The sequence below is a fragment of the Gymnoscopelus microlampas genome (assembly GCF_963454915.1).
Source record: "Gymnoscopelus microlampas genome assembly, chromosome: 19".
Lineage (NCBI taxonomy): Eukaryota > Metazoa > Chordata > Actinopteri > Myctophiformes > Myctophidae > Gymnoscopelus > Gymnoscopelus microlampas.
This window is the reverse complement of record NC_139956.1, coordinates 11,973,076-12,117,254: the sequence shown is the minus strand read 5'-3', so window position 1 is coordinate 12,117,254 and position 144,179 is coordinate 11,973,076. Positions and strand designations below refer to the sequence as shown.

At 42.7% G+C, this 144,179-nt stretch overlaps 1 protein-coding gene across 3 annotated transcripts; it reads right to left on the bottom strand.

Annotated features, from left to right (window-relative positions):
- Positions 1 to 25,947: 25,947 nt before the first annotated feature.
- On the bottom strand, positions 25,948 to 129,880 carry mpdz (multiple PDZ domain crumbs cell polarity complex component). Of its 3 annotated transcripts, XM_084042677.1 has the most exons (49): positions 129,785 to 129,880; positions 125,943 to 126,025; positions 123,536 to 123,702; positions 111,821 to 111,982; positions 111,148 to 111,287; positions 108,875 to 109,088; positions 105,374 to 105,496; positions 104,479 to 104,679; positions 102,113 to 102,218; positions 101,628 to 101,716; positions 100,465 to 100,693; positions 97,754 to 97,831; positions 96,655 to 96,734; positions 95,857 to 96,003; positions 94,655 to 94,825; positions 92,600 to 92,794; positions 91,230 to 91,439; positions 89,360 to 89,515; positions 87,896 to 88,066; positions 83,262 to 83,505; positions 82,734 to 82,837; positions 82,245 to 82,356; positions 81,300 to 81,498; positions 80,521 to 80,562; positions 76,760 to 76,855; positions 76,318 to 76,398; positions 74,981 to 75,158; positions 74,518 to 74,628; positions 68,603 to 68,665; positions 67,033 to 67,104; positions 65,346 to 65,550; positions 56,274 to 56,470; positions 56,029 to 56,120; positions 54,826 to 54,907; positions 51,340 to 51,420; positions 50,170 to 50,265; positions 49,771 to 49,845; positions 49,262 to 49,439; positions 48,398 to 48,543; positions 46,644 to 46,727; positions 42,156 to 42,349; positions 38,374 to 38,521; positions 37,912 to 37,998; positions 37,374 to 37,473; positions 36,786 to 36,949; positions 34,192 to 34,296; positions 31,265 to 31,359; positions 30,856 to 30,979; positions 25,948 to 29,286 (listed from the first exon to the last, which is right to left on the bottom strand). In XM_084042677.1, exons 2-49 carry the CDS (start codon positions 125,956 to 125,958, stop codon positions 29,140 to 29,142), a joined length of 6,357 nt encoding a protein of 2,118 aa, XP_083898803.1. In that variant the 5' UTR covers positions 125,959 to 126,025; positions 129,785 to 129,880; the 3' UTR covers positions 25,948 to 29,139. The 3 variants fall into 3 exon arrangements, with proteins under 3 accessions (XP_083898803.1, XP_083898804.1, XP_083898805.1); XM_084042678.1 differs by lacking the exon at positions 67,033 to 67,104; XM_084042679.1 differs by lacking the exon at positions 89,360 to 89,515.
- Positions 129,881 to 144,179: the final 14,299 nt, after the last annotated feature.

Sequence of the window (144,179 nt, the reverse complement as noted above, 5' to 3'; positions counted from 1 at the left end):
CCCTTTTGACCGTTCAGCTATAACAGGTGGAACCAGTATACAGTAAGAGTTACTGTATGACCAGTTGTAATGTCAACATTTCTCAGCCGCAGCAGTGTATTTTCATAGACACACTCTCTATATTTCCTGCAACAAGGGATTGCCCATGCTTGGTCCATTTTTGTCACACACTACAGACGTTTTACAATACTGGTTCTCAACGTCGCTTGTTCAGGGGACCACCGGGGGTCCAAATGGACCCTTAGGGTCTTTAACACTTTGGACCCTGATCTATACTGTAAAAAAAAGTGTTTACTTAACTCTGAGAGGGTACAAATAGAACCAAATGGAGCATTTGTACCCTCTCGGCGTTACAGACCCACCAGGGTCCATTTGGACCCCTAGTGGTCCCCAGACCGCATGTTGAAAACCAGTGCACTAGACCACAGTAGCTGGTTGCAGTGGTTATAGTGAATCATGTTTGCATTCTCCAGACTCCAGGGTATGTCAGGGGTACACAATAAAAAGTATCAAATGACCCCAATAGAAGGATTTATGGGTTTCAGTTACAAATGCAGGCTTTAGTGTGCACAGTCTGTCTCTCTGCATGATAACATATTGGGGGAGAGGGAAAGATTTTGGTCTAATCTGTAGATTCTGACATACCCATCTCTTTTTATAACCCACCTTATCACTCTCACTTTATTTGCAGCTCCTTCCAAATACTTCTCACACCCCTCTACAGAGGTGGAAAAAGTACTAAAATGTTTTACTTAAGTAAAAGAAAAACATTTTATAATAAATGAATCTAAATTTACTTGAGTAAAAGTACAAAAGTGTTGGTATCAAAATGTACTTAAAGTACCAAAAGTAGAAGTACCCATTATGCAGAATGTCCGATTTCACAAGTTTTCAAATGTATAAAAACGTGTTGAAAATAGCAGATCTACAACCTCACTAAAGTTTTCAAATAATTGTAGCGGAGTAAAAGTATACAATATTTGCCTCCGAGATGTAGTGGAGTAGAAGTAAAAGTATTGGAAATAATCAAGTAAAGTACAAATACAAGTACGGTACTTGAGTAACTGTACTTAGTTACTTTCCACCACTGCAGCCACCTTATCACTCTCACTTTATTCGCAGCTCCTTCCAAGCACTTCTCGCACCCCTCTATCATCTTTCTATCATCCAACCCCCTTCCCTGCCTTCACCTTGATGTCAGTTAGGTCTTCAGGGGTTGACGTGTGCCTGGGAGAGCCTCCCCCCACAAAAGCTCTCTACCATCAACCGATATCCACACAGAGCCGGTGGAGATTAAACAGCAGGCTACATTGGCCAGGAAGCTTCATCCGTCAAAGAGGAGAGAGAGAGTGAAAACAAACCTCCATCCCATTTGATCCCCCCCCAACCCCCGGTCTTTCTATCGAGGCCCGGAAGCCATACCGTGGCTATATTAGGAATCAAAGCAGCTTCCACAGAAGGCTCTGCCCCCATCCAGAGTTCAGAGCTTTTGCTTCGCTCTTTGACAACAACTTTGAGTCATATGAGAGAGAGAGAGAGAGAGAGAGAGAGAGAGAGAGAGAAAGAGAGAGGGGGGGGGGGGGTGGTATCTGAGTTGCTTTGAAGTGGGTTGAAATTGCATGTGATTTCCTCCAATTATTCCACCCATGTCTTGTGAATGTATCTTTGGTGTCATCGTGTCACTGTGCTTGTTAGACTGTGGTGTCATGTTCGCTCAGCTCTTTCTGATCAAAAGTAGACACAAACTGTCTTCGAAGTCTCGTCATGCCCAATTTATATTTCAGCTTGTGACTGCGTCACTCGCCATGAATGACACGTTTTCAAGAAATAAAAAGTAGGCTTTAGAATGGAGATTCTGTGGTTTTTGGACTGTTTAGACAGGCTACACTCCCCGTGATGACAGCGAAGTTATCCACAGCACCTATTCCAGCATTCTGAGTATTTTATAGTAACAGGATGCTTCTACTGTATTTTATTTCATCAGCATTGCAGTGTACAGTTAACTACTGTTATCTGGTGTATTACTTTATTATGAGTAAATAATCATCTGAAATGAGGGTAGTTCAGTGTCAGGAAAGAACAACAGGTTGATTTGGACAGGTCCAAACATCTGCAAACTCCATTGAGTCGTAGAGCAATGCAATAGCATGGACAAGGCAATAGTGTTTGAGATTTGTGCTGAGTTCATGTTTACTGTCTTTTGGGCTATACCATAAGAGTATATTTCATTTAGGGCATGCAAGCCTATGAAAATAAGTTTGGTGAAGAAATGTTGTTCAGTGCTCCATCTTTATCACGTGAAGGCATTCTAAGTACATACATCTACACATCAATATCATACAGACAAACAATACTGACACAAATTGTGAGTGATTTTCAAAGGGTCAAATTCTTCAACTTCTCTTCAGGCATTTTCCAAATTTCGAACAGGAATGGAATACTTAAGAGTCACTTAAGTCACTGTTGCCTCGAGCAGTACAATCCCAGCATGCTACTGTGGGACTTAAAATCTTTGTTTTGCATATAGTGTCAGTTCTTGACCTTTGTGAGGCTCATTGCCTGACATGACATGACATGCATTAATTTGGTCCCAGAGGCTGACACAGTCTTCTTGCTGCAAAGGGAACCCATCTTCCCACAACAGCCCTGTCTGCACTGCCTCATGAAAAAAGTGTCATCCTTCCGGGGGAACGCTCTGACAGCGCCTGGCGGAGATGTGATCCTCTTGGGAAAGAGAGCAAATACTGCACTCCCTTCCAGTGTGTGTCTTTCCCAGACCCTCCTTTGATCCCCTCACTGTGTTGGTGGCTGGGAATATGTTGTTGTTGTTTTTAGCCCTGCTGCTACTGGCAGGGCTGTCATGTCGCGTCTCTCTTAGGTCAACATTGCCACGTGCATGCTGTGGCAAGTATAGTGTATCCCAGAATCTATCCTCTAGAACTGGTTGTCCTCTACAACTACTGTTTCCCGAACAGTAGGTCGGGATCCATTTTTGGAGTATACCTCCCTTTATTTTTTGTTTCCGACATGTTGTTTGTTTTTAATTCTAGATTTTTTGTTTTGTTTTTTCAAAAGAATTTCATGAATAATATTAAATAAAAAACGCTTAAGAAGTAGTGAAAATAGCAGATCTACAAGCTCACGGCACGTTGTGAGCTTGTAGATCAGCTATTTTCACTATTTTGGGTCCCGAAAAGGTTTGGTAAAACCCCTGCTTCTACAATGTACCCACCCCCCAACTCCACCCCATTCTGCCTCCAATGATAATTTAACATTTTATGCCCCACTTGTGAGGATGGGGGGAGTTAGTTAAGGATGGCCAGTTGTTAGTCGGTTAATACCACTTCAATTTGAGGCTGGGTGTTATTCATTGCATCCTGAGACAGAGCTTAAGGCTGAGCTTGAATTGTTATTCTTGCTGCGTTCCTGATTATATCACATAAGCTCAATCATTCGTGTTATATTTGTCATAAAATGCATAATCACGCAAGGGATTTGTTTACAATCCTACGAAGGCTTATAAAGAGCCTGGTTTAGCTGTCATCCAGTTTCCTTTATATGACAGGTTAATCCCCCCCTGGATCAGTGTATTCTCCCTTTCTCCGCAGCCTTCTAGATGTTTCCGTCTGATCAGGCCGAGATGTGCATTTCAGCAGCCCCGGCGTGATGATCTGACTCTTCCAAGGGAGACAAAGCTGTTCTTGTCCATCCCTTTGGCCCCGACATGGCAGAATGTGCCAGAAATAAGGATTCACTCATCAATTCTAATATGGGACTGCAATGAAATCCCCTTGTTCTGCCAGGTAGCACAAACGGACCTGGAGAGAAAGGTAAAAAAAGCTTTCAAGCGCACAACTCAGAATTGCCACTAAAACCTCTCTGTATCTCAAAAAACTGTGTAACGGAATCGTGAGGATCTTCCCTCAAGTGCCGTGGTTCAAGGGGTAAAGGACCTCTAATATCCGGCAGGGATTAGGATACAAAACTGGTAAGGTATCCCTTGGCAACCACTTAAAAGCCTCTTCATTCAAATCCAGAGCTTCGATGAAAACACAAGATCATTTCTACTCGGATGGGATTTGGATGACGTCCACTCCTGCAGTGTAATTTTGAAGGGCTTGAATTACCATCAGGCCACCTATACCTGAGGGTTCTCATACCTAGAAGAGACCAAATAGATTTAGAGCCAATAGAGTCGTAAAGGAGGGCAGTGAGCTAGAGATACAGTATATTCTAATCATTTTAACACACCACATTGCACAACATCTATTATAACTGATGGTAACAACCTAAATATCTTCCTGACCAGCTGTCATTTGCCAATCCCTTGCCAAATGTACAAGACCTGTTCTCAGTAAAGACTTCCTGAATGACGAGGGCCTTTGCCACACGACACAATTGAATTAATTTCATCCGAATGATCTGGACACTATAGCTGGGACTATAATTCTTATGTTTTGTGTCGCTCCTCGCGTGCAGTACTGTACGTACACTCATTTAGCCCAACTGTTGGAGCGGTTGGAAACCCACACCGGGCAAACAACACCATGCTTTTGTCCCGGGCTTGGCTCTGATTACCGTAGCAGTCGACCTCCCCGCCCCCACATACATTCCCTGTGGGGATAGCCACCTGTCTGGGCTGACTCCTGGGATGCCCTCCTGGCTAACAGACAGCGCTTTGTGCTGGGGGCAGGGGGGGCAGGGGGGGGTGGTAAAGCCTCTTAGCAGCCTGTTACTGATAGGTCTCTGGGGGTCTTTACTGTCAAGGAGGACTTACAGCACATGTATGCTTGCTATGCGGTCTGCTTACTGTCTTTCCATGCTTGTGCAGTGGCGGACAAAGTAAATACTCAAGAATTAAAAAATGTAAAACATTTCCAATTATTATTTTTCAAATATAGTGAAAATAGGCAATCTACAGGAGTCCCTTCCTAGAAATGTGGTGTAGTCAAAAGTACAATATTTATATTTGACATGTGCTTGCAAAGAAAACAAATACTTCAAAATTGTACTTAAGTTCAGTACTCAAGTAAATATACTTAGTTGTCCACCACTGCATGTACCGTATGTTTGCTATGCGGTCTGCTTATTGTCTTTCCTTCCAAATAAGTTGCTCTGCCTAAGAGATGAGGTGGTCTAGGGAGATTTAGGTTTTTGTACATTTGAAATTCTGCAGACAAAAGCTCTGCTTACTGTGATCAAATACAGGCTAACTTTAAAAGGAAACTACATTTACTGTATATGCATTCTTCAGTGATTACTGTTTACCCATCGTAATGTATCACTCTAGTCTACAAAACTACATCAAGTGTTAAAGAGCTGGGCAATGCCACTCTTTTATTCTGTAAAACATTCATCCCACGAATAATCGATGATGTCCAATATAATAGTCCATCCCTTCTGAATGACCTCAGCTTGCAAGCATCCCACATAAGAATCTCGATTAACCAAAGCTTGACCCGTCTGCTTTGCAGTAACCCACAGTTGAGGTAATTGCAGCCAGACCACCGGCGGTTTTGGTTAATGATTACGTCTGCATAGGATCATCATTTGCATCACTGGTGTGCTGCTCACCGACAGCTTGTCTGCTTTATGTAGATATACTGTATGTCCAGCTTTTTGCCTCCATCCTCATTTACTTTTGCGGCTACATGGTGAACGGTATTGCACATTTGCACAGACTAATTAAGACAAATGACCACATGAATGCTGGTAGGGTGTAAATGCAAGGGCAAGGTGTTTATCTGACCCTAAAAACTACGGCCCCTAGATGGTTATAAATCATGCAGCGCTTGTTATTTCTGATAATTAATGGTCTAGTTGCATATATAATAAAGAAACATGCCTGACCCTTGACAATAACTTTGCAAAGGTGTGCTGCGAAATGTGTGGTGCTAAGATCAACGATACTTCAGCACTCAAAACAATTCATGGTCAAGTATGAGGTTCATATACCGAACAACAACAATTATTTGGCATTATGGCAACTCAAGATTAACAGCACTTGACACTGCTGTCAAGAACCAAGACTTTCATTAGTGCAACAGACACTAACTAGTCTTTGGTTTTTATTCCACAAAGGGGGATAAAAGGCCTTTTTACATCATATCAAAGACAATTTAGCTTTTCCTTCTGGCATGGACATATTTTCAAAGCAGTACATCGTAGAAGCTGTAAATGTTAAATGTTGAGCGCTGAATAAATTAGATATTGAAAAGAAAAGACATACGCACATATTCACTCGAACAAAACCGTTTCATGCAAGCGAAATAAATGTGCTAATAAATTATAGCTGCTAGCTCTGGTTATGTTATGACGTAGAATGTGAAATGCATGGGAATCTTGGCAAGCAGTGTTCCATTGCAGGAATTCCACCACAGCCCACTTATGAAAACAGTAGAATGGCCACATGGCTGCCTTTCCAAGGGCAGCGTTTATCAAGCCATTGCTCGGGACCTAAAAGTGTGCCGGGGTGTTTTTGACAGTGTTGTAGACAGTGGTGCGCAAGCCTTTTATTTTCAACAAGGACCCCCAGTTTAGTATGCATTAGGCCACGGACCCCAATTTTCAATCCCTGGGAGGCTGGGACCGCAATCTTATCTACAATTTAAGTCCCAACTCCACCAAATGGGCTCATAGGTCCATTTGGTACAATTTTTGGTACAAAAAGAGTTACAGACCTAACTCCTCACATAGAGTTACGACAAACCCCACATTGAGAACCACTGTTGTGGACAAAGCAGCATTTTGGCCTATTGTGGCCAATTATGTTATTGAATATATTGGTTCTTAATGTAACATCCAGGGCCGAAACGGGGGTTACTAAATACAAACACTCAACAATGCCAGTTGGACTTACACCACCAATTAAAGGCCAGACCACACCATACAACTAGTCGCAACTCCTTGTAACAAAACAGTTTTAAGGCCAGTCCACACCAATGCAACTCCAACTGCCGATGGGGATAATGGTTGCAAGTAGTTGCATGTTGAAAAGAGTTGCAAGGAGTTGCTTTGGTGCGGTCTGGCCTGGCTTTAATTTTAGACTGTTGAAATGGCACTTCCTGCTTTTAAAAGGAGTACTGTATCATGATTGGCTGCCCCAGAATTGGCTCACCAATACTGAGGCTTCACATACACCTGCACTCAATGACACAATCACACCCACTGACCCACACCACAGGGGGAATCCACGGGTTACATTGATATCATGGGTCCCAGTGTTCCTGGGCAGTGGGGCCCTTGGGCAGGGTTCCAGGGGACCTCCAGACAAATTAATAATTATTCAACTTGTGTGAAATTAATACAAAAAATATGAGTATAAATATGAGAAAACCATCCATATGTTTCAATATCCCCACTATGAATCTATTTCTCATGTACAATTGCAACATTTGTATTAACGTGCATTATGTCTGTGAAAACACAATAAAAGTTAGAAAGGTTAGTTCTTACAGAGCACACCATAGGCTTCCATAATTTTGGAAAATAGACATGTTTACATTGAGCGAACAATTGAAACTGATGCATTGCAGTTACTTTGATTGTCTGTTTATCTGTTGAAAGCCTTCACAGTTAACCTCTGGGCATTCTGCTGAAAGGCTTGAAAGGAGGTGATTGAGCTGGGGTTTTCTTTACTCAAAGGGCTATTTGGCCTAAATGGGATTCAAATGACAGTGGAATGAGGTATATTGAAAGATAATTACATGTCATCCCGCAGCCTGATGGCATTTACATGAGAAAGCAAAATAGCTTTATGAGCTCTGCTCTCCGAAAGGGAGACAAAAAGCCACAATGAAGACCAGACATTGCGTCAATCATTCCATCACAAGTCATTACTCACAATGGCGATCATCCTCCACCACGTTTAGAACAGATTTGATTACAATCCAGGAGTGGTTCTTTGCAGCTCACTGACTGCAGTGTAATATTTTTTTAATGGTGTATTGAAACTGATTTCTATATCTAATCTGATGTCCTGATTGCTGGTGCCATGATCGAGTCCTGAGTAAGCTATTATCTGACACTTTTTGATTTTGGGCAGAAACATAGAGGGACCAATACAGACATAACCAACACAATACAGATTAATTAGGTCAGATTCTGAGACAGAACAACCACGTTGAACAAGATGTGTTTGGAGACCAAAAATGGACTTGAGGACTATTGCTGTACATGAATGATCACCTCGCTGTGGCAAAGTGGAGCCAAGCTTATGTGAGAGCTTCTCAATGCCATGTGTTAATATAACACAACCGTGCCCCTTGGCAATCCACTCTACTGCGTGCCAGTGAACAAACACAAATGGATAGAGTAACAAAATACCCATGGTAATCCTTACGACTGATTTATACTTGGTTGCGCGTTTGTGTTGCTCACCGAAAATACCAGATCTTCAAGCCTTGGGCGACACCGGCGATTATGTCTACTGCAGTATAAATCAGGCTTTATACGAGACCCTGTTGAGGCCAATCCTCCAAACAGAGACAGTCATAAAAAGTTGGTTATAAAGTAGCTTAGATTCATTTCAATGTATTATTATAAAAGGTGATAAACGGCCTATTCAGTGTAAGGATAAGGATAATTCCTTTTAACAGGTCGTTCATGAAAGTCCTTGCGGTCTTGTTTCCAATGAGAACCTGTGAGCAATTAGGGGTTAAGAGTCTTGCTCAGGGACAAATTTCATTTCATCGACACATATGCTGGCCTGGTCTGGAATCGAACCTGGGGCAACCAGGGCCTCTGGCTCTCTAGGCGGGCTCACTAACCACTCAGCTATGGCCGCTAGGACCACAATGGCTTTTTCCCCATGACTTTTTCTGTGTAATCCTTTTAGCTCTAATGTCTGACTACCTTGTGCGTGTACGTCCACATTTAAAAGGGACATTTCTCACATAATCAACATGTACATATGAACTCATTATGCCTCAGGAGCCTCAGCAGCATTCAGGCTATCAATTATCACATGAAGACATGCACCATTAAACTAATTTCATTGCATTTCTTTCCTCATTACAAACGTGACAGGCTGAGTCATCTCAGAATGTAATCTATGGAATCCAGTCTGAGTCTCGTACCCATAGGTGCATATTTGGGTTTGCCTCCTATTTTCAAATGCCTTATTTGAATTGTCAACAGGATGAAAGAAAGCACACGTTGTGGATAGCCTAAATCCGTTTTTCTACTGAAGTCAGATCAGTGAAAAAGGAACTTGAGAAAGCCTGTGGATGTTTTAATTCTTCACTCTCTGTCATGTGATTCAAAGGTGACAGAGAGCTCCTCCTCTGGAGTTAACACGCGAGTTGTACATGACTTAGTTTTTGGTAAAACATAGAGCACATATGGTTTCCATGATCTCGAGGAGAAGGAAGTGAAAAAAAAAAAAAGTGCAGTGATAGCAAAGTTTTTAACGGTAACATTTCTAAAAGGTTGAATGAACCTGCGGGACACATTCCGCTGGCTCCAGACATGTAAACCTGTTCTAAAGCAGCATGAGTCCTTACCACCTGCAACCCCAGGGCATCCCAATAAATCACGCCGAGGAACTTGATTTAAAGGGCCAGCTCTCCTTTTGAATGCCAGACACCTGTAGGACATGTTTTATAGAGAACAACATTGTAGCTTGGGCTGCATTCCCGAAGCAATAATGATCTTGTGATTTGTTATGGTTTCGCACAAAACTCGCAGACTTTCTGTCAGCAAATTTATTTTAAAATAACGAAGGACGTGATTAATTAGATGAAGCAGCATCACATGCTTTGGTTATAATGAATAGTTGGGAGCTGTTCAAATGATGGTATGCTTAGTATTTGCAAAGAAAGTCAAGGCGCTCTTCCGTGAAAAATAAAAAAAAAGGTGTTTTGGTTAGGGGAAGCCCTTCCCCTCCCTGAAACTCTCATGAAAGCTGCTCTATAGCGTGCCAGAAGTTTGAACTGCCCTGCATGGATATGCCAACATAATGAAGGGTTTATATTTTTCATGGAACAGTGCCTTGTCTTTCTTTGGAAATACCTTGATGGAACCCAGGCAAAGACGACCTGCAAGATAACCTTCACTACTGACATCCTTCTTCTCTCTGCTATTCCTAAATGGTATACACATATTACTTAACAGTTATGGGGCTTCAAATGGCTAGTGTTTGTGTTTGTTCCAGATCCGCTTTTCTTTTCTGAGTCTTGTCTGAGCACCTAATGTTCCAAGTATGTCCAGGAATCCCGATGTTACACCTCCACCAAATGTTCTCCATCACTGGCAGTGGTGGAAAGTAACTAGGTACATTTACTCAAGTACTGTATTTAAGTAAAATGTTTAGGTATTTTTTACTTTACTGGAGTACTTCCAATTTTCAATCATTTTACTTCTACTACTTTACAAAGCATACTTTAACCACTTCAGCGCTAGCCGAAGCGATGCATTGTGAGCTTGTAGATCTGCTATTTTCAAAGGAGTTTTATACATTTCATACATTTGAAAATGTGTGAAATGGGACCTTCTGCATAATGATGAGTACTTTTACGTTGGGTACTTTAAGTATATTTGGATGCCAATACTTTTGTACTTTTACTCAAGTCAATTTTGATTATCAGACTTTTACTTTGCAGTATTGATACTTTTGCACAAGTAAGTAAAATAAATTAGTACTTTTCCCACCACTGAACACTGGAAACCATCAGTGGAGGATTATTATAGAGCAGTGTGCGAATGCTGTAAAAATGCACGGTGATGAGGGCTTTTAAACAGCCCAACGTTAGGCTGAGTAACGTTACGGAAGGAGGAATGTATGACTGTCGATCAAGTCTTTGCGTGCTGCCAGTTAGAGGTCACGGCGTTCATATGGATGTAATTTGCGCGTGATACATGTAATGACACGCAGCTAGGATTTGATCACGTGCCGGATCAAACGCTCAGTGGAATCTCAGTCGGCAACAATCTCACCATATATAAGTGTTTTCTTTCAAGTGAAGCTTGTGGGCTCCAGATGACTTACAGGCCCCTCGCTCCGTCTCAGTTCCTGTGATGACACTTTTTGAAAATGAGCCACAGCTTTTAATCCTAGACAGGTGCTTAAGTGGGGGTCACCCCAAAGTGTGAGTTGCAACCATAACAACAGATTAACAACAAATACATTTTTTTAAAATGGTGACTAAAAGTAGCAGCATGAGCTCAGTCAGTGTGGAGAGTACCAAAAGATTTGACATTCAAATTAATGCCAGGCATTCAAATCCAGAGTATTAACTCTGAAAGTGTACAAATGGATCCCTATGGGCCAATGTGTACACTTTTGGAGTCCTAACTGTTAAATTAACGCCTGGGATTCGAACCCGGGTCTCCCGCGTGGAAAGCCAACATCTTAACCGCTAAGCCAAAGGGCTATCCCTATTGCTTGGGGGAGATATTAGAGTTTCACGCCATCAGGCTGAGGTAGTGAATCACTCTGTTACACTCACCCCCCTTTTGACCTGCTCCCACGGGGAAACCCGATCCGGGTCACGGCACCATTGTAACAGTTGATCAGCGTTGTGTTGTGGATTAATGAAGTTCCAGACCCCTCTCTTTGTTGACAGTTTATTCTGGTAAGAATAGACACAAGTCTCTGGTCAGACACTTCTTTTGGTGTAACACACCCAAGCCTCAGCACGTCTTGGGCAAATCTAATTTAGACTGGCCTATTCTAATAATCAATAAACATACAATATAACACAATACAATACAATTAAATAAAACAAAACAATATGTACCTGGTAAGAATAGACACAAGTCTCTGGTCAGACACTTCTTTTGGTGTAACACACCCAAGCCTCAGCACGTCTACAACAGAATTAGCAGCAGTTTGTTGTAAACAATATACTGTTTGGTATGTCAAAATGACTAACTGATAACATGTACAAAGCATCACTACTTCATGTAGGTACATTTAGAATGACCATGTTTAGAATGACCTCATCACGGTATCACAGTAAACTCTTACTGAAAATATAGTGTGCTGAGGAACACATCTTACCTTGGGCAAATCTAATTAAGACTGGCACCACTCTAACATGGACACCTGTGTTACTCAATGAGGTGCCGCCCACTAACCAATAAGAAATGCCCTTACTTAAGGAGCAAGTGGAACCAACTAATCTCTGTTACGTGTGTGTGTGTGTGTGTGTGTGTGTGTGTGTGTGTGTGTGTGTGTGTGTGTGTGTGTGTGTGTGTGTGTGTGTGTGTGTGTGCGTGTGTGCGCGCGCACGCGCGCGTGTGCGTGCTGCGTGTTGAACTTTGTGTTGAACTGGTGCAGTGTGGCGGTTGAATGAAAGGAGATGAACAGCTAGCATCCACACTGGAGTCAGAAGCATAAAAAGGCCCTTTGCAACACACATTGGTTTTTCCATCCCTCATGTCATAAAATCTATAGGACGCCTCCGCTTTTAAATCCCAAACGCAGAGAGATGTCAGTCAATAATGTTAACCACCAACAGTGGGAAGTGAACTTGTTATGGTTTCTAATAATAGAGCCAGGCCCTTGTTACACAGTCAAATCCAGTGTTCATTTAACTACATGAAACCTGGATTCCCTGGGGTCGAACATTTGGCGAAAATAGACGTATAGCTGAATAGCGCCGCATTGCAATGTGTTATAACGTGTTGTGAGCTTGTGGATTGGCTATTTTCGGTAGTGTAGAGGGAAAAAAGGAGGTATAGCTTAGCATAGACCCTCTATAGCTTTTAAGTGGTTAAAGCTGAAATTTAAGTTTATGATTCTACCCGGGACTCCTGCATGGGCGACTGGTTAAAATATAGTTTTAATAAGAAACAAGCTCCGAGTTGCAGCTTTAGCTCTGATAGAAGATAAATGTAACCAAATGGATCCCGTAAATGAACACATGATTTTACGGTCTACTCAACATGAAAGTTGCCATTGTTTATGTCTCAGGCATTCTAGATCCGCCTCATTTAATCAGAATCCGTGCAGAATTCCTGCAATGTAAAATCAACCCATTTCATTAGTAGGCCTACAAGGAGCTGTTTATTGTCCAGGCCTTAAATTTAATGCTGGCTCAGACAACCTTGCCACCATGTCCTTCAACAGGTCTGTGCAGTGTGCACGTGGCCCCTGCCATGACTAAACACCCGGGCGTTTTTTTTCTACCTTCGGCAAACATTTCATCACCCACAAACGTTTCCCAGTGGCCGTGTCATTGCGTCATTTTACACACAGGGGGTCATTAAAGCCTTGACTAAATGTTCCCTTATCAGCCCTCAGCTGCGGGTGATGTAATGAGTTGGAAGACAAACACAGCGGGAGGAACACACCACGAGTGTTTTAAGACCGTTGGCTGGCTTTACAGTAGTGAAGTAAGCTACCTATAACTGCAGTGGTGGAATAAGTACTCCCATAAGTAGCACAATGTAGGCCTGTATTTAAAATGTCACTTGAGTAAAAGTAGAAAGGTATGGGCATCAAAATGTATTCGTGTAAGTAGCAAAAGCGAAAGAGCTTATTATGCAGAATGTCACCCCAAAGTTATCAAAAGTTGTCATAACTCTTTCAAAGATCTACAGGTCACACAACACTTTCCATCACAATGTGTTGTTATCTTGTAGACTGGCTATTTTTGAATAGGCAAAGTATAATCTATATTCTACTATACTATAATCTTATATTCTACAAAGTAACTTGTAACTACAGATTTCAAATGATCGTATCTCCCTCTGAGATGTAATGGAGTAACAAGTAAAAGTACCTAAGAATTGTACATAAGTACAGCTCTTGAGTAAATGTACTTCATTACTTTACCCCACTTCTTTACAGTGAGGTAGCTACCTGTCTGTTATCGAGCGGATGGTCAGAGGTTTATGGGAAGAGGGAGGCTGACTTTTATGAGAAGGGCACTTTACCACTGTCTGCTTCCCTGAGTCTCAAAGGGCCAGAGCTATATAGATTGTTTTTGTTTCTTTGGGAGTTTTGTTTCTTTTTTCATTGTCTAGACAGGTTGTCTGTTTTTCTCATTGGCTCTGCACAGTGCAGGTTTATGTACAGTATGTGTCTCACCAACTCTGTAAGTCATCTCAACAGATCATTATCTTTAGCTACCACTTTGTTTACGTTTCATTTCCACAATGTTTTGCAGCCTAACTGTATTGTGTTTACTCTCACACTCTGCAATTATTGCAACGGTTCTCAAAGTGGGGTCCGGGGACCCGCGGGGGTCCTTGAGAGGGTTCCAGGGGGTCCCCAGCAAAATGTGTTGATGTTGCATCAAAATCAGTTTAACCACTTTAACTTTAGAATAGCCGATCTACAAGCTCACAACGTGTTGCGATGCAATGCTTTGTGAGGTTCAGATATACTGTTTATAAAAAATCTTGAAAATATTTTAACACAAATCTTGCATGGGCGGTCGTCCCTGCATGGTCCTCGTCCCTGGCACAATACATTTTCTGATTGGGGTACGCGGCCAAATAGCTACATATAATGCGGGGGTCCTTGGCTTGACATGAAAACATTTGAGAACCAATAGGCTATTGGAAATAGCCCATTGGCTATTTGATGCTAAGTCCATGATGACATGGGTCCGGTGTCCTCTCACGTGGGCTTTGTTGTCATTCTAAACACTGTCCTGCATCTCCACTTTGTCCAGCAAACATACCAAAGGCTAGATGACTGTGAAATGTGATCTGGGTTGATGTCACCGCAGCTTTGGTCACCTCCCATCTTCAGTCTGACAGTTAAGGAAGGAACACAAGACACACTGTAGTGTGCTTATATCTCAGCGTCCCCCAGAGGAAGGAAGAGAAAAAAAACAACAACCTCACTGTAAATCATGATGACCACATTCTAAGCTTCCCTCCTTCTTGTCAAGTTTGGCTCTTGACGTTTAATTTGGGGTTCTGGCTTGAAAGAAAAGTATTGTTTGTCACCAATTGTTTACTCAGAAGAAAAATGTGTTTATGAGCTAAATAACGTAGGATGTTTGTGTGTGTGATATGTGTGTACTGTATATCGTTGCTGTCGGGCAGAAACCTTGTATCTCCATATTTCAACCTTTCATGTATTTTCCTTTTGGTAAATTGATGCCCGGCTACATCATACAAGAGTGTCGCACAAAAGTAGTGGAAATATCAGATCTGCAAGCTTGCAATGCAACACATGCGATGCAAGCTTGTAGACCGGGCTATTTTCACTATTTAATTAAAAAATAATAATAATAATAACAAAAAAGGTACGGTTTTGGACATACAAGGTTTCCACAACTATATACTCTGCAGCAGGGGTCTTCAATGTTTTCAGGCCAAGGACCCCCTAGCTGAGAGAGAGATGAAGCAGGGACCCCCTCTATGTATAAAATTGTGTTGTACATTAAACTCTTTTTTTTTTAACTTGGTCTGCTCTTTTTCCCCTCTACGCCAAACCTCTTTGCCACTACAAGCTCAGCGTTGTGAGCGTATAGAGCTGCTATCTTTGGCTAAAGTTCTCCTTAGAAAAGGGATGCTAGGGTTCAAGTGGTTAAGGTAAAAAATATCATATAACACAAATATTGGGGGCCCCCCCTGTAGTAACTCTGAGGACCCCCTAGGGGTCCCGGATCCCCTGTTGAAGACCTCTGCTCTACAGTAAATTAACTGTAACAAGACACCATGGAAGAGCAACCGGGGACGTGTTGGTACTGAATCTAGCTAAAGATTTGTCATGCAAATGCTATTTTCTGCCCGCAGCAACTACTGTTCATTCAAGGTGTGCAACAGCACACTCAGCCTACGATTCATGGGAATTCTTCCCTCTGGGTGTGTGTGTGTGTGTGTGTGTGTGGACAGATAGATCTTGGATGGTCTCCCATTGTCTGAGTTTATTATTAATCACAACATTAATTAACATAGTTCGAGCAACACTCTTGTCAAAACACGGCACACCGCCATAATAAACAGCGGTAGACAAACATCATTCCAAACAGTTCCCAGCTGTATTGGGGATTTGTGTCCGTTGCTTTGCTGTTCACCATAAATAATGGAGACTGTGATAATTGCTCATTCGCGCCTGACATGTTTGTCTCACACACCCACACGTGCACGTGCACACACGTGTACACAGGCCCGCACGCACGCGCACACACACACACACACACACACACACACACACACACACACACACACACACACACACACACACACACACACACACACACACACACACACACACACACACACACACACACACACACACACACACACACACACACACAAACACACACACACAGGATGGCAAGGTGCTTTCATCACCACCCAATTTGTCTTACAGCAGTGGTGGAAGAAGTACTCAAACCTTTTACTTGAGTGAAAGTAGTATCAATACCACAATGTAGAAATACTCTGAAAAGTAAAAGTACAAAAGTATTGGTGTCAAAATGTACTTAGAATACCAAATGTAAAAAGTACTCATTATGCAGAATGTCCCATTTCACAAGTTTTCAAATGTTTGAAAATAGCAGATCTACAAGCTCACGCATTGTGAGCTTGTAGATCGGCTATTTTCAAATGAAGTGGGTAATGTATGTTTTGTAATAATAACCAAAATCTACAAAGTAACTACTAAAGTTTTCAAATAATTGTAGGCTAGTGGAGTAAAAGTATAATGTTTGCCTCTGAGATGTAGTGGAGTTGGAAATCACCTCAGAATTGTACTCAGGTACTGTACTTGAGTAAATGTACTTACTTTACACAACTGGTCTACAGTAACATCATTGTGTTGTGACTAAACCCCTTCTTGAATCTTGATTGTGGAGTAGGGGTAGGACTTCTGGAGAAACTGCATCTAATGTATGGCGACTTCAACAATGCTAACGATTCGCTTTGCGTCATCGTTTTGACAGCTCTTACAGTACAGACTGAAGGGATCAGTAGGGCAAAGCATTCACACTGTGCAAGAAGGTGAAATGATTTCTTCAGAAGCCAATAGCTTTAGGAATGGGTTGTTGTGTAACCGAAAATATATCGAAACCGAAATGTAGAGCCTCTAGCCGACAATCTTGCTCATGTAGGTTCATCGATTAATCGAAAAGCAGTTTTTTTTTGTGGGATTTCTTTTCTTCTTACATATAAACGAATTGACACGGAAAAATAAATACATCGATTAGTTTGATTAACCACTTAAGCCCTGAATCATACTGTACTTTGTTGCGTAATGGTGGTGTGATTTTTTTCCTCCAAAATAGCTGATCTACATGTACATGCTCCCAATGCGTTGCGATGCGACGCATTGTGAGCTTGTAGATCTGCCATTTACACTATTTAATATCATTCATTAATAGTAATCGAGGCAAAAGTTTGAAATAATCGTGAATATTGATTTGAAGTCATATGGCCCAGCCTCACTGGTCACTCTTGACAAGAGGGAAGTTTCTCTTGTCAAAGACATTCTGTCGCCTTCAATAACAGAGTGTTGTTAGTACTGGGAATGTACTGCATGGCTCGCCTGAGGAAATTGAATTATGTTTGCTGGTTGTTGTGTGTGCAAGCATGGAAACAGGCTTGGATAGAGGCTGACCTGTGCCCTTTTTCCTCTCCAGACAAAGAGGGTGAAACGTGATCAACCGGTCTCCCTATTTGTCACATAATAGATGATTTCCTGTGAGGTACATAGGTCTGAATTATTGAAAAGATAGCAGACCACAACACATTGACAGTGGTGTGTTGAGTAATAGTACACGTGTTTTCAAAAATAGCCAATCTACAAGCTCACAACGCATCGTGACACGTTGTGAACTTCGGCTATGTTCGAACAGATCAGGTATAAAATAGGGCTTAAGTGGTTTACTTACATTTTGTAAACATGCAAAGTAATTAGTAACTAAAGTTTTTGCCTGAGTACAATTGAGAAATGGAAACTAAATGGAAGTAAAAGCAACCCCAAAATTACACTTAAGTACAGTACTTGAGTAAATGTACTTTGCTAATTTCCACCCATGGAAATTGCTGATTTGTTTAAAATTCCTCAGCGATGATCGGGTGCTGCAGGAGTATGACCCTGGAAAGGCTTGTTCAACTATCCATGCCTGCGGTTCGCTCCATCTGTGCAAACACATTCTTTTTGACGGCTTGACGTGTCAGAGCAAGTCGGAGATGAAGCAGAAGGTCTTTTTTGACACTAGGTTGGAAATCGTTGCTGTCGGGCAGAAAGCTCTTATCCCCACATTTCAACCTTTTATGTTGTGTTATGTTTTAATTAAAGGCATTGTAGGGAGTTCAGACATAATCAAAGAAAAAAACTGTTGTCAAACACTGCCCCTCCAGCAGTTCTTTTCCCCGACCACCAGGGGGTGACGCAGGGGGGACTTTTTAAATGAGTCATGCCCAAAATAGGTTGCCTTATGCGGATACAATTCGCGGAAATGCCCGACCCTACGGTTCTCTGAATTTATATTTTTAAATAGGCTCTTTCATGATAAATTGACCACATATATGAAGCTAAACAACTAAATTCTATCCAAACGATTTTTTAAAAGTAAATTATGTGCCTCAAAAAAGAAGTTTGAGAGCGTTTTAAAACCGAAAGTAAAAAGTTGATACGGGCACGGACGCGCACGGACACGCACATGCGTGCGTTAATTTACGGGAGGCATGCGTTAATCCGACAGACCTTTTCTCCGACTATGTGGCATCCGCGTGCGGTTAGGGTTAGGGTGCGGGTTTGGTTCGGGTTTACTGTTTAATGTTGGAGCACTGCGCTGTCGGAGGAATGCGCTGTCGGACTAACGTATTGCACCCTTAATTTACGACCCGGACATAAACAACATGAACATAAACAGAAGGGAAAATACGGATTTCAGACAGAGGACTGTGTTTCAATGAAGGAAAACACCCCAGCATCATTATATAGTGGCTGATAGAGGGGAGAAAATGCAAAAAATATATATATACATATTTTTTAAATTTAGGCTTAATGTTCCCTACAATGCCTTTAACGCCCTACTTTGTCATACCCAGCGGTGTAAAGTAACTAAGTACATTTACTCAAGTATTGTATTTTTTACTTTACTGGAGTATTTCCAATTTCCAGTACTTTTACTTCTCCTATACATATCAGAGGCAAATAGTGTACTGTTACTCAACTCCAATTATTAGAAAACTTTAGTTACTAGTTACTTTGTAGATTTTGATTATTATTACAAAACATACATTACCCATATACATTTCGACCATTTGAAAATACATCTGCTATTTTCAAAAGATTTTTATACATTTAGAAAACTTGTGAAATGGGACATAATGAGTACTTTCTACTTTTGGTACTATAAGCACAAAAGTAGTCACAAAAGCTGATCTACAAGCTCACAATGCGTCGCATCGTGGCGCTCTGTGAGCTTGTAGATCGGTTATTTTCACCATCTTTAAATGTGTTTTTAACGATAATCTTAAAAAAAAGGAACTGTTTTGGGACATACAAGGTTTCCACACAAGAGCGACGAAGTGCACTCTAAACTAAACTGTCTAGTGTTGCCACAGACACTGGCTGTGTCGCAGCCCCTGTGGCATCAGCCTCAAGTGAAGACATGCCTTTGTCAAGCTGTTCTATTGTGAGCCAAGCAGCTCACAAAAATTAACAGCTTTATTATTATCAATCATTTAGGTGGAAGGTGAAAACCTCATACCATGAACCCTATAGGGCATAGCAGTGGTGGCCATTTTCTGGTTCCATCGTTCCAGACCCCATTAATTCTTCCCATAGAGATTTCCAAAAATATTTATTTAAATTATTTTAAGCCTAGAATCAAGCCGTCCAGGATCCTGGTGAATCATGATCATAAAACATTTTATTTTGTAAAAAAAAATATTTTAATATTTAATAATATGATATACTATATCTAATAAATACCATTTGTTTAGTGGTTTAAAAAATCAATAAATCACAGAATCAACCGTTTTATGGTCATGAATCACCAGGATCCTGGATGGCAGAAATAGATGATCTACTACTTACAAGCTTTTGAGCTTGAGGATCTGCTGTTTCTGGCAAAGAGATTTTGTGTAGGGAGAAAAGGGTGCCAAGTAGATACCCTGGTGGACCTCCGTCAATGAAGGATAATATAAGGTTTAAATGGTTATCAAACTTTTATGGCTTCTCCCAAACCTGTTGGTTAGTCTTGATCTCATGTTTTGGAATCACTAAATTGTTTTGATTTAACTGAGCAGAATAAACCATGATTTGACATTTCATGGCTCGGCACCTGCAGCTGTCAGATTGCAAATCCTGAATCAGTACCCCATGAAAAAACATTCAATCAAAAACAATCTAGTCACTCGGCACTCATGTTCACCAGTGATGTGATTGATCATTTCAAAACAGCCTTGTGCTCCATTATGGCCAACTGTAGTCAGGTTCTCTCTGTTTAGCATTCAGCTCCTTCTCTGCCTACTCAGTGCCTGCCTGCCCTTTGGTGTTCAACCAATGCAATGAAACCTCCATCAACGTCGGTGGACTCCCCTAGCAACTCATGGTGACATGACGTATCCCATCAGGCATGTTCGCTGAGTCATCATGGCCCCCCTCGCCGGCTGCTAGTTTCTGTTTGTTTAACCTCTTGAAAGCCAGCGTGTGTAGTTAGTTAAGACTGAGTCATGGGTGATCCCGGCCCCCGGAAACCTTTGAACAAATGTCCGCTGTTTGTTTCTCAGGCCGCGGACATTCGAAAGTCGCGGGGTCAAACGCATTAGCTGTGGGATAGACATTTGTGTAAAGCTAGAGGATATAGAAGTGAGCACCATTGTAAGGGTCCATGTTCACTAGGCCAGGGAGAGCTCTTGTTCATAGAAAATTTGGAAAATGTTCGCCTATATACGCCTATTCCTTCAAAATGTTGTACGCTATAGGGTTCATGGTAAATGGTGCATTTATATAGCTCCTTTATCAAAAGCACTTTACAATTTGCATTACATTCACCCACCCACCCCCCCCCCCCCCCCCCCCCCCCCCCCCCCCCCCACACACACACACACACACACACACACACACACACACACACACACACACACACACACACACACACACACTCTGAGTCTGACGGCAGAGGAAACCATGCAAGGCGCCGCACCAGCCTGCTCATCGGGAGCAGTTAGTGGTTAAGTGTCTTGCTCAAGGACACTTCGACACTAACCCAGAGGGGAGCTGGGGATTGAACCAGGAAACTCTCCCAAGCGCTCGCTGAGCCACTAGCCGCCTCATGTGGTTAAATCAGCTCACCACCATTGTCAGCGAAAATGTCACAGGATCAGCCCACGCTTAGTCGAGCATGACTCGGCCGCAACATCTGATCTCCCATCTAAAGGACGTGCCCAGACAAGCCTAATGTAAACCAGACGCATACTCAACGTGGTCATTCTCAACCAGGAGAGAGAGAGAGAGAGAGAGAGAGAGGGAGAGGGAGAGAGGGAGAGAGAGGGACTGTTGTGTGTAACCCGCTACCCCACACAGCCTAATTAAAACAGCAGGTGCTCAGAAGGCCTCAGCTGTGTGAGTTAGGTATGTGCCATGTGGCGTCCCTTTTGGAACAGGTGTAGGTGAACAGTAGAGTCACTGACAAGGGCAAAACCACGAGGCCAAGTGTTCCCAAAGGAATGACATGTTGTAAATTTACAATTTAAAGCTGTTGCCACTGTTACGGCCACTGTTGCGGGTCTCCCGCTCAAGCTCAGAAATGTGTACTGCATGGGCCGAGTCATGTGTATGGCCATGCCGCGTGCTCGATTGAACAGTTGTAGTGCTGCATGTTCAGCTGGATCTTGGTGGTACCAAAATGTTTTATTAGCAATGAAGTAAGGACCAATCTCTCTCTATACATTAAACAACTTCCTTGATACTTTCAGAAAGTCTTCTCTCCAATGTTTGAACCCACCTGCTCTAACATACTCCACTGAATCTGTCCATACACCCGGTCACATTACACAAAGGATTTGCCCTTTCTGAACACTGGCTTGACTTGTGGTGCTACTAGGTAGCAGTTGCTGTAAAGTCATTTAATCACTTTTAATTTACTGTGAAAACGAAATATGTCGATTCATTGCCTCATTACAATCGTGCTCAGTGTGCATGACGCAAACAGCAGTTTAAATTAACGTGAATTAATTGCACAAAATAAATGCTCCCGGTGTGTACGGACCATAAGCTTGTAGCTTGTGAGGTTGCAGATCGGCTATTTTCACCAAAGAGATTTGGTGTAGAGGGGGAAAAGGAGAGGACCAAGTCTAGACCGCTTTGAGGGACTCCAGTCAACACAGTATAATATAGGTTATAGGGTTTGTCTAAGTGGTTATGGAGCAGACTGAATGCGTGGGACTTTACACGGACCATGTGATGGACTGTGAAACAGCTGTACTTGTCAGCACATACTACTACAGACAGATGGGCAGTCATATCTTAACAAAGCCTTCACTCACTGTCGCTGCCTTTGCTTTATAAAGTCTCAACAGAGGGACCATTCAGGCAAGAGCAAACGTGCTGTTCCGCATGCTTTTACTGTGCCAGATATCTTCCTGGTGATATACTTCAGTTTGGCCTGCAAATATTTTAGATCAAGAGCCATTTCCAACAGGTTTTACTGCCTGCTTTGCACCCGTTGCCTTTCATCTGTAAATGTGACCTCTGGAGACAGTCAATGTGATTCATTGGAGGGTTTATCTCCGTTCATAAATCATGCATCCAGATGAGATAGCTGACCATGTACGCGATTCTGCACTGTGCCCCAAGCAGGCCTTTCAATAGGCCCTTTTCCACTGCGCCATAAAACGGTCATGAGAACGGCTAAAAAACTATTTCAGTGGCATTTCCATCCTCTATCCGGTTGTAGTAAGTATTCAATGATTGGTTTTAGGCCCCGCGGCAGGGAAGCAGTCTGAGAACCAACAATATTTACTACTGCCAGACAGTTGAGGATAGACAACAATACATTTCCAAATCCACTACTATTCATAGAAGACTACAGTCATTGTCACCTATAGACACTAAATTGCATGTTATCATAATGGTTGATTACAGGCTATTTGGTAAAAGCATCAGGTTCTCACCAGACTAACGGTTTTGAGTCAAATACAGACATGACCTCAGCAAAGCACCTCCGCTACAATGCAAAGCTAGGGATCTGGTCAAGGCATGTTTTAATTTTGATCAGTAATTGCTATAGCAAAGCTTGATCAGTTTGTATACATTTGTATATTTTACCCCATTGTGTTCCATCTGTCATACACAGCCATTTATCCACAACTTGTGACAAGTTAAGAAGTATTTACTGATTAGCAGCGGATACAATGTTGACCTGGACCTCATTCTCCTATCTTTTGTGTAAACTCTTATCAGATGTTGTAGTTTAGAGTGCCGACAAAGCTTTCACCAAAACTAATTTAACACAGTGGTGTCCTGTCCTGAAATCGCAGACATGTCAAGGTTTTTGCCGACACCTTGGAATGAGAATAATCTCTCTTTTCTCTTTCATTCCATTTTTATAGATATATTGTGACACACTGTGACACACACACACACCCACACCCAGCTATCTCCTGTTGAACTCGTTAGGCCAGGCTTCCCAAGAACCAGGCACAGCTACCCACAGACAGTTGGTGTGTGGCAACCGGAGAGATAAGAGCTGTCTGGGAGACAGACAGCACACCAGCTCAGCACAGGAGTACAGAGACTGCGGGTACACTTTGTAAACAGTGTTTTTGTTCTGACCAGTAAACCGGATAGCGGCCTGGCCTAGTTAGGGACTGGCCTTTCAGTTTGTCAGCCAGTAGCTCCAGTTGGCGGCAGAATTATTTAGTATCGGCACGTTTTCTATTTGTTTGTTTTCAGGCCAGGGACTGAATAAAAGTCCCTGGCCATTGTCCAGTGGGGGACTGCAGTTCTCGCCCGTCTGGGTCTGATCTTTGTGCCGCCTTCCTCCAACAGCTTCCTGTTGGTTTTTGTTACTAAATACACACAGGTCTCTTTCCTGGGCTACTTTTCTCATTCCAAAAACCCAGGTTACGGGGGGGTGGGGATGGGGTGGTGGTCAAAGACGTTGGCATGGTCCTTTCAGATATAGCTGTGTGAATATACTGTATAAACTGCTGCAGTTTTTCAAAGGGATGTCCTATTCGTGCATCCAGGTCCAATGCTAGTGGTGTCAGGACTCAAGGAACGTCAGACCCAAATGCAAGAAACTCAAAACACACCAAACAGCACGCAGGAGACGTGGATCACATAAACGAGGACTCTACTCAGGCAACGAATAACGTACAGTACAACAATAAAGCTTACACAACCACACAAAGAACACACTCACACAATATCAAACACACAACATTAAACTAACTCAACAAACTACAATCACTACAAACTCAAACATCACAGAGGAGAACCTGACAAGACAAACGTATGATAAGAAAATAATAGCTGTGCAGCATACACGGCCGGCGTTTCGGGGTCAAGCCTTTATCTTTTTTTTGTTTCTACTGAGACAAATATGTAACCTGGCTCCGCCAAATGGAAGAAGCTTGCGACACACATTTTGTTTCACAGCCTACTTACATCTGGGACTCCGGTAGCAGAATCGATGCAAGACGACGTTCCATTTTTTCAAGCTACTTGGCAGGTGATTGGATGATCCCGCCCCTAGCAGCCGCTGATTGGTTCGTACACGCAGGGGTGCGGGTAGCTCTACTGTCTGAGCGATCCCAGATGCAGGGTGGATTGTGAAACTCAATACTGCCCTCATCTGGCGAAGTCATGTTAACAAATAATGACCCGGCACGCACGCACGCACGCACGCACGCACGCACGCACGCACGCACGCACGCACGCACGCACACACACACACACACACACACACACACACACACACACACACACACACACACACACACACACACACACACACACACACACACACACACACACACACACACACACACACACACACACACACACACACACACACACACACACACGCTCGTCACACCAACCTGCCTCAGCTGGTCCACACAGGTGATGGCATTCTGGGCAAAGAGTCTCATCAAGACTTCAAGGAGGGAGGAGAGGAGATTAGCAGAGGGAAATCAGGAGCAGGGCATGGGAGGGGCATAGGCATACTCAGTGGCAAACTAACCTTGTGGCACCAGGCTTTCCACCGTGGAGGAAAGCCTGGTATTATCCTGGTGTTATCCGGTTTAGAAAAAATCTGGTTGGCGTCACATTGTTTTTGTAATGCAAATCAATTAGATTAGTCTTGCTAGTCGTGCCACGAGTTAGAATAAAAGATGGACATAGGCTACCAAATTATTATTATACCTTTAAAGTTTAGAGGTGCACGGCGCTGGAGGTTCCGGTCATGGGTTCCAGCCACCTGATGAAGTAAAGTTATTTCCGACCAACTCAGAAACCCGAAAATGGTATTGATCCCAGGCTAGTGGCAAACAGTCACATCAGGGACAAAACAGGGCATAACTGACAGGGCAGGGGGACAGACGGCCGGGACAGAGGCCATGACCGTGACACGCAAATGATAACCGTTAACAGGAGTACGGCTCAGGACAGAGTCGTGCGAGCAGCGCAGTGCTGACTCATTTGCCCTCAGAACCGGAAAGGAGGCTAAAAGCTGTGTTTCGTTATCCAGCAGACACACGAGGGAAGCATGTTGATGCATAACAGAGAGACCATACAATATGAAATCTTAAGTTATGATAAAGTGAATTAAATTGATTGTAATATGTCATGAGATAGTCATCAGATGTTCTTACTGTATGTGGATGCTGTATTTAGATCCATGCAATGAATTGACCTATGTACTGAGCTACTGTATATGTTCCAGATGTTGTACGCACGTAACATGTTTGAGATAAGAAGTGTTGTGTGGAGTCAATTACAGATAAAGCGCATTTAACGACACATTTTAAAAGAACAAGAGTGGAACTCAGCAACTAATCAAGTTTGAAGGTCACTTTTATTAAATTCAGTGGGTGAACAAATACTGTCAGTTGAACAGTACTAGAACCGCATGTACAGTGATAAGAACGAGGACATAGCCTTTGTTGTTCAAAACTAAACCATCCAGTATCAGGCTATCACCTCAGATAGTGTACACAGAGAGAGGGCTCTATGGACCAGGATGAACTCGGGCCTATAACATCACCCATTTAGCAGTGGTTCTCAAAGTGGGGTCCGGGGACCCGCCAGGGGTCCTTGAGGGGGCTTTCAGGGGGTCCCCAGAAAAATGTGTTGATACAGCATCAAAATCAGTTTAACCACTTTAACCATATGTTAAACATAGGTTATTAAAATAAAAAAAATAAAAACCTTTGAACTGAATTTGAACAATTTGGAATAATTTTAAAACATTTTCACAACACAAATGTTATGGGGGTTCCTGACAAAATATTTTCGGGTGGGGGTCCAAATACATAATAATTTGGGGGTCCTTCACTTGAAAAAGTTTGAAACCACTGCCATATAGGAAAACGTAATATGTAGTGAGTAACAATTTTTCCAATGAGATTTCCCTCTAGCTTTCTGCACAGTTGCATGAAGTGAACACATTAGGTAATACTTAAAAAGGAAAGACAGAAATCAAAATACTGTCACATAATAGCTCATGACATCTGCTTTAGCAGCACTATATTTCAGTAAATATCCTGCACACTCCTCTTACAGCTGAGTGTGTGCTCAAAAACACACCTCTTGGTCTAATAAGGACCAAGTCACATCAACAGTTTCACAAAATTCCCTTCTAAATTAAACACAACTTCCAAATATTATCAGTAGGGAATAGGGATGCACCGATACATCGGCGGTATATCTGTATCGAAATATATTTGCCTGGTTGACTGCCACCGCTTAAGCTTAAGCTTAGCGTACCAAGCTGCAGATTCAGATGACGTCCACTAGGTTATTTTTTGATAATGAAGATTTGTTTCCCTGGCACAAAAGGGGGAACGAATAAAACAAAAACAAACAAACACTGGTATCGGTATCAGCTATCGACCAAATTGTTATTTTAAAAATCAGTATCGGACCTGGATTTCCGTATCTGTGCATCCCTATTCAGCGGTTTAACTTATTCATTGTCTCTTGGCTACCCTTACTAAAAAACAACAGTGCCTTCACTATCAAAGACAATAAACAGCAGTTACAGCAGCATCGGCCTTCTGGGGCAAATCAGAGTGGCACACCATAAAAGATGAATGGCTCTCTTTTCAGCTAATGTAGCCATTAGCTAGATCCTGCCATCTGCTAATTGCCTCAAGAGCATTGCGTTGCGCTCTTGATTTTTATGGAAGCCACCCCAAACATTTATTTTAGACACTCAATTAAAATATTGAAAAAAATAGGCTCATAATATGAAACTGAGATATTATCTGTTATTGTGTACAAGAGCTCTCGATCCTAATAACAATCAAAATAATATAGTCCATGTATATTGGATTCATAGGAACCTGCAGTATAAAATATCTGAGCCACAGTGTCCAGTGAATACTTAGGTCCAGAGCCATGGAATGTAAGGTTCTGTTTTCCTAACTTCTTTTCATAATTATTCACAGTCTATTTGAGACTATATAACAATTTAAACACTACGTCAAGAGCTATATCAAGAATTATTTGATCATATGCATATCGTCTTTGTTGGGTGGGAACCTAGTATCTCCAAAACCGTTTGCAGGAAATGTAATTAAAAAAAAATCCAATGTAGTTATTTAGCCTTATTAATACTTTTCATTGGTTCCATATTTAGAAAACCCACAGGCACACTTAACCACTTTCACTTTCTTATTTTTAATAGTGACAATAGTGACAATATCAACAAGCTCACAACGCATCGCGATGCGATGTGCTATGCTTGTACATTGGGTATTTTCACTACTTTTAATTGTTTATGAAGAAAAATAAAAACATGAAATATGGAGATACAAGGTTTCTGCCGGACAGTGACGATATATCACCATGCTTTGCCATGATATAAGCCCTTTAACTACATGGCTCTACTTCAGTCTACTTTATATAAATCACAGTGTTCAAAGCTATGACAAAATATATATATATATAAATATCAGTGTATGGTTGTTCAGCTTTCAGTGTGCATGTTTCCAGAGATCATACGCAATCTCTGGTGAGGTTAACACCATCAGCCAACAGACTGCATGTGCTAGCACAGCGATTCTCAACCTGTGGGCTGGGGCCAATTGGTGGGTCGTGAGGATATTGCAAGTGGGCCCCCAAATAATTGGCAAAACACTAAAGATTTAAATGATAATATAACATTAATATTAAAAAGGCCTTGGTGTTTTTTTTCTTTAACCCATTCAATCCGGGAACGCGTCTCTGTCATTTTAGAGTTCTTTGGCTATTCAAAAATAGCAGATCTACAAGCTCATAGCGCGGCACCGAGTGCCATGCTATGAGCTTGTAAATGAGCTTGTAGATTTGTAGACATATATTTTAAAACCCTAACCCTAACCCAAACATTTATAAAAGACTTTGTTCCAGGGATCACCAGAAGCAAAGATTTGAGTTAAAAATGTTCGCTTTAAAAATATATATATTCAAAGCTTTACACAAATGTTCATGATTTTCAAAAATAGCAGATCTACAAGCTCATAGCGCGACCTTGCTTAGAGCTTGTATATCTTCCATTTTTGAATAGCCAAAGAAATGAAATGACACAGATGCGTTCCCGGATTGAATGGGTTAAAACCTTGAAAAATGTGTTTTCATTGTGATACCGATAAACAGGAACCTACAGTATACTACATTAGTTCCATCGATCCAAGGCGGAAACAAAATCGATTGATTGATCATTAAAATAAAAATGCTCGGAAAATGCACACCACGCGGCCCACCCACCACCACTACTTAGAGTGTTCAGACGGGTGGGCCGCGAATGCTTTCAAGATGTTCAAGTGGGCCCTGATCCAGAAAAAGGTTGAGAAGCGCTGCTCTAGTGAGTCTAACACCATTAGCCAAGAGTGATTACAGATGCAAGTTGTGATCTTCAGAGTGTTCAAATATGCGTGATGAATGGAGGCAGTAACATGTGATTGTGTGTGTGTGTGTGTGTGTGTGTGTGTGTGTGTGTGTGTGTGTGTGTGTGTGTGTGTGTGTGTGTGTGTGTGTGTGCGTGTGTGTAGTGTACATGGTGTTCTCTAGGACAGCACAGTGAGCGTTACGGTTCCTTTGGTTCTCTTCAGGATGCCCACCGCCTCCTCGTGGGTCACGCCCTCCAGGGTCTGCCCGTTCACCGCCATGATCTGATCCCCCCGCTTCAGGCGGCCGTCCTCTGAAGCCGCGCCCTACACACACACACACACACACACACACACACACACACACACACACACACACACACACACACACACACACACACACACACACACACACACACACACACACACACACACACACACACACACACGTATTACAATTCAATGCCATTTTACCAAGTTTTTGTTGTTGCCATTTTGAACCTTAACCCTAAAGCCGGAAATAGCCGATCTACAAGCTCACCACGTGTTGCAGCGCATGAGCTTGTAGATCGGCTATTTTCCACTGCACAACGCCGGCATGCAAATCAGTATAAATCAGGCATAACTCTGAGCCCAACTCCTAAACCTAACATCTAAATGCATAATCCTAACTGCAACCCCAACCTGAACCTTTTCCTAATCGTAAGCATAACCCTAAAAAGAAAATTGTTAAACCATTAAAACAACCATTTCTCTTGGTCCTTATGATGTCTATTTCTCATAATCTACTACACTTGTGGGGACATTGGCCCTCACAACAACTTGAGTTATACAAGCACACACACACACACACACACACACACACACACACACACACACACACACACACACACACACACACACACACACACACACACACACACACACACACACACACACACACACACACACACACGCTCGTCTCTTGTAAGATGTCGCCTTCATTACAGTAGACAACACCATTTATGAGCCGCTCCTACAAAGTATTTTCCCCCAGATCATAAAGGGATTCTGCTTTCATCGCATTACGGAAGCCTTTCAGCTTCATTCAGATTGATAGAGCGCGCGGGGGCGTAGCCAGGTGAACAGAGGGAGGATACGGTATCACAGGAATGCTGATGGAATGCTTGAATGGAGACAGCGGGGTGAGACGAAGGCTTGTTGTCAGACCTGCTTACACTGAAGGCAGACCGACGGCGCTATTATGCCGCTCCCGGATTCTTAGAGAGCACCGTGGGTTCGCGCGTATTGACCATGGCGAGGAGCTTTAAGATTGTGCTTTTGTCCAGCACATGGCACTTTGTTCCATAGCGAGCTCGCTGTGGCAGCCAGACAAAATACGGAGCCGGCAAAAAGTGGTGCAAAAAAAGTTGAGGAAAGTTCACCTTCTTTTGCCTCCGCTTTTAAAGGTGAGACAAAAGGCAACCAACCAGAACTGTACTGTGGTCTGAACTAAATGTACACACAAAGGTGACGTGGATGTTTCAGATGTTTTGAACACACAACGGGGTGGCAGTGGCTCGGGAGGTAGTCGAAGTGTCCTTGAGCAAGACACTGAACCCCTAACTGCTCCCGATGAGCAGATTGGTGCCTTGCATTGTTTCCTACACTGCTGTCGGTGTGAGAATGTATGGGTATGTATGGGAGAATGTCATGCACATTGTAAAGAGCTTTGGATAAAGGCATAATATAAATGCACCATTTACACCCATTTAGTGGAAACATGCTTGGAGGCAAATCGTTACCACTGTTGGTGTGAATTGCATTATGAGTCAGACAAATCAAAACAACTTTATGTGACCACTTTAGGTTGACAGCTCACAAGGAATTTGACATAAAGTTAAGCCATTCTCTCACCTTTCCGAAAACGGTTTTCACATAGATGGGGAGGTCTCCATGGGGGCTGCCATACCCTCCCACGATACTGAAGCCAAGACCGTCTGGTCCTCTGTCCAGAGTAATGGTCTTGTACTGAGGAGGGCTAGGGGACAGACAGACAGACAGACAGACAGACAGACAGACAGACAGACAGACAGACAGACAGACATTAGAGGTATAATTGTCTTGTACTGAGGAGGGGTGGCGGGAAGACAGACAGACAGACAGACAGACAGACAGACAGACAGACAGACATTAACGTATAATGATCTTATACTGAGTAGGACTGGGGTACAGACAGACAGACAGACAGCCAGGCAGACATTAGAGCGATAACATGTTTTTTACATCATAGACAGATGATGATGAAATAATAAGCCACACATACCCGAGGTCGTCCTGGAAGATGCAGGTTGGAGTGAGGCCTGCACCCAGGTGGTCCTGAGAGGGACCCGTCACTGAGGTGTCACCCCCTGCCACCACCTACATACACACATTATGGTTTAGTTCAGTGGTTCCCAAACATCTTCATGTCAAGGATACTGTATGTCATTTCATGTCATGTCAAGGGTTCGGGACCCAAATGATGTACTATGAGCTTGTAGATCAGATATATCTTCACAAATCTTCACAATATTTATCTGTGTAACCGAGTCAAACTAAATGTATGCCTCAACTACAATTCCAAGTGCTTGTGAGGGGGGGGGGGTCCGGTTCAAATATGATTATTTTGGGGGTCACGGCCAGAAAAGTTTGGGAACCCTTGCATTAGGCCATGGAATACCATTTTCATCTCTGGGACCCCAATCTAGACTGTAAATTCCTCTGTTCATTTAACCCTGAGAGTGTACCCTAAAGGTCCATTCATTTAGTTCCTAATCACCAATAATTTAGCTGGGTCCCTTCTGAGTCTCAAAGACCCCTGGGGGTGTCTGGGGACTCCCCGGACCCCACTCTGAGAACCACTGGGTTTATTGGTGCAATGCAGCTCTGTTACAAACGTTGCAGGCCTTGATTTATTGTTCAGATAAAGCCCATTGCTATACAAAGTGGTTAAGCATTGTGCACTGTGTGCCATGTAGATGATTTACTCCTGTCTTTGTGCTAAAGAGAGCAGATAGACCAGTTTTATGGGGTGTCAGTGTCGAGTGCTGGAAGCCTTCAACTGTTGTCTTTCAGGTGAAAGCCTGAATGCACTGATAAAGTGAAAGATAACCTACTCCTTCACATGATAATGTGTGTCATTGTTCCTCTATGTTTGCGTTACAATGTGTCACTCCCCCTCCTCCCCCCTACCCAACACTGGTGTTGCCTGCGGTAAATAGCATATCTACAAGCTCACAACACGTCACATTTTTGTGATGTGTTGTGAGCTTGTAGATCTGCTCATTACTGAGCATGGCACTCAACTAAGTATAAATAAGGCTTTAGTCATTATGCCGATTCTTAATTTCGCAGTGGTGGAAAGAAGTACTCAAATGTTTTACTTAAGTAAAAGTATCAATACTGCAATGTAGAAATACTCTGTTACAAGTAAAAGTCCGGAATTCAAAATTTACTTGAGTAAGCGCCGCTTAGTGATGCGTTGTGAGCTTGAAATATATATAGAGCTTGAAATTGGAAGTACTCCATCGAAGTAAAAATACCTCAAAATTGTACTTAAGTACAGTACTTAAGTAAATGTACTTAGCTACTTTAAGCTACTGGTAGGCTGATGTCACTGCTAGCCCCTACAGACAGGAGAGATTACAGACAACCGCATGTCTGTTATCTGTAACGTCAAGGTGGCCTCTTTTCACCCGACACCGAGGACTTTCACCAGGATGACGTAATGCAAGCGGAGGAACGCGCTATTCAGATCCCCAGTGAATAGGCACCCTGACCAACTCGTAAGAGCCACTAGTACAGTGGCAGAGATCACCCTGACACCCTCCCTACCCGGCTTGGCGGCTTCACACCCGCAAACCAACCGTGTTCTTTTGAGGCCCACGGCCAAGCCGGATGCACCGCGGAGGATTCCATCCGCCAGACCACAACACCCCCAACCTTTTAGCTCGAGACCCAAAAGAGAAATTTGATGTCTCCCCGGGACCCAAACTAGTTAAAATAGCCGTCGCAATGTGACACGTTGTGAGCTTGTAGATCTGCTAGTTTCACTGCTTCTTAAAAAATGAATTACATTTATTTTTGGAATGTCTTAGATTTGTTTCCATTTATTTATTGATGAAGGTCTTTAGAATATATTTTTTAATAGATGGAAACCTTATTTTTTAAAATATATATATTATTTTATGTAGGAAATGAAGAAAAAAAGGATATTTATTTGTGACCCACAGAAATGGTTCCGCGACCCACACATGGGTCCCGCGGCCCACTGTTTGGCAAACAGTGCCCTCGACTCCTGCGGTGATGGGCAGGAACTGTCCTCCTGCGCTAACCTGCCGTCGGCCATCCTGTTCAGTCACAAAGGTTCACAAGTGTTCCCCTGTGGGGAACATTTGTGAACCGTTGTGAACATTTGTGAACAGGATGGCCAACCACGTGAACAGGATGGCCAACGCCAGGCTAACCCTGTGCCACCTGAGCGCCCAATCTGTGTGCATAGTCACTTGTTCTCCTTGGCTTATAACCCAGCCTCAGAGCTATGTTTCCGAGAGTCAATGTGTCTATAGTGTGTTTTTCACTGTTGTTTATCTCTTTTTACGTTTTATTTATTTCATGTGTTTTATCCTTTTCTCATGGTTTTACCCTTCTGTTTTTAATCTTATTTTAGTATTGTACTGTACACCAGTGGTTCTCAAACTTTTTCATGTCAAGGACCCCCAAATTGACACTTATTAGCCCGCGGACCCCCATTTGAAAAGATAAGCCAGGGACCCCAATAAGAGAATATTTATACGGCTTTCTAGCAGTGATTCTCAACCATTTTAACGTCAAGGACCCCTAGTTTGACATACATTAGGCTACGGACCCCCATTTAATGGCATTTATACCTCTGGGACCCGAATTTATATTATAAAATCAATGTTAATTTAACTCTGAGAGTGTATAAATGGAACCAAATGGACCCGTTAGGGTCCATTTGGTTCCATTTGTACACTCTCAGAGTTACAGAACCATAAGGGTCCATTTGGTTCCTATCCATCATTTAGCTGGGGACCCCCTGGAACCGCCTCAAGTACCCCTGGGGGTCCCCGTACCCCACTTTGAGAACCAATGCTGTACACAGCCCTTTGGTTCAACGCTGTTGTGCTCAATAAAGTGAATTGTATTAGGTGTGAGTGTGAGACGTGAAGGGGTGTTGTTGGGACAGACCTGCAGCTCTATGGTACCGGTAGCGTTCTTCAGCAGGTTGACGGCCTGTGTGTGGCTCATGGCATCGGTTGGAGTCCCACAGATGCTCACAATGCGGTCGCCTATCTGGAGAACACAGGACACAACAACAACAACACGTCAGTGCATGCTTCATAATCATAAACCTGCAGTGGCTCACTAGTGGGATGAACATTCATACTGACAAATGGATCCGCTTCCGTCCCTGTTCACATGAGTAATTATACCATTAAGACCGGGAACGCATCTGTGTCATGTTTAGATTTCTTTGGGCTATTCAAAAATAGCAGATATACAAGCTCATAGCGCGGCACGCTATGAGCTTGTAGATCTGCAATTCTTTTAGAAAAATCATGAAAATATGTGCATATATTGAATATATATTTTTTGAAGCGAACATTTGTAACTCAAATCTTTGCTTCTGAGGATTCTACAAATGTCTTCTAAATGAAAAAACCCATGTTGCTATAATTTCAGTGGTTCTCTAACTTTTTCATGTCAAGGACCCCCAAAATTATATGTATTTGGCCCCGGACTCCCATCTCAAAATATTTTGTTCCAGGGACCCCCAGAAGCAAAGATATGAGTTAAAAGAAGTTCCTTAAAAAAATCTACAAGCTCATAGTGCGGCACTCTGTGCCGTGCTATGAGCTTGTAGATCTGCTATGTTTTAATAGCCAATGAAATCTTAAAATGACACAGATGCTTTTCCCGGTCTTAATGGATTAATAGCCATTAGATGGACAATAACAAAACTGGCTCGAAATGAGTACCCAGCCCCACATGTGAAACTGAAGTACTTCAATTGGGTTTATAGAAATTGTGTAAAAGGATGTAGGTTTTGTCATACTGCTGTCCCCAAAATAAATAATAATAAGCACCTGTAAAGAAATCACACAACTCATTATGGTGCCATTTATTCTTCTAGATTTCAAATGTTTATTTGTTATTTATTTACAAAAAGAAAAGTGATTTTGACTGCCCTGAAGCCTACAGAAAGCCACAGCTTTGCGATATAGACGTCACAATTTTAAAATTAACTGAGCAATAGTGTGTGAGCAACAGGAACCGTTGCTCACACACTATTGCTCAGTTAAAAAGCCACAGCTTTGTGATAGACGTCACAATTTAAAATGAACTGAGCAATAGTGTGTGAGCAACACAGCAATAGTGAGTGAGCAACAGGAACTATGTTGCTCACACACTATTGCTCTTATCTCCAACAGACTCCACGTACGGCAGAAAGAATCCTGCAGCACAACCAGGACGACTACAATGGCCGCCACTATAGCCGCGACGTCATAAAGCCATTGCATTATACAGACACTGGGGCCGTGCCAGCATTCAACTAAGGCTATTTCATTATGTTCTTATGCTCTCGTTTGCTTGTGAAAAGATAAAGCAGCATGAATATACAATCCAACAGTGTTGTGTGTGTTGAGTTCATTTCAGTGAGGGCTTCTATTCTTTTAGGTTTTATGTTGTGGGTGACACAGTGGGAGATTTATTGTTCCAGATGGCTACGGCCATTGTCCTCCTCAGTCTGTCTTTAAACAAGAGCTGCAATTGTCACTTTATCATGTCCATTCACTGCAGGCTAGAGGTCACGGCTAAAAGCTGTGGGCTCTTGACCTATCCGAGGGCTTGTAGATCTCCGAATGAGTAAAGTGAGTGGGAATAGTTGTACATTCTGTCATCAGATTAAATCCCACGATGGCATTATTTGCATATTAGTCTTTTAGTTCTTTATTCTGTTTGTACTGTAAAAGAATAATCTTGAGAGAGGAAATGACGATATGTCTGAAGTCTGAAGTAGAGGTCTTCAAGGGCACAATTTATTACGAGGTCCGATTAGATCTCATATTTTTATGAATGACGCAGTGCATGTCCAAGAGAACTCAGAGATTAGAGACCCAGGATCCAAGACGGGTTGGGTATTAACCACTTAAACTCTGTACTGAACTTGAGCTCTGTACTGAACTTGTAGATCTGCTATTTTGGGCTAATGTTTCCCCCAGAATAGGGTTCTGCGGTTAAAGTGGTGAAATGGGACCCCACAAACCTCACTGAAGAAGGAATCTTTGTGCACCTTTCCTCTGTAACTCAACTCCCCCAACCCCCCCGCCAACCCCACCCCCACCCCCCAACCACTTAACACAGGCCGTGTTAAGTGGTCAGAGAGGTAGTCTGCGTGCATTTTCAGAGCATGTTTATTTTAATGCTCAATCACTCAATTATCACTCAATTATCTAAAAAAATAGCAGATATACTGTACAAGCTCAAAGCGAGTGCTGCGCTACGAGCTTGTAGATGTGCTATTGTTTTTGAAAAATCTTGAAAATGTCGGCAAATCTTTGAATATAAATGTTTTTTAACTGAAATATTTGCTTCTGGGGATTCTACAATGTCTTCTCAAACTTTCTTCATGTCAAGGACCCCCAAAATGATATGTATTTGTCCGCGGACCCCCCATCTCAAAATATTTTGTTTCAAGGACCCCCAGAAGCAAAGATTTGAGTTAAAAATGTAAATATATATTCAAAGATTTACACTTCTGCTCCACTATGAAGCACTACCTTTAGCTGCTGGGTGTGGGCGGCCAGGCCAGTGGGGTTCATCATGGCGATGAAGATGGGCACATCGCCCAGAGGGCTGCCCACTCCGCCCGCTATGCTGATGCCCAGAGAGTCAGTGGGGCCTTTAGTGAACTCTACTGCTCTGACGTCCTGCCGCTCCAGAGCTGTGGTGAAGAAAACACAGGAAAAACATCAGCATGTCTCCTTCCTAGATCGTATCTGGTGGGGATACGATGTGTTAGGACTCTGGTTCTATGATCACATTTCTTATATATCAACAAATCTGCTTTTTTATAATGAAGTAAATCGATTAATCCGATTAACCACTTAACCCTGTATTATACTTTGTTGTACAGAAATAGTGAGAATAGCTGATCTACACGCTTACATCTGAGCTTGTAGATCAGCTATTTTCACTATATATTTTTGTCAATAATCGTAATCGAGGCATTGATTTGAAGTCATATCACCCAGCCCTGGACGGCACCTTTTAATAGGGCTCTATGGGTTCTTTTGGTTAGGATGAATCAAGAAAGACAGCAAAAAATGGTCTGTTCGCTTAGCGCTAGACAAAATAAAAATGCTTACATTCCTGACTTCTGCTTCGCTTGTCAAGGCCTTCACCTTGAAGACCGCCGGATTCAGAGCGTGAATGAGGGCCCACCTTACCGCTGCCCGTCTCACTCATCTGAGGAAAGAAAGTCAGCATTGATATCTATTTTCCTGTCTTTATGTGTAAGACCTGTGACACATGAGCAGGGCCTTGCTGAAAAAGAGCATTCGTGCTCAGCAAACCTACCCTGGGTAAATAAAGGTTAAACAAACAAACAAATAAATAAATACATAAATAAAAACATAATAAGCACACTGTATTTAACCACATAAAGCCTATCATCCCTTTTCTGGGCATGACATAATGGGCGAACATTGTGCGAAAATAGCCTATCTACGAGCTCACAACTCGTCGCAACGCGATGCATTGTGAGCTCATAGATCTGCTATTTTCAGCGACGATATTTGTCGTAGAGCGGATTAAGTATGGGGGCCAAGTATAGAGCCCTGGAGGGCCCCGGTCAACAAACTATAAGGGTTTTAGGAACTGGTTAAATGGAAGACGGGTGGTTACCTGACTGCACTGAGATGTTCTTCTCTCCGAGTGAAAGGGTCCGGCTTTGAACCTGCCCAACTCCATGTGTATAGGCCCCATACAGCACTGTAACAACACACACATTTTTACACACACTGTTTCAGCCACTTTATAGAGACAATAAAAGGTGCAACTAACTTATTGTCGAGCGCAAACATATATTCTGGGCATTACTAAAACGTCTTAAGAGTGTGTGCCTGTTCTGAAACCTAACTTCTTAAAGCAGCATTTCTCCTTGTATTTAACCATCTAAGTGCATAGTACACCGTTTAAAATTAGGGTACATTTGACAACTACACAAGCATATAAATAACAATTTCACCAGTAAGATGTGTGCATATTTTGTCAATTTTGTGTCAAGTGTCTGCGGGCAATTCCAGAGTGCATCAGTGCCCTCCACCATGGCAGCGGTGAAGTGCGCGGTGGGGGGTGGATGTATACCTTGAGAAGCGCGGCCACAGCCTCCTGAGTGGCTGCGCTGACGTCCTCACCGTTGACGGACAGGATCTGGTCTCCCTGCATCAGTCTGCCATCGCTGTCCACCAGGCCCCCCTTCACGATGTCCGACACAAACACTCCTGTGTCATTCCTGACATGGGAATAATATGGGATATGAACATTTCTGTTTCAAATGTTTTTTTATTGTGAAGCACAGGATAGGATTATACATTTCTGTTCATATACATGGATTGCTTCCTTTTCCCCCAAAAAAACAAACAGACATATACACAAAATAAACAGGTCAAATGAAAAGAATACACTCAAACTTAACCCCTCGCCAGAAGTGCTGCCCCAAGTTACGTGCAACACGGGTCATCCACAAGGATTAGCCTAATTCGGATATGAACATTGCATCTCCAGATTATTGTGGCCAAAATAATTGTGATTAACGATATCATCGCAATAGTAAAATATGCTTAAATCTGTGTCCATTGTCCATATATGGACACAGATTCTCCCACCTCCCACGATGGTGCGTCATACATGACTGCCATCGCAGACTGGCCACCAAATACTATGAATGGGTACCGCACTACCGCACTAAGTAGTAGTACTCTGACAATGGGTACCGCACTAGATGTTTGAATTTACGATAAACAGTGATTTCAGTGGTCGGGAAACATTTTGATCCCTTTCGACTTTGCGATACAGAGAGATTAGAGGGAAACTCAGTCTTGCCGCCATAGGAACCCAATGGAGTGGAGGGAGGATGAAATACTTTTAACCCCACTACTTGAGCTCAAGGCTCTGTGTAATTGAAAACACCGACATTTAGACTCTGTCGTCAATGTCAGGACCTGTCATCGGCAAAAACATCTCCGAGGAGCCTGCCCACGCGCTGCGTAATTACACCCATGGAAACATATGAAGGGTACAGTATGACCACAGCAAATTAGAAAGCAGACATTACAAGAACAAATAGTTTAATGGTTTTGTTGGAAAACGCTACGCAGTATGTAATTAAAAACGTTACTTTCGTTTCATTTCAGACTATTCCATCCTCAAATTGTTTTTTTTTCCTTCTATATTTATCTTTACAAAAAGCCACTGGGAACATAATGTTTCTCATACTATCATAGGATCATTTTAGCTCCCCTCTGGTAGCTCAGCTTTGAAAATGGATATCTAACTAGCGGACTATAAAACTATCCATTACTATTATTATTATCTTCCTGCCTTTATTTTTATGCCATTGTTATAAATTGTTTCAATGTTGTTTTTTCTGCTTTGTTGTTGAAATGTGTTGCTTTTTCTGTAAAAAAGCAACCTTTTTGCTTCATTTAACTTTCACCTTGTAAAGCACTTTGAGCTGCATTTATGTCATGAAAGGTGCTATAAAAATAAAGTTTTTATAGCAATTAAAAACGTATCATTATTATCCATTTGAATCTGGGAACCTGTGCTTGCAGTTTAGTTTAGTACAGAAATAAATATAATTTCATATTTCCAAACAAAGGCATGTCAAGTTGGTGAAACCAGCGGCCGCTTAATGGAAACGTATAACTCATGACGACAGGACGACATGAGAAACGGTTAGCCTATGAATTTGTCCAAGTGTACACAACTATTGTGGACTCTGCATTTCTCAGGTGCCAATCTCCACGTAAGCATGAGTCAAAGCTGTGATTAAGCAACCTGATAGCTCGATCCCCCTGGCCAGATGCACTTGGCTGTCACATTCACAAGCTCCTCACCACTAACTGCTAGCTTTCGCGTTCACTTTTAGCCAAGGGTTTTTAGAGTTTTCTCTCTATGCTGTCCTTTTCCACCCCAGAGTGTTAGCAGTTGTTTTTTCCGCTTGTGTAGCAAACCGTTTTGTGATTTACTATGACAGGGACCAGGGTTAAGAGCCAGGTTAGAAGCTAAGCTACCTATTGCTGTCCAAAATGTACCCTTCAATCACCACTGGAAAGACATTCTGTCTGGAGCCCCCGCGGGGCCGGAGCCGCTCGCGGTCCAACGGGCGAGTGAGGAGGGACACACACGAACATCAAGGTCGCTGTCGGGCGGAAACCTTCTATGTTCAAAACTGTTCCTTTTATATATATATATATTCCTTCTTGTTCTTCTTTTGGCTAATTCACATCGAGGTCGCCCCATCATCAGTTTCCATCTGGTTCTGCTATTATTATATATATATTTTTTTTTAAAGTTAAAAGTAGGGAAAGTGATTTACCTTGGTTAAAATAAGTGTTAAATAGCTCTATATTCTGATAGTACTAATTGCTATAGAGTGTTTGTTCAGTAACCTGAAAATGTACTATATTCTGTCTATATTCTGTCCGCTCAGTAGCAATGAATCAGAATATAGTACTTTAACCTTTTTAACAAAAAACAAATATCACTTACCCTACCTTTAATAGTGAAAATAGCCATAGCTCACAGAGTTTGTAGATCTGCTATTTTCACTACTTTTGTGTGACACTGTTGTATGATGAAGTAGGGTATTCATTTACGAAAAAAACATAAAAAGTTGATATATTATGGAGATATGAGGTTTCTACCTGACAGCGATGATTTGTAACAAACAGCATGAAAGCAGACACACAAAATATATTACACACTAGGGTGAAGACAGGAAGACAGATAGACATATAGACACACATGTAAAAACAAAAGATCAGTGGTGTGTGTGTGTGCGCGTGCGTGCGTGTGCGTGCACGCAAGCGCGCACCCTATGGAGGCTCCATAGGCCATTTCTGAGTTTTTCTCTGTGGGTGGCTTGTCCTAGAGGTCACGTCATCATCCACAATGCTCTCACACACACACACACACACACACACACACACACACACACACACACACACACACACACACACACACACACACACACACACACACACACACACACACACACACACACACACACACACACACACACACACACACACACACACACACACACACACACACACACACACACCTGACTGACAGCATTGACTGACAGGCCAAGGACATCCATCTCAAAAGATATAGCGCCAAAGACCCCCGTGCAAGATTTGTGTTCTTAAAATTCTTTGAAAATAGCAGATCTACAAACTCACAACGCACCACAATGTACCACGTTATGAGCTAAATCGGCTATTTTCTAATAGTTTGCTGGGGACCCCCTGGAACCCCCCCCCAAGGACCCCACTGTTAGAACCAATGGTGTATTAGGTAACACCGATATGTCTCAGTATGTGCACTGACTAGAATAGCGTGGGTCTCTAAACCTCTACAGGTTTTGGTTTACCTGTGGTTCCGTGATCTGCATTAAAAGAAAGGCACAGACAAATGTCATGTAGAACGCTAGCTTCTCTAGTCTTCATTGAGCAAGAAAAGAAACTGACAATGTCCAAACAGCCAAACACGGCTGTTTAAAAATCACCCCTGAAAAAACCTTTTTGAAGTAGCATACTCTAGTCTATAGGCTAACAGGTTCAACTTTTACTCATAGACATGTTTTACCTATTAAAAAGCATGCTATTGTGAGTAACAACATAACACATTCAAGCTTGTGGATCTGCCAGTTTTGATGCTTTTGATGGTTTTGTGTGACGCTGTAGTATGATCAAGTAGGGGCATTCATTTACGAAAAAACACAAAAAGTTGAAATATGGAGATGAGAGGTTTCTGCCTCACAGCAACGATAATACTAAGTGTGTTCTGTACTGTATATCTCCAGTGTAATTCTCATTGTGTGGCACAGTGGTGTGGGGAGACATTTTGAAGTTCCTCACCTTCTCCCCACGATGCTGAAGCCCAGGCCTTGTCCGGGCTTCTTGAGCAGCTCCACGTTGAAGGCGTCCCACAGGTCCTCCTCCTTGTACTGGGTCTCGTCTCTGTACACGGTCAGACGCACCTTCTGCGGCGTCTGGCGCAGCACGTTGATGGCCTCGTCGTGCGTGGCCACGCGCAGGTCGATGCTGTTCACCTGTGGAGGCGGAGGAGGAGGGAGAGTGACATGTTGGGGTGCGTATATGCGGGACAGCAGGGTTGAATTGCATGGGGGGGGGGGGGTCCATGCCTCTGCTTTTGATAGCCTACGCATCTGTGTCATTTTAACATTCCTTTGGCTATTCAAAAATAGCAGATCTACAAGCTCATAGCGCGGCGCCGAATTTTTTTTTTTATTGTGGAAGATTTGTGCAAATCTTTGAATGTATACAGTACATATGTTTTAAAGCGTATGTTTTAAAAAAAATTAACTCCAATCTGTGCTTCTGGGGGGTCCCTGGAAGAACATATTTTGAAATGGGGGTGAAAATACATTTTGAAACACATATCATTGTATTTGGCCGCAGTGTCGCGCTATGAGCTTGTATATCTGCTATTTTTGAATAGCCAAGAAATCTAAAATGACACAGCTGCGTTCCCGAATTGAATGGGTTAATTTTGATCACCGGTGCGGATTTGTTTTATCCCTGCTTCTGGTCAGACTGATGGCCCACACATTTTTCTAATGTTCCGCCTAACTGTACTTCTGTACATCAGAAGCACTGGAAACATGAGAAAATAAATCAGCTTGAGAGACTACTAGACTGATTTTAAAACATGCATTCCTTTTGGCAAATGTAGACTGACTGATTTTGATATCAGACTGTTTGATAATATCGCAATTTAACATTTTAATTAAAATTTAAAAAATGAACCCTAGGGACTCAATTTTAGGCTGATTTGTTTTAAAATAAGAAAAGAAAGGATTATTTAAAATAGCAAAAATAGCAGATCTACATGCTCACAGCACATCACGATGTGACACGTTGTGAGCTTGTGAGCCATTTAAAGAGTGTTTGCATATTTTATTCCAAGAAAAAACTGTTTAAGAACCTGTTTATTTATTTATTTTATTCACAGAGGGAGTAGCCCCTCCCACATAATGTGTGAGAACCTCTGGCTGGCCAGTGTTTGGCCTGAGAACATTAAAGGGGGGAAATAACCCATTACATTTAACCGTGGACACAAAGTGTTTCTTTCCCATAGAGGAGAGAATGGCCTGCTAATGACATTGGTTCTGCTGTGCATGCAGAATGGGTGGCCGTTAGTGATTCCCCCCCATCTATACCTCTTTGACCCTATCGCATGAATACTACAGCTTGGCTGTGGGCCACCAGTGAATGGCAGGGGGCACTTTTAAGTCATAAGGGTGTGTGTGTGTGTGTGTGTGTGTGTGTGTGTGTGTGTGTGTGTGTGTGTGTGTGTGTGTGTGTGTGTGTGTGTGTGTGTGTGTGTGTGTGTGTGTGTGTGTGTGTGTGTGTAATCACTATACTTGTGAGGGACAAATGTCTCCACAAGTATAGTAAAATTTGAATATTAGACATTGTGAGGGCAATTTTCCTGCATGGTCTTAACCAAGAGAAATGGTTATTTTATGATTGTTAGATGTAGGGAGTTAGGCTTACAATTAGGAAGAGATTCAGGTGATGGTTAGGGGTTAGGATTATACATTTAGAGGTTATGTTTAAGGGTCAGGGTTGGGGTCATGCCCGATTTATAATAGGGTGTTGCGCACGGCACCGAAAATAGCAGATCTACAAGCTCACACTGTGACGCGTTGTGAGCTTGTAGTTTGACTATATTAGGCTTTAGGGCTAGTCTAGAGTTTCATTCATTCATAAAATCACCTTCCAAAAATGTTGAAGTCCTAACAAGTATAGTAATCAAACCTGTGTGTGCGTGTGTGCGTGCGTGCGTGTATGTGTGTGCGTGTGCGTGCCTGCGTGTGCGTGCCTGCGTGTGTGTGTGAGTGAGAGAGAGAGAGTGTGAACTCGGGTCCATTGATTGAGCGACCATAACTAACACTCTGGCCCCACCCCGCCCCTCCCTCTCTTCAGAAAGCCGGAGGTCAGAAGGAGGGCGATCTCACATTGAGCTCAACTCCTTGGCAGAGTGTCACTCAGAGGCTGATGATTATTTGAGGATCTGAGGATATTTGAAGTACAGTAGTACTCAGATTTTAAGTACAGTACTGGAGCATGATGTACTTAGTTACTTTCCACCACTGGTCCTAGTCCTACGTTATGTCCCTGTCACTGTGCCTCATCCCCAGTGATTCTTCTGTTTTTATATTGTTGCTGTCGGGTGGAAACCTTGTATGTCCATAACCGTTCCTTTTTTTAAGATGATTTTAAAAACATTTTAAAATAGTGAAAATAGCAGATCTAGAAGCTCACAACGCGTCGCCTCTCTTGCCTAATATTTTAACGTCGAACGATGATTCAGCGATGTGGTTGACAAAACCACAAAGAAGACACTTGCTCTTGGGGCTGACAGCTGCAAAGAAGCTGTTGGTCCTAAGATGGAAACCTCCCCGTACACTTGAAGTTTCACAATGGATCCTCGATTCCTCGCACTAATGGACATGATCTCTTTGGAACGCTCTATAGCTCGTACCAATGGGGCAAAAGAAAACATGCTTGACATCTTATCCAAAGCACTGGATAAACTTAAATCATGTTATTAGCATTATATACATTCACTGTTATGATTATTATTATCATTTTATTTCTCTTTTTTTCTCTCTTTATTTTATTTCAATAGGTTTGTACCTTTGTTGTATTTGTATTTATTTTTCCTGTCTATGCTGTTCAACCTGTGGGCCATTTAGGGTGAGGGTAGGGAAGGGGATTTCTTAAAAACTGAAGGGACAAATAAGAACCCCTTGTTGGGCAGTTGAAATGTGTATAGGAATTGTCAAATGGCTGTAGTACTGTGCAGCTGACATGCTTGTCCAAACCTCCAGCTATGTGAAAATAAAATAAAACTAGAAAAAGTGCTCCTCGGAGCACAACTCTCCGCCAGAAGACTTGTGTTGGGAATGTTGGGAATGTTCTATCTGTATAAGTGTCCTATCCGTCCTGTCTGTATAAGTGTCCTATCCCTCCTGTCTGTGTAGCCAATCAGATCACAGTATTTCACAGTATTGTCACGTGTCTCCCACTCGGTCACCGTATGGACTGGATGGGAGTGAGCGAGTGGCCGGATTTTCGGTATTGGAATCTGGCTTATGGAATCTGGCTTATGACTCTTTCAAAGTGACACATGTATTTATAGGCCGCTATCTGTCCTGTCTGTGTAAGTGTCCTATCCGTCCTGTCTGTGTAAGTGTCCTCTTCCGTCCTGTCTGTGTAAGTGTCCTATCCGTCCTGTCTGTGTAAGTGTCCTCTTCCGTCCTGTCTGTGTAAGTGTCCTATCCCTCCTGTCTGTATAAGTGTCCTATCCGTCCTGTCTGTCCTATCTGTCCTATCTGTCCAATTATGTATCCTATATATAATTGTTACAGTATCCACCATTTCTCAGCCATTTCGTGATGGTTCCTGTCTTACTTCATTTTGAAAGTGGCGGAGACACTTTCAAAATGACACCATGTATATATAGACCACTATACGTCACTAGCCAATCAGATCACAGTATTTCACGTGTCACGTGAGGCTTGACCAATCGGCGTGTCATGTTTAGAAAGTGAAAACGCGGTGATAACAATACTCTCCTAGCGGAGAGTAATAAAAACGTGATCACAAAAAAACATGTCGCATCTTGTAGATCTGCTATTTTCATTACTTGTGTGCAACACTCTTCTATGATGAAGTAGGGCATTCATTTATGGAAAGGACATATATGGAGATATTTCGCCCAACAGCGACGATATGCAGTACTGATAAATTATCTACACCAGTGGTTCTCAAAGTGGAGTCCAGGGACCTCCAGGGGTCATTGAAGGGGTTCCAGGAGGCCCCCAGCAAAATGATTTAATATAGCATTTAAACACTAGTTTTACCACTTTAGCTCTATTTTATACTTTGGCCTTATTGTAGATGTGCTATTTTTTGAAAAAGTTGGGGGAAAAAAATACCATTTTGAAAATGTTTAACACCATACATCGTCTCTTATGGGGACATGAAAAGGTTTGAGAACCACTGTTCTACAAGGCCATTCCTAATTAGAGCTTGTGTTTCGGACGTGTCGTAACTCCTCCTTTTACTGCCACATTGTTTTGTGGCGTTGGCCCTTCGACCTCTCAAGTGACACTGAGATGAAAAGTACTTTTGCAAGACAAACAAAAAAAGAGCTAAAGTTTGTGCTCATTGAAGGGCGTTCGAGTGAACTCGACACCAACAAATAGCCACTAAAGTGTCGTCCTCTAAACTAAGGGTGTTCACTGTGACACGTTGTGAGCTTGTTGCGCGTCGGTCAAGTGCGACGTTGACAAGACTCGTGGCATACCATACCTCTAGGATTTGGTCTCCGGCCCACAGTCTGCCATCTTTGGAGGCTGCCCCTTCTTCATAAACTTCATGGATAATGATGGCCCCCTGCGGGCAGAGAGAGAGAGAGAGAGAGAGAGAGAGAGAGAGAGAGAGAAAGTGAGTGAGTGAGTGAGTGAGTGAGTGAGTGAGTGATGATGGGAAGATAACAATGGAGCCGTGCCTGAGAGAGAAAGTGGAGGACAGGCAAAGGAGTGACAGGTTGTGGTGACAGAGGAGGGGAAGAGGCAGAGAACAGAAGATGAAATAATGGCAGCAGTGAAGCAGCCTGACGGGAGAGCGAATGACAACAAGGTGATGCGGGGGCACACGCTGACAGATGACAAAGATGTCACTGAGAGGGAAACGGCATGGTGTGTGTGTGTGTGTGTGTGTGTGTGTGTGTGTGTGTGTGTGTGTGTGTGTGTGTGTCTGTGTGTGTGTGTGTGTGTGTCTGTGTGTGTGTGTATTCGTGCGTGCGCGGCGCTAGATCATGGTTTCTCAAAGTGGTTGCCGCGGCACCCCAGGGTGCCATGAGCCCCATGACGACATTCCAGGGGTGCCGTGGAATAATTTGCGTTCCTGTGAGGCTACACCATTCCTTGTGCACTCTTTGCTTTAGTATGGTGTGTGTGTGTGTGTGTGTGTGTGTGTGTGTGTGTGTGTGTGTGTGTGTGTGTGTGTGTGTGCGTGCGTGCGTGCGTGCGTGCGTGCGTGCGTGCGTGCGTGCGTGCGTGCGTGCGTGCGTGCGTGCGTGCGTGCGTGCGTGCGTGCGTGCGTGCGTGCGTGTGTGTGTGTGAGTGTGTGCGCTCGTGTGTGTGTGTGTAGTGGTCTCTGTGCGTTCCAGCGTGAGTGTCATGTAAGGTTCAGAGGTTACATTCCTGGGTTGGATATTGTCTCTTGTGGCCGAGGCCAGACAAAGGGCTATTTCCCCCAAGCCTGAGCGAGCAGACAGAATGGACACACAGGCACAGGACAGGACAGGAGAGCAGAGGACGAGGAGGAGGAGGAGGAGGAGGAGGAGAGGGGAGGAGCACAGCCACTGTGACAACATCATATTCTACATTCCTGAGCGCTCAAGGCTATTTCAGAGCTGCTCTCTCTGCCAGCAAAACATTCCCAGTGGGTGGCGTTGTTGTGGCTTTGCAAAATGATCACGTCAAGTATCCCTCTATCCACGTATCAACTTTTCAAATAAATGGTGGATCAGATGGGGGGGCATCCTGTAAATACCAATCATTATCCTGCACTTACAAATAGGGGTGCAACAGTTAATCAAACAAACTGATTTAATCAAGTATTTAAAAAAAATACTGCTAATCAATAATTTAATACAATCATCGATTAATAATCTATCCCTGTTTTGGGCAAGTCATTATAGGTGAAAAGTTTCAAAACAGTGCTCGTAGATCGGTTAATTTCACAATTTTTACACAACAGCGTTGTGTGACAAAATTGTATAATATAACGCTTAAGTGGTTAATTGATTTCTTTGGTATCTAATGATAAGCATGTCCTGGTCTTTAAATCCAATATTACTTGTTAGCTGAAAGATAACGTGATGACCTTTGGGCCTTTAATCACTAATTCATTCAATATAAAACCAGGCCATGCTGGATACCCAGCCCATCATTTCTTTTGGTGATGTAAACACTGACAGGGCGCTCAGATCAAAGCAGGCTCTTTGATGCAGTGATACGGCCCCACGTTTAGCAGCTCGTATGCTTTTGTTGGCTCACCAGCAGGGTGTCACAGCCCCCCACGATGCTCAGGCCCAGGCCCGTCCGGCCCTTGGAGATGTCAATGGTGGTCTCACACCCGGGGATGATGGGACAGGTCACGGGGTCGGACACCAGGGTGGCGGGGGTGGACGAGCGGCTCGGAGCTGCAAGGGAGAGACAGGGAAACAAGACACGTCCCGTCAAACCACTGTAAAGACTCTATTCAGTGCCTGCGAGCCAGAGGAAATGAAAGCCGAATGGCTTTTATCAACACGGCTGGCTGTCAGATGCCTGGCTTTATTTTTTCCAGGGCCTCGTCGGTTTATAAATGTAACTTTCCGGAACCATAAGTCAATAACAAGATAACGACGCTGCGGCGCAGATAACTCGGCGTATAACGCTGAAATACATGTGTGCACAAGTGTGATGTTTGATCAGTTTCTTATGCAAACTGTCTCATCAAGAGTGTAACCACAAGCTTGTACAGCTAACCTAGGGTGACCATATTTTCAAAAACCCATATTTTAATCACATAAATCTGATTTCAGAAATTGTGAAAATAGCCGACCTATAAGCTATTGTCACTACTTTTACCAATGTATCTGACATTTATTTTTATTTCAATTTTCACCTGGATGGGGGACAGTTATTTTAGCACTTTAGCACACCAATTGACTGCACCTTTCAACAACATATGATAACCATATGTAAGCAAGTGTTATTATTTTACTTGAGGTGAACACCGGGACAATTTGGTAGTGAATGTTGAACACCGGTACATGTTTTACAGATATTCTTCGGGACACCCAGCTTGAAACCGTGACAAACACGGCCAAAATGGGAGCTAAGCTATTGACACGGCATGATTGTCAGATGGCTCACTCCTGATGGGCTCTGCCTCCAGTTGGCCCGGGGCAGACGTGGTGTTGCTGGGCAGAGGGCTGGCAAGGTCGTCGACGGAGCCTGCCCTCGACAGGCTGGATAACTGGCAAGACAGGGAGGTGTCATCTGTGGAGAAGGTTAGCTTCACTGGACCTTTAGCTCTCAGTAGCGAATTGACCTAAATAAAAGAAGAAAGGACAAAGTATAGTTATAGAGTATAAATACACAATATGATTAAACTTTTTTTTATAGAGAAATGAGCAGATTTACAAGCTCACAATGCATCACAATACGACGCGTTATGAGCTTGTATGAGGCTACTTTCACTATTTTTGCATGCGACCATTGTACAACAAAGTACTGTATAATACAGGCAAAAAAGTGGATCATCAGACTCTTTTTTGTTTTGTTGCACAGCACAAATAGCAACAAAGCAACATAGTCAGCATATGCACTTTGCAGGTAGACCAAAAAGGGAGGTGGTTGTGTCCAGTAACTTGGAGCCCTACCTTCTCCGCAGAGTAGCCCAGCACTGACTCATCATTTACAGCAAGGACTCTATCTCCAGGTCTCATGCAGCCCTCCTGTACACACAGAGACACACACACAGTAGCACTGTTTACAACGGCAGTGTTAGCCAACCTCACCTGAGGTGTGAGAGAACCAGTTTAATAGCCCTCATTTTTAATATACTGTATGTATATCGTCGCTGGCAGGCAGAAACCTTGTATCTCCATATATATTTCAACTTTTTATGGTTCTCTTTCCGTAAAGTAATGCCCTACTTCATCATACCAGAGTGTCGCACAAAAGTAGTGAAAACAGCAGATCTACAAGCTTTTGGACATATGAGGTTTCTACCCAACAGCGATGATGTGTTCTTTGACTTTTCCATGCATTTTGCATACGTGTTCTGTGTGTCCTTTCATTTCAGATATGCTTTGAATCTCAATCCCGTCCCTGGTGTCTCCATCGACGAAGCTGATGCCCAGTCCACCATCGTCCTTTAAGTGGAGAAAGCAAAACAAAACAGTGAAAAACCCCCACACAAAAAAACAACACTCTGGGCTCCATAATAAGAGCAGGTTTCATCTGATCTTGGCATCCATGTACAGTAAAAGCCAGCAGATAGTTCATTGTTACCAGGCCAATTAGCCCCACAAATAGGCCTATGCGGCACACAATGGATTTTTGAAGGATACACGGAAATGATGGACAACCGTGGAAGCTCATTAGCATCAGCTTCACAAGACATCCATTAATAGTTGACATTGTGTGTGTGTGTGTGTGTGTGTGTGTGCGCGTGCGTGCGTGCGTGCGTGCGTGCGTGCGTGTGTGAGCGTAAATATCCTTGGATAGCGCAGATGTTACCTTCACACGATCGTTCCCTGTTCTATTCTAAACCATATGGACAGAACCAGGCTTGGGACTCAACTCCTTTGGTGCCCCCCCCCCCCCCCCCCCCTCCCATCACACACAGTCTTGTTTCACTTGGGAGCTTTCTCCCAGAGGCCCAGTGGAGCTGCTACAGCAGTGATTCCCAACATGTGGGCCGGGGTCCCACTGGTGGGCCATGCATGGGAACATCTGTTCTACAGTACACCGGAACTGAAATCCTGAATATACCAGAGTACTGCAACTCTGTTCTTTAAAAAACATAAACCTCCACCTTCACTGCTGTTCAGATCAGTGCCTCTGTCTCATTCCTAACCATTCCTTTTGTGTACACATGTGTACATGTGTGGATCTCCATTATGGTGTAGTTTACCATAGAGATCAGGCTTCATCGCCATGGTGGATAGCTGTGTGTGCATCAGTGAGTAAGTAGATGAGAAAGGTGTCACAAAGTGACAAAAGGCACAGGAAAAAAAAACAATAAAATCCACACACCAGAATGCTGCTCCCCTCGTGGGTATTTTTATTGGTAACGTTTCCAGCCGGGAGGCTCTTCCTCAGATCTCAAGGTCTGAGGAAGAGCCTACCGTCTCGAGACGTTACCAATAAAAATACCCAGGAGGGGAGCAGCATTCTGGTGTGCGGATTTTATTTGTTGTTTCATGCATCAGTGAGTAACACACCTTAGGTTGTATGATGTGATGCATGTACGTCACTGAGTCTGTGTCAGCCGAAGGTCTCCCATTGGAATGATATGATTCCACCTGGTAGAAAATAGACAATTGGTAAATCAGATTAAATTAAAAACTGTGACGATGTTTCCGTTACTAGTGAATGAACAATAGGTTTATTATAGATCAAATCGTCATGACATCACAACAACCAAAACAGCATAGCATAGAGCAGTATTATTCATTAACCTTGTTTCTAGAAGAACAGGACACTTGTGCTATTGTTATTGACCATTATAAATATATTATTTTGTTCTAAATATTAACAGGTTAGCTAATGTTCTGGAGACTATTTTATATTGTGTGAAATACCGCTCTACACGTTTGTTTACAAACATTCTGATCTGGTCTATAGTGAGTGGGTGAGTGACTGACTGACTGACTGACTGAAGTGACAGTGCTGGCAGATTGAGTGTCACGCAGGCATAAGGAGACAAATAACTCTTCATAGCTTATTGCAAACCACTTGGGAGGCCCCATGCAGGAAAATGAGCCAACTTCCTGCATACATATTTATTTTTGCATGTTTTGAGACAAGATTAAGTTATTTAGTTGGCATCGGAGTTATCAGGAAGATGGGTTTTAAGATCTTACGCCTTCAAAGAGCTAAAAACAGCCAAGATTTTAATTAGAGTCTGACAAAATGACAAACTCACAAAGTATGTTTAGTTGAACTACTGAAATGAGGCTGTGTGTATTTGTGTTGGCCACACATTGAGTCAATCAAACATGCTGGTAACAGTTTCCTTCCTGCTTTATTTGCTTGCATTAGTTTAGGTTTCTTTTTAGCATAACACTCAATAGATCCTACTGTCCACTCATCATGGGAACAGTGCCTGCCTGGGTTAGTTGATTGGCAGGTGTTTGTCTAATTGTTCTCTCTTCTAGTATCTGTACCTGGCTCAGGGCTACTCACGCACACAACACTAGAAAGAATGCCAGCAGAGAGAGAGAGTTGGCTCAACAGTGCAAAGTTATAAATTACTTTATTTTAATTTAAACTCATGCCAAGCAGCAGTCCTAGCAAGGCCGGTGGCCTTTATATATATATAAAAAGGCAACTAAATATCTCTCTCTCTCTCTCTCGCTCTCTCTCTCTCTATATATATATATAGACATGGTGCAACAAAAACATTGTCCAAGCCAGAACACAATCAACATTGATCATTAAAATAATGCTTTATTGACCACACACACATTATGTGTGTGGTCAATGTGCGCAGTCAATAAAACGCATAATGGTCTCATCAATTGTGTCAGCAACAAACCACAGCGGCTTATTTGCATTTGTTCCACGTGCTGTGGGATCCGAGAGCTCTGTTGCAGTATGGAGTCAAGCCTGCACATAGTATGGGTGCATCCCAGTGGTGTAAAGTAACTAAGTACATTTACTCAAGTACTGTACTTAAGTACAATTTTCTGGTACTTTTACTTTACTGGAGTATTTCCAATTGTCTATACTTTTACTTCTACTCCACTACATCTCAGAGGCAAATATTGTACTTTTACTCCACTACAATTATTTGAATACTTCAGTTACTAGTTACTTTGCAGATATAAATTATTACATTATGAAACATACATTAACCACTTTAGTCCTATTTTATACCTAGGCTATTTGAAAATAGCTGATCTACAAGCTCACAACGTGTCGCATCGCGACGCATTGTGAGCTTGTAGATCGGCTACAAAACATTTCAGTACTTTTACTTTTAGTACTTTAAGAACATTTTAATACCATTACTTTTGTACTTTTACTTGAATACATTTTGAAAACACCAGACTTTTACTTGTAACAGAGTACTTCTACATTGCGGTATTGATACTGTACTTTTACTTAAGTAAAACATTTGAGTACTTTTTTCCACCACTGTGGACTAGTAATATAAACAGACAAATAACTGGACACAGATTTTGTTTTTAAATACCATACTGTTCTATGAGCAGTTCTTGACAGGAAGGCTGGCTGAACGGAGTGCACATATTTAGTTAACTTTCATTCGTATTGGTAATTTGCTATACACGTTTAAGCTATTTAATTTAAGCATTGAGCTGATTCGGATCTTCTTTGAGTTGCCAGTTCCTGGGGGTTGCTGTTGGAGGTGTCTGTCTGGCTGACTAACAAAAGAGGGTCCAGCTGCATCACATCTGCATAAATGGTGATGATGGTCAAATTAGACTACTCTACACCATGTTCCTCTTGCATCAGGGGGAGGGGCAAGGGCTTATTGGTTGGTATTGATTTCTGTTATGTCTAATATTGGTTAGTGTTGTATACTGACATGTTTTGTAGTTATTGTAGCTTCTTTAAATGTTAATGTTTACATCGTTTATGTCTAAATCAGCTCGGTCCCTGACAATGTCTGTATCATTTGTGTCATTCTGTCCACAATGACTCAATACATTGTACCATCATCAATCAATACACTACCATCATGAAACAATACACTACAATCATCAATCAATACACTACCATCATGAAACAATACACTACAATCATCAATCAATACACTACCATCATCAATCAATACACTACCATCATCAATCAATACACTACCATCATTACACTACAAACAATACACTACCATCATCGATCAATACACTACCATCATCGATCAATACACTACCATCATTACACTACAATCAATACACTACCATCATCAATCAATACACTACCATCATCGATCAATACACTACCATCATCGATCAATACACTACCATCATCAATCAATACACTACCATCATCGATCAATACACTACCATCATCGATCAATACACTACCATCATTACACTACAATCAATACACTACCATCACAACACAATGCTATTAAACTTCATAGATTAGAATCTCTACACTCAAAATGACACATGGTCCATTTGGGGGGTCAAATGTCAAGGTGTGCATACTAGATGAGCCAGGCAGCTCATCTAGTATGCACACCTCTTGGTTGACCCTTGTTTTCTTTCTGCAAACGCATGCGCTTTAAGACAGCAAAATGACTACAAAACAGAAAATGTGTCTTTTACATAGAGTGGTCTTTGAGTGGTCCTCAAAGTGGGGTCTTTGTGTGGGGCGGTGTTCCAAATGGACCCTTACAGGTCTGTAAATCTGAGAGCGTAGGATGGTTGGTTCCATGTGTACACTCTCAGAGTTATGGGGGTCCTTAAAATTAAAAAAAGAACCACTGAGATAGAGCCATTGTGTATGTTGTGTGAGTCGTGTGTTTATATGTGTTTCTTTCCAGTTGATGCTTTAATGTTTAACATGTGAATGTGTGTGTGTGTGTGTGTGTGTGTGTGTGTGTGTGTGTGTGTGTGTGTGTGTGCGTACGTGTGTGTGTGTGTGTGTGTGTGTGTGTGTGTGTGTGTGTGTGTGTGTGTTTGCGCGCACGAGTGCATGTGTGTGTGTGTGTGCACATGCCAGGGGCACACATGTACCTCAGTATGGGGCTCTGATGCATCCTCCTCCTCAGTCTCTTTCACTGGTCCCACAGCCATCTGGTTCAGGGCTGCTGTGTTCCTGTTCCAGAGAGTCATTACTCAAACACAGCTCAACCCCACCACACACACACACTGTTAGCTCCCACTTCAGCAGTGTTTAAATAGGGTGTATATGACATTATACGTCCCATTTGTATAGGGTGTGTATACGGTGTATACCCTTTGTTCATCATTGATGGTGCTTTTTTTCTGTGCTGTTGTCTTCCTCTGACTGTACATCCCAGTACTTCTCCTACTCTGTATCTGTAACTTCACTGCTGTGCTGCCTCTAGCGCCTCAATTACTCCTGTGGGATCAATAGGTAGATTCTATTCTAGGACTCCTTTGCAAAACGCTTGCCCTTTAGACTGCTAACAGAAAATGTGTCTTGTACACAGAGCAGTGCTTCTCAAAGTGGGATACAGGGACCCTCAGTGTTCCTTTGGAGGGCTTCCAAATGGACCCTTACAGGTCTGTAACTCGGAGAGCGTACACATGGAACCCTTACGGGTCCATGTGTACACACTCAGAGTTACAGACCTGCGAGAGTGCATTTGGAAGCCCCTCAAGGAACCGTTGACAACCACTGGTTTCTAGTGACACTAACTCAGTGTTTCAGTCAAGTGCATAACTATGTATGAGCTCTGTTCTCATCCACACTCAACCCAGCTCCTCCTGGACACCATCTTCACTCTTTCACGTGTGTGAGAGAGAAGGGAGAGAAGCTCATAGGAAACATGTGCTGCTTTGTTGATGTGTACATAAGACTGTACTCAACTTGGAACACTCGTCTTTCTTTTGACGCAATAGCTCCCTCTACTGGACTTAGTGCCACCCTACAATGCACTTGAACATGCCTTCCTTTGGCAGCTTTCATTTCAAACACTCGTAATTTAACCCATTAAGACCTGAGACGAATCCTAACAGTTTTTAGCAGATCTACAAGCTCATAGCGCGGCACTCGGTGCCGCGCTATGAGCTTGTATATCTGCTATTTTTGAATAGCCAAAGAAATCTAAAGTGACACAGATGCGTTCCAGGTCTTAATGGTTTAAGTACGATTTACAACAATTGTATGAAGCTACAGGTCTTTTGAGTTTGCCATGATAATGCTGGCAATAACAATATTTAGTAATATATAGAAGTCGTTTTTTTCTGTACCTGACAAAGATGATCTTTACTTTGGACGGGGAACTCTTGATGATAGAAGATGCGTTCTGGTGACTGTGGCCATAGAGAATTTGTCCATTGATCTGAAATACAAAACAAATAGCAAATTATGCCCCGATGACCATGAACTAATGTTCATTTAGTTATCTGAGCAGGTGTTGTGCCGCCAACCTCTGTTGGGCTACCTACTTAAATACCTAACTTAAATACCGGAACACAGGACAAGCAGTATCTACCTCCAACAGTTCATCCCCGACGACCATCCGTCCGTCCCTGCCGGCCGCGCCGTTGGGGTCAATTCCCACCACGAACACGCTCATGCGCGAGCGATCCCTGTTCCCTGCCAGGCTGAGGCCGAGCCCAGTCTTCCCTTTCTCCAGCTCGATCATGTGGATCACCCCCGGGAGGCAGCCGTAGCGCTGGCTTATGTTCTCTGGAACACAGAGAGAGAGAGAGAGAGAGATATGGTATTTATTTACTGCAGGGGTTCTCAAACATTTTCATGTCGAGGATTCCCAAGTTGATATCGACGCTGTCGGGCAGAAACCTCTTATTATCTCCATATTTTTTACTTTTTGTGTTTTTTCGTAAATGAATGCCCTACTTTATCACACTACCATGTCACACAAAAGCATCAAAAGTAGCAGATCCACAAGCTCGAAACGCGGCGCGTTTCGAGCTTGTGGATCTGCTACTTTTGATGCTTTTTAATATGAATCCTGAAAAGTAATAGTTTTGGACATATGAGGTTTCCACCCGACAGAGACGAAATGCTCCAAGGAAGACTAGCCTAAAAAAAAATCCTTTGTATTTTAGATATATGAAACAAAAAGGAACAAAACAGAACAAAAGCAAAACAAAAAAAACAAAACAAAATGAGAAATACAGTGTTAACAATAATTAAACACGCAACATACAGTACATGAAACATGTACAAATGAAATCGACAGGACAGCAAGAAAAACCAAACTGAGCAAACATTCTGTATATTTCTAGGTAGAGACAGGTGTGTGATGGACAACACAATGACAACAAATAAATAAATATTCAAAGCCGCAAATGAAATATTTAAAGCCGAGAATAATGTGACCTGCACCTCATGCCAGACTTGCAGTCAGAACTGGCACAACGAGGCAGAGAGGCCATGCAGCTCTGAACACAGCTGAGCATCTTGGCTGAGTTTGAGACGTGGTTTTGCTGACTTTAAGATTCAGATTCAACTTTACTATCACATCAATATAGGGTGAAATGATTTATCATACAAGCCGCCAAAATCTGAAGATTCAGGAAAGGGGGAAAGAAAGAAAGAAAAAAAGTCAGATAATACCTGTAATACAAGCAATGCTTTAAGGAGCATGGTTAAAATAGCAATACAATGAGACAGAAATGCTTTGTTTGCAGGCAGAGAAACACCTAAAGCAGATAAAAATGAGAATTGATAAACAGAAAATACTTTTTCAGGTGGGTTGCCAATTTCAACCAATCATTTATCAGCTTCAATTGTATAGTGTCCCAGTTTGTCTGCTCATTTCTTTGTGTCGTCGCTTTTCCAATTTCACTTGTTTAATCTGTATCCTGTGTGAGTTCTCTCTACTGATTGGATAAAATTGGTATCCTGCCCTGAAAATGCATTTTCTGTTTAATAAAGAGCTGGAGAGACAGGGAGACCCCTGTCAAAAAAACACTCTAGAGCAATGAGTACTATCTAAATAAATAGCTATTCAACACTTATTTCTACCAACAAAAAAAAACTGGGACAGAAATGGACAAGCAATGTTTTCAGTTCATATTAGTTACTCATTTTACTTCAAACGATGCAAGACTATCGTAATGATCTGTCTGTCTGTCTGTCTGTCTGTCTGTCTGTCTGTCTGTCTGTCTGTCTGTCTGCCTGCCTGCCTGCCTGCCTGCCTGCCTGCCTGTGATTTGCTGTACTTAATGCTCTTTGGGCGAGGACGGGCATAAATAGGCGGTGACGTGTTCACCTCTGGCGCACATTGCCATAGCGATTCTCAAAGGACAACAGTATATTTCTTATTTAAGTAAGTCAGTGAATAGAGAAGCTGCAGCTTTTGGGGAATACAGCCCACCATGGGGGATTTGACTCCAGGCCAGGGTGCGTACAGGACAGTACATGGGGCTCCACCAGACACAAGCACAACCACTTTCTCTGTCTGGGCACCTGTGTTTCACATCGGGATCCTAATTCACCTCATGTTTCTCCATCGACAAAGAAAAGAAAACAGCAGCTAGGTGTGTTCTGTTGCGTAGCAGCTTTATGCACGACCATGAAAGGTAAATGTCAGATCGCTGACACTCCCTTCATCCATCTCCTCTGTCTGGATCTCGACACCCCCTCCTCTATCCATCTCATTATTTGTCTACTCTACCCACCTCTCTCTGCCTCTGCCTGCCTGTCTGTCTGTCTCCCTCTGTGTGTGCGTGTGTGTGTGTGTGTGTGTGTGTGTGTCTCCCTCTCTCGCTGTCTGTCTCCCTCTCTCGCTGTCTGTCTGTCTGTCTGTCTGTCTGTCTGTCTGTCTCTCCCTCTCTCTCCGTACCTCTTACTCTAAGCAGTGTTGCCAGATTCTGTGAGAGAAACAAGCAACCAGGTCTAGGAAAACCAGCCCAAAAGAAGCGACTATGGGCCACATGAGCACTTTAACATATGCATCAGCTATTTGAAAATAGCAGATCTACGAGCTCACAACGCGTCGCGATGCGACGTGTTGTGAGCTTGTAGATCGGCTATTTTCAAATAAAATATTTTGCGGGGAAATTATAATAAGCAGATCTGGCAACCCTGACTCTAAGTCACCCTCTCTCTCTCTCCCTGCCTGCTGCATCTCTCTCGTCTTTGTGTGTGTGTGTGTGTGTGTGTGTGTGTGTGTGTGTGTGTGTGTGTGTGTGTGTGTGCGTGCGTGTGCGCGTGCGCGTGCACGTGTGCACGTGCACACGTGCGCGTGCACGTGTGCACGTGTGTGTGTCTGGATGGCTAGCATTCAGAGCGATGGGCTCCTGGTGTTCTGGGCTCCATGCCACTGTTGGTCCATCAGTCCTCTGCTAATCTCCACAACTCACCTAACCGGGTCCCGGCATCATCAATCTTATCCCTGCAGGACGCACACCCACACAGATGCACTCACGCACACAAATGCACCCTACATACTCTCAGGTGGTCGGAGGCTGGAAGTCTGTCCTTTATCCCATTAAGACCTGGAACTGTGTCATTTTTAGATTTGAGCTAAAAAGCATTATTTTACACTTTGGGCTATTCAAAAATAGCAGATCTACAAGCTCATAGCGAAATGTGTGCAAATCTTTGAATATATATATTTTTAAAGCGAACATTTTTAACTCAAATCTTTGCTTCTGGGGGGTCCCTGCAACAAAATATTTTAATGGGGGTCCGCGGCCAAATACATATAATTTTGGGGGTCCTTGACATGAAAAAGATTGAGCACCACTGATATAGAAACACACGTTTTTCAGAATACTGTTGAGATTCAGGAGACATGTAGAATCGGCTTCAGGTCTCAATGGGTTATTCTGCTTGCCAGGCTGAAGGGCGTCGAATTGTTTTTTCCACCTTGAGCTGGTGAGTTCATCCAAACAGTTCATTGCACTGTGTAGGTGAGTGATACGACACGATAGAGACGTACAATAAAAGGTCCTTGGGTCTAGATGGAAATGCCATATGTGTGCAATGCATCCATGTGCTTTTGTTAGGTATATACAAGACCCTCATGAAGACAAGCATGTCATGTGGGTGACCTCTAGTGGCAAATGTGTAGCGGTGCATGATGAAGGGAGGAACTTTGCATATTTCAACAGTGCCGTAAAGAGTCCATAAGAGTCTAATCTTATTTTGCTGTAGGTTTCAGGTATTGCTGTGAGCAAGAGCAACTTAGAATGAGTGCAACGGATGAGGTGACTTAAATTCCTACATTGCTGACGTGGCGAACAAACAGCACACGGGTCAGAGCTATAGCAAATACCACAGACGTAGCAAACATATTTCCATGGACCTGCAATTGCTGTGTACAACAGAGGCCTAGGTAAAGAGTTTTGGAGATAGCAGACTCACAAGTCAGTCTCAAACATTTTCATGTTAAGGACCCCTAAATTAATGTGTATTTGGTCGCAGACACCCATCTTAAAAGATTTTGTGCCAAGGACCCCACACAAGATTTGTTGTGTTAGAAAATGTCAAAAACATTTTCCAAAAATGTTAAAAAATGTATTATTCTTTGAAAACAGCTGATGTATAAAGGGCCCTGGGGGTCCCTGGACCCCACTTTGAGAGCCCCTGCATTAGATAACGGACCACCATAACTCTGAGAGTGTACAAAATGGACCCGAAAGGGCAAGGTTCCAATTGGTCCATTTGTACACTCTCAGAATGACAGCCCCATAAGGGTCCATTTGGTTCCTAACTATCCATCATTTATCTGGGGACCCGCTGGAACCCCCTCAAGGACCCCTGGGGGTCCCCGGACCCCACTTGGAGAACCAACGCTCAAAACGCTTCACTCAATACAGATAAAAGCTGCGTTCACAACTACAAAAGATACAAAACTACAAAGCAACACAGCATTCAGTATCACGTCGCTGAGTAAGAGCAAGATTATATATTTTCTTCCTTTGTAGCGGACGTCAAAAGCTACAAGAAACGTTAGCATCTTCATGTCCATGGCTTCCATTGAAAACTAATGGTAGACCGTCGCTTTGTAGCTGCCAGTGTAAACACAGCATGAGGACGACCTCACAGCGTTCGTTGCTAAAACTGGGTGAAAACATGTCTTCTAAATCCTAACAGTTTTCTGAAAACCTATGCTGCTATAATATCAGTGGTTCTCAAACTTTTTCATGTCAAGGACCCCCAAAATTATATGTATTTGGCCGCGGACCCCCATCTCTAAATATGTAGTTCCAGGGACCCCCAGACGCAAAGATTTGAGTTACAAATGTTCACTTAAAAAACGTATATATATTCAAAGATTTGCCCAAATATTCACGTCCTATGAGTTTGTATATCTGCTATTTTTGAATAGCCAAAGAAATCTAAAATGACACAAACGCGTCCCCGGTCTTAATGGGTTAAAGTGCAGAACCAATCCAAAGTCTTTAGTGTGGTCCTTCATATTGGGGTGATGACATGTTAGGTTTCCAAAGCAGCATTTGTTTAGCGGCGGTTCTCACTGCTGTTCTATAGCAACCGCCTTGTGTTCAGAAGTCCCCAGACGTATTAGTATAGTTGGAAATCTCCAATCGTCTGGCAACGCGAAAGGAAATAGGAAGTACGGTGCCAGGTAGAAAATGTTGTGTTCACCTCATGACAGGAGCATAACAGTAAATAGTGTTAAAACAAGAAATGACAAAGTCATAATATACCAGCTTGCGGCAGGCTTTTTTTGCCCCAATCTGCAGCACAAAATGTAAAAGTGGTCTTTAAAATGAAATGTCAGCCATTCCAATGCAACCGAAAGGACTCCACAGAGAGGTTCATCGGTTGGCTACCAATATAAAGTGTGTGTGTGTGTGTGTGTGTGTGTGTGTGTGTGTGTGTGTGTGTGTGTGTGTGTGTGTGTGTGTGTGTGTGTGTTAACGAAAAGTGCAGTAGAACCTTTACCAGACCATAGTGAAGTCTGTGGGTTTCAGATACCACATAGCCTTTATAAAAGTGAAGCTCACAACGTGTCTTTTAATTTCATGCAAGTTTGCCCTTTCCACTACTGGCTTACATGAACAAAATACCCAAATGGGTCCATTTGGTTTCATTAATGTCTTTTCTAATTCAAGTATTCAATAAAAAATGAAAAAGAGCAGATCTACAAGCACACAAGGCGGCGGCGCGTTGTGAGCTTGTAGATCTGCTATTTTCATGAAGCATGAAACACGCTGATTTTAGCGTCAGTGTTGATGCTAAAAGCATCATCAATCTTGGAATGGTTTGCATCATTTTAATCACAAGGCACGTACCTTTAAAATGGTATATAGATTGACAATGTAGGTGACACACACGCAAGTGTAAATGTGTTTGTTTGGGAAAAAAACGCTTGTTTCTGCGCTTGTTTTTCATTCACACACACACACACACACACACACACACACACACACACACACACACACACACACACACACACACACACACACACACACACACACACACACACACACACACACACACACACACACACACACACACACAGTGTTGCCATGTGTACTAATTGTAAGCGACCTCGTGTTCTGTAAAGTTGCTTGTAAATATTGGTAGTTGCTTTTTATTTGTTATTATTTTGTTGTGAGCTTGTAGATCGGCTACTTCCAAATAGTCTATTTTCAAATAGCCGATGCATATAGGTTTAAAGTGCTCATGTAGCCTAATAGTCACTTAAATATTTGGCTTGTTTTCATTGACCTGGTTGGTTATTTCTCTCTCATAAATCTGGCAACCGTGTCTTTGTTTAGACCAGCGAAGAAGAAAATGCGGAAGTGATGTTCGCGGACCCCCTGGGAGTAACATGGCGGCCCCCTTTGGCGGGTTGTTTTTGTGAGCTTGTAGATCTGCTATGTTTGCAACGCATCGCGAGGCGTTGTGAGCTTGTAGTAATCATTATCTAATATTCATATAATAATATAATGAGTCATCATACATTGTATTAAGTAATGTGATCACAGAGAGAGATATATAGGTAGGTAGATAGATAGATAGAATATTCATGTTATGCTGATGGATAGGTAGATAATGTGAATTTGTTTGTGCTGAAGTACTGTACAAATTTGAGGGGTTTTAACTGTACTGGAGTATGTGCAATTTTCTACTCCACTACATCTCAGAGGCATATTGTCCTTTAGTGAACTGTAGATGAAGCCTGCATTAACCACTTTATCCCTATATACTTGTACACGTGTGGCTTTGCGAGTTGTTTTGAGCTTGTAGATCAGCTGTTTTCTAAAGATGTGTATATTGTGTGTATCGCGACGCCGACACATTGAGAGCTTGTAGATCGGCTATTTTCAATTGATTGCAGCCTTTATTGTGAAGGAACGACCGGAAGTGCTAAGCTATTCAATTCCGTGCGACTTAACACTCTGAGTTGCTACAAAAGACACAAAAGACACCAAAATAACACTGTGCAACGGGCTAATTAGTTAGCATTGATGACATTGACCACACTAACGTGCATACAGGTTGTTGATAAGATGTTTAACGTAGCCGTTTGAGTGACGACAGCTGCGTTGTGTAACATTAACGTTAGCCGCATGCTAACTCTACCCGTGGCTTAACTACACACTGACGGCCCATTGTAGGCAGCTGTTGGCTTAAACCCAACTAACGGCAACACAGTATTGGACATAAGCATTCACATACATGCTTAGACAGTATTAGCAACAACCGGTAGTTTGTTTACATGGCGCGGGACGTCGCGGGTGGCAGCACGCCGACATCGTCGGGCGGCCCGGCGATGTTGGGGTAAAGGCCCCACTCCCAGGCGAGGCTTATGCTTGTGCTAGGCCGCGAATTCCGCGGGCCGCTGCCTCGTCTCCTTCGTGTCTTGTGACATTTGTAATGGACAGAAACCATAACATGGTTAATACATTTTATTGTGGGATGTACAATACATGAAAATTACGGGTGTAATAACGCGACTTGCGTCGAGAACTAATGGAGAGCGGACATGACCGCGTTTGGCTAAAAACTGTTAGTTAGTTGCTGTTACTATTAGCCAAAATCTAGCGCTGGAAGGAATCCACTTCACATTAACACATTTATATCATATTTACATGCCGAGTTAAGCTCTGACATTTAAGTGATATGTAGCCTGATATTACCAGATTGCTATAGTGGGTTTAGAATATTTTAGAGTTTTTTTTTTCATTTGCTCATTGCTCATTTCAGCTCTTCTGGAAAATCAGCCAGCCCTAGAAGACTGTCTTCATGGGCAGTCAGAGGCGTGTCTAGTCCCATAGCTTGGGAGGACGAGGCCCGCCCGTGCAGAGTATGGGATTTGGGAAAGTATCCCCATTGGCTTAAAGGACAGCCAATGACGCGCAAATGTGTTGAAAATGTGTCGAATGCAAATGAAAATGTGTCGAATGCAAATCTCTAATGTGTCGGAAGTAGGTCTGACGGTTTGTAGACCAGCTTTGCAAGCTGGTAAAAAAAGGGGTGGTATGGGAGACAGCGTTCAGTGGAGAGAGGAAAAAGGAAAGGAAAACATTAAAGATACACTATGTCGCATTCTATTAAAGTTAAGCCTCCCCGGACTGTGTGTGAGCTGCCAACAGATGAGTTGGAGCGCACCTGTTCCTTTCTCCACACACTTTCCAAACCAGTGAACCAGATCACATGTGCAGAAAGAAGCTGGGGAAGTGGAACATCACACACCTCCTCTAACATAAACATTTCACACTCACTCTCTCACACACACACACACACACACACACACACACACACACACACACACACACACACACACACACACACACACACACACACACACACACACACACACACACACACACACACACACACACACACACACACACACACACACACACACGTATTTATGGCCCTGGTTCACAACCTTGTCTGGATCAGGGCCCACTTGAAAATCTCAAAGGCGAATGGCTGCCGTGTTAAGTGGTCAAATCGGTGGGCTGTGTGCATTCTAAGTGCATGTTTATTTTAATGATAGATCAATCGATTGTGGCTTGGATCAGTGGAATTAACGTAGTATACTTTTAAGTTCCTATTTATATCCGTATCACAATGGGTTGTTTTTAACATTGTTTTTTTGTATATATTAAAGCAGCACTATGTAACTTTTTAACAACTATAGGCTATAGCATATTATGTCCCACAAAATGATAAAGTTACATGTGTAAGCAATAACAAGCATCCTTCCATAAATGTATAGACCCAGGGGGGTCCCTGCTAGGGGCATGACTGTATTACTATGTATAGGGGAGACAATGAGTTTCATCCTGGCATTTGCCAAGGCACCAATAGGCAGGACTGCCAGTCAAAGCAAAGACTGCATGGCCAATCACAGCGCGTCCTCGCCGGACATGCTTGCTCTTGGGTAATGGAGTCAAAGACGTGGTCCTCCATGTTATTTGTGTCCAAAGTGGCCACTGATACCCCAAACTACAGAGTGCTGCTTTAATGTTATATTATCAATAAAATTGTAGTGTTTTGTCAAATATTTGGGGGTCCACTTGCAATAATCCTCAAGGCCCACCAGAGGGCCCCGGCCCACAGGTTGGGAATGGCTGATTTATAGAGACGTGGAAGTTGAACTCACTCCAGCTGTATCCGAACTCATCCTCCGCCTCCAGCTCCTCCTCCTCCTCCTCCACCACCACCTCCTCCGTCTCCTGGGTATGAGTGGGTGTGTCCGGGATCTCCTCCAGGGTGTCTGCGTCCGTCTCTCCCACATGGGGCACCACAGGGAGGGACAGGAGGAGAGGACCGGACGGGGACACCTTCCCAGCTTCCCGTCTCCCAGCCTGTATCCCCATCGATGGGAGTCACAAAGACATGCAATCAATCAGTCAGTCAATCAATCAATCAATCAATCAATCGATCAGTTAGTCAGTCAGTCAATCAACTTAATTTGCTTAGACCAGTGATTCTCAAACTGTTTAATTTCAAGGACCCCCATAACTCTGTGTTATGGCTGTCCTAATAAGTCCCTAATATATCCTTATATCCTTATAAGTCCCTAATATATCCCTATGTCCTAATATTCCTATGTGTGAATCACCACCATCATTCTTTTGTGTTTGAAACTGTGTTGGCTGTAAAAACGTTGACACTAGAAAAGTCTGATATTCATTAAATCACAAACTCATCATGGATTCAAACACTTACCTTACAGACAAGAGAAACAGAGTGAAAACGTGCCTTTTTGATTTAGTTTATCAATCGTTTTGGTCTCACATCAGAAAATCATTTTGTTCCAAAGCCAAGCAATGAAAGGCTGGCCATTATGTGCCACTCGATTAAATATTAATTCTCGTTTGCTTTGATGACAAAATGAGTTGGGGGGGAGAAATACAAACATAAAAGCCCCCCTGTAATTAATTGATGTTGAATGTTGAAACCACAAGCACACAAAAAAGAGAGTTCAGACCGGTGGGAGAGGTGTTAGGACATTGTGTATGCAAGTGCATAATGCTGGAATACATTCAGTATGTCGTCTCTGTCGGGTGGAAACCTCATTATGTCCAAAACTGTTACTTTTCAGGATTCAAATTTCAAAAATATCAAAAGTAGCAGATCGGCAAGCTCGAAACGTTCGAGTTCGAGTTTGCAGATCTGCTACTTTTGATACTTTTGTGTGACATTGTAGTATGTACAGTAGGTGTTAATTTACGAGAAAAAAAACCCCACAAACAGTTTAAATATGGAGATAAGAGATATCTGCCCGACAGCAACGATACAGAACATACAATAGCACTGGTTCTCAACACCCGGGGACCACAAGGGGTACAAGTGGACCCTCACAGTTTTGTAACTCTGACGGTGTACAAATGGAACCAAATGAACACTGACGATTTTACAGAGTAGATTGGAGTTCCATAGTTTAGTTCAGTGATTCTCAACCTAGGACCTCTCAAGGACCCCCAGTTTGATATGCGTTAGGCCACGGACCCCCATTTGATAGATAAGGTTATTTCTTTGGTCTGCGACCCTAATCTACACTATACAAACCTCAGTGTCTGTTGAACTCTGAGGGTTAACATTTGGAAACAAATACAGAGTTACAGACCAAATACAGAGTCCCCGGACCTGAGGTTGAGAAACAGTGCTACTATGCTTTATATTCCATTGAGCATCATTTCACATGGCGGCCATTTTGCTCTTACATCATTCTCAGAGTATGGTGGGGTGTTATGACGCACAAGCAAAATGGATGTGAATATGGTCAATACAGGCATACACTGACATGGACAGTGGAAGGTATGACAACACAGAGACCCACAAACCTTAAACGGAGTAGGGGTGAAAGGGTTAGTTGGGGACAGGCGAAGAAATAATCTACTGTGACTGTCACCCTCCTACGGACAAACGACAAACAGCTTTGTAAGGCAACACAGTTACCACAGTGGCTAATTCAATAAATGCGTACTTTTGACAAAAAATCAAATCTTACAGTATGTTCAACATATTTGAACACATTTTCTTTGCGGAATGATAACGTATAAAGTAAGCCTAATAGTGCGTTCACACGGGCAGATTAAAAGATACATGCTACCATTCATTTTCAATGGAAACCAGCGACACGAAGATACAAAGATACATCCGATGTTTGTAGCTGTAGCTCTAGCGACAAAGATGCAAAGCTACAAATTAAAGTTGAGCAGGGTTCAACTTCCAGATACAAAGATACAAAGCTACAACTGTAGCTCCGATGTTCGCACGTTTGATGACGTCAGCGACAAAGATTCGGTGTATTTTTGTATCTTTGTATCTTTTAATCTGCCCGTGTGAACGCACCATTACAGTCACTCACTCGATTAGAGGAGGCGATGCTTCGGACAACTAGCCTGGTAAACCATCCCAGTCGCGTGAATTCACATTTTCATGTGTCGCAGAGGACACACAGAAACTGTGAATTCGGGTGACCAGGGTGGTTTATCAGGACAACATAGCACCACTTAGTTTCATGGTAAGTTAACAACAGGCGCAACTGAACTTCTGCCACTCTAAAAGAACCCACGTCGCGGTGTAGTGAGCGCGAGTCTAAACATTAACAGCAGCATATCTCTGCGACCTTAAGCTACTGCACACATTGGGACAAACACCACCCCAGCAATGCACTGTTTGTGCCGACGCAGACAGGCAAGTGCCTGCGGAGTCACAAAGTCACCGCAGAAAGACACAGCAAGAGTTGCTTTCCCTGAGGCTACCAGAGCCACAGCAATGACAAAACAAAACAAAACAAGTCGGGTCAATCGCCTTCAATCTGTAAACACCACCTCTGCTCACACACAGAGCAGAGCACACGCCGTCTTTATTATCATTCTTTTTGGGACAACCACCTGCACATATTGTACTTGTGTAGTATGTATATACTATTTACTGTATATCCAAGTTGATAAATTATTCTCCCTTCATTAATCTTTATACTCTCCGTTGCTGCAAAGGTTTTAGATTGACTTATCCTGAATGTATTATATTAAATACCCAGTATTGTAGAGCCTCTACAATACTGGCTATATAATATAATAAATTCAGGACTAAATTCATTGCTATTCTTATAAGATTTTAAATTGTTTAACCTTTAACCTTTAACCATTGCTATATATTGTTATTGTTATTGTCAGCACGGTCTGCTGAGCAGCATGTCACTCCAACATCTCGCTGCTTATACTTGTATGAGTGAGTGACAAATAAACCCATTTTTGAAAATCGGTGATCTTGAACGGATGCTTCCGTGGAGAGCAACATGCATTTTGAGGGCGCACGAAAAAGCACAGCTCTCTGTCTGGATAAAGTAAACAAGCAATTAAGTAAGTAAGTAAGCCGATGGATGGTAATTGGAAAAATACCAACCTTGTCCTTAGTTTCCCTGGCCGTGGCTGACGCTCTGTCCTCGCTGGAGTCCGTTGGGGACGTCTGTTGTGCACAAATGGAACATAAACTTGAGAACTGTTCAGGAGCGTAGCATCAACGTACAGTATTGGATAATACATGAAATGACCAATCAATCACATGGTGGGACTTCAGAGGGTCTTCATTTCATGTCTGACAGAAAATAGAGCTAAATTATTTTCATGTAAACGAAAAGCATTATATCATGACCACAAAAACAATCAATTACATGTTCATTGATATTGACCACTTCCAAAACTGGCGTCACAAATGTGGGCATGTCATCATATGCGGGAAATCTCGAAAACGTTAAAGGAATTTTCAAAATTAGCAGATCTGCAAGCTCACAACACGTCACATCACAAAGCATTGTGAGCTTGTAGATCTGCTATTTTTGCCATGAAACACTGCTGTATGGTGAAGCATAAATCCAGCTGGAGATTTAAGAATAACCCACTTTTAGGCAAAGTTGCTATAAAACCATTTAGAAGGTAACCTTCATTTGTTTTATTTTGTAGAGGAAAAAGTAGCTTCACCACCTTCATAACGTTGTACTTTTTTTGTACAAAAAGTGTCACACAACAGTGTCACACAAAAATAACATCGCAGATCTACAAGCTCTGATAATTTTCACTAATTTGGAAGAATTTTCAAGTGACATTGGTTAAGTCTGTCTGTGGGTTTTGTAAATACAGACAGTATTTAACCAATGCAAAATATTAACAAGAGCTTGTGACTAAATAATGACTCCTTTGGCTCCAGTCTTTTTCCCCATTTCCAAAATAAAACCAAACAGCTTGGGACATACAAGGTTTCCGGGCCGACAGTGACGATAAGCAATGAGTGCTGGTTGAGTCTATGGCTGGCATGACCACACTATGGATTGCCCCTGGACAGTTCAGTGAAAACAGGCTGCTCAGCAGCACGGTTCCACTCAGGCTTGAAGCGTTTGTCCCATATGAACAGGCTCAAAATGCTCTGCCAGGCTGCCAGCAGAAACTTTGGCAATTGGCTTTGTGGAAGAAAGATCTTCACATAAAAGCATTTGCTTCAGACTCGTTCCAATCCTTCTTCTTTAACCCTTTAAGACCGGGGAACCATCGGTGTGTCATTTTTTTGATTTCTTTGGCTATTTTTGAAAGATCGTGAAAATGGGTGCACATTTTTTAATATTAGTGTATTTTTTAAAGCGAGCATTTGTAACTAAAATCTTTTTAAAAACGTATGTTGCTATAATCAGTGGTTCTCAAACTTTTTAATGTCATGGACCCCCAAAATGATATTTGGCCGCGGACCCCCATCTCAAAATATTGTGTTCCAGGGACCCCCCCCGCCCCCAAGAAGCAAAGATTTGAGTTAAAAATGCTCGCTTTAAAAAGTATATATTCAAAGATTCGCACACATTTTCAAGATTTAAAAAAAAAATTAGCAGATCTACAAGCTCATAGCGCGGCACTCGGTGCTGCGCTATGAGCTTGTAGATCTGCTATTTTTGAATAGCCAAAGAAATCTTAAAATGACACACATATGCTTTCCCGGTCTTAATGGGTTAAATTGGCAGAGAAAGACTTAGGAACAAGCTTTGCGGGGCAACTGGGAAATATGGGCTTTCAGCACAAGGGAAAGGAGGACTCCTTTTTTTGGAAAGCCTTTGCGAAAGATGATATGATTTGCTTGGTATAACACAGGCATATGCATGCACAGGAGGTAGAGTTAGACATAATGGGAAGTTACACAAACTCACTCTCACACACGTGTGCACACACACACACACACACACACACACACACACACACACACACACACACACACACACACACAGACACACAACAGCAATTGTGTGCCACACAGATAGGAACCCTATCTGTCACAAAGACGATGCAGAGTGTGCCAGAAAGTTTAGATGGTGGGAGTGAGAGACTTTTTAAACTAAAGTTGCCCCGATGCAGTTAACTCCACGTTAACTCCTCCCTGTTGGTACTCAATGAAAACCAAAAACAAACACATTCTTTGCCAATAGTACCTGAGCGCACACAAAACACTGTATAATACCCTCCCTTTCCTTTCTTGTACACTCACTCAAAGGACAGATCAATGGATCGTTAACACAACACACAAGGAAAGCACAAAGGAAAGCATGTCAAGTAAAAACATACACACACACACACAAAGACACAGTGCCACGCTCTAACCTGGGGCTGGGCAGGTACTAAGCAGGTTTGATTAGTGCAGCGAAGGGTCAGTCCAGGGCGGCTATTTAGCTGCAGAAAAGGCAGGGGCGTTTTCTAAAAGCAAGACAGGTTGAAGGATATTTAACATGAAAGGGCAGAGCACTTCTGATGAAATTGAATTTGGGGACCCGGCGAGATGAGGGGGAAAAAAGCAGAAACGGTGGACAGAAACACTTTGGTGTATTATTCAATGCGGCAGCCATTAAAAGCGAGCCTTATCCTTGAGCATAGCCCAATTCTCTGTGTGCACAAAAATAAACCCCAAAAGATACATAATAATGCACGGTCTCTTTCTGTGGAACAGTTTAACCCATTAAGACCTGAAGCCGAATTCTACGAATGTCTTCTAAATCCCGACAGTATTCGGAAAAAAACATGTTTCTATATCAGTGGCGCTCAAACTTTTTCTTGACAAGGACCCCTAAAATGATGTATTCGGCCGCGGGCTCGCATCTCAAAATATTTTGTTCCAGGGACCTCCAGAAGCAAAGATTAGAGTTAAAAATGTTCGCTTTAGAAGAATATATATATTCAAAGATTTGCACACATTTTCACGATTTTTCAAAAATAGCCAAAGTGTAAAATAAGGCTTTTTGGCTCAAATCAAAAAATGACACAGATGTGTTCCAGGTCTTAATAGTTTAAAACAAAATGGTTTAGAGACTCCTCCGGGCTACCTTGAGATTATTCACTGCTTACAAGAAAAAGACTGGGAACACTTTAAAAGGCAACATGGAGGATGTGTTATTATACTCTCTACTGTAGGTGGCCTCCAGTGGCTATATTTAAGAAAGGCATTACTGGCCTGCCTGTAGCGGTTAAAGGCATTATCTAATCAAAATAGTGTTTTCCAGCTCTCTTAAAGTCAATTGTTAAATTTTTTGAGCTTAAAAAAATCTGAGTATTATCGGAGGTCTCAGAAGCCGTCTGTGTGGGGGGGAATAAGAGAGGCTATAGCAGTGGTGGAAAGTTACCGAGTACATTTATTCAAGTACGGTACTTATTAATTACTACTCTATTCTTACTCAAATGGACCTGAGTTACAACTTTACATGGACTGCTTTTTAGCGTCTACACCAAATCTCTTCGCCAAAAATAGCCGATCTACAAGCTCACAACGTGTCGCAACTGCTATTTTTGGCGAATGTTCCCCCCCAAAATAGGTATGCTGGGGTTACATTTTGAGGTACTTTTACTTTACTCAAGTATTTCCATTTTCAGATGAGTTATACTTCAACCGCAAATATTGCACTTTTTACCCCACTACAATTATTTGAAGATTTTAGTTGCAAGTTACTTTGCAGATTTAGATGATTACTACAAAACATATACTAACCATTTAAGCCCTATTTTATACTTCAGCCGTTCGAAAATTGCAGATCTACAAGTTTTACTTTGGTACATGCCCATACTTTTGTACTTTTATTCAAGTAAAATTTTGACTAACAGGACTTTTACTTCTTTATGGTGGTATGCTGCTTTTACTTAACCCATAAAGACCTGAGGCCGATTCTACAAAATGTCCTCCAAATCCTAACAGTTTAAAAAAAAACTGATTCTATATCAGTGGTTCTCAAACTTCCTCACGGTCAAGGACCCCCAAAATCATATGTATTTGGCCGCGGACCCCCATCTCAAAATACGTTGTTCCAGGGACCCCCAGAAGCAAAAACCCGGTCTTAATGGGTTAACCCATTAAGACCTGGAACTGTGTCATTTTTAGATTTGAGCTAAAAAGCATTATTTTACACTTTGGGCTATTCAAAAATAGCAGATATACAAGCTCGTAGCACGGCACCGAGTGCCGCGCTACGAGCTTGTAGATCTGCTATTTTTGAAAAATCGTGAAAATGTGTGCAAATCTTTGAAATATATATATTTTTAAAGCGAACATTTTTGGGTTAAGTAAAACAACCTGAGGACTTCTTCCACCACTGGCTATAGTGGCTAATATAGAGAGAGTCAGAAAGGGGTGGGGGGTGGGGGGTACAGCTGGATTGCCTCAGGCACATACAGGAGAGATTGAGTGTGATAGATAGCCGATCAGATCAAGAGCATGGGGGGAGACAGAGAGAGAGAGAGAAGGATTACCTGGCGTTTGCGATGTGGCATGCGTGCTAAAGCGTTGCTGTATTTCCCTACAACAACGGGTGATGCGGCCGGACTATATACTGACTCGGGCTGAGGGAGGCGGCGGCGTATGGGAACAGAGATGGGGGCTGGATCGGTTAATAGGAAAGGTTGAAGGGGCTAAAAGCAAATGCTTGGGAGTAGGCTATCTCACGGCCTGTCATAAAGCATTAAAGAATATACTCGACTACCATGCGGAGATGCAGAGGTGGGAAGGAAAGGAATTAAGTGCATTTACTGTGCTTAAGTACAACCTTGAGGAGCTTTTAGGTTACTTGAGTATTTTCCATTTTTCGACACTTCTACTCCACTACATATCAGAGGCAAATGTTGTACTTTTTTACTCCACTACAATTATATATATATATATATAAATAAAATAAAGACATTCACACATTTTGAAATATCTTAAAGCGATAGTTCACCCCCAAAATGACTTTTTTTCTATCGATTAGTCACCCCATGGAGACTTGAATTCATGGATATCTTTTTGTTTTTGTCCCATTCCTAAGTCAATAATTTGATGACCAGTGGACCGGTAGGCAGCGGTTCTGGTAGGAGACACACAGGAAACTCTTTGAGTCTCCCACCGGAACCGGCTGCCTGTGATCAATTTTTCATCGATTTTTTGGGTGAACTATCCCTTTCAGTACAACTTTGAGGAGCTTTTAGTTTACTTGAGTATTTTCCATTTTTCGATCCTTCTACTCCACTACATCTCAGAGGCAAATGTTGTACTTTTTTACTCCACTACAATTATTTTAAAAAAAAATGATTCTATACTTCAGCAAAAGAAATTCACACATTTTGAAATATCTTAAAGAAATGAGTACTGTTGGAGATAATACCACAGCCGAGCCAGTAACAGAAGTCCCTGCAGTGGAACTACAGTACACACTTTGAACTTTCAAACTAGATTTTCGAGCCATTTCCAATAACAACAGATACAATATGCAGGCCCAGAGGTGATTTTCAGAGAGGACTGCAACCAAGGCAGAGGCTGCCCACATGCCAAAGAAAATAAATGTTATCGCATTCCTTACCAGGTATAGGAATCTGATCTAGCTCCAGCGACTGAGCTTAAGTAGCTGCCCTTCAAAAGCAATAAACCCTTTTCAAAGCAGCTTTGGCCGCTGTGGAAGGACTCTATTTCAAAATGGCTCACATTTCAAAACGGAATCTGTGTTTTGCTTTTGCACTTAAAGTGCTTTTACATTGTAAGCACCAAAATGCAAAGTTAAATTGAATGAAAATAAATGAATAAAGGAAAAATATTTAATAACACTATATTTAAGTACTTACCAGTGGTGTTATGACACCATTCAAGTATGAAGTGGTCAAATGTGTTTGTATTTTACATGTTGCTGTTAAGGTCATTTACTCTTTTGCTATTTCTTTACAGAGCAATATTGGGTTGGAAAAATATATTTTATATGTAACACACAGGTTTTAATGCTGGAATAAAGCCATCACACGTCAGTCCCCTACAGGACATGAGGTGTCGTTTTCACCTACCCTGGGTCTGTGGATAATACTCTGGACCAAGAAAGAGACAGGGTTGCCTGCTCTACGGATGGCCTCCACAGCCTCTTCATGACTGGCATCTCTTAGGTCCACTCCATCCACCTTTTTTAAGTGACAAGAAGAAGAAGAAGAAGAAGAAGAAGAAGAAGAAGAAGAAGAAGAAGAAGAAGAAGAAGAAGACATCACATCAAAGGTTTGACAGTATCTTACTTAATATGTAAGATACATAATATGTAGCTTGACCTCCAAACTTATATAAACATGTTTATGAACACTTCACTGTTTTGGGAATTTAAAATTAATCTTTAGAATAATGCAAGTTATTCTAAAGAAGTCTGCATGACAGCAGTATTTCATATTGTGGTAGTGCTACTTGCTAAGTAAAAAAAACAACAACAACAACCTTGTCGTACCTCTTCCAACAGTGCTCCAGGGTTAATGTTTGAACTCTCACCTCTACTATTCTGTCTCCAGTCTTCAGGGTTCCGTTGCGTCCCGCAGGACTGTCTTCCAGGACGTGTTTGATGAAGATGCCCCGCATCACCTCTCCGGTGCTCAGCCGGCTGCCCATCCCTCTGCCTCCCACGATGCTGATGCCCAGAGACTTGCCAGCCTCTCTGAACAGCTCCACTCTGAGAGGCAGAGGAGAAAACATCACCATGCTGCGTTTTTGTTTACAACGAACAGTTCCACTCAGAGAGAGAGAGAGAGGAGAAAACATCACAATACCGTGTTTAGAATGAAGAGCTCTACTCTGTGAGGCACATGAAACAACATTTCTATGTTAAAGATGCGCTGGTGCGCTCCTCTTCCCAGCTCCCGAGCACCGCGCCTTGGCGGCCAGCTATTGCGGCCAGCTATTGCGGCCAGCTATTGCGGACAACTATTGTCTGCTTGAAGCGCACAGAGCCCTGGGCGCTTCAAGCAGACAACAGTTTAACTTTTGTAGCGGAGGGCCAGTCATTTGATAATCGATTTTAATAAAAATGGTCTTTTACAATTCTGTAAATATAGCAAAAAAAGCAGATCTACAAGCTCACAACGTGTTGTGGTGTGACGCGTGAGCTTAGAGCTTTTTGGGGGCTTAAGTGGCTAATCAGACTACCGTAATAGATTTCATTTGAAATTATAAAATTCTAAATTCTATTTCATTAATTGATATAATATATACTTTTTATCTTTTAAAGATGTGCTAATCAATGAATTAATCAATTAATTAGAAACGTTCTCAAAACTGTGTTTACAACAGTGGTTCTCAAACTTTCTTTTATTTCAAGGATCCCCAGTTTGGTATGCATCAGACCAATATGGACCCCCATATGAGAGTGTGCAAATGGAACCATTTGGACCTGTAAGGGTCCATTTGGTTCCATTTGCACACTCTCAGAGTTACAGACAGGCAACGGTGCATTGGTTCCTCAATCAGACTAATTTGGTGGTGACCCCCTAGAACCCCCTTCAAGGTCCCAGACCCCACTTTTGGGAACCACTGGTTTACAATGACACACTCTGAGAGACACAGGGAACAACATCGACATGCATTCTCCCTAGAATGACTGCATTTAATTGAATAAAAACAAGAGAATGAGACTATACCTGGGCAGAACACTTTTTAATCTATTTTCTACAGAACATCTTTGATTGCAACAGCTTCACACTTCACTCCACAGCCTCTTGTTACCACCTGAGACAATCCCCCAGCTTTCAACCCCTCGCCCTCCCCCTGCTTTTGAAACAGAAGCATCGATACTTAAAAATCCACATTCTTGTGTTTCATGCATAAGTACTCACTTCCTAGGTTGGTTCCAGTTGTTATAAGAGGCACTCTCTTCTCCCTCGCCGTCCTCCCGCTCAGGGAGGTCTGGAATGTCTCTGCAACAAGAAATAAGAAACATTTTTTAGTTTTTTTTAAAACAGCCTCGGCTTTGGTCAAAATGAGCACATTCAAAGGTCTTTCTAATTAAAATTTTCCCAAGTTGACAACGGGTTGTTAAAAACGGAAGGTTCTTTACGGTGGAAGTCAGGCTTCCAATTAAAACTTTATCAGGGACTCGGGTGAAACCCAACATACTTTCTTAACTTTACATGAGATCTCTTCAATCTGTTTCAACTAAGAGATTATTTTTGACTACAGACACTGCGTGGCAGTAGTTCTGTGGGATGCAGGTAGCTGTGCGTGTCAAGCCTATTGCGGTCGTAACATTTTTTTGAAGGAAGAAGTGTAGTGACATACTTTGGGGATGGGATTTCTCCAGTGAAGGCTTCATCTTTAGCCTGCTCAAGGCTAACTTTGTACTCCTCCAGATACTCTGCTGGGACGTAGGTGATGCTGAAAGCAAACACACCCACCGACACACACACACACACACACACACACACACACACACACACATGCGAGCGCACACACACACGCACAAATGCACACACGTGCGTGCACCCACGCACGCGCACACACACACACACACACACACACACACACACACACACACACACACACACACACACACACACACACACACACACACACACACACACACACACAAGTACCAAGTTGAGCCTCAAATAACATACAAAAATCCTACTACTTGTACCACTAAAACCCAAACATTTGTCATCATCACCGTCCCCATCATTCCACATGCACACATTCCACTGGAGTTGGTTCAGGCATGTATGCACGTGAGCATCATGTATCACCATGAGATGACACACGCTCATTTACCAAGACATTAGCGCCGAGGAAGGTGCACTCATTTGAGTCCATGCAACCTTCTCTTTTTTTTCTCTCTCTCTCTCTTCGTTTCTAACACAAAAAAAAAGAGAGAGCCGCTGTTATTCATTTATGGCTGTCTCTCATTAGCATTCAGAAGCTGTCCTGTTTTTCTCCACCCCATCCAATTTTACTGTGCGCTCAAGATTGCAAGCAGAAAATGAACTCGAGTCTATTTTGTCGCCGCCGGATGAAAACCTTGTATGTCCGGAAAACTTTCCTTTTTATTATTATTATATGTAAAAAAATATTGAAAATAGCCGATCTATAAGCTCACAACGCATCGCGACGCGTTGTGAGCTTGTAGATCTGCTATTTTTTAACTACTTTTGTGCGACACTCTTGTATGATCAAGTAGGGCATCAATTTCCGAAAAAAATATGGAGATACAAGGTTTCTGCCCGATTCTGCGACGATTTCTCAGGCAAATGCATTCTGCCTATCAACGGCCCAAGGTGAGATGCCAATGAATTATGTATACACGGCATCTGACTATAGAACACAGATGTGCGCCTTGTTCATAAATGTCTGAGCCAATAAAGTTTTCCACCACCAAATGCATCATGAATATTTCTTTTTTTTCTCTTAAAAAAAACAAACACATGTCACAGAGTTTTGAAGGGCACAGCAATAACTTAATTTGTGAGACACACTTTGCTGTTCCAGAATTGAGAATTTAGGTTTGTCATTGCCAGGGTTCGATTTGTAAAAAAAAAGAAAGAAAAAAGAAAGAGGCGGGACATTTTCTTAAACACTGTACTTACTTTCTATACACGGCTATGTATGTATGTATGTATGTATGTATGTATGTATGTATATATGCATGTATGTATGTATGTATGTATGTATGTATGTATGTATGTATGTATGTATGTATGTATGTATGTATGTATGTATGTATGTATGTATGTATGTATGTATGTATGTATGTATGTATGTATGTACTGTATGTGTGTGTGTGTGTGTGTGTGTGTGTGTGTGTGTGTGTGTGTGTGTGTGTGTGTGTGTGTGTGTGTGCGTGCGTGCGTGCGTGCGTGCGTGCGTATATACACACAATTTTTTTAAAGATTTGACAAATGAAGAAAAACATTCTTAATTCAAATTAAATTGTGATATTATGAAGTTCAAACATTCTAGTCTACATTTCTCAAAAGGAAATGCATGTATTTAGTTCAGTCTGACTAGAACCAGGGGTAAAACATATCCCCACTGGCCATGAAAATGAATGACCCGTGGAGGGGGTATCAAAAACAGATAACAAATTGAACCCTGGCTGGTGCAATGGTTGGGCCCCTTTGTTGCAGGTCTTTTTATCAGCGGGATTTCACATCAGGCTGATTCTGAAGAGCTCAACGATACATTCGACTGACGTTGACAGATCATATAAGCATGCACACAACGGCATGCAGACACAGTGGGAAATGCACCCCAGGCAAGTGTTTTAGGTGAATGAACCATGGTCATTTTGAACATCAGCACATGCAGTGTCAGACACAGGAACATAAATATCAACCAGAAAGGTGCGTTCAGTAGAGCGCAAATCTCCGCCAGGAGGCATGCCCTAATATACAGCGGTAGCCGACCGTTTTCTGGATCACGGCCCACTTGAAAATCTCTTAAGCGCGCGGCCCACCCGTCTCACCTCTTAACCGAATGGCTGCCAGGAATTGGGAATCGCTGCCCTAATAATAATATAAATGTATGCACAACCTGCAGCCATGAAAGCACAGTGTGGCATGTGATTACCAGTTAGCATATTCTCTACTGTCTTCCTGCCGAGAAATCCCAAACACGTCACCCAAAACGTATTATTTTCCAAATCCACCGTGCTCATTCAGCAACTCGAAATGTCAGTGATTTCATGATGGCGTTGTATTAGGCTATAATTTTGGTGCAAGCTTTGCCAAGCGTCAGCACTCTAAAACACTGTAAAAGGGACTGAATAGTGACTCAACACAGCTTTTGACAGCAGTTGACTGGGTGCAGACATGGAGACTGTCATTGGGAGTTTTGGGGGTTGTAACGTTCATGAATTTATATTTTGGTGTTAATCTAACGGCAACTTGTACCGGCTTGTACCTGCATATCTGTCATTGGGTTAGTTCCTGTGCATCCCATCAGCCGGATGGTGCGATTATAGCACAAATGGTGCGATTATAGCACAAAAAAATGGAGAAAAAAAGAATAATACATAGCTGTCATTGGCGGATTGGAAAAATATGCGAAAACTGAGGTCCTGCAAGCGTGCACAAGAAACTATCACGCTGATTGGCCCAGTAGTATGTGAGATTAGCTGTGGACACAGACACACAACACACACACACACACACACACACACACACACACACACACACACACACACACACACACACACACACACACACACACACACACACACACACACACACACACACACACACACACACACACACACACACAAATGCACGCACACACATCCGCCACACATATGCGCACGATCTCCTGGCGGAGATAATGATTCAAATAGAGACAGCGAACACAAGCAAGTTAGTAAGTTAGCATAATGGTAGTTAAAAAAAATCATGTCAATCACATAATCACATAAGTAGGTCGGCAAGCATCTTAGACACAGCAATAGAATGAAGGAATTGTAGTTAGTGGTTAAAGGACACAGACAATCCAGAGATTTATCCAGATAATTTGAACCCATGTGTTAGAATGTGCATGAACACACACCATTATCAGCTTTGCTGCCACAACAAAGAACTCCAAGACAAATTTTAGGTTGATAGTAGCATCCAATCCAATAATGCTGTATCATAATAACAATTAAAGCAGTGGTCCTCAGAGTGGGGCCCGGGGACCCCCGGGGAGCTTGTGAGGGTTCCAGTGGGTCCCCAGAAACATGTGTTCATACAGTTAGCCACTTTAACAGTAGACACATTGGCTATTTTTTATTGTACCTGGCACAAAATATTTTCAGATGGTTGGCCAAAAGCAAATTAATTTTGGCCGCAATTTTATTGTTTTAATTATAATGGCACAGTTTTCTTCAATAATCAGTTGTAACTGACATGAACTGTTTGAGTCAGAAGTGACTTTCTACTTCTTTTTCTGGATAAAACCTTTTTCACCAGACGGGAAGGAAGCCCAGCTTCAGACGTAGTAAATGACAGGAATGATAGGAAATGAAGACGGCAGGTTTTCGCTAGCACACCACCAGCATGGAAGCTAGCCATACTCACACATAAAAGGGGCACAGATCGTCCTCGGGTGCACAAGCAGATCTAAAAAATGTGAAGAGTTGGGGATTTTATGCACCGAAGCTAACATACTGCCAAGTTTAGCACATCAAGCGGTACTTGTAAAATACCACATTAAATTTTTGCCTTTGAGGGAACTTTCACTTTCACAGCGTGGGAGGGATAGTATAGCTTTTTGCTCTTCCAAATTACCCTCCCTGAACTAATTCAGTGCAACCAACGGATATAAACTATTTAGAAATCCATGGACAACATGACCGCTAATCTCTCTCCATAATTGATGCATTTATGAAAGCTTGCACTTTGTTAAAAATTAAAAGTCCCAGTAGATCATCCTGTTAAGAATGGAAGGACGGGCAAAGACACAGTAACTGCGAGTACATGTTAATTTTCTTGTGTTTGCAGTTTGACTCAAACTAATTGATGCATTAATAAGTATCCTTTGTAAGGCTTTTGATCACAGTTTTAACCTCATCTAATCATTCAAGGGTTGTTAGGGAAATAACTGGACCCTCTGTAAGATTTACTGAAAAAAAAACCTTGAGTGGACGGCTCTAAATGTTTCTAAACATGGAGATATTGCAGAAGAAAATATCACTAGAGCAATTTCTTTTTGTAATAAAAAAAAAAGCAATTACAGAGCATTTATTATTATTTTACCACCTTAAAAACACATGTCAGTATTGCATGCATACAGTAAGTGTACAGGAAATATTTATTTTGTTGTAGTCCCCTAACTATTGACCACGATGATCACTTACTCCAGGTCTGGGCCAATGAGAGAGTGTCTCCGGAGCATGGCGCGGGTCTGGGTATTGGACAGGTTGGCAGTGGGCTCGCGGTTGATGGCCAGGATGAGGTCCCCCACCCCCAGGCGTCCATCACGGCTGATGGAGCCGCCGGGGATGATGCTGCGAATGAGCATTCCAAAGCCATGCTTCACGGCGCTCACTGTCATTCCTTGGAGGCAGATCACACACACAAGGACTTTCATGGTTATTTGAAATATGTGTGACTTAAAATTGTTGCAAATTAACCCCCCGATTGTTGAATGCCGTGAACTACAAATTGCATGTGTCGTAGGTTTTAGATTACCTTTTAATAGGGTGATTTAACAGTGGTGAACCGAATAAAACGGAGAGATTCCGATTTTCTCTAAAGAGACAATTAAATCAGAATCCCATTACTCCTATAATATTTGGCCACTGAATAATTAAATTTAACAACTCTCACAAAGGCTGGAATCCAGACACGATTGACTGCAGCCTCTGGCTGGTGTCAAAAAACACATAACAACAGTTTTATATTTCTGTTTAAACTACAACTTTAATGGTGTACCTCATCTGGAGTAAAACTTAGAATAGGAGGAGATCAGAAGGTGTGCAATAGTGACATTTAAATGGCACACATCTTCTCAAGCGAACCTGAACCTTTTGAATAGCACGTATATTGTTTAAAAATCCCATTTTTGTATTCTCAGCCAAGTTTGCTACAGAGAGTACAAGATCCCCCTGGCAGGGTCCAGGGCACCAAATTGAACCTTGTGGCTTGGAAAGTAGCCAAGATAATATCAATAACTTCTTTTAACCAAATCTGGCATTTGTCAAAGAAAAAAGATGAGAAGATTTTTTTTTTTAAGTAAAGGCCAATGCTTTAGTCTAGCAACCTGATTTACATTCCAAGAAGGTGGGAAAATAACCACTCACCCAGGCTGCAGTTGCCCTTGACGACCGTGATGGTTCTTTCAAAATTGCTCCCTGGGGTGTGCACTTCCTTGTCGTCCTCTTCGCCTGGTTCTTTCACAGCAGTGTCCTTATCCTTGAGGGTGATAATTCAACACAGATATTCATCTACTAAATGAAAGCATTTTAGGTCACATTCAGGACCATGCTGTCATCTCCAGCAGAGGCAGGTTATGGGCAGAGGATTGGATTGGGCAAGGGATACAACATAAAATAAAAGGAAAAAAAGCCTGCAGTCAGCATTCTCTCGTCCCTGACTGGGAAGATGTCATATTAGATAATAAATAATCCAAATTAATTTAAAAACAAAGGTTTATTATCAATCATTATTTTGGGGCTTTTATTTGCCCTCTCATAAGACCCCTATCATTGAAGCTCAAGGCAAAGCTCACACAACAATAACAGATCTTTCACTTTCTACTTGAAAAGTACTTAATTAAATGAGTCCTGTACCTTCCTCAAGGCCTGTATTTCCCCAATGTCTCCAATTGAGACAGCTGGCTCCATCTGAAAGTGGAACGACTCCAGTGGTTCCTCCTGAACATCAGTCCTGGTACCTAGGGACATTTTACTTGACGGTTAATTGTCATGCAAATAATTGCGTTAGCGATTTAATTGTGGGTTTTTTGGGGGCATTGAACATTGGATAAATAAAAATTACATTTCTGTTTTGACAAACAACTTCAAAATACAAAGCAATGACTGACTATGACCGATACCAATAATCAAAATAAATAACGCACTATATCCAAAATATTTCATATTTAATTCTCAAAATGTGGTGAATTATTTTTGTAAATAGTCGATCTACAAGCTCACAACGCACTATATCGCGACACGTAGAGCTTGTAGATCAGCTATTTCCATAACTTTTTTTATGTTAGAAAAATATTTTCAACATATAAACGATTAAGATGATAATTGCGTCGATCTCAAATAAATTGCGATTAGGCGATGTAATAATGGCAGGCCTGCTGGTACCTATTTCACTGAAGTTGCTGTATGAGCTTGAACTGTCCGCCGGCTCCATTCGGGAAGAGTGCTGGGACAGGTAGGGATCAGAACCACTTAGCAGTGTGTCAATCACAACTTGACCTCTTAGACCGGGAGGAGTGAAAGCAGTCGACTTCCTCTCCTCTGGAGAAAAGGGTTCCGTACCGTCCGCCAGGCCAGACGCCGCCGCGAACGGAGAACGCTCACTCAGCAAGTCCAACCGACCTGTCAGCTAGGATTAAAAACAAACAGTGGTGGGGGAAAAAGCACTAAGTCAAAATAGCAGTGGTGGAAAAAGTACTTAACATGTACTAAAGTACAATACTTGAGTAAATGTACTTAGTTACTTTACACCACTGAAAAGTAGCAATGTAGAAAGCAATTAAGTACAGTACTTGAGTATGTACTGGATAAAACAAAGCACAGCAGCCCAATGAATGTTACACACTGTTATGTCAACAACTGTTCCGACCGATGGGTGCATATCGTGCAGCTCAGTCACCCTTCTGCACTCCTTGTAATGAGCCGTAAGGAAGGCCATCAGCTGCCAGTGGAGAACAGCAGTAATTACTAATGATCCTGAGTGTGTGTGAGGCACTAAACTTAGCTTTATTATCACACCGCCACCTACAGTACTTGTATAATTCACCGGGAACCCAGGCTGGGTAGCAATGAATCTCGGGCTAATACTTAGCCACTGGGGCTCCAAATGAAAGTAAACTTGTCAGGATTTAATGTACACCAGTGGTTTTCAACGTTTTTCATACCAAGCTTCATTATTTATTTGGCATTTGAGCCACGGACCACCATTTGATGAGATTTAGACTCTCGGACCCAAAACGTAAAGAGTATTTTGTTGTCGTTGGATAAAATTGTGTCCGCAATTCCATGCTGTATTGATGTTGGTACCATAGGAGAGATAACAGGCAATGTTGATCAAAATAACAATTCTACTACATTCTCTAATTGTGTAGACTTCTTGTAAATTAAGTGATGCAGAGGTTTAACAATAATTTAACTCTTGAGAGAGTAAAATGAGACCAAATGGACCCTTACGGGTCCATTTGGTCTCATTTTCAAGAGTTAAATATCTATAAGGGTCCAATTGGTTATCAACTGTCCATCATTTAGCTGGGGACCACTGGTCCCCGGACCACTGGTTGAGAATCACTGATCTACACTATGTAACTTTCCTTTTCTACCCCAGATTTGAACTCAACTGCACAAGTGCTGCATTTTTGTTTTTACCACTGAGCTAATAGAGCCTGTCTGCTTGGCTCTGGGAAAGAATCGAATGTTGACCTTCAGGTCAAATTCGTGTCAAAACCAGAAAAAGGATCATGTCTAAGGTCGTGTCCAACCCAGACACAGGATATACATTGATAGAAGAGCAGGGAGACCAAATACAACCACCAATATAACTTGTTTAAGTTATATTATATTAATATACTCTACCTGAACAAAACATTATTCACACACAGAAAGAATATATAATACTGCTTTAAGACATACACATGCTGGAGAACTACTGAGACACAGAATAGAACAAGAAATGGGCTGTTTCGTTCTAATGGGCTGGTGTATATATTTGGGGAGCGCACTGGGATCATGGGATGGGAAGTCTACAAAGTAGGAGAACAACGGACTGATTTAAAAAATACATTCCGATATTAGAGAAGGGAGCAGTCAGGTGCGACGAGAAGACAGGAATGCCAAATAGGAAAGACTCTCAAGAGGCATCAGAGAGAAATTAAATCTTAGGGGTGGTAATAAAAAACATGGCCATGCGTACTTCTGACAAAATATTAGGGTAAGAAAAGTTTAATCCCCAGAACAAAAAGACTGACTTATTTTGAAAACTCATTAATTGTTATACTAGGAGATTATTCAGACAAGCAATTTAAAACATTTTCACATTAACTGTCAATTTCTATTTATTTATTCATGCATATTTTTTTTTACCACAAAGGTTTAACAGTCTAAATTAAACTAAATTAGGCTCCTGCAGCTGTATTCTTTTATAGATGTCGAAGCAAGCCTTGGTATTCACATTAGCATGCACTCCTATATCACAGAGGAAATTACCACGGCTAAGACCAAACAATAAAACAAGCGTTGTGGTTGTGTGCCTCCGCTAACCAGTTGCTGTTTACGTCCGTGTCTGTCCAGACTAGTAAAGGGAGTGAATGAAGACTGAATGTGAGTCGTGAGGTCACTGTGACCGTTGACCTTTGTGCACCTGCTTCTAATCAGTTCATCCTTGAGTTCAATTGGATTGTCCCAAATGTCATGGAGGGCGTTCCTAAGATATCGTGTTCACGGGGACTGCCCATAAATCCCATTACTCCGACTACGTGGCTTCCGCGTGCGGTTAGGGTTAGGTATAGGGTTAGTAACCGTCGGAATAATGCACCGTCATAGTGACGCGGACCTGTGTTCACAAGGTTGGGACCGACGTAGTAGTCAAATGTTTTACTTAAGTAAAAGTATCAATACTGCAATGTAGGAATACTTACTATTATTTACTTGAGTAAAAGTACACAAGTATTGGTATCAAAATGTACTTAAAGGACCAAAAGCCTACCCATTATGCAGAAGTTTTCAGATGTATACAAATCTTTAGAAAATAGCAGAACTACAAGCTAACAGATCTGCTCACATTGTTAGCTTGTAGATCTGCTATTTTCAAATGGCCGAAATGTATATAGATCTGAAGTGGTTAATGTATGTTTTGTAATAATAATTAAAATCTACAAAGTAACTAGTAACTAAAGTTTTCAAATAAATGTAGTGGAGTAAAAGTACAATATTTGTCTCTGAGATGTTGTGGAGTAGAAGTAAAAGAACTGCAAATACTCTAGTAAAGTAAAAAATACCTCAAAATTGTACTTAAGTACAGTACTTGAGTAAATGTACTTAGTTACTTTACACCACTGACGGACGTATAGGCGTATGGACAACCCGAAAACAGAACGACTACAGGTACGGCTGTTCGCTGGCGGAAGCATATTTTTTTTTAATCTAATTCTCGCTTCCACAGCTGGAGTTCACAGTGGCAGGTAGCCTAAGGCAAGGGCTCTAATCTCCCGAATCAAGCACGAGTGCTCTGGTGAATACTGTGTTGCTTAAGCTTTTAAACAAGAGTGAGCCTTGCGTCCTTGCATTGCTCGCATGTATGAACCAGGAGCAAACTGAGTCCATGCCCAAATCTATAAACTCATCCTAAGCGCCCAGCGTCCAAAAAAAGTTGTTTCCCCATGTCATTGGAGCAGCTCCAAGATTGATCTAGACATGTATTATTCATTGTGTCTCGGACCTCTTGTGCATAGCAACATAGCAATAATACAAAGAATTTACCTTGGCAATGAAATGCGGTGCGGTGACTACCCAAGATTAAATCATGTAAACCACAGAGATAAATGTACGGAACAGACATTTATATTTTATAGCAACCCTATGCTTCGTTGCAGAACATACATCCTCAGGCTTACTAGGGCAGTTAAGAATAAAAACGTTAAAGTAACAGTAGCCGCGGTAAGAGTTCAATAGCAGATAATAAATAGCAAAGCAATGCAGATGTGAATGTAACAGATTGGCTAAAAAGCCACTGGAGATGTTGTAGGAGCAGGAAAAAGTGTGAATTTACAAGTGGTGTGGGTGGATGGGGTGGAGGGTGGTTAGCTTTAGGGAAGAAGCTGCGAAAAATGTGATGCTGTGAATGTGGGTGATGTCATGTTCGTGTTCAGGAATGAAGATGTCAAATGAGTTCTGTTTTAGGATGGGCGTTGCTGCATCTGAAAAAAGGTGCTTCTGGTTATTCAGAGCTGAGTAATGGTTGCTGCTTTAAACACAAGTCAGTAATACCTCCCATGATATTTTTGACCCTCTTCTGCAAGAAGTGAACAAATATGTATCATTATGATGAATATTTGGGATGAACTTGGGATGAACTAGTTTTGTAAGGACTGTTCGTATCGAACAAGTTTTGTAAGGACTGTTCGTATCGAACGAGTTTTGTAAGGACTGTTCGTATGGGTGGATAGCCGTCGATCAGAACGGTATCCTCATGGGAGTCTTTGTGGGAGCTCGAGTAATCGATGCTGGTAATGAGTCAGATGGTTGGGTAAATGGTTTGAAAGGCCAGTTACCTGTAGGTAGAGTGGATCAACTCCTTCTTTGTTAGTTACAATTATTAGTCACTGAACTGAAATATCTCTGAACTCCTTTATCCGGCATCGACTTATATGGTGGTAGGTTGTACTCGCCATATAAGGACGACCCTAGAGCATAGCCGTTTCATTTATCATCCATATATTGATTAGGAGAGGTCCCTGTACAAGGGAAGCCTCCGCAACATGCTGGGATATTGCTACATTCACTTTCCCCCCCAATGTGTGCACCAAGTGACTTCTTATTTTCGACTGACTTCTTTTCGACTCACTAAACACACATGCCAATACACAGACAGTAGCCTACGCAAAACGCATCGGGCGGGGGGTGCGGGGTTATATTATATAACCACGACATGCAGAGTTTGATTCCCTGCCCTCCCATGTTTCTTGTGTCCCTTCCATCTATCTTAACAAAGCACAAATGGCCCGAAACATTTTTCAAGCACCAACCTTGGGTGTGGAAGAGAGCAGGCTCATCTGGTAGTCCAGATCGGCGCTACAGGCACTGCCGTGCAGCGCGATCATGGACGTCTGGAAGGTCCCATCGTGGTCGTCCTCCATCCCTGAGTAGCGGTGCTCCAGCAGCTTGTCATCTGACAGGTCTGATTCATTGGTGTCAATCTGCGAAACGGCATGGAAGCATGAATGACTGGAAGGTTAGGTGGCAATTGACCCTTGCTGTGTTGAATGCAAATGCAGGGTATCCAATCACGGATAACTGCAAACCGCCAGCCGTGTTATGCTTTTCTTGAGGGGGGAGGGACCATTAATATCTATATATAATATAATATAATTAAGAGAGGATTGGTCACATGAGACCAGGTTTCATTGGTTGCTTTTGGGAAGGAGTGGACAAGGCCAAGAGTTGGAAACAACTAATGGCGAACAGCAGTAGGACACAGCCAACCTGGAAATGCGTTCCTTGTTTCTGAACTGATAAACTACTAGCTAAAGCCTTTAAAAATCCCTCATTACTATATTTATAGAAATAAAAGTCGATAGGGGCAACCAATCCTCTCTTGGCCTACATTCAACATAAATGTTCCTGGCACCAAAATTTTCACCAAGAGTAAATTGTTTACACAGAGGCCACTTTTCCTCCGCTGACTAGACCTTGAAGTTAGAACCAATTTTCTGTGATTCTCTTAAGGCATCCCAATTTGGGGCATGTCATTGTGGGCTTAAAAAATTGTCGTGCATCGACTATTTCTTAAATAATTTAGATGTTTTTGTGGTTAAGTGTTTAAGACTTGCATTAGAGATGAAGGAGAAAGCAATTATGTCACAAACTGTGGTAACAGTACTAGCACATTCAGTAAGGACATGAAATCCCTTCGACATCAATTTCTTAATACTAGCCATGAATAAAATGCATTGTTGATTCGAATATTTCAATGTTTGAGATTGCTATTCATACTAATATGGCTAGTTTTAAACGGACCTTGCCAGCAGTGAAAAAACTATTGGTGAAAATTAGACGTGACAAATTAAATGATTGACTTGCTGTCCCCAAAATGTGTTTCTTAATTAGTTTTTCCCACCCAGTTTGATTGGTCCCTTCACCAACGCTAACTAACCCAGTGGTTCTCAACCTTTTCTGGATCAGGGCCCACTTGAAAATCTCAAAAAGCGTTCGCGGCCCACCCATCAGACCACTTAACACGGCTGCCGAAGTGGTCTCATGCGTGGCCCGTGTGCGTTTTCAGAGCTGGTTTATTTTAATGACCAATCAATCGATTATGATCCGACCAATGGAATCAATGGATCCATGTCGGGTTTTTTTGCCATTCATTTATACATTATTGTTATATTATAAATCTCTAAATCTTAGTTTGTTGGGGGGGGGGCCACTTGCAATACCCTCGCGGCCCACCAGTGGTCCCCGGCCCACAGGTTGAGAATCACTGAACTAACCAATGCAGGCTCTGCTCGGTAAAGGACCGCCTCAGTCAGTCCTTCCTCCTCTCTTTGTTTAACCAACATAAATGAATGAGTGGCGGTCCATGACGCTGATGGCCTTTCCTGCTCATCGTATGGGTGCGGAGAAGAGATGGAATCTCCATATACTCCCTATAGGAAAGTGGAGAAATTCCTTTAGAGTACATTTGTATAGGATTTAATTTAAATTGTTTGATTGGGTGAGATTTGACTGAGAATGTCTTGTTTACAGCTATATTATCAAAATTATCAATAATGATTTGTCTGTTGTTTTAAGTTAATTGCGAACAGTAGGGCTCCTGGGCGTTTTCACAATTTCTCCTTTTTAACCTGATGATTTTTGCAGAATCAGAATCAGAATCAGAATCAGTTTTATTGTCACATCACAGGTTTACAAGGTAAAAAAGTGGGTGAAATTTTTTAGATCATTCCCATGATGTAAAAAGCAGCAAGCAACCCAGAGAGAGGAAGAAAGAGGGGATGGGAGGGGTGGAGAGAAACATAGAGAGAGAGAGAGAGAGAGAGAGAGAGAGAGAGAGAGAGAGAGAGAGAGAGAGAGAGAGAGAGAGAGAGAGAGAGAGAGAGAGCAAAAAAAGGTTGGTATTGGAGGATTACATCGGTCAGGCTCCATTTTGAGAGGCGATACATCAAAATACCTCCTGAAAGTACATTCCACCCCCTGCAGAAGAGGCTGATAACTCCACAGTGGCTTCCTACAACTTTGTAATCCACCTAACCTTGGCAGCTCAGAGGCCTCACTGTGTAATCCAATGGCAGATCCAATAAAGATAAGATAAGATCAACCTTTATTGATCCATGGAGGGAAAATTTCAGGTGTCACAGCGGCAAAGGCAGAGAGACTCAAGCGCATGGTGCAGTAAGAGTCAAGAAACCAAACCAAGATAAGTAAAAAATAAAATAATACAATACTATTCTGCTGGCCCTAGATACTACAGTATGTTCACTGGCTGAGCAAAAAAGACACGATCCCACAAGCAAAGAGCACAGATGCCTGGGGCAATAAACATGTTGTTAGAGAGACCCAATATTTTGACAGGTGCTTCAGTGCATTTTAAATGTGTGAGGAGTTCGTGCTCTCGGCCAAATTCAATAATGGAGCAATATCAAACAAAGGGCACGAGGTATTTTAGGCCGCTCGTGCCCTTTATAAAGTGCCGCGCTTGAAGTGGTTTATCATGCAGACGATATCGTCTTTCCTGCATGAAAAATTCAAGCCACCTGTAAGGTGAGCCCTCATTATTGGATACCGGGCCGCATAGTAAAAAGAGAAGACTCAAAGTGCACCTGCGAATAAGTCTCTGATAAATAAACAACCTACTCAACAGCTAAACCACTGCATTCCCACCAGTAATGAATACTATATGAGAATACTCTTTTCTCAGCTTAGCGCGCCAGAAATTAATGCAGACTTCTTCCAGCCTCCTGTGCTTAGTCCTATCCCCACAACACTTACACACACAAACAGCCACTGAGATATATACGTGTACACACATAACGTTGCCGTCGGGCGGAAACCTTGTATCTCCATATTTAAGTATTTTCTTTCGTAAATGAATTCCCAGTTCATCGTACAAGAATGTTGCACAAAAGCAGTGAAAATAGCAGAACAACAAGCTCACAACGTGCGACACGTTGTGAGCTTGCAGGTCGGCTATTTTCACTATCTTAAAATGTTTTTAAAATAAGAAAGTTTTTTTTACATGGTTTCCACCGGACGGCGACGGTAAACAAACACTTTCCACAGTGCTGCACACAGCAAACGAAACAGAGAAAAAACAAAGAGAGCAAATAAATAAATAAAATAGCCAGGTTGGATTTCGCTTACAGGCAACGGCTTGGCCACTCCTATTTGGACCGCGCCGAGCTTGGCCCCTTTCAGGGCCTGGACGGCGTCCTCCAGGCTGGCGTCCTCCAGGTCGGTGCTGTTGACGAACATGAGACGGTCTCCCGGCAGCAGCCTGCCGTCCTGCTCGGCCACGCCGTTGGGAACCAGAGAGCGGATCACAATCACCGTCTTAGCAGGGTCCGTCGGGTCCTGAGGCGGAGCCAAAAAGGCAGAGCCACGGTTAAGCGAGGAAGAATTTGGGAGGAAAAAACGAAGAGGAAAACAAAGAGACCACTTGATGCAATCTTTAGTGAAAAGGAGTTAGTTTTTTACGGGTATGTTAGTAAAAAAATAAACATTTTTTGAAGGTCAGAGGCTGTTAAGTTAATGCTAGAAGACAGCAGTTGCAATGAAAATTTCCAACTTGACAACCGTGGTGTGAATATACAGTAGGACAGTGGTTCTCAAAGTGGGGTCCAGGGACTCTCAGGGTCCCTTGAGGGGGCTCCAAATGGACCCTTACAGGTCTGTAACACTTAAGAGTGTAAAAATAGAACCAAATGGATTCCATGTGTAGATTGTGTACGCTCTCAGAGTGTACAAACATTTTTTTGAGACCCACTGCATTATGCATTAAAGTTCATGTTAACCCATTAAAGCCGGGAACGCATACTGTGTCATTTTAGATTTTTAGCTATAACCATTATTTTATACTTTGGGCTATTAAAAAATAGCAGATCTACAAGCTCATAGCACAGAGTGTCGCGCTACAAGCTTGTACTGTAGATCAGCAAATTTGCAAAATGTATATGTATATTCAAAAATGTGCACAAATGTTCCCAAATTGAAAAAAATAGCAGATCAACAAGCTCATAGTGAGGCTATGAGCTTGTATATCTGCTATTTTTGAATAGCCAAAGAAATCTAAAGTGACACAGATGCATTCCCGAATTGAATTGGTTAAGAATGCAAAAACAGAACAGAGCCAAGGGCCCAGTGTGTGCCAGTCAGAGTGACAATGAATACACAGGGGGAAGGCTTCCTTGTATACAAATAAATATAAGGCTTAAAAAAGTATCTGCGTCAAACTTGTCAAAGAAAGGATCAATAATGCTACATACTGTATATACTAACACACAATTGCAATACCTCGTACCTGTACCACCTTTTGAATTTGTTTTAAAGTTAAAGTGTTTAGTGCAGATTTATAAATATTGAAGCAATGAAAAGTATTAACAAGAGCTTGTGACTAAATAATAACTACATTAGAATCATTGGAACAGAAGTACATTTTTTCCATTCCCTGAAAAGTAAAAAGTAAAAAGTAAAAGTTCTGGACATACAAGTTTGTCCCAGTCAGAATCCCCTACCTGATAATCCAGAATGCTGAATCCCAGTCCTCCCTCTCCCTTCTCCAGCTCGATGTTCTGCACCTCACACTCCCACATGGCCAGCGGAGCTCCCAGCGCCTCCTCGGCGCTCACATTATCCCGTTCCGACAGCTCCGCCACTTGCACCTCTGTGTCTCCGGGAGCCGAGAACCCGGCGCCGAGGTCTATTTGGTCCTGCAAGAATCAAATCCCCCCAAGATCTCAGTGTGCTGCTGCACGTACAGAAGGGCTCTCATTTTTACTCCCAACCCATATAGGCCTGCTGCTGCTGCTGCTACCCCTTCTGGTTCCATTTCATAAGTTTCTGTCAGGAGATGAAAGGGATCTTTGGGATTGGTAAGGGCCTGGGTAATGTTATCACAGTTAAAGCTGTACAGATGAAACCCCCCCCCCCCCCAAAGGGAAGCTTCCTTTTGAAGTCTCCACGTTGTCGGCCATTGCTGTCGAGGTATTATGTTGATACTGCGCCGTGGGCCGCCCCATGCTTATCCCACAATCTTAATCCATTGTCATTGGCAATCTAGAAAACCAGTGGAGCAGTGGACAGCTATGGCGGCTTGGTTAATGAGAGTTCATGGGTTGTGAGGATGAGCCCTGAAAATATTTTTTTCTCTAGTTCAGTGGTTCTCAAAGTGGGCTCCGGGGACCCCCAGGGGTCCTTGAAGGGGTTCCAAAATCATCTAATATAGCATCACACAGTCAGCGTAATCACTTTAACCCTATATCGGCTATTTGAAAATAGCAGATCTACAAGATCACGATGCGTCGCTACACACGTTGTGATCTTTTAGATCCTCCATTTTCAAAGAAATAATGAAAAAGTTATAATAATATTATAACTTTTTAATGATATGAAGCATATGATGCTTCATATCATCACTTTCGTTCTATGGTCCATTAGCATGCAGAGCTATGTATTCAGTATGTATGCCAGGAGTGCCATTGCTCAGCATTATTGCAGCAGATAGGGAAGTCCCTCTCCTCCACATACACTAATAATGCATCATAAAATACATAAGATGCAAATAAAAACGTTTTCCCTCCCCTGTATATGAACTAGAGCCAGAGGTTCTCCAACTTTGTCATGTCAAGGACCCCGATATTGATACGTATTTGGCCGCAGACCCCCATCTTAAAAGATACATACAGTATGTATGTTTTTGAAACATTGTAACAACACACACCTTTTATGGTGGGTGGGACCCTGGCACAAAATCTTTTAAGATGGGGGTCTGCGGCCAAATACATATACATTTCGGGGTCCTTGACATGAAAAAGTTGGAGAACCCCTGCTCTAGTTGATATAAAGAGGGGGGAAAACGTTTTTATTTTCATCCTATGTATTTCATGATGCAGTATTATTGCATGTGGAGGAGAGGGACTTCCCTATCTGCTGCAATGTTGCTGAGCAATGGCACTCCCTGGCATACTGTACATACTGAATGCATAGCTCTGCATGCTAATGGACCATAGAATGAAAGTGATGATATCAGCACTGCAATCCACTATTTTGTTTCCCATATGAGGCTATTATTTTTGAATGCTCACTCATGCACCGAAAATGAGCCGTTATAAGATTTCTAAAACGTCTAGACAAACGTATTTCCATAACTTCATTAGTTATTATAATGTAATTTATTGTTATATACTGCATGTTCTTTTATTCGTGTCTGTCAGCGCATATACACTTTTACACCAGGGGTTCCCAAACCTTTTTATTTCTCAAAAGAGAAGTTGATTGTCTCTCCGGCAACCAAACAAAACAAAGAAATACATTATAACCACAAGCCCTACTTCAGAAAAACAGCAGATCTGAAAAAGCTCACAATGTGTCGCATAGTGACATGTTGTGGGCTGTGAGCTTGTAGATATGCTATTTTTTAATAGCCAACATATAAATGGATAAAGTGGTTAAAATGATTGTGATGTTATATTAACTATTTTTGCTGGGGACCCCATGGACCCCCCCCCCCCCACACACACACACACACACACACACACACACACACTTTGAGAACCCATGCACTACTGTACCTTTACTTCAGACGTTAAGGGAAAAGCCAGGGCTCCTGGTTGGTCAGCGTCCATGTCAGTCTGCAGAAGAGGGGCGGGCCTACAGCATGCCATGTGCACCCACAGAGGAAGCTCCTTCAAGATGCTGACCACTTCCTTATGGGACTCGCCAATCAGGGAGATGCCATTCACCTGGGGATCATGGGAGATATATGGGTTACGGAAAAGAAAATAATCTGCATGCTGACTTAAAAGGGAAAAAAAAGTCTGGTATATAAGGTAGGTCTAATCTTCTTAACTTTGATGACAGACGGGAAGAAATGAAATAAATATGACACCCATTTTACAGCGGATTTGAAGCATTACCTGTGTCTCGTTCCGGTAAAATAATTATGATACATTTGCCCGTTGCACGGTGTGTGTAACAGCGAGTTTTCTATTGCCCAAGGTGGTCTAATGACTTGTAAACAGCACGTCGAGGTGAGTAAAATGCAAGCCGCGTCAAGCTAGCAGTATTATTGAACAATATTATAGTTATGAAGTTCAACTTAACCTGGAACACATCTGTGTCACTTTTCATTTGAACTAAAAAGCATTATTTTACACTTTGGCTATTCAAAAATAGCAGATATACAAGCTCATAGCGCGGCACCGAGTGCCGCGCTACGAGCTTGTATATCTGCTATTTTTGAAAAATCGTGAAAATTTGTGCAAATCTTTGAATATATATATTTTGAAGCGGTCTCTGGAACAAAACATTTTGAGATGGGTGTTGGCAGCCAAATACATATAATTTTGGTGGTCCTTGACGTGAAAAAGTTTGAGAACCACTTTTTTTAAATTTTTCATAATACTGTTGGGATTTAGAAGACTTTGTAGAATCGGCTTCAGGTCTTAATGGGTTAACCACTTACTTAAGCCCTATGTATTATGGTTGTAGCTGTTCTCTATCCATCAATCCATCCATCCACCCACCCACCCATCTATCTATCGATCGATAAATTAGCTTGTTGATCTACCAATGTTATAATATGATAATGGAACAGAATGACGTATGTTTTTGCCACTTGTGTCCCCGGCCGTGCAGCAACATAACCCTCCCCCCCGCTTGACACACATAACCCCCCCCCCCCCCCCGCCCCCCCCCATACAGCAGCCTGTAAATATTAATGACCTGTCTGAAATATTCAGGTCATGGTTTAAATTATTTTTAGGACCTCTACCTCCAGCAGTTCGTCTCCACTGAACAGTTTTCCGCAGCGACCCACCGGTCCCTCTGGCAGGACGGAGCGGATGTAATGGTGGCCGCTGTTGGCCTCCAGACTGATGCCCAGGCCGCTGTTCTCGCTGAATTTCTCCACCTGAGCCACCTAAACGCGGTGATGGAAGAAAGCACCACAATCAATGTAGAAATACTCTTTTAACAGGTAAAAGTCTGGCATTCAACAGTTTACTTGATTAAAAGTACAAAAGTATACGCATCAAAATAACATTAGTGAAATGTTTTTCGAAAATAGCCAATCTAGAAGCTCGCTACGCGTTGCTAAATCTACAAAGTAACTTGCAACTAAGGATGTCTAATACATGGAGTGGAGTAGAAGTATACTTAATGTAAAGTAAAAGTATGTCAAGTACCACCACTTTCCACCACTGCATAGCAACATAACCATAACTCAAAAACTCAGGTTGCAAGGTGAGTTTAGCCACATTAACCCTGGTGTCCCTATTTTTGGCAAGTCATTATAGGTGAAAATTCTCCAAAATAGCTGAGGCTTGTATGCTTAATTAATACACATTGTATACCGGTATCGGGCAGGAAAATAGTGTGGCGTGTACTCGGCCGTCACGCCACAACGTAAAAATGTTTACACTCTCCCGAGTGTTAAACAAACACTCGGGAGAGTGCTAAAAAGGACCCATAAGGGTTCACTAAGTACTGGTGGTGAGGGAGTCTAAAAGTACAATTTCCGTGCGAGTGAAAGAGAAACTCGGCTTTTGATCAACAAAAACAAAACACTTACTACGACTTCATTGCTGGGCCCCAGAATCCCCATCCACTTGTTCATTAGCTCCTGCTCTTCAAACGCCGTTAGCTTGATCCCTTGAAAAACATGATATATGGCACCGGCTTAAAAGCAACAAAAACAACAACAGCGGGGACCAGTATGCAGATCTATGCAAAGCAATTCACGCCAGGCAGTGCAACTTAACTACCCTCTAACTCTAGGCAAAGTGCTTCAGATGGAGAGGGGAGGCGAGTCTCGCATCAAAGAAAATGTCATCTGCCATCTCGTCGCTGTCGAGCAGAAACCTCGTATCTCCGTGTTTCAACTTTGTATACAGTACAGTGTCACACAAAAGTAGCACAAATTGCGGATTTACAAGCTCAGATCGTTAGCGTTGCTATTTGAAAATTACTTTTTTTAACCCATTAAAACCGCGAAACGTCTGTGTCATTTTACATTTCTTTGGCTATTAAAAAATAGCAGATATACTAGCTCATAGTGCGTCACTTCGTGCTGCGCTATGAACTTTTAGATCTGCTATTTTTTTTTTTATCATAAACATTTAGGCAAATCTTCATATATATTTTTTAAGCAAACATTTTTAACTCAAATATTTGCTTCTGGTGGTCCCTGGAATCAAATATTTTGAGATGGGGGTCCGCAGCCAAAAATACATATACTTTTGGGGGTCCTTGACATGAAAAGGTTTTGAGCACCACTGATATAGCATCATAAGTTTTTCAGAAAACTGTTAGGATTTAGAAGACATTTTTAGAATCGGGTCTCAGGTCTTAATGGGTTAAGTATTAAGTGTGTCTGTGGATTTTATAAATCTTGAACCAATAAAAGGTAAGAACAAGAGCTTGTGACTAAATAATAACTACGAGTAAAAAGTAAGTAAGAAAGGTATGTTTTGAACATACAAGGTTTCCACCCGACAGTGACTATTCTGCAATCACGGTGCTATCTGGGAAACCATGGCCAGCACCGGTCTCAGTACTTCACATAATTAGAGGGGGCTCAGTGTGCTGCCGTAATAGCCTGCATCCTGGCGGACCGGTCTCCATTATGTCATCATGTCAGTGTGCTCAGTAAAGGGACGTCAGCCTCCTACCGTTTCTGTCCTCCGTTAGCTGATCCTCGGCTGGAGTGACATCGGATATGTCGACTTGGGACTGGAGTGGCTTCTCATCTGTGAGCAGTGGATGAAAGCACCGTTAAGGATGGCAAGACGGCATGGCAGAATAAACACAAGATACAAATGCGCACTGACCACGGAATGCACAATATGAAAACAACCATCTGCAGCGGTGGACAAAGCATATGCTCGAAGTAAATATTAAAGTAATTAAGTATTAAAAAGTACAAATAATGAAGTACATGTTCAGAAATGTTCAGAAATGTTCAGAAATGTTCAGAAATGTTCAAAAATGTTCTAAATTAGAAGTGAGCTTGTATTGGGGGTTAAATGATAACTTTTTTTTTTTTACAACCAAGGTTTATGTTTTAGCTTGTAATTAAAGTAAATAAAAGATGAGTGTTACATTTTTTTCATTTACTGCTTTCTATAGTTTTGGCAATTTACGCAATATTTTTTACAATTGGCAGGGGCATTCTGGCAGGTGGCTAAATATGTCTTTTTTTTACACAATAAAAAAGGTCCAGTGGTCTTTGATGGCCAGATGTGAGTCATTGGGGGCTAGAAGAGCTACTGTAAATAATAATAAAGAAATCGCAGGGTTATTGTGTAAAAAGAACATATTTAGCCACCTGCCCGAATGCCCCCGCCCACTGTAAAAAAAGATCGCAAAAATTGCAAAAACTATAGAAAGCAGTAAATGAAAAAAAATGAACACTCATCTTTTATTTACTTTAATTACAAGCTAAAACATAAACCTTGGTTGTAAAAAAACAAAGTCCTTTAAGTGGTTAATCCATGATATATTTTTGGACGTTTCTTCCCGAGAGTCCCTTCCTAGAAATGCAGTGGAGTCAAAGGTACAATATTTCAAATCCTATTTAAAATTTAGCGGAGATCAGCTTGCGAAAAAACTAAAACAAATACTGCAATAAAAAGTAGCATACAGTACTCAAGTAAATGTACATACTGTTCACCACTGTGCACCACGTAGTAAAATCCTCAGCGTTTAACTTTAACGAACCCAAAGACCCGCCATTACAGCGTACCCATGGGCATGCACATGCATGTATTGAGCAGTATATCCATCATAGCTAACCAGTACATACATGTAATCGTTTTCCTGAGCTCTGAACTGTGAGCTTGCTCCTGTCCTGACTACCAATGCTCCAGAGTGTGTTATGATGAGAGTTTCCCTGCAGCGCTGCTTGCTGCATTATGTGTTGATGTTTACTACGGACTCAATTACAGACCTCATCTAGTTCAAGGTCTCCCCGTCAGGGCGGAGGAGGGCTCTGGTTTCTATCTATAGAGCTGCGGTTGTGGTTTTTGGGGGGGTGGAAGCGTAAGTAAAAGGTTCCTGGCCACATGTGAAGGATTGAAGTCGTGGTGTTAACCCGTTAAGACCTGGGACGCAACTGTGTCACTTTTTGATTTGAGCTAAAAAGCATTATTTTACACTTTGGGCTATTCAAAAATAGCAGATCTACAAGCTCGTAGCGCGGCACCGAGTGCCGCGCTACGAGCTTGTAGATCTGCTATTTTTGAAAAATCGTGAAAATGTGTGCAAATCTTTGAATATATATTGTTTTAAAGCAAACATTTTTTACTCAAATCTTTGCTTCTAGAGGTCCCTGGAACAACATATTTTGAGATGGGGGTATGAAAAAGTTTGAGCACCACTGATATAGCAACCTACGTTTTTTCAGGATACTGTTAGGATTTAGAAGACATTTGTAGAATCGGCTTCAGGTCTTAATGGGTTAACTAATGGTGAAGCGGATATGGAAGCCCCATGACAGCGGCGAGTTCAATATTGTCCCATGTCGGGTGGAAACCTCATATCTACAAGGTTTTCTGCCTGACAGCGACGATATCATGTTGTGTTTCATGTCAATTCAGAAATGTAAACTCATATTTGCAAGCAATTCCGGATGTGAGTTGAGGAAATGAACCCTAGTGTCCCTATTCTGGGGGGCGAACATCCGGCAAAAAAAGAAGATCAACAAGCTCAACGTTTTGGTCTAGAGGGGAAAGAAGAAGCGGGCCTAATATAAAGCCCGGGGCAACTCCGGTCAATGAAGTATATAGGGTTTAAGTGGTTAATAAAGTCTTCATTCAGTAAGGCAGTCTTCCCTATACATTGATGGGAGTTATCCAAGTTATCTCTGCAAAGGATCTCACTCAGGGCCTCCTGTTTTTGCAAGTGGCTCTGGATAAGAGCCTCTGCTAAAAGCTTAAACTGTGTAAAGTGTAGATTGAATTTAGAGGTCAAACCAAAATTCCTGCATCAGGTAATAGTACTCTTGACAGAGCTGTGATTAAACAAGGACAGTGGCCTACATTCTGGGCCTCGTCCTCGCTACCTTGAGCAGTCTCCTCTCTGTCCGCAGTGTAAACTACAGCTACAAAACTAAAAGAAAGTAAGCAGTGACTCACACCCAAATACTGTTAACAAAAGATCAGGCAGGCTGCAGCTGTCTCCCTCTCTTAAATTAGTGTAATTAGTTGCAGCTGTTTATGCCTCATTCATTCATTCATTCATACATACATACATACATACATACATACATACATACATACATACATACATACATACATACATACATACATACATACATAGTCAGATGTAGAAGTGGCTAGCACTGCTTAATAAAAACGAATGAAAAACGCAAAACTATAATGACCTTGGCTGTCCGTCCTCTCCAATTCCCTGAGGACGACGGCGGTGGTGTTGGGGATGGTGGCGGTGGTATAGGCGGGGAGGGTGGCGGCTCCAGGGGCCACCACCGGCGGAGGGACCTCCTCCGGCTGGAAGCCCCGCCGAACCAGCTTGAGGTGGACCGTCTGCCCTGTGTGTCTCAGTACCTCTACCGCCTGCTGGTTGGTGTAGCCCTGGATGTTCACGCCATCCACCTGCAGGGGGCAACAAATTGTGTGCATATATTATGGGGCAGTGATTATGAAAGTGGGGTCCGGGAACCCCCCAGGGGTCCTTGAGTTGTTTTGTTTTAACAACACAAATCTTGTATGGGGTCCCTGGTACAAAAATCTTTTCAGATGCTGCTCCGCGGCCAAATACATTAATTTGGAGGGTCCTTGACATGAAAAAGGTTGAGAACCAATGGCATGGGGATTAGACCGGGAGGAGGGGGTTAGAGCAGCCGCAGTCAAGCACTGAATTGGCAGTCAACAAATACACATGATTAGCATAAGTGAAATTGGTTTGATCTCAATGGTAATTAACATTGAGAGGAATGCTAACAACAGCAACGGAGGAAGGGTGCACCGGGCGTGTGTGTATCCCCCAATCTCCTTTGGCAGCCACTTTGTTTATTTAAATAATTCTGGGGAGCATTAAGCCTCACGCATTTGAATAATTCAGACTTCGTTAACAGTCCATTAAGTGTTTTTTAAGTTCGTTCCTGCAGCGCATTACCGATGTAATTTCACTGCGTGAGGATTTGTAGAACACAGACATGGTAATCCCCTAGGTCAAATCAAGACTTTGTGAGAATTTTTGAAAACACAGCACAAATATTTAATATTTGGTTTGCGCTTTAAGTCAAACTCAAGACAGAAGACAAATTAAGTCAAACTCAAGACAGAAGACAAGTTAACTCGGGCCCAACACACGAGAGTTTAACTTCCTTGCTGATGTGTTGTTCAAGACTTTATCCCTAAGTGCCTGAGTGTATAACGATCTGACTCTTATATAATCCCCTCCCGTTGTCTAAATTAATACATTTAATCTCTAATATAAATGGGATAAAGCACACATTGAGCAATTTACCTCATGCCAGTAAATGAAGAGAAGTTTTAATTAAATCGAGTGAAGTGAAGTACTTACAGCGATGATCTGGTCTCCCACATGGATACGGCCATCCTGTTCAACAGCGCTGTCTTTAGTTATGCTCTTAACGAAAATGCCAGAGGGCTCTGAGAAGTGGAGAAAAAAATAGAGGTATCCATTAACAAAGATATCGCTAACATCCATGGAAGAGAGAGGGAAATGTCACTTCAGTGGTTGGCTTTTGTTAAATAGTGACACTGGGCATCCTTGTGTTTTCCGTTTGATTTTTTACTCTTCAAATACATGAATCATATTTGATATGCTGCTGCAGAACGGTGATAATGCTAAGGCCCAATTTCTTACACAAAGGCTCATGAGTCATGACAGCAAGTCATAATCTAAATTTAGTTGGAATGATTTTTTTGAACACAGAAACAGAGGTTATACTGAATAACTGATAAAGACACCGGTGCAGAAACATATGGCTGACGCTTACACCATTTGCTAAATTGTAAAACTCGCCGAAATCTACCGACTCTCACCTGAATTTTTGTCTCCCACGTAGCCTGCAATGGTGATCCCCAGACCCTGGGCGTTCTTGGTGAGCTTCACTTCAAAGGCCTCTGTGTCTTCTTCCTCCTCATAGCTCTGTAGAAACAGTGATACAGGAAAGGTGAGCCAACATCAGGCCACTGCCAAGCCGCAGGAACATGTGACTAAAAGAACGGTGGCAAAAAGATAAGCCTGCAAGTAGGGATGGGATGATAATCACTTATTCTTGTATATCGCAATAAAAAAACACAATTATCATATCGTAGACATTTTATATCATTGTGAAATTGTCCTTCATCGTACACTGGACTCGAGTTGGCTATGTACTTTGTACATATGTCTACACTAAATCTCTTCGCTAAAAATAGCAGATCTACAGTACAACAGTGTGAGCTTGTAGATCTGCAACACAATGGCAATTTTTGGCTAATGGTACCCCCAGAATATGGATGCTGGGTTCAAGTGGCAAGTGTCAACAAAAGTGGCATTTTTTTTGTTTTAAGCATCTACAAGCAATAATATCGTTATTATTTTGGCCACGATAATCGTGACATGAAATTTTCATATCGTCCCAACCCATCCCCCTAAACAGGAAAGTTGAGCCAACATCAAGCCATTGCCAAGCAGCAGGAATGTGTGACTAAGAGAATGGTAGCACAAAGATAAGCCTGCGTTCCCTAAATCCTACAAATGGCCAACAGCGCTCAACCCCTGACTTTCTATTATCTTCAAACACTATGGTTTATTGTGCACGCTGACCATGTCAGACACGGACAGAATGCAGCTGACGTGCGTGAGGATGACAGGGTATAATATAATGCACGAGTCACTGAGATGCATTTGTATGTAAATGGAGCACAGATTTGACAACGGCCATGAAATTGTTGTTTGCAAGCATTTAGTGCTGTCAGCGCTCTCCAAAAGAATGACTAACAGCTGACGTAACCCACTATTCTAATTCTCCCAAACCACCCTCCTTCCTTTATTCCACACCTGACAAAACAAGACAGGAAAGGAAATGGAAGACAGAACTTCATGTCCAATACAATTCAGACATTAAGTATATACCTTATTATGTGATGTCCGTCTGTGTGTTATATGGAAATCAATGGAAAAGGAAGGGCCATTTTAAATGACAACGTTTCAACCCAAACGGCTCTTCATCGGACCTGATGAAGACCTGTTTCAGTTGAAACTTTGTTATTTAAAATAACGTTTTCTATTGAGAGCTGAGAGACTTCCCTTTCCTTCTCCAGTGTACGTATTGTTGCTTTGGACTCTATTATATGGAAATCAAAGCATCATTGTCATGCCAGACACTGTATGCAGAGAATCTGCTTATCTCAAAGGAAATTCACACTCAAAGTGTCTGAATGAGGCGCCTTGTCTGATCAATAGATATATCACTATAGCTCAGTCAACATTGTAAAATGCATGTGTGGCAACATATGATATGTCTGAAGGTCCAATCTGGAACAATTTTAAACATATCAATTAGGGTTATATTTCATATAATTTAAAGCCCCATATCAAGGGGTTTCCTGTTTACTAGTGTTGCCATTGCTTCCCAGGTGGGTCCTCTACCTATTCAGTTAGATGGATTAGCAATCCATCGGTTTAAACCACTCGGCCACCTCGTCCTACAATATTAGATCTACAAGCTCACCTCATGTAGTGATGCCCCACATTGTGAGCTTGTAGGTGGGCTATGTTTGCTATTTGTCATATGACTAAGTCTGGCTTAGTCTGGCTTAAGTAGTTAACCTCTGCTTGTGTCATCCACGAGGTCCTGTGATCTTTGTAAGAACATTATGGTAGTGTCTGACATGCAGCAGGACCAGACTCAAACCCATGGCATCTCACTTCTCCTTTCATATCCATGTGTGACTTTGTAAATGTGACTGGACATGTTTTGCATGAATTTCCCCCTTCTGTTATTTCATTATTATCATAATATATCAACACAATGTTATTTTTTTTGCTGTCATATTCCAAGTATTTTAGCTGTCAGATGAAATACGTGCACCTTCCAAAAGTCAACTTGTCATTTAAATAACGGCTTACTTTCAAATAATTGGGTTTTAATTGGATTAATGGGACCCTGATTTTGTGAAACATTTGTAAAGTTAAGTTAGTTAAGTTAAGCTTATAATAAGCGACTTTGGGCGAAGTTGGGGCTTGCTTCCTAATGTTTTTTAAACCAGTGGTTCCCACATGTTTTCATGTCAAGGACCACCAGATTAAAATGTATTTTGTCTGCGGACCCCCATCTGAAAATATCCTGTGCCAGGGACCCCATACAAGATTTGTGTTGTTAAAATGTACACTTTTTACAATGTATATGCCCAGTGCCCACCTGTTGCTCGTTGACAGTGGGCAGCACCGAGGATGAGACGACAGTGGCCGTGATGCCCTCGTCCACGGGACCCCTGGTGACGACCAGCTTCACCCTGTTACCACACTGTCTGAGGACCTGCGCCACCTGGTCACTGCCCATGCCGTACAGATCCGTGTCACCGATCCTCAGGATGTGGTCGCCGCTGTGCAGATGGCCATCCTGGAGCAGAACAAACCATGTTAGACATCAAATTTCTTTTTTGGGTCTTGAGCTATAACGTTTGTGAACCACTGCCCTAAAGCGAATCAAACCCCTTGTAATATTGTAACTTTGTCAGGGCTAAGGTGTGCTCACTGAAGACACGTCCTGGCAAACTATTAGGTTGCCTCACTCATTGTGCGCGTCGGTGTAGCACACAAAACTACAAACTAACAACCCGTCGCAGCACAGCACATTGTGAGCTTGTACATCTACTATTTTCAGTGCGCGACACAGCACGCAACCAAGTATAAATCGGTCTTAAGTCTCACAGGGTAATACAAAAGCTGCTCATACATACTACATTCTTCACTGGTGATTATTTCTTGCCTAGGGAGGGGCCTCTGGCGTATTCAATTCACAATGTATTCTTCATTGCGCCCTAAGCTATTTTAGCAATGCTGTTTTAAATATTCATCGCATTTAAAGCAAAGTTACCCTTGAGTGAAAAGCACTTAGCCAGCTTAGATTATTGTCACCAAATGCAGCGCCATAAGGCCTGGATGAGCAATCAAATATTTTTTTGTCAATTGAGTTCAACATGTTTTTTTTTCCTATTCAGTAATTTTTCTATTCCCTGTACAGTATAGGCAAGGCTGAACTCTGCCCAAAACACTCCTTGTGAGACAAGAGATATATGCAGCCATCTAGGTACCTGATCAGCGATGCCTCCAGGGAGGATGGTCTTGACGATAACCCCAGTGGTCTTTCCACCCACGATGCCGAAGCCCAGCCCTGTGCCGTCGTTGACAAGTTCAATGGTCTCCACATGCTGCCACTGGATTCACATGAAAGACACACATACATATTTTAATGTTGCTTCAGGTGTAACACTAACACAAGTTCAATAGCTCACACTCAACATTGTAAAAGAATGGTATCATTTGTGTGCGGATAATTTTGAGCTGGGATATAAAGTCGTTTGAGTCTCTTAACGATGGCTGGGAGGGGGACTCTTTCTTGGTACCAATAATTGGTCATAATGGGCAATTACAATGTGACATGATGACAAAAAGTGACAAGCGTTCTACAATCACGCTTCCTCCAGCTGAGAAGCAGCCACAATTAAGGCTTTCTTATAATGTGCAGACCTTGGAAAGGCCTTTCATGCTTTTATTTCTTCATAATAGGCTCTATGCACAGTGGCCATATTGTAAAGAAATTGGGCCTCTTCCTTACTTCCTTCACAAGTGTTACCAATGGTTCTAATGAAGGCTCTGTTCCATTTAGTGTAGCTCAGTGGTTCTCCAACTTTTGAATTTCAAGGAGGACCCCCATAACTCTGAGAGTATACTAGCCCCATTTGGAACCTCACTCTCCACGATAGCTCCGAGATGAGGTCTCACTGTACCGGCTCCCGGCAGAGTCTGTCCAAACGTAGTGAAGATCACCTTTTTCACAACACTCACTCACTCATCCCATGGCCTAGGGGGCCGTAGGGGTGTCATGGTGGATGCTTGGGCAGTCAGGGATCTCCAGCGCTCACGATCTTCTGCTGTGCGTAGCAGGGTTTGGAAGCTGCAGCCAGTCCATTCCTTGATGTTGTCCATCCAGGACTTTCTCTGCCTGCCTCTTCTCCGCTTCCCCTCCACTGTCCCCTGTAGGATGGTCTTTGGCAGGGAGGTATGTCTTGTGACATGACCATACCAGGCCAGTTTGCGACGTTTTACTGTTGAGAGTAGGGGTTCCTGTTCTCCAGCATGGGTGGTGACTAACTGTCTAACATAATCGTTTGTCCGGTGTTCTTTATATGAAATATGTAGCATTCTTCTATAGCACTTGCTTTCAAAGGACTGTACCCTGCGCTCAGTGTCCGCTGTGAGTGTCCAGCTCTCACAGCCATAGAGTAGGGTGGAGAGTACAAGTGACTTGTAAAGTCTGACCTTCACTGGGAAGCTGATGGTGTTACTTTTCCAAATACTGGCCAGTCTCGTCATGGCTGATGTTGCAATGCCAATTCTTGCTTTTATCTCTTTTGTGGAGCTGCCATCTTCACTCACATAGGACCCGAGGTACTTAAAGTCCTTTACTTCCTCCAGCGTCTGCCCGTTCATTGTGATCTTCGTTGGAGATACATGGTTGTGGCTGTTGACCAGGATCTTACTTTTCTCTGCACTTATCTCCATGCCATATGCTCTCGCCGCCTCTTCCAGTCTGGTGGTGAGTTCCTGGAGTTCGGCCTCGCTTTTCCCCATGAGGTCGATGTCGTCAGCGAAGCGGAGGTTGGAGATGGGTCTTCCTACGATGGATATGGAGGTGTGGAATTCTTGGAGTGCTTCATCCATGATGTTTTCCAGAAAGATGTTAAATAGGACAGGGGAGAGGAGACAGCCTTGACGGACCCCAATAGATGTTTTAAAAGGTTCTCCCATGCTGTTGTTTATGAGAACTGCACTGCTTGAGTCCGTGTAGAGTGCTTGGATGACCTGTATGATGTTATTGTTGAAGTTGTAGTTTCTGAGCACCTGCCATAACCCTTCATGCCAGACACGGTCAAAGGCTTTTTTGAAGTCAATGAAGTTGTGGTACAGGTCGTGCTGGTGCTGAAGGTGCTTCTCAATCGGCAACATTGTATCCAAAAAGTAAAGGTAGTCCCAAACACCTACAGATGTTTAAGATTTTCCCGGGAACTAAAATGTTTAGGACGGCGTTGTAAAAAAAGTCTAAATTGCTTATTTAGTCAGCTTGTGCCATGTTTTCCCATTCAACCCGGCAGAACCCCCGACGGCACGTGCCAGTACCGCTCCCGATTTGGCTGCAATGGGAACCCCAAATCGTACCTGGACTACACTTTGAGACTCACTGGTGTAGCCGTCTTTCCAGTGAGCCAACATGCACAATATCAGCACCCGGCCTGACTCTGTTTGACCAGAATGGAACAGAGCCTTCATTAGTATCATTGGTAACACCTGTGGAGGAAGTAGAAGAGGCCCAATTTATTTACAGTATTGGCTGCTGTGCCTAGAGCCTATTAGCCTACTTTGTACTCTGTTTCCAACTGGTGTAAAATACAGCCGCTGAGTTTCGGAATTGTATTCAAGATTTTACTGATGCATTTGAAAGCTTTGCAAGGCCAGACTCCTGGCTCCTTAAATATGCTGGTCCCGTATGAACCTGAGTGCAGTCTGAGATCCTCAGATTGGGCTCACTTGTTTGTTCCTAAAACTGGCCTCATTACTATACCTGAGCCTTTTGCGGCCAGGAACGGCCTGCCTGCAGACCTAAAGGCTAGCAAAGTCATTCTTTTAAATCACTTCTGAAAACAATTCAATGTCAAGACCTTTTCATAGTGTTTGTTTGTTTATTTTATCTACTTAATCCCTCTCTTGTGTCCATGCTTATCACCTTCCACTTGTATTTTTGTTTATCTTTTTACTTTAACTACTTTAATCTCTTTCATGATAACTTTTATCCAGTATTTGTAAAGCAATGTGTAACCTCGTTTCAAAAAGCGCTATACAAGTAAACGTTTAATATATTTGTAGTATATAAGGTATAAATGTGGGAAGTCCTTTTTCGTCTCACTGCTCAGGTTTTAATAAGCCTATCTTATAGCGAGGAGCGATGGGAAGGCTTTGGCTGCATCTTCCGTGCAGTCAGCAGGTTCTTTGAAGAAAATATAACATTTCGCCCCGATAGCAGCAGTCATTCATCCGGTATCAGTGGAGGATGTGTTTGAATCTAACTGCAGGTCAGGGATGGATCTCTGCTGCACTGGTAAATCATCTGAGGCATGGGATCCTACATACATGCATGCAAGCGTGTGCATTTTTCCTCACTGGAGCGTAACACCACAGAGATGCCACCCCGGGGAATTGCACCTGTGTGTATGTGCACAAACACACGCCTCTGTGTGTTTAATGTGCCATATGTTATATCGAGCATGTGTGACCATTAGCATGGTCTCAGAAGGTGCACAAGTATTGCTGTGCGTGCATGCTTCCATCTCTCTGTGTGTGTGTGTGTGTGTGTGTGTGTGTGTGTGTGTGTGTGTGTGTGTGTGTGTGTGTGTGTGTGTGTGTGTGTGTGCGTGCGTGCGTGCGTGCGTGCGTGCGTGCGTGCGTGCGTGCGTGCGTGCGTGCGTGCGTGCGTGTGTGTTCGTGTGTTTAGTCCCATTAAACTGCCGATTGCGAGAGAAGGTATGCATTCTTCTTACCGCACTGGAGTTTGCTGACAGGGTGCTGGCAGCAGAGGGCGTGCGTGATACCACAGGGGTGGCCAGTTGGGGTATGGGTCCCCTGGCTACGGTGAGGTCCACCCTCTCTGAAGCCTTCTGCAGGATGCTGATGGCCTGCTGATGGGTCACCGTCTGGTCCAGGGGCTGGCCGTTTATTGCCAAGATCTGGTCCGCTTCCTTCAGCTTCCCATCACTGTATAGAGAAGACAGCATTTAATTAATGGATGTTTCTATTCTATTATAACGACATATCGCTTTGCCCGATATATCGGCCATTATTTTGCTATTCAGCTATTCAGCAATTATACATATACTGTAATGTAATGTACATCCGAAGTGTCACATTTATTTTACACTTTCAACCTGCCGTCCCTTCTGAGCATGTCATTATAGACACAAATGTCCCAGTTTTCAAAAATATGAAAACATATCAGCTCTACAATCTCTCTTTAGATATGCTATTTTTTAACCATTTTCCAACCAAGTGGATAAATAAAGTTCTAGTTAAATGTTCTGAAATTACATTTTCAAAATGTAAGACAAAACATCGGTAACCAGAGGTCTAGGACTCGGGATTGGCACCAGACCCAGAAATGGGTCGGGCTCTATTTTATATCAAGTTTAGAGTCTTTTGAGGTTTTGGAGTAAAGCTACCTTTGGGGTAACACAAACGCCATGCCATGCTTAATTCTGACCACAGAATCACTTGAAGATCTGCTTGAATCTACCCACAGGCCAAGTATGGAGCTGTGCATGGGTTCATAGGTTCAGGATTTGTAGTGCGCCCCCATCCAGTTATTACGCTGGCCTGGGGGTGCAGTCCGAAGAAAGTGGAAAATAAGGGAAAAAAAGCTGTGCAGCATTAGTAATCATCTGAGGCATGGTTCAGTTCTGGTTGCAGTTAAAACACCACTCCAGGAAATACAAAGTGCAAAAGAAAATTATTCTCCACAGTGCCCAGCGTGGAATTAATATTTCCCCCAGATTTTATTTGCAAGTGAAAGCGAAAATATGAAATATTTATCATCAAAATTAAATATTAAATCGGAGGGAATCGATAACATATCACAATCTTGGTGAAACAAGCTTTCTAATATTTTTGCAGAATAGTCATGAATTTTTAAAGAATATATTAACCATGTAGCTTTTAGACTGAAAGCACACATGATATTGATCCCATTTTGCACAAGTTAGGCACTCCCTCACAACACATCTGGGACGGAAGTCAAACTAGTGTGTAGTGATAATTGTGATGCTTGGTGTGTTTTAGGATATCAAATACCCCTTGGCCTGAATGATATTGGAAAAAATGTCCTTGCAAATAGTTTAGTTTTTTGCCGTCACATATTGCAAAAAGGAGTTACATAAATGTGCAGAACTTTGTTTTATAAAAATAAATATTCAGAGTTGCCATAGTTTCCCCAATGTTGTTCTTACGCCAAACCCCAAATAATTCCCCACACATTCTGTGCAGTCTTGTCTCTGCTGACACTCTCTGCTAACACTGAGGAGCCCCAACTGGGACGACATAGCGCATGTGGGAAAGCACACTCCTAAACACTCAGCACCCCCGATGACAGACGCCACACCCAGCCCGTAGGAGTTGCTAGTGCAAACATCCCCACCCAGCATCTCTCCCCTGAACACGGCCAATTGTGCTCGTCTGGACGCTCGGCCAAGCTGGAGGCACTGTGGATGATTCGAACCCATGGCCTCCGCACTGTCCGCAGTGGTGGACAGGAATACTACCCCTGCACCATGCAAGTGCTGAATGCTGATATGTGCAGATAAACCAACTTTCAATGGCTCATTTTGTAAAGAATGTACAACCCTAGCAATGATTAGGGTGAAGAGTACATTTCTTCAATACTCTGGTTGACTCTACACCTCTGTGACCACGTACTTTCAAGACCAGTTACCAAGAAGTCAGTAAATCATTTTTTTTATCATTTAAATCAGTTGGACAGTACTGTTTTTCTTTCTTACCTGATTAACCACTTGGAACCTAGCATCCCTATTCAGGGCATGTCATAATTGGCGAACATTCGGCAAAAATAGCAGATCTACAAGTTAAAGTGTTGTGACGCGCTATGAGCTTGTACAAGGATAGATCCCTGGGGACCCCCGTCAATGATGCATTTAGCTAGTCATTGTTTTTTAGTACAATACTAATATCTAATGGCACATTTGTACATTGCGATGTCGATGCTGAAACAATATATGATGCAGCTCTATTCTTGATGTTTCCTTACCAGTACGCCACACTTCCTGGCTGGATTTCCTGGATGAAGATTCCCAGCTCGCCGCGGTGCTCGCTCTTCAGTCCTACCACACTGAAGCCCAGACCACCTGACACCGGTTTTAGAAGATCCACATGTGTCACATAGCGTCCCTGCATCACCGGTTTACACACACACACACACACACACACATGCACGCACACCCACACACACATTCAGGCACGCGAGCGAGCACGCACACACACACACACACACACACACACACACACACACACACACACACACACACACACACACACACACACACACACACACACACACACACACACACACACACACACACACACACACACAGAGAGAGAGTTACTTAGCCGTTCATAGTCTTACTGGAGCATCAAAGCAATAGGCAACACATAGAAATCTATTTGAAGTGCCTCAGGAGAGATGAGCAGATCAAGCAATATAGAAGTCTCAACTTTGAATGTCTTTGTATATTAGTTAACAAAACCTGATCAAGGTCACCAAGAGGCTTTTACAAATGAGATGTTGGATTTTTAAATATGAAACAGATCACAAATGCTTAAAAACACAGACGATAAATCTGGTGGGACTGCCTCGGCTCAGACTGAACTCAAAGCAGTGCACAACCAGCTCAGTGTCTTCCTGTATTTTACATGAGTCATACCTGTGCCATGGACTGAATAACATGCTCAAATTCTTCAGCCGAAGGCTTGCCATTGATATGTGGGACAGTGGAGATTTCTGGGTAGGAGAGATGGCCGCCATTAGGCTTCACTGTAGCGACGGAGTCACCGAGGTCACCTCCGAGTTGCGATGGGCTACCTCCCTAGAAACAGAATTAACGAGATGAATACATTTTGTGGTTTTGTCATCACATTTTGTCATCACATTGACAACATCTTTGAATGTTTAGCCATCGTTTGTAGAGATGTGTAGCAGTGTTTTGAGCCAGACATTTCTTATCAAGTTAATAATTACTATTATGTCTAAATGTGTCATTGCATATTGTTCTCCCACTGTTCAAAGCCGAATAAATCAGTGATTTGTTGGCAAAAAGCTCATGGACAGAGACAACTGGAGTTGTTGGAAACAACCAAAACAAACATTGAAAGGTATTTAAACCAAAAGCACATATCTCTACTGCGAAAGCAATTACATACATTTCACTTCGATTTATTTTGCGTATGAAAATTCAGGTCATCAACTGTCTCTTGCACCCCTGAAGAAATCTTTGTGACGGGTGCGCTGGTGGAGTAGACATGTATACTTTGAGGAATAATTTGATATCTCTATCGAGCAGTGAAGACGGGTGTCCTGGATTCCTCAAAGTATACACGTCTACTCCACCAACGCACTTGTCACAAAGATTTCTATTCAGGTGTGCAAGAGACTTTTGATATCTCTGTTGATATCTCAAGTGAAGACTGTGTGCGGGTGAGCATGAAAACTCAAAGAAGTGTGGGTGTCTAAAACGCAATGGGAGATAGTTTGTTATCTACCAAACCAATGAATATGTAACCTTTCAGGAGATCAAGGCTCTTAGCTGATGTTCCAACAATGACTGCTCAAATTAAATGCAATATATCTGTCCTGCTGGGAGGAAGAGGCATCACAGCCATCTGGAGGCCTTGAAATGCTCCAGTTTTAATTGCCGAAATGACTTTGCTTGTGTGACTAATGAATTACATGAATGAGACAACTGTGTAAAAGAGTGTTTTTGATTCCATTAACTAAAGGGCGTAACGTTTATGGTCCCCCTGAATTTGATTAAAAAGGACAGCCGTCATTTGATAAACACTCCCTCTGAAATATGGCAACCTCAAGCTGCCCTTTTGAATCTTGTATTTATATAACCTTTACTTAACCAGAAAGTCACATTGAGACTATAAAAACATATTTTATAAGTGAGACCTAGCCAGAATAGGGCCAAAAGATAAAAACAAGAAAAAAAAAAACACAAGTACACAACAGGTCCACAAACTAAAAAGATACAATGCAAAAAGAGAGAATTTACACAGCATTAAGTACTACAGGATTTGACTTGAGCGTTAACATAAAGCATATTTCCTGTACAACAATGAGCTTTGTTAGCCAGCGTCTGGCTAAGAGGATTAAAGTTCCAGTTTGGTTCTTTCACATTTAAGAAATTGTTTCTGCCCCACTTCACATGGTGGCAGTGGCCTCTTTCTCATTGGAGAGCAGGTCTGGTCACCATGGCAACATGGTGACCGGTCCTAACAAGTGGAGCCAGGAGCCAGGAGACTGTGTGTGTGTGTGTGTGTGTGTGTGTGTGTGTGTGTGTGTGTGTGTGCGTGCGTGCGTGCGTGCGTGCGTGCGTGCGTGCGTGCGTGCGTGCGTGCGTGCGTGCGTGCGTGCGTGCGTGCGTGCGTGCGTGCGTGCGTGTGTGCGTGCTAGTTTATGTATCTGTCTCTTGTCACAACAAAAGCATACTGTATCTCCATCTAATTGGATTTGAAGAGGATGTAGATTGATGAGAATATGCATTTCTTTATGCACGCACGCACGCACACGCACACGCACACGCACACACACCACACACACACACACATACACACACACACACACACATACACACACACACACACACATACACACACACACACACACACACAGACACACGGCCCTCACGATAGTTACAAAGTATGTTGGAATGTAACACATGTGAGGCAAACTAAAGCACCAGCACACAAAAATGCCAGCAGGGCTTTAATAATCGGAATTCCACAAGGGATACAAAAAGCTTCAGCATCCTACCTCCCACTGCATAGCTTACATACTTTCCCCTCTGTGTCTCAAGCACTTACCCCGGCCCCTCCGCACATATCTGCCATGACCCAACAACCCTTCTCTCATGCTGAAACGTTCAAATTATCAAGGGGCCGAATCAGCCAGAGAAAAGTTCCTCGCTTTGGCCAACTCTCTCCACTTATATAACCCTTTAATGTATCTGAACAGTATAGGAGTGAGAACACAATATAGGACATGAATTGAGGGAGTAGTGGGGGGTTTATGGGTGATGGGGAAGGAATGGTTCCAGAATATGGACTAATAAATAAATGAGGTTGGGAAGTCACTCGAATGCGAAAGTAGTTTTATTTTATTTAAAAGTATCGCTAAACAAATAAAGTGCTTTATTTGTTAAAGGGACACTTTGCCGATTTTGAACCTAAATCCCACTGTTCTGTGTATTTCTCCCTAGAATGTGGAAAGGTCTGCATGATGACACCAAACACATCGTTTGACTTCATCATGTGGACATTTCAGCATTTTGTGGAGGCAAGCTCTTAACGCACAGAATACAATAAGGTATTTGTTTGCCACACCATATGATCTCCTCACCTCAGAACAATGGGATTTAGGTTAAAATCTGCAAAGCATTCGTTTAAGCAATTGAATATCACTATTTTTGCATTCAACTGGCTTCCAAATCCCCTTTCCATGTCCTTACGCAAATCTATTCTCCCCAATATGCCTTTAGTGTATCCATAGAATATGGAGTACAAGTAATTTGTAATAATACACCATTATTAAGATCTAACAATGAACTTCCAGCTGTGCCTCAGGGCTATTCAAAGTATGAGTTTTAAGTACTAAATACTTTTTTTTTAGCTTAAAATAATGTTCTTATCCTGAGATAAGAACATGTATTCTTAGCTTGGCCTATAGCAGTCTGCACTGTGTCAGTGCTGTCTGTGTTATTAGGCAGAGACATAGGAGTAGAGTTTATCCTGCCAGCCAGTCTAATCTCTGGTGTCAGACTGACGTACAACATACATTAGTTTTAATTAGATAACAGGGATACAGGTACTGCAAGGGTCCATATCTACTCTTTCATTAGACTGGCACTCAGGATTTTGCAGCGTATAGGTTCATATATTCTCCAATTTGATTGTCAAGGGGGCAGCTCAATGCTATTTATCAGTAAGCCATTCACAGTTTAGTCTCGGTTCTCAGGTGAGAATTGAGATTTGTTCATGCTGTACGAATGCTGATGCAAATGCCTAATTTGCGTGGTATTCCCCTGCAAGCATCCAGGCCGACTTGGGATGCCCCCGCAAATGAGGGTCAAAATTTAATTAGCTCACCATTCTAACCCATTATTATCACCATGGAGATATGCTGTTGATGCTGTCTCTGAATGCTGGCAATCATATTCCACTCATTCATTGATATTCTGAAAACCTGTTCAAAGTCTCCCAATTGATCGTTGGAACAACAACAAAATTAATGTGATATGGATCTGCAATTTTCCAAAGTACACCATCTATATATACAATTGGATTAATTCCACACACTGTTTATCCACGTGCATACTGACTGTGATCACATCATGGCGACTGTGATTGGCCAGGCCTGATCACGTGGCGGAAGTGTAGGCTCATCATCACGTGGCGCAAGTGTAATGTAGCAACCGTTAGCATGTTATCACTAATAATCGCTAACCGTTAACATGGTCTTTCCCATAGACGATGCTAATAGTAAGCTAATAACCACTAAAAGCTACGGACCAGAGTGTCGGGACCATCTATATCTATGGTCGGGACCCCCACCCCAGCGAATGCAGTTTAGGTTGTGACCTCAGACTGAATACCACATCCGGTTAACTCTTTCACAATAAAAACGTTCTCTGTTACACAAGAACAAAAACAACATGTACTGCCGATCTTTTAGGTTGTGACCTCAGATGGAGTGAGACTGAATACCACTTCTGGTTCACTCTCTCACAATAACACGTTTACTCTTACATTCTCTACTGTCTCTGTCTCCGATGTGCGGTGTGCATCGGAGACAGTCGAAGTGAGGACCGCGTAGCGGCCTGAACCTCTAGTTACATAATAATTACATAAGCTCTCATAACCTGGTCTTAAAAGATTTTGAGAGTGTGGCTACTAGGGGCTAAGCCGTCTAGATAGAAGAGGGTCCGTCTGTCCGTCTGTCTGTCTGTCTGTCTGTCTGTCTGCCTGTCTGCCTGCCTGTCTGTCTGTCTGTCTGTCTGTCTGTTCTGAATCAGCACCATATTTCTTATGCATGCTGCCAGCAGGCCAAGGCAGTAACCCCCTGAATTATTTTTTACATCGTTATATTTTACATTTTTTGTCATTTTTAATGAAAACTTAAAATTTATACTGGAAGTCAATGGTGGTCGAATCAGGCTGAACTTTGGCCAAATATGGAGCTGACTGATGTTATAGTACTGAGGTCATAGTACTTTCGTCATAGATGAATAACATCATAGACTGACTGGACACATGAAGTCTGAGATCCACATGAAGCCACATCATTATTAAACTCTGTATTGCTTGGATTAGGTTAGGGTTATTATAATTGTTTTATCTATGGAATCAGTGGTACGATCAGCCTTGTTCACGTAATATAATCTCAAAACCACCAGGCTGATCCCAGGTCAGCCAATTCAAAAGTAAAGTCTGGACTCTGAGGGCTATAAGGGCTCCCAGTCAAAGCTTTATTTGTTAATGTTTCGCCTAAAATGTTTTCTTGAGAAATTTCGGAAGAAGGCTTTTTAGTGAAAACATTAAGACACACAATGTGCAGACTCAAATTTGGAATTGCCTGTGATTTTCCTTGGTCTGGCCGGCACCTACCACTCCAGTGAGTGTGCAAGCATTGTTTTATTACATTGCTCTCTCACTGTTCACATATGGGATCAGCGCCCCCTGGCGATGATATACAGAAGCTTCACATTAACTCCCTCGGGCCAATCCTCATTGGCCCGGTGGGCCGTCAGTCGCTTTCCGGAAAACCCTCCCCCGAGGGTATAAAGGACCCGGAAAGCGGAAGTTACGTTCTCTTTCGCTTCTTCTGCCTCGATGAACACAGAGCTACTACAATCACATCTACGAAAACAGAACGAGCCTGCGGGGAATTCGACGATCTCGACAGCGACGAGTCGGTTTCTCAGTCCACCGAGAGTCCCCGGAGCTCGTTACTCTCCCTTTCCCTTCCACGGAGTGGAAAACTCTTTCCTCGATCTACACAGCGGACGCTGCAGCTAGCTTAGCCTAGCTTAACTAGCTTTCAGGCCTACCGGCTTTTTAGCTTAGCCTAGCCGGCCGGCTTGGCTTCATTCATTCTTCATCAGCATGTCTCGGCGTGCTCTTCCCACCGCGACGGATCGCCACGACCGGGGTCCCGCCATGGATTTACCCCCCCGTCGCCGATGCAGCACCCGCACCTGTGCCCAGCTGCTGGACGAGTGGGACACCCACGACCATTGCATCATTTGCCTGGGTTTCGCCCACGCGGACGCCGCGGCCTACGAGCAGCCTCCTAGGTGCTCTGACTGTGCCAGCCTCCACCCATCGGAGCTTCAGAATCGCCTGTTCAAGGCCGAGAGGTTCTACGTTCCTCCCCGTACCACGTACGAGGAGCCTGAGGAGTACGACGCGGCCTCCCGCTACTTCTCCTCCCGCAGACAGCCCGCCGCTTACACGGCCAGAGAGGAGGCTTTCTCTCGCCGGGCTCGCCCGTCTGCAGCAGCCGGCTCCGCCCGGGCCTTGGACCCACCGGATCGCTCTCTCCACGGAGGGGACGGACGCAGACCTGGTTTAAAATCAATCGGTCCCCGCTCCCGTTCTCCCACGAGGGGAGACAACGCAGCGGAACACAGCGGCGGCCCTCACCGAGCTAGCTCCCACTACTCTTCCCCGGCGAGGAGCGGGTGCTCAGGCAGAGATGACGGTGAGGACGAGACCCTCGCCACCTACCAGGTGGAACAGTACGACGACGGTGATGATTACCAGGTCGTTGACCAGGTCGAGGGGGACGGAGAGGTCGTCATCCTGGAGACGGAGGACCGCGGCCCTCCTCTCCCAGCTATCGGCCCACCGCTACCTGCAACGCCACTCGCCGATGCTGTACCTACGGTAATGGTGGAGACGGCTACAGCCCAGGTTGAAGCTGCACCTCCCCCGCCCGACATGAGCGAGGCTCCTTTGCTGGAGATCTACAAACTGGCCACCGTGAGATGTGGTCTCAGATGGCCCGCGGACGAGGCCGAGGTGGCCCCCGCCAGCGCTTCCGAGTGGCAGGGACTTGGCTCCGTGGAGGAGAAGGTCCCAAAGAAGTGTAAACTTCCCCTGGCAAAGGGCTTCGCTGCCGGCCTCACGGGGTCTTGGAGCTCTCCTCTGGCTCCGGACTCCGATCCAAAAAAGCTGCGTTTTGAGATCGACTGCGCGGGCGCAGGCGAACTCGGCCTCTCGGCCTTCCCGCCCATGGACCGTAGTTTGGCCACTTTCATGCTGCACAGCCAGCCGCGCAGCCAGAAGGCGCCCTTCTCTACAACAAAGGAGACACCGTGCCTCACCACCGAGAAGGACGTTGCTGGATCCGCTGCCACGAGGGCGGTCTACAAGGCAACAACATCAAGCGCCAGGGCCCTCAATGCTGCTGCTCTGTTACAGGGGTCCCTGATGGTTCTTATGACGGAGGCGGGAAACGCCGCTACGCCACAACAACTGGCTGAGATGCGGCGCCTCCAGCGGGAGATTATGCTCCTCAATAAGAATACTACAGAATGGAACGGTAGAGTCATGGGAATGTGCGTCGCTCACGAGAGAGGACGTTGGCTAGATCACGTCTCCTTCAAAGGCCCGGACGACAAAAAGCACCTCCAGAACCTTAAGATAACCGCTGGCAACCTCTTCCATGGCGCAATGGTTTATCTCCAAGAAAGCACCGCGACGCGCAAAGCCCAGGACGAGGCGGCCATGTCCTGTTTACAGGCTCCTTCTGGACCACCTCTCTCTCGGCCCCAGACCCGTCCCTCGCGGCAGCCAACTAGGGGTAGGATGCCACAGGTCCGTCAGACCGGTTCGCGCCAGAACCAGTCCCATTCTGCTCCACCAGCCGCTGGCAGAGGCGAACAGCGCGAACGTCGGGATGATGACCGTGGCCGCGCGCGCCCCGCCAACAACCGGCCTCAGAGAGGCAGTCACAGGGGTCGCCGCGCCGAGCAGAATAAATGACACTGTCCAACCCTGCCAAGTGAGCAGGGACAATTTCTCCCCCGGTTCCCTCTCCCCCCTGACGGGGGATTTTCGACTGGATGTTGTGGCCACGGGCCTCCATCCACGCTCACCGAGGAAGAGGAGGAGATGTTCGACGGAGCGAGTGGAGACGGCGTTCGATCGCTCCCGAAGCCCCGCAAAGAAGCACACACACCCAGATGTACATTTTATGAAACACGATTTTGTGAATGTGCATGTTCCTGTGTCACCTGCCGCTGTATTTGTTCAAAATGTTGTTATGAAAACAGATTCTGTATTAAACAACCAAAAAATACAACAAAGCACAACCAAAGTACTAATGAGCCACCGTTCATCAGGGACCCCTCACGAGGGGTCCCTGGTGAGCGGGGGACACAACAAAGGCAAGATGGCGGGCCAAAACCGTCATCTCCTACACGGGTCACGCCAAAATTTTTCTTGGTCCACAAAACGCCCCAAGTTAAGACTAGGCCCCAATGTTGTTGTTCTGTCACAAGAGTCGGCCATTTTGAGGAAACACGTGTTGGCGCACACATTGGCTGTGAGCGAACACGTGACGCCTTCCAAGATGGCCGCGCGCATGAGCCCTCATGTAGCACCAAGCATGCTAACCAGGCTAACAAGCACAGCCAAGACGAAGGCTCTCACACTGGCCGCGCATGCGTACTCAGGAGTAACAACAAAGAGGGTTGCCGAGCCAACGAGCACGACAAAGATGGCGGCGCTCGTACACCCGACACAAATAATAACCCCTCCGAATCCGTTGTCGCTCCGCATCGAGCGATGGAAAGAATGCGACGCCAACCCTTGGGTGCTCCGTACAATAGCACGGGGCTACAGGCTGCAATTTTCCAGGAAACCACCCATGTCCAACAAAGTATTGTTGTCACACGCGAGTGGCCAAGCGGCGGTAACGTTACGAGAGGAGATTGCATCACTCCTGCTAAAGAACGCCGTGCGGGAAGTACTACCGGGAGAAAGCCGTCTAGGTTTCTACTCAAGATACTTCCTCGTCAAGAAGAAAGGAGGGGGGCTACGTCCCATCATGGATCTGAGAGCTCTCAACAGGTATTTGAAAACCTTTCAGTTCAAAATGTTGACGGCAGCAGCGTTACTACGCACGGTCCGCCAGGGCGACTGGTGGAGCTCAATAGATCTCAAGGACGCCTATTTTCATATCCCTATCTACCCTCCGCACAGAAAATTCCTGCGTTTCGAGTTCGAGGGTCATGTGTACGAGTACCTGGTCCTTCCTTTCGGAATGTCTCTAAGTCCCAGGGTGTTTGTGAAATGCACTCAGGCAGCGATAGCTCCCCTGAGGCGGAGGGGTGTCCGCGTCGCGACCTACATAGACGACTGGTTGCTGAGCGCGTCCTCGCGCCAGGAAGCGTGCCACCATACCAACCTGGTGGTGTCGCACCTGACCTCCCTGGGGTTCACGCTGAACCTAGCAAAGTGCGTGCTCACTCCGTCCCATCAGGCTACCTTCATAGGTATCGATCTAGACGCGGTTTCTCTCAGGGCTCGCCTGTCTCAGGAGAGGATAGCCTCCTTCCTGAGGTGTCTGGCCATGTTTCAACTGGGACACAGGGTCCAGTACAGGGTCTGCATGAGGGCGGCAGGGCTTATGGCCTCGGCCATCTCTCTAGTGCGCCTCGGCAGGCTACACATGAGACCTTTTCAGAGGTGGATGGGCTCACTCCGGATCCCAGCCACTCAGGGCTCTCGCCGCACGACGGTGTCCGCGGAATGCATGCGATCCCTCCAACAATGGAAAGTACCTTCCTTTCTATCGGAGGGCGTCCCGGTGGGGAGGGTCATCTCGAGAAAGATGATCACCACAGATGCCAGCTTGACCGGCTGGGGCGCAACTTGCGAAGGCCGGACGGCCAGGGGTTTGTGGGACCGCAATACGAGGACCGCCCACATCAACTTCTTGGAGTTGATGGCGGTTTTTCTGGCAGTGAAACACTTCAGGCCCCACATCGGGGGTTGTCACGTTCTGATCAGGACGGACAATACCACGACCATGGCCTACATCAACAAGCAGGGAGGCTTGAGGTCTCCTACTTTGGACGGTCTGGCACGGAGGCTGATACTGTGGTGCGACACGCACCTGAAATCAATCAGCGCCTCTCATGTACCTGGACTTCTGAACAGGGGTGCCGATCTTCTGTCCAGGGGCAAGGTTCGCTACTCGGACTGGTCACTGCACCCCGCGGTGGCGGACCAAATCTGGATCAGATTTGGACGGCCTCAGGTAGACCTTTTTGCATCAGGGGAGAACGCGAAGTGCTCACTGTTCTTCTCAATGAGCGGTCAGGCCCCGCTGGGCCTGGACGCCCTGGCGCACGAATGGCCAGGGGGGCTGCTTTATGCGTTCCCTCCACTGGAGCTGATCCATCCCACTCTGGAACGGGTCAGGCTCCGAGGCCTGACGGTGTTGCTGGTGGCTCCGGCAGGGGGCACTTGGAGGTCGGAGATAGCTCCCCTGCTATACGAGCGGCCTTGGCCCCTCCCGCTGCGAGAGGACCTGCTGCAGCAGGCCGGGGGCGAGATTCATCATCACAGGCCTGCAGACCTAGACCTTTGGGTCTGGCCTGTGAGAGGGACAATCTGACTGCGACAGGGCTGCCACCTAGGGTGGTGGCCACTATTCAGGCCGCTAGGGCACTCTCCACTAGAACCGTCTATGGGGCAAAGTGGAGTGTGTTCGAGGAGTGGTGTCTGGGAAGGTCCCCGGTCGTGGTCCCGTTCCAGGCCTCGGTCGCTGACGTCTTGACTTTCCTACAGGATAGATTGGATCTCGGGAATGCCTTCTCGACGATCAAAGTGTACTTGGCGGCCATCTCGGCCAACCATGTTGGTTTTGGTAAGAAAACCGTGGGGCAACAGCCCCTGGTGTGCCAGTTCATGAAGGGCGCGTTGCGTGAACATCCTGTCTCACGATCCTTGTTTCCCACGTGGGACTTGGTCCTGGTGCTCGACTCACTCTCTCGTCCTCCTTTTGAGCCATTGGAGACGGTGGAACTAAAGTTCCTCACGTTCAAGACGGTGCTCCTGGTTGCGCTGACAACAGCGAAACGGGTGAGCGATATGCATGCTCTTTCGGTGGCTCCGGAGTGCATGAGGTTCGCTGGTGATGGCAGCAGGGTTGTCCTCAAACCTAACCCGATTTTCGTTCCAAAAAACCACCTGGCGGTGGTTATGCCAACTGAGTTGGTGGCTTTTCATCCGCCTCCTTTTGCCTCAGATGAGGATAGGAGGCTACACTGTCTCTGTCCAGTAAGAGCCCTGCGGCTGTATGTCCAGAGGACTGCGGCCCTGACCCGCCCCAGCCAGCTCTTCGTCTCCCTGGGCCCTGGGCCTGGGGGACTGGCGGTGACTAAGTCCACAATTTCCCGTTGGATTGTGGAGGCCATCCGCCTGGCGTACGCTAGTAGGGGGGCCCCAGTGCCTGAGGGTCTGAGGGCGCACTCTACTAGAAGTGTATCGACGTCCTGGGCCCTCCTCAAAGGAGTGTCTATTCAGGACATCTGCACGGCAGCGAGTTGGTCGTCTCCTTCGACTTTCGCTGTTTTCTACAGCCTGAACGTGGCGTCGTCTTCTATGGCGCACACGGTTCTGGGCGTGGCTTCCACCTGAAGGCGGTTAGGTGCTTAGAACGGTCTTACAATCTGTTCATGCCCCTTACTTTAGTGTTGATGGCCGAAGGTTGGGCCTTAGATTAATAAGGCGGACTTCGGTCTGTCAGGGCCCCCCACTAACTAGACAGGCTGTGCCTGGTTTTTAGTTTATAAGGCAGACTACGGTCTGTCAGGGCCCCACTAAATGTATTGGTCTCTGCCTCAGACCCGGGGGGTCTGTTGGCACCTGGATGCCGTGGGCCCCGCCCCTGGGGGGGCGGGGCCCTGGTTCAGGTTGTGGGTATCGTGATTTGCGGTTACATTCAGGGGGTTTATGTCTCCCATATGTGAACAGTGAGAGAGCAATGTAATAAAACTATAGGTTACTTACGTAACCCCGGTTTTATAAATTGCGAACGAGCTGTTCACAAAAACACCCTTCTTTTTGCTCGGCAGAAGGAAGCTGGTGTGAAAGAGAACGTAACTTCCGCTTTCCGGGTCCTTTATACCCTCGGGGGAGGGTTTTCCGGAAAGCGACTGACGGCCCACCGGGCCAATGAGGATTGGCCCGAGGGAGTTAATGTGAAGCTTCTGTATATCATCGCCAGGGGGCGCTGATCCCATATGTGAACAGCTCGTTCGCAATTTATAAAACCGGGGTTACGTAAGTAACCTATAGTTTTCTTTTATATGATCCCACGGTCAGCCCCTGCAGGGTGAGCTTACCTGGTCTTTGAGGTGCTGCACGGACTTCTGCAGGGCCAAGATCTGGTGGAACAGGGGGCTCTGAAGCACCGACTTGAGCAGGCTGAGCTTCTCCTCGGTGGGCACCTCCCCTCTCTCCTTCAGCCTGGCCTGGAGACGCTCCACCGCCTGCAAGGCACGCTGCGTATCTGCAAGCCATCACATAGTTCAGTGACAGTGCAGTGCCGGGCAGAGTGGATGAAGGGTGATGAGGGACAACAGGACATGGAGAAAGAAGTGGATGAATGAGAGCAGGAGGACTAGAGCTTGACCAGTGTATCGGTCTGGTCCGATATATGGGCCTTTATTTATTTTTTTGATCTGCAATTGTGCAGCCAATGTGAACATTATGCGTGAAAATCTACAAGATCACAACGTGTTGCAACGATCGCCTATTATATTTATTTCATGTTTGACTACGGCTTAAGTGGTTGTTTGTATATATATGTATTTGTTTGATTATACGTAAATTCTTCTCAAGTAGAAACTTTAATCAAATCAAAGTTATATCATTTTTTAATTGATTGATCAGTCGATCAGCAATTTTTGACAAAACTTTGGTCAAAACATAGGTAATCTGTGGCTCTCCAAAACCGGGATCGCATCGGACCCAAAGATCTGGCATCGGTAAGGAGGACAGCAGTGTGTGGGGGGCAAACAAGGATGAGAAACGGGCTGTTTTAAAATGCCCTGTTATACACTAGTGCAGTGCAATACAGACTTTAGGTTAAATGGGCCGATATTATTTGGTTTGGAATGGTTTCTCTCAGTCATCATAAAAACGTGTGCCTCTAGATGATGCGGAAATGGAATGTAGTTAATATTGCAACAGAGTAAATGAGAAACAGAGGGTGAAACAGAGGAGACAGAGGAGAGAGAGACTAATGGAGAGAGGGCAAACCACAGGTTTCCTTCCAAAGGGTTAGTTAAGGTTGACTGCAATTCAATAGAAGTTACAATAATGGAATAATGTGGCTCCAGGTTGTGTGCGCAAGAAAGCAAAATAAATAACAAGCTAAATAGATAGCAAGAAGAAAGACAGAAGGAGAAAACTCCAGTTAATGTGCTATTCTCTTTCAGAATAACAATGTTTCTATTTTTCTCTGGGTCAATGGCGGGATGCACGGAGGCCTAGAATGGGTAACTGCAGGAGAGCGAGGGGGGGAGGGGGGTGACATCCCTCTACAGCTTGCTTGCTGGACCCTGCATAAGCTCCAACAATCGAGCAACTCAAGCCTCATCTTTCGCTAACAAGACACACAGCGGCTTGTTAGTGGAGATCGGCTGGTCCGACGTCATTTGGACGAGAGACGAAGCAATTGCAGAGGCTCCCCAACTGTGACTAACACCTAATAGGGGGGTGCGAGGTACGAGAGGAGGGGGGGGGGGAGAGCTCGGCTGTTTGAACAGCGGCTGTAAACAAGCCAATAGCGCGGAGGTCTCAGCAGACAGGAGGACGTGTCTGTTAGCTGGTACAGTGTGGGTAACTCCGCCGCCGTTGTTTTGGTTGCTCTTGCCTCGCAAGCGTGCACAATGCTTATATAAGACTCCCACCAGACTGTAAGCCTACAGTATGTGTGTGTGTGTGTGTGTGTGTGTGTGTGTGTGTGTGTATGTATGTGCACATGCACGCACACGCTTTGAGAGATAGGGTTGTTTTCGGAGAGGAGCAGGAGTGTGGTACGGATATCTTTGGGCCTGGCCCTTATTGGGTCTTTTACAGCTCTGTTGGGAATGGGATGAGTAAAATCATCTCATATTCATACAAAGTCTGTCCTCTATCCATCTATCATACAACATAGTATGTCATTATTTAATTACGTTATGTCGTTTCTCTTCCATTTTCCGTCCTTCTACTATTTTTTTCTCTTACACTTCTTCATTTTCTCTGAAGTGTATGTTTTGATTCTTATATTTGTTTTATCATTTGGATTGTGCTTGCCATTGTGCGCAGTAAAATTTACCCTAAGGATAATATTTCTTAAAACGTAAGTTTGATGTTAAATCTCAGAAAATTGCTAGTATTAAGTAGCACTATTTCATAGAAAGGTTTTACTCTATTAAAATGTTTTAAAGAATAACATGTAATTTTGTCCTATCTTTATGGTAGAATATGTTAATACAATATACAATATACGATTGGGGTTGTTGTATTTTGTCTCCCTGCTCGAGACATTTAGATTGTGTCAATGGCCATGTCTCACCTCGACACAGGATCTGACACTAATTTTCTAAAAGATTCAACTTATCCCCTGAGCAAGCAGGCATGCTCTATTAGCTCAATGGTAAAAATGTCAGCACTTGCGCAGGAAAACCGGTTGAAATCCGGGGTAGAAGAGGAAAGTTACATAGTGCAGCTTTAATGTTGTCAGAATAATAGATGACTTACCCATTGTTTCAATCATTTCTGGATGCCAGGTGAGTGTGATAGTTGCCCATTAACAAATATCACTTCTTTCTTTTCTTCAAGGCCTGCAAAATACAAAATAGCATCACATATGGGGAGAAGCAGCATCATAGCCTCTTTTACCCAATTCATGCTCCATCATACAACGGTTTTGCAAATGCAGAAAATAGCAGATCTACAGTAAGCTCACGGCAGCTTACAGATCGCTGTTTTGTTTTTTTTACACCGTTGCGTGACGAATTATAAATAAGGCAGGCTTATCAGTGGCTGCAAAATGTGAGTCAGCAAACCAGCAATCAGTAAACCAGCAAATGCATTCACTGACTCATTCTGTTGTTGTTTTTCATGCTTTCTTTGCAGTATGTCACAACCAAAAGCTAACCTAGCGTTCCCGCTCAGTAACTGACTTCTCCAATGTCCTCTACTTCTAAATGTCAGCGTGAATTGGATGTCGCCCTTCTCTGATGGGTGCTGGACGCTTATCTCACCGGATGCTTCATCAAAATGTCATCGTGTCTTCGCTGAACTGAACCGAACCGTGGGGCTATTTGCGGAGTCCCAGTGCAATTGCAAACCTTTACCGGCAGGCAACTATAGGGAACACGCACATCAAGGCCGTTACAGTAGGTCTCTTATATATCCAACTAATGCTCTTATTGATGGATTAACGGCTGCAAATTACAATTCCCGAGAGACTTCATTAATCGACTTTGGCAGGGGTTTCGTGACTTGGGTGACATGCCTGTGGCAGGCCTAAGTGAAGTCATTAACCTGAGCAATGTACTTCTGTCTGTTGGTGATCATCAAATGCAGACCTGTCATAGAATGCTCTGTTTGGAACTTACAGAACAAATGCCACTGCTTGCTTTCACCTGTATGAGTGGGTGATAAAATAAACCCCTCTTGATTCTTGATTGACTTACTTTACTTACTATCAAAACTGAAATAAAGATGTCTAGTTTCTCCCGGTGTTCACAAACAAACACACAATATTTCTATCAAAAGCTTCATGTCGAAACACTGACTCATTTCACTTTCTCAGTCCATCCAATAAATCACTAAGTAAACACTAACAGACAAAATATTTAGCACTGCAGCAAACAACATTCCATAGAATGTACGCTATTGTTATCATGAATTGAACCTTGGAACTGGGGATCCACAATTAGATGTTCATCATATTGCGGCTGATATTTACTCCAATTATATATTGGTCAAATCGGTGTCTGATTTTATAATATTTGTGTTTGATTGTGAAGCTGAATAAGCCTTTTGTGATAGTTGGAGGCTGCAGACTCATTCAGTGTCTTTCTGGGGAGGCTTTCACATTAAGGGTCTACCTGTAGAACACATAAAAGCAAAAGTTGGAAAAAGCTCAAATAAAAATAAATGTTACATCTTTGATACAATTAAGTTGTTTGAACTAACATGTGCATCAGTAGGATGGATCAGGTAATACAAATGCACATTTTTGTTGAGACGTCTGCATCTGCACCCTTACTGTCTAACAGGTGTAAGGTAAACCCTACTGGAAAGCTGTGTCGGTATCGATGTATTTGACGATGCAATTAATCGGTTATTGGAATTCTGCCAGAAGTTCAACATTGTGCATTCCTACTTGGAACAAACGGTTCATTCACATATCAAGGCAGTGACATACATACTGCAGACTACTTTGGCTAATGCTCTTATTGATGGATTGACATTTGTCAATTGCCATTCCTGGACTCCAGTAATTGACCTTACAGTGGCTTTGTGGCAGACTAGAGTAGCCTACATTACATGCCAAAGACTTTGGCAGACATTACATGACCAAAGTAGAGCCACAGGTGAGTGCCACCTGTGGAGCCGAGGGCACGGACCGGTTTAATGTTTATTTCACTGGGTTAAACATATTACATTCTCTAAACGGACTACGCTCTTTAGTTCGGGGTTGACAGTTAGTTAGGCATGACTTTTAAATGTCTTGTCATCTGTATATTACTTCTACTCCACTACAACTCAGACAAAGACAAATATTGTACTTTTCCTCCACTACAATTATTTGAAAACTTTAGTTACTAGTTGCTTTGCAAATATAAATTATTATATTATAAAACATACATTAACCACTTTAGCCATATTTTATACATAGGCTATTTGAAAATAGCCTATCTACAAGCTCACAACACGTCGCGGCGCGTTGTGAGCTTGTAGATCTGCTATTTTCAAACATTTTAGTACTTTTACTTTTAATACTTTAAGTATATTTTGATGCCAATACGTTGGTTCTTTTACTCAAGTAACATTTTGAACACAGGCCTTTTACTTGTAACAGAGTATTTCTACATGTGCTATTGCTACCACTGCTTCTACTATGCTTACAGTATTTGCTGACAGGAGTGGAAACTGAAGACATGATGAAAAATGTTACAACAGTGGCCCAGCAGTTAGCCTGTAATGATCCACCTGACTGCTAACATTGTGTCAACTCACTGCGTTTACATAGTTCTGAAGGAATCGCTGGCAAAATATGTAAATCACACTTCAGGGGGTCGTAGTAGCCCTAAGCAACAATGGCCTACATTCCGTGGTGTCGTTAGTACACATTGTGCATTATTATTCAGTCCCAAATAGCTGCATGAGGACAACAAGTGGCTGCTGTGGCTCTCACTGATTAGCCCCGTTCCCATGGGAGCGCCTGTAAACAATGAGCCTCTCTTCCTATCACCAGCCCCCCGTCCCATCGCGATATTGATCTGCATGATCGTACGACGGTGTCGCTCGCCGTAACATAGCCGAGCCTGTGTGAGAGCTTGCAGATCTGCAACAGACAGTCGGTCTGCTCAAACATAACATCGCCAAATGCCATTCAGTCATGTTCAGTTCCACAATAGTAAACAATACGTCGGTCAAAATAATAATAACTGGAAAAAGTGCTCCTTGGAGCACAGGTCTCCGCCAGGTCAGGTAGGTTGTGGGCCAGCAATGTTCGGAATTCACCAATCAGGATGGAATATGAAACATCTGACGGATCCGTCTTGATCACTTGACTATAAAGATAAAATCTGAAGGAGTAATAATAAAATAATGAATTTTCCATAAGTCGGCCTCCTGGTGGCGCTATAAAAGGCAGATGGGAACAATTTGGGGCAGAGGTTCTGCTCTGGCATCCAGGGGAGTGTGTGTGCACAGTTTCGCTGCGATCAAGCCAACGGTGCCGGCCTGCCGGAGATTAGCTGTCCACAGACGGACAGACAGGGTGCAAAACAGTCTCGGTCCGGCCATGCCTTTCGGCCTGGCGGAGACAATAATAATAATAATCAATAAATAAAGAAGACACCCCAAACTGAAACTGATCATTTTGGTGATTTGGTCCATGTTATAATAGTCAATGTAAACCGTGACCCGTGGATATTTAATAAAGTCATGCCTGTGGCTGTTTATGACCGTATTATTATGTAGCCTATCCAGTCTGTGAGGCACAATCCGCTTTTCTCAACTCCTCCTCCTCTCCCATCTCATCCATGGAGAGAGGAGCAACAGGCTGATCCGACGCAAAAACACGACAAAGAACAGAAAAAGTTAGGCGACCTGTTGAGTTCGGAACAGATCGAGGCGATCCACACACGCAGCCCCCTTTATTTAGTACATTGAAGCATTTTAGACGCGATCAGGACGAATAAAGACACTTTGTCGCATGAGTGAACCATCGCGCCACCTTTAGCAACATAACATTGTTGTATCATTAGCTGATCACACAAGCACTATTTGTTTCTCAAACCTGTATACACGCACTCCTTTTGTCGACAAAATAAAATAAATAACAAAAAGAATACACTTACATAGGCGTTCTTTGTACTTGATGTGCGGACAGTATCCAGTTGTAACAGTAAGTAACGGCGCACAGACACAGACCGACTGGGGCTTCAACATGGGGCGTAGTGTAATCTGATCCTATAGACACATTTTACAGCGACAGACAGAGAGCTGAAGTGCTGACACACACTGATGAAGCGCCCCTTACTGGACATGTCAACTACTGTAGCTACTGTGTCAACATGTTTTGTTCATTTAATTTATTTATTTCTTTAATAACGTATTAGGCCACAAAACCCCATTCGATTAATTTATTAAATAAATACATACATAAATACATCAATCCACCCATCCATGGATCCATGCATCCATGCATCCATACATCCATCCATCCATGCATCCATCCATACATACATACATACATACATACATACATACATACATACATACATACATACATACATACATACATACATACATACATACATACATACATACATACATACATACTGACAGGCCAGTATTTTAAGGGTCCATATGGTTCTATAATCTAGGGTCTATCTGTATCATCCACTATGGCTCACGCACACTGCTCCATCCCACCTAAAACATAATAAAGGTTTGCAACAATGGAAGCTCTTACAAGTTCACACAAATTCAGTGACAAAGTATGACGTTTAATATTAGCCTGGCATGGCCAGACTATTTTTTTCTTTTTTTTTTGCACTGGCAGTTCAAAATATACATATTGGCGATGATGGTGGTTATTATTAATAATAACAACAATAATTATAATGTTTAAAACGTTCTTTTCTTTTTCTTTTTTGTAAGGGACCAAGTTACAATATTAAACATAACATTTGCCACTAAATTCCATCTGCAGTCACTGGCAATGATGCACATGATCCTGTTGTTAATCATTCACAGCCTTATTACCTGTTGTAATAATACTGAATTATTTATGATTCATTTTTAACAACAGCTCTAACAGTATCATCCGCCTATATTGGAAAGTCCAGAGTGTTAATTGAACACTGAAAGTGTACAAATTGATCCAGGATTTTACTGTGTAGACCAGTGGTTCTCAAAGTAGGGTCTGAGGACCCCGTGTGGTCCTTGAGGTGGATCCAAGGGGTCCCCTGCTAAATGATTGATAATTGGGAACCAAATTGTGTACACATTGTGTACAAATGGACCCTTACGGGTCTTTATTGTCACATCACAGGTTTACAGTCAGAAGTAAAAAGTGGGTGGAATTTGTTTTCGTGCATCGTATTGTTATTTCCATGTAACAATGTGTATGTGGATACGTCGTATACCAAACTGGGGGTCCTTGAAATTAACAAGTATGAGAATCACTACTGTAGACTATTGACCCATACTACAGCCCTAAAAACTCATCTTTCTGGAGGCCATAAGAAGAGGTAGTACCAGTTTCCCGGTAGACAGACGACCCCCCTCCCCTTTTTTTTGTATATATTTTTTATTTTTCATGCTTTTTTTTTGTACATAGTGGTATTTTTTCTCTGTATTTTTATGTTGATTTTTGAACTGTTTGGTTGCTACTATATATATCAATGAAATTAATTCAAGGACCCCAACGGAAACAAGTCCGCAAGGACTTTTTTGGTCGGACCTTTTTAGACCAAAGTATTATAAATGTAAATGTGTTGTTTTACATTCTTTTGCCTAATACAAATTTCAAGATTTCAATAACCAAATGAATATACAACTGCTGAAATACAGTAGGTCAATAACTGAAAAAAGGCCACACCAATTAACAATAATGATATTGTATTCTAAACCTGCGATATTCTCCAACCATCTGGTACTGTGCATAATTATCAATGTGGAAAAAATATACCAAATATAAGACCCCCAAAAGTTAGTTTCTTACATGAATAAACACAAGTGAACTGTGAACTGTAATGAGCATAATATGCTCATTACAGAACTTGAATGTTATTCAAGTTCACTAAACATTGCATGGTGCAAAGGAGGCAAAGGAATGTTTTCTTCAACCCAGGAAGCACCTTGGAAAAGGACACGGTGTGCTGATACAATGTAGGTTCATCTGGTGTATCCTGTTTATAGGATTATGTTCTCTATTTCAGGTCCCAATGTGCCATGGTTATCAAATTTGATATGAGCCGTTACTCAAAATTAAATGTATCAAACATCCTCAGGGACGAACTCCTTTAGAAATTGTGATTCTGCAGCAAATCTCACATGCGTAGACGGCAGTGCTGTGACTTTTCTAAATTGTCCAGGTGAGGCAGTGGTTTAAGGACAAGTCAACATCTCAAGGTGCATGGATATGAATACAGGTTATTCATATCCATGCAAAATAGCCCCTTTATAACATGTGTTATCTATCTTATCACTCTGTAAACATTTAGCTTTTATTTATTATGGTTATTATTGGCTATCATTATTATATTTCTGATAAATATGTATATTTATTGTGATAGATCTTTATGTATTATATTATATTTACAACAGGTACCCAGATTCCTTACCTCGTTATATCTCTATTCCAAGACTGTTACCTTGTTAGCATTATTTTTGTCACCATGCATACTTATGTATTTTCACTATTTTGTTATAATTCTTTTTAGGATTCCTAAGGCCATCTACAAGCCTCTTGGGTTTGTTTTGGCCTCTCTGGCACATCATCTTTTGTCTTATTTTTTCTTTTCTTTGTTATTGTAGCCTACCATTTTAAGGATTTGTTTTATTTTCTCTTCCTTCCCCATGTGTTTTTAACTATGTGTTAATAAACAAAAACAAAAACGGTTAAGCCCTATTTGATACTATTATGTCATGATGTGAAGTGTTCTGAAGTATGCTATTTTCACTATATTTGAAAATTTGTCACACCGTTTGTCACTTGAGATAGGATCTTCGATAAGCCTGCAAGCTTTGCTGACACAACATCTGTCATGGATGTTCTAGATGGAGGGGAGATCACATCCCACTGATGCAGTGGTTCTCAAAGTGGGTTCCGGGGACTCCCAGGGGTCCTTGAAGGGCTTCCAGGGGGTCCCCAGCAAAATTAGTTAAAGCCGCACTATGTAACTTTCCTCTTCTATCCTGGATTTGAACCTGGTTTCTTGCGCAGGTGCTGACATTTTTACCATTGAGCAAATAGAGCCTGCCTGCTTGCTCAGGGGATACATTTTATTTTGACCATCAGGTCAAGATTTGTGTCAGATCCTGTGTCTAGGTGAGACATAACCTTTGACATGATCTAAATGTCTATAGCTATAGAAGAGCAGGGAGACAATATACAACCACCCCAATTGTATAAGTTGTATTGCATTAACATACTCTACCATACAGATTGGACATAGCATCACAATCAGTTTAAAACCACTTTAACCCTATTTTATATTTTGTCTATTCAAAAATAGCCGATCTACATGCTCAAGCTGTGAGCTTGTTGATCTGCTATTTTTTTAAATTTGTGAAAAATCTTGTCAAAAATTTGAAAAATACGGAATGATTTCAATCATTCTCTCCTGGGGGTCCCTGGCACAAAATGTTTTCAGATGGAGGTCCGCGGCCAAATACATATTAATTTGGGTGTCCTTGACAAAAAAAAGGTTTGAGAACCATAATCTGATGCACTCTGTACTCTGCAAGACGTATTATGGCTTTGCTGTTGGTCAGTACAGTTCCCATACCAGGCAGTGATGCAGGCAGACAGAATGACACAACAATAATGTGTGGTTGTCATAAAATCCCATGGCACAATGGACTTGTCTCACGGCACACTGTTTGGGAACCACTGGTGTGAGGTATAGGGATTTCTTTAAGCTCCAAAGCTGATGGGGCGATCATCTGTGCTTTCATCACAAGCAAACCTGTCAAGTCTTAAGACTATACGCTTATGACATTCCTATTTTTCCCAGAGCTTTGGTTAGTTAAGCTGTGTGTGTGTGTGTGTGTGTGTGTGTGTGTGTGTGCGTGCGTGCGTGCGTGCGTGCGTGCGTGCGTGCGTGCGTGCGTGTGTGTGCTTGTGTGCGTGCGTGTTCATGTTATTGTGAGAGTAGGTTGGGGGTCCTATGTTGTAACATTTCAATTGTGAATGGATGTGGTTTATAAATGTTTATAAAATGGGTGAGGTGGCTTTGGATAGTTGCGTAATGTTTAATTCATGTGAAGCTCATTGAGTTTACCCTGGTATGAAATGTGCTAGTCTATACAAATGAAATTGGCTTAACTTGATTTAGCTTAGTCAATCACAACCAACAGCTGGAACAAGCTCCCAAACACAAACAAATGGTCATAACCGCAAAGAAATCAACATGAGGAAGACCGGAAGGGCTTATTTGTCATTGGGGTAGAGGTGACTTTGACTGGAGCTAACAACTGTATGGCTATGCTAGCTATTCTTTCTTTCTTGGATTATGAGCAGAACATCTTTAGCTGCTTGAATCCCAACAGGCTACACCTGCCCCTATGTTCATCTCTAAAAACACCTGCAACAAAGTCAAAGAGAACCAGCACAGCCCATCTGTTAGGAGTTCTTTGAAGACAGAGATAACACAGGTTCAAGCTACTTTGTGGACACAAAGGGACATGCTAACCTGGGTTCAAGTCCATAACCCTTTCCCTCTTTCCTCCTGCCTCTCCATCCTCCCTTAGTCCCTCATGTATTTTATATCCTCACTTCTCCCTCAACCCAAGCACACTTTTTGTCCTAGTTTGACAACTAGGTGAGAAGATTGGCTCAACCATATACCATAAAAGGAGCAGAATTTCAGATAAATACACTTAAAACCAAATTTCAGCTATTCAGGTCTGTGCTGTGCATATTCTGCTGTTTTCTTTTTTTCATATTTGCCTGCCACAGCCATGTAGAAATAACAATTAGCGTTTGTGAATGTTGTAATTACTAGCTGTCTCAGGAGTTTAGCTGCATACAAACTACATTTAAACTGTCACTTTTAGGAATAAATTAATTAATACTTTAACCAGTGGAAACTGCTACTCAGTTTTAACTATATTGACTATTGGATATAGTGTTAATGTTGTCAAAACAAACACAACAAAAACACAAATCTACATCACACCAGACAACATTTGAAAACAGTCCACAAGATACTGTATGGTACGACCCCCTGCTTCTCCAGTGCATTGAAGCAAATGCAGATGGTAATGGTACTTTTGTTTCAGTTGTGTACAGAGCAATGGCCAAGGTTATTTTTCAAGCTTAAATGATTGTACAATAATTATCATTTCCAACTGAAAATTACCTCTATGAGTAGCCTACTTGTGACAGCCTCAATGGCATGACAACAGGCAAGGTTCTTATAGGCCTAGGTCAAAGTTCCTTATTTCCAAGTACCAACATATACTGATTGTCATGCCTTAAGCCCATCTACGAGCTCACAATGTTACGCTTCCGCAACGCATTGTAGATCTTGTAGAGCTGCTATTTCCGGGCGTTGCACAACATAGCCACGAGGAAATAAGAATACTTATGGTGACAGAGCTGCTACAGCAGTGGTTCTCAGTAGTGTTGGGCACCGGATTCAACATTGGGAACCGGATTCAACATTGAGGAACCGGAATCGGTACCATCACATTTGGAACCGTTGTTTTTTATCACATTATCAGTGGTTCTCAAACGTTTTAATTTCAAGGACCACGTACATAACTCTGAGAGTGTCCATTTGGAACCCCCTCAAGTAACCCAGATAATCCCTGTACCTCACTTTGAGAACCACTACAATAATATGCTTGCAATACTGTATGTATGATTGAATTTGTGTATAGATGAAATAAATGAGTCGTCAAAGTACTGATATAGTAAATCAAAAAATAATTCATACGTTTTTGTATAATATAATTTAAGCTGGCCTGAGACCAGCATTGAGAAACTGCCCTCAGAGCAGCAAATGAACACTGGTTGCATATATATACCTGTAGAGGGCTATAAGCTGCCCTGAGACCAGCATTGAGAAACTGCCCTCAGAGCAGCAAATGAATGTTGTTGTATGTATATCATTTAAGCTGCCCTGAGAGCAGCATTAAGAAATGCTGGTCTCAATAGTCGATCTACAAGCTCACAACGTGTCACGATACAACACATTGCGAGCTTGTAGATGCTATTTTCACACGCAACGCAATCAAAAATGTATTGTGTTGATATATAAACTAAATAATCAAATTTGATTAATCTGAAAACGAATCGATAGAATAATCACTAAGAAAAGTAATCGATAGTTGCAGCCCTAACTCCTAGTGAGAACTTAAATCAGCCATCACCCACCCTACAGCGCTATTTGCATGAAACTTCATAGCAGCTCATAAATGTGTATGAAACGCATACAGTATGGTGTGATTATGAAAAGCCCTGAGGGAACCTCAAATTCACTGAAGAACAGCTTCTGTCCATTATACATTTGATAGGCTGCTATTGGCCAAGTGAAGGTTGGCAATGTCTTCTGTGTAATATCTTATCACCAATAAATCCATTACGATTCAGTTAGCTTCACAAAAGTTTATAAAGCTTTATAAAATAACAGCATATTTTCAAAATATCAGAAAACACAACAGTTGCCAATAACCTTGTTTTCACTATCAAGCAAAGCAGTACAATTTTGAGGTACTTTTATTTTACTTGAGTATTTCCAAACTTTGACACTTCATACAGTACTTCTACTCCACTGCATCTCAGAGGAAATGTCAACTTTTTATTCCACTACAATTATTTGAAAACTTTAGTATCTACCGTAGTTGCTTCACAGATTTAGACTATTATTGCAAAACATACATGATCCATTTAAGACTTATTGTCTCGGCCAGGCCGAAAGGCATGACCGAGACAATAAATAAATAATGTTTTGCACCCTGTCCGTCCGTCCGTCCGTCCGTCTGTCTGTGAGCGGCTAATCTCCGGCACCGTTGGACCGGTCACTGCGAAACTGTGCACACACACTCCCGTATGCGAAAGCCGAACTTCTTCCCTGAACAATTGTTTTGATATTACTCCTACAGATTTTGTCCAAACATCATGCAAATCGGTACACAGTATCTCTATAGTCATGTGATCAACACAGACCTGTCCGATTTCCCATATTCCATCCTGATTGGCTAAGATTGGGTTCCAAAGTTTGCAGGATTGATTTGTTTTGAACACAATGCCTCAAATCATGAACGCAGCATGCAATTTCCTTGAAATGTTGCACTCACATTCCCACTAGGCCGAGGAAGAAATGCCACTTGAAAATGTTCAAACCAGCCTCATGGTGGCGCTATAACAGGCCGATTCGCGTTTTTACCTATAACTGCACCGACTCTGCATGCACACTCCCTGGAGGCCAAGAAAAAACCTTTGTCCTACATTTTTTACATCTGCCTTTTAGAGCGCCACCAGGAGGCTGACTTTTGTACAACAAATCTTTTGGTATATGTAACAAATTTATTTTTAATGGGTGCTTTATAACATTATTCTGTGGTCTGACAAACTTTGAATACATAATATTGCTTATAGGCCGACTAATACTGGGCTAGCTAGGGTACTTGTTTACAGGGTCTTTAAAAATCTGAGTACTTATTCCACCCCTGCAAAGCAGTGCTATTTTCATAATTCTTTGTCCTGAATTTCTTTGAAAGTATATATATTGGTGAAATGCAAATGTTATTATCAATATGTAGGAATTTTGCCTTGGGGTTCAGTGGCGGAATAAAAAAGAGATAGAATAGCATAATGAAATAGTATAAAACACAAAAAACACAGCTTCAGGTATAATTTAAGTTTGATGCATGCATAATTCAGCAGTTTATCTAATTTACCTTCTTTATTGTTTTTGGTAAATTAATAAAGTTGCCCTTCCATTTATGTGAAAACGGGAGAAAAACAAACCAATAGATGAAACCTAGCGGTGATGCAAAAGAGGCTAATTGTAAGCTGCAGTTTCAGGACCCACACAGTAAAATCACTAGTGTTCGTTTAACTCAGGCAGAGTACTAATGTACAATTTGTACTCTCTGGGTTAAATCAACGCTGAAGATTTTAATTGTGCAGACAGGGGCAAGCATACGCTAACATGAATAATAGCCCACTGCAAGGAAAAGTAGAGGGATATAATTACCCATGATTATTCTTAATATAATAAGTAATCTGACATTTGATCATGGCTGTCTAGCTGTTGGATAAAAGGAGAGGATGAAAGTAGATATGATTTTCAGCTCCATAATTTACTTTAGAAGATACAGAATGATTAAATGTGCAATTATGGAAGTGATATTGTTTTGTTAAAATAGGTATTAAACAGCTCTATCATTGTTTGTTCAGTGACAGGGGTCTCCCTGTGTCTCCATCTCTTTAGTAAACAGAAAATACATTTTCAGGTTGTTGGGATACCAACTTCACCCAATCAAGAGAGAGAACTCATATGATACAGAATAAACAAGTGAAATCAGAGGTGATTAAACAAAAAAAGAAAGAAAGAGAGAAGACATAATTAGAGCTGCAACACTATAAAAGTGAAGCTGATAAATCAGTTCTCTCTCCTGGTCGGTAGAAATTGGTGACCCACCTGAAAATGTTGAAAAAAGAGCTGGAGAGACAGGGAGACCCCTGCTACCGAACAAACACTCTATAGCAATGATTACTATCAAAATATAACCTTTAATAAAAAAGTTTGTTTTAAAGAATAAAATATATCACTTTAATACTCATATATTCAGAATTGTACAAGATACATTTCTATTCAGACCTGTAAACACAAAAAACAACAATAATTTGGCAGTGAACAAGGTATTAATTTTACGTCAAGGTGAGCTAAACATCAATGACCAACTCCCCAAAAACAAACACACACACGCACGCACGCACGCACGCACGCACGCACGCACGCACGCACACACACACACACACACACACACACACACACACACACACACACACACACACACACACACACACACACACACACACACACACACACACACACACACACACATACTGAGGCACACTGGTGTGCCATGAGATCAGCTAATTTCACAATTTTAGAAAAAATATTTTTTCTTTATATTCTGGGCCCCCATGACCTCAGGGTTGGTACCACCTCCTGATAGGGGCCCAATTTAGGTTCTCAGAACAAACTAATGCAAACTAATCCAGAACCTGTGAAATACTTTTCACGGCATAACACAGTTCACTTGTAGTTGCAAATAGTGGTGGAAAAATGTTTTTACTTAAGTAAAAGTATCAATAGTGCAATGTAGAAACACTGTTACAAGTAAAAGTCCGGTAATCAAAATTTACTTGAGTAAAAGTGCAAAAGTATTGGCATCAAAATATACTTAAAAAGAGACAAAAGTAAAAGTACTCATTATGCTATGAAAGTCCCGTTTCACAAGTTGTCAGATGCGCAATATGTAAAAAAATCTTTTGAAAAGAGAGAACAGTACAAGCTGACAACGCGTAGCTACGCAACGCGTTGTGAGCTTGTAGATCGGCTAATTTCAAATAGCCAAAGTTTAAATAGGGCTGAAGTTGTTAATGTAATAATATATGTTAAATGTAATAATAATAATGTTTTGTAATAATAATCAAAGTCTAAAAAGTAACTAGTGACTACAGTTTTCAAATAATTGTAGCGGAGTAAAAGTACAATATTTGTCTCTGAGATGTAATGGAGTAGAAGTATGAAGTATAGAAAATTGGAAATACTCCAGTAAAGAAATATTTTACTTAAGTACAGTACTTCAGTGGATGTACTTAGCTACCGTACTTTACACCACTGGTTGCAAAGAGCCATATGTATCTGTATCTGCTGCCCTCAGCGACTAGAGAGGTTCTGAGATGGTGTTGCTGGGCAGATGTCTATTATTAAGTGACCTCCAGAGTTCTCTAGATGTCCGTTTTAGATTAGGAATAAATCAGAGAAGAATGATTCACGCTCAAGACTGACTGCAGTTATAATTTATTTCTTTAGTTACAAATAACTTAGGTCCCCTCTGATGAGATTGGAGATGCAGTAGTATTTTTACTGTTTCGTAAGGACTGAGGATATTCATGAATGTCCTCTGCAAAGACCACCCACCACACATTAAAAGGCCTTAGTACTCTATCTCCTGACCTATAGCCAAAAACTGATATGCAACTCAGACCCTGAGGTGTAATGTTTCCAGACAAGTCAGTCACATTCCCCTATACCCAGAAATCCATCTTGCTTTTCCAATCTAAGGCTAATTTTCATTGAACAACCGTGTTGTACGAGCAACATGATGTATTTTCTACTGAAAAAAAGTGTCGATATACCTTTCATGTTGACACTTTTTCAATCTTTAGTCTATTATGTGTTGTCAAAAGGCCAAACCTCAATGTTTTTTTTCTCGGCTGAAGAGTTAGAACTGTTTTGCAGTGGCAGAATCCCTTCTGATGAAATAAGAGTCAGCTTTCTAAAGTACTGCTTGTACAAGTGCATGCCTTCTATTTGAGGAAATTACTCCTAATTGCAGAGGCAATAACTACCATGCTGTGTGACAGTGTTTATCTAATTGCCATGATTATTTCATGATTGCGCTATCCACTGATCTCCCATCTACAGATAGCCCACACAACCTATTAGGGTACTTATGGGATGTACTGTATGAATAAAGCCTTTTTTCATGCCCGTTAGCATTACGTTTCAGTTCTTGCTACTGCATGATAGTCTCTTGAGAGTGTTATTAGATCGAATGTAGAGAGACAGGAAACCGAGGTTAGAGAGAAGGGAGACAAGGCATGACGTGAGTCGGATTCAAATTCGGTCCTCGCGTCTCCCAAGGAGCGTACTAGACTGTGCACTAACTGGCTGAGCCACCCTTCAATGCAGTCTGTAATTCCACCCGGTAAAAGTTGAGTTGTGTTGCATATACTGTATCAGTTTTAGCCTGGGTCAGGAGATACAAAATGCGGTTATGCGCAAGTGCAGGTGGTCTTGTGGCTTACGGGCAAATATTTTCAGAACTTTGGCATCCAGGGAGTGTGTGTGTGCACAGTTTCGCAGCAACCAGGCCAACAGCGCGGGAGATTAGCTGTTCACAGACACACGGACACACGGACGGACGGACGGACGGACGGACGGATGGGGTGCAAAGCATAGTCTCGGCCATGCCTTTCGCCTGGCAGAGACAATAAACACCAGCTACTGCATCCCCAGACAGCAATCTCATCAGAGCATCCCTAAAGTTAGTTGTAGCCTACTCTGAAGGTCACAAGACATCTGCCCAGCAACACCATCTCAGAACATCTGTAGTCACTGAGGGAAGCAGATATACAGGTACAGTAGGCTACATAGGACAGAGGAAAGACTTACTTCCAGGTTATGTGATTACTGATCCTATATAGTATATAGTATATCCTACAGTATGGAGCAAAGATATATAGGAAGGCATCAGGGGCGTAGCACCACATTCTGGGCCCTGGGGAAAAAGATTCACTGTGGGCCCCCCTAAGATTTTTTTTCTTTACAAAAGACAAAAAAATACTTTTTTTTATTTTTTTATTTGGGGGCCTAGTAACTCAGTCCCACTTACACCCCCCCTGTGACGCCCCTGCGAAGGCTATATATAAACAACAAGAAAGAAACTGCATGTTGTTGTAATCTTTAGCTTTGTATGATTCATGGTTCAATCTTACTTTTTGGTGTTGTCTAGTTTAACTTAGTATGTGATGTAGATAAATAAACAATCTCTAAGCTGCGAATTCCAAGTAATGGCAATCGATGCTGAAAATGTACATTATAGTCACATTGTTTTTTGTCTTGTTTTGTTTTGTTTTGTTTTGTGTATTCTTTGGAGAATGGAGAGGCGCACGGCCATTGATGTTTTGACTTATTAGCACACCTGTTGGACGTAAAATCAATATTACTCTGTAAAGACATATGGCCTTGTCCACTGCCAAATTATTGTTGTTTTTGTGTTTATAGGTCTAAATAGGAATGTATCTTGTAAAATAATATAAATATATATGTTGCTATGTGATATTTTGTTTGGTTGAAACAAAAAGTATTTTGTTAAAGCTTTAAAGTTAAAGCTCTGTATTCTGTAAACATTGCTATACAGTATTTGTTCAGAAACAGCTGATCTCCCCAATTTCAACCAATCAGGAGAGGGAACCCATTTATCAGCTTCACGTTTATAGGGTTGAAGTTCTAGTTTTTTTTGTGTCATCGCTTTGTTTATCCTGTATCCTGTACAGTATGTATAAGTTCTCTCTCCTGATTTGGAGAATGTGAATGTGACATTTCTGAAAATGATTATGGAGCAAAGAGATATAGGACATTATAGCCTAAAGAAGAACATTAAAGGTAGAATGAGACTGCCTTTTGTTGTCTGATGATACACATCTTTAGATTGATTTATGGTCCTATATCACTTTTTGATGTTATCTTTATTTTACTTACATTACTTATGTATTTGTTTATTTGAAGGAACAGTGCACGGTGAACACATATACATGAGAGTGAAATTAATCATCTGTACATGATCTGTGTAAACATACTGTATTTAGGTAGAAGCTAGTTTCCATCATAAAACATAAAAACAAAAAAATACAAACACAACAAATACAGAAAAACATTAATTGTAGTTTAACTTTGTATGTGACATGGATAAATAAACCATCTCTAAGCTGAGAATGCCAAGCAATGGCAATCAATGCGTGTGTGTGTGTGTGTGTGTGTGTGTGTGTGTGTGTGTGTGTGTGTGTGTGTGTGTGTGTGTGTGTGTGTGTGTGTTTGTGGGACGGGTTTTTATGTTAGATTTGAAATCAATAAGACTCTGTAATGACATAATCTTGTCACTGCCAATGTACTGTTCTTGTTTGTGTTTATGACGCTCTTGCTAATGCTTCTAGCTTATGCTATTAAAAGTTCTGAAAAGTTTAAAAATATTTTTTGGAATTTCCATTTCTGGTTTCGATTAATTTGTTTCCCAGCAGGAGGTCGGCCTATCCATCAAGTGGGGAAATGGCCTCATTTTAATACTTCTGAATAAAAGATGGGTCGGTGCAAGCATTCAAAAAATGTGGGAGCCAACATGTCTCGTCTGTCTTGAGATACTATGTAGGTATATTGATATAATGATATTAATCATGATAAGTTTGTCAACATACCTCATCACATGGCAAGCCTAAAAAACATGTTGAGTTTTATTTTGATCTAAGAATGTGGGCTTTGAAACTGGGAATCTGCGATTTAGTGTGGAAGACGACTGCTGCCATCGTGATACCATTAGATATAGAATAGTAGATGGGGGGGTATATAGCCTCCTGATGGCTCCAGCGAGGGATTGCCTGCCATTATAGCCACGCTGTATTACACACCAATACCCACAAGCAGCAGGGCAGTAAAGCGGACAATTGTTGGCCAGCTGAGATTAATCAGGAAACAGACTTCCTGAGTTCAGGGGAAGGGTAACACGAAGCATGCAAGAGGAAAGAGATGTCAGTTACTGTGCAAGGTTTTGTTACTTAGTTTCGATAAGTGTTAATACAAAGTTTATTATTATTATCAATAATTTAGAAAATAATGATTAATATTGGTAGTAGCTACACTATTGTCACAAGAGCAAAGGCCCTATGCTACTATTAATGACAAATCTCAGTGCCTATTTTACAGATGTAATTAGTGCAACCAAATATATATAGGCTCATGAAATTGCAACAATATTCTGTTTATGGGGTGTTGTCTTTGTGTAGCTGAGGTTTACTTGAGGATTCAAGATGCAACAAATAGTGTTTATACATTTGTAATGCAAAATGTACTTCAATGATTTATACCCTCATCTTATTTTATGTTAAGTCATGTGAAAGTGTTTTGACTCGGAGGAACAGCCTGTCACCAAACATAGTTTAATCATTGGTAAACACACGCTAAATAAAGCATGATTCAGACATCATCAGGCTGACTGGAGACAACACTAAGTTATTTAAGGGCTTGTAACAAATGTATGTGACAGTACGGGTGATGAAGGGTTTGTTGTCCTTGGCAGCAGGGATTTTACTAAACATTAGGGACCAATTAGGCCTAATTGCCATTTGGGGTTTCTTCTTTCTTCGGCTGGACAAAAAAAAGATACTGTATATCTTACTTTTGCAGAATAATGTAGCCACATAACATAACATAACATAACATGTTTCTGGGCTTTACTTGCTAGAGCGAGAGTAGCAGCCTCTCTTCGGAGGCCAGCCGGGAAAATACCTGTTAGGACTGGCAGGTATACACTTGGGTGGGCTTCAGGCATGATGATCTGGAGGGCGTTGTTAATGACATCATCAACCTTTATGGCATGTGGGCTTCTACACCAGGCTGGGGCACAGAATTCGGCTGCAGCAAAGGCCAGGGCTTGCGTGGAGATTCGTATATATAGTACCTTGGCGAAGGCACCCCAGGATGTACCAGCAAGACGTCGGAT

Bases quoted from the DNA above. Each gene is read 5' to 3' on its own strand.
- mpdz (XM_084042677.1), bottom strand. The intron at 76,399-76,759 runs GTATGTCACTAC...TTCTTGTTGCAG, and splicing joins GGAGAAATCCCATCCCCAAA to AGACATTCCAGACCTCCCTG. The intron at 68,666-74,517 runs GTAGGTGAAAAC...TGTGCACAACAG, and splicing joins GTATTATCCACAGACCCAGG to ACGTCCCCAACGGACTCCAG.